This window comes from Saccostrea echinata, unplaced genomic scaffold (assembly GCF_033153115.1).
Source record: "Saccostrea echinata isolate AGI-Se365-2 ecotype Australia unplaced genomic scaffold, CSIRO_AGI_Sech_v1 ptg000027l, whole genome shotgun sequence".
NCBI lineage: Eukaryota > Metazoa > Mollusca > Bivalvia > Ostreida > Ostreidae > Saccostrea > Saccostrea echinata.
The window spans coordinates 1,417,015-1,561,193 of record NW_026889776.1 but is presented as its reverse complement, the minus strand read 5'-3'; the positions used below and the strand labels follow the sequence as shown (position 1 = coordinate 1,561,193).

At 33.6% G+C, this 144,179-nt stretch overlaps 5 protein-coding genes across 5 annotated transcripts; 2 read left to right on the top strand and 3 right to left on the bottom strand.

The window, feature by feature from the left end:
- Nucleotides 1-31,638: 31,638 nt before the first annotated feature.
- LOC133193093 (NFX1-type zinc finger-containing protein 1-like) lies at nucleotides 31,639-38,651 on the bottom strand. The gene is made up of 3 exons (XM_061329068.1): nucleotides 32,579-38,651; nucleotides 32,094-32,483; nucleotides 31,639-31,727 (listed from the first exon to the last, which is right to left on the bottom strand). Exons 1-3 carry the CDS (start codon nucleotides 38,649-38,651, stop codon nucleotides 31,639-31,641), a joined length of 6,552 nt encoding a protein of 2,183 aa, XP_061185052.1.
- A 23,087-nt stretch (nucleotides 38,652-61,738) lies between these two features.
- LOC133193407 (uncharacterized) lies at nucleotides 61,739-81,865 on the top strand. The gene is made up of 8 exons (XM_061329332.1): nucleotides 61,739-61,853; nucleotides 62,036-62,311; nucleotides 62,738-63,085; nucleotides 63,360-63,470; nucleotides 63,606-63,627; nucleotides 63,809-63,885; nucleotides 81,432-81,486; nucleotides 81,591-81,865. The coding sequence occupies exons 2-8, from the start codon at nucleotides 62,038-62,040 to the stop codon at nucleotides 81,622-81,624; spliced, it is 921 nt and encodes a 306-aa protein (XP_061185316.1). The 5' UTR covers nucleotides 61,739-61,853; nucleotides 62,036-62,037; the 3' UTR covers nucleotides 81,625-81,865.
- A 13-nt stretch (nucleotides 81,866-81,878) lies between these two features.
- On the bottom strand, nucleotides 81,879-109,507 carry LOC133193406 (amyloid-beta precursor-like protein). Its single transcript, XM_061329331.1, has 11 exons — nucleotides 109,342-109,507; nucleotides 100,720-100,887; nucleotides 98,884-99,001; nucleotides 98,096-98,308; nucleotides 94,114-94,310; nucleotides 93,508-93,603; nucleotides 92,399-92,557; nucleotides 91,809-92,037; nucleotides 91,533-91,628; nucleotides 89,660-89,850; nucleotides 81,879-83,549 (listed from the first exon to the last, which is right to left on the bottom strand). Exons 1-11 carry the CDS (start codon nucleotides 109,414-109,416, stop codon nucleotides 83,289-83,291), a joined length of 1,803 nt encoding a protein of 600 aa, XP_061185315.1. The 5' UTR covers nucleotides 109,417-109,507; the 3' UTR covers nucleotides 81,879-83,288.
- Nucleotides 109,508-110,260: 753 nt separating this feature from the next.
- LOC133193289 (sialin-like) lies at nucleotides 110,261-128,849 on the top strand. The gene is made up of 12 exons (XM_061329243.1): nucleotides 110,261-110,424; nucleotides 110,795-110,880; nucleotides 111,116-111,209; nucleotides 111,419-111,564; nucleotides 111,862-111,949; nucleotides 113,473-113,566; nucleotides 115,268-115,397; nucleotides 117,410-117,559; nucleotides 119,895-120,027; nucleotides 125,253-125,398; nucleotides 128,023-128,115; nucleotides 128,454-128,849. The coding sequence occupies exons 1-12, from the start codon at nucleotides 110,277-110,279 to the stop codon at nucleotides 128,616-128,618; spliced, it is 1,473 nt and encodes a 490-aa protein (XP_061185227.1). The 5' UTR covers nucleotides 110,261-110,276; the 3' UTR covers nucleotides 128,619-128,849.
- A 3,335-nt stretch (nucleotides 128,850-132,184) lies between these two features.
- Nucleotides 132,185-134,808, bottom strand: LOC133193405 (uncharacterized). Its single transcript, XM_061329329.1, has 2 exons — nucleotides 134,676-134,808; nucleotides 132,185-133,038 (listed from the first exon to the last, which is right to left on the bottom strand). Exons 1-2 carry the CDS (start codon nucleotides 134,689-134,691, stop codon nucleotides 132,308-132,310), a joined length of 747 nt encoding a protein of 248 aa, XP_061185313.1. The 5' UTR covers nucleotides 134,692-134,808; the 3' UTR covers nucleotides 132,185-132,307.
- Between the last annotated feature and the right edge of the window lie 9,371 nt (nucleotides 134,809-144,179).

Here is a 144,179-nt window from a genome sequence, read left to right as displayed (position 1 = left end):
TTTTTATAAAGCTCCAAGTTCTATGATGAAAAGATTTCTATTCATACTTAAAATATTCTTTAATAAATAATGATCTATTTGAATAATTTATTTCTTAATTATTGACAGTTTTATAATTAAAATATGTCTTTCTCAATTTTATCAATCCAGATGTGTTTTTATCTTTCTTTTGAATTTTTTATGAATGAAAAAAAAACCCCAACAGACATACACACTGAAAAATTGTAATAAAATTCAAATAATTCCACCTCAACTTCACTGAAACAACAGAACACATTCTGATGTAATTTATCCTTCACAATTCTACTTTAAAGACACGCATGGTTTTTTTTTGTTAGGAGTGCACCAAAAATGTAAGAATTTTTGCTGATCAAATATGAATAAATATAAAGAAAAAATTGATGAGTAGAATGTGTCTGGTTGACCTCAATTGCTTACAGTGTTTGTCCCGTGATGTTATTATAACTATACAGTGTATGATATACTTTTATCTTTTAAATATATTTTTAGCTATTTTTTGACATAAATAGGGAATAATTTGAGATTTAAAGCCAAGTTTTAATACTTTTATGTGTTTTAACCATGCAATATTGGACTATAAATATTGCACAATTCGTTTGATGTTGCCAACATTTTATGAATTTTTGCGCACTATGGTTTTAATTTAAATTTTACAGCAGGCAGGAGAGCAACAAAACTGTTTTTAAATTATCAATGAACTTCACTTATCTTTGCTAAAAATAAATTGTAGAAAAAGTTTGATACTATTTGTAGTTCAAATCAGTTTGTCTATCAACAAATTACAGATATTGTTTAGACATTTTACAGTCAATTCACCACTCAACATATATTTATATATTTTTAAATATATAATACGAAGCAAATAATAATATTTTGAAGTAAAGAAAAACTATCAAAACCGACCAACTGATTTACTAACTTTGAATGTGTAATTGTGTTTTATAATTTTTAAAACAATATTAATAAAATTCATATCAGATGTGAGAAGTGCAACAAAATAAGGTAAAATAGGATTACTTCAAAATCTAATATTTTTGGAAGAAAACTTGTATATAAAAATTCATTTTTGGCTTAGATTTAAAGAAATGACTTAAATGGACTAAAAAAAAAATTTTTTTGAGTAATTAATTGTGTCATCTTTCTTTTATATTAAAACTTTTCAAACCAGAATTGAAAAAAAAAAATTGATGTAAAATAATCAAAAAGTCAACTTCTTTCACATGTACAAGAGAGGAAACTCAATCAAGGTTTAGATCTAATCATTTAAACCATGACACCATTTTGAAGCACAAAAAGCTATAATTTCTTTTGGTTATGTATTTTAGAAAGTCTTTTAGGGTGTAGTAATATTTTCTTTTTTCAAATAAAGTTTTACAAATAAAAATTCTGAAACTTTCATGCAATTGTCTATTCAATTGCCACTTCAGGAATTTTAACTAGAATGCATGTACATTATGATGATATAAGTGAAAAATATGTTATGGTTAGTTGAACATTTTTAAAAAAAATCAATTTGGTGGTCATTATATATGAATTAACCCATGTGCCGCTTGCTTTGTAGCTTCATAAAAGATGTAAATAAATCTAAGAGTAGTCACCTATCTATTTACTACTAGCAATATAGTTTATGCATTTGCCTGCAAAGTTAACTCAGTTTAATCAAACCGACCGGTACAGCGGAATTCTTTTATTATTTATTTATTTATTCTCGCAAAATAGGTCAATGCTCAAGCTAAGTGGACTGTATTTATAATAATTTCATAATATTTTATGAGTAACAGTGCACATATTAAATTGTGAAGAATTATCTCATAAAAGTCAAAAATATGCTGTATATCGGCATTTTGAACTATTTTGAAAAGAAGATCAAAGGTCTTTTTTGCAAAAGCCCATAGTGCCAAGCAATGTATGTGCAAAATATCAAATCCATAACTCTTACAGTTCTCGAGATTATGATATAAAGTGTGATAGAGGGACAGACGGAGAGACAAACAAATGCCGGATAAAGTGATCCCTTATAGTGTCATTCCGTTCTGCAGGCGACAAAATCCCCATCATCATACGGGAACCAAAATTGAAATGTTTCCACATTTGTTGGCAGTAGTAGAAATAAACCCCAAATGTTCCCTTCTTCTTGTAGGATATTTACTTCTTCATTTCGGATTTCTACTTCACTGCAAGAAAATACATTTAAATGTCTAATGCTGGCTTATTAATTTCAAAATCTTGATAGAGGATGACTAGTGTACTGAAAGGTACGCATGGTCTCTTTTATAGTTATCTTTCTTCCTTCAATATCTCATTAAAAATTAAGAAAGGAAAAAATGAATTAATTAATAAAAAGAAATGCTCTAAGGCATATCTTTATCTCAGAATTTAAAACTCCTTTGAGGATCTGTAGTCAGACAACAAATAGATAAAAAAACAACATAAGATATACACCCTTTCAATTTTATGCGGGGGGGGGGGGGGTGTAACTGTTCTGCTCAACAACTTTTCATTTTTAATTTGCAAAAGACACATCTCATTTCATTAAATACATATGTTAAGATAAGGCCAAAATAACGTAAGCTAATTCGCATTTCTATTTTTTTTCTCTCAACGATATGCAGAGAACTTTCCCGATAACGTGTCACTGTGACGTCACTCACTCCCCTACAAATGAGTTTGGGACCTTTTATTTTCCGGTATTCTGCAAATTGTAATACCGAGGAGTTTGCAGTAGCTCTCGTGAGATTTAGTAAGACTACAGCGAAACTGTTAGCGGATAAGGTAAATTATTCCCGGAAGAAACTTAAGATATGATCGTGATCATGAACCAAAGTTCTTTTTGGAGGGGAGGGGGGGGGGGTTGTGACGTTTATCCTTATCACCAGTAAGCAGCAAAGCTCACAAATAATCGTGCTTCATATATCTTCTTTTTTCTTTTTGTTTTACTACGACAGTTTAGTTGGAAACTTTTTAACGTTATTCCTTTAGCGTCATAGTGCAAAAATTATTGATTTATTGTTTTAGTTTACGAAAGCCGCTATTTTTTTTTAAATGAATCTATTACGTAGAAAAAGCCATGTGATTGCTCAATCCTTTCAGTAATTCGCATCTTGATATTTTTTATGCCATCTATATTTATTTGTATTTTTCTTTCGGACTGTATTTTTCGTCTGTAATTTCATTGGCACAGCACATTGAAAAATTATTTTGCAAGTAGTAACGACTAGGTCTTGGTGTGATTCCTATCTTTAAAAATTGGAAAATGCTACCGCGCAGGTAGAAACCCAGGAAAGTAGGTCGATTATTGGGAAGATCATTCACAAGAATATGTAGGCATATATTTTTAAATAATTATTACATGGCTAAAAAATAATTTGTAGATGCTTATCCTATTTTGATAAAATCTGATACTATAAATTACCTTGACAGTTACAATGGCAGAAAAAAATAGAGGAGTTCTATATATGCACTATATCAAGTTTTCCTCTTTTCTTCCAATCAATATTGAAATTTCTATTTGGAATTTCTCGTAAGAAACATGCGTTAAAAACATCACGAATTTCAGTAGATGATTTTTTAACATCAAATCTCCAATTAGCAATGTTTTATTATAATAAACAACAAAGATCGTGCGCTTATGTCCAGCTTTCTATCTTAAATGGGATATGTAAAAACTCTGTCTACATGGGCATGTTGCAAGATTAACAAGCACTTATAATAAAGTTCTTTCTTTAATGTACTAAACCGTGAACTTGAATTTGTCTCAATAAAAAAAGACAGAAAAGAAAAGTTGGTTTCTTATGGGATAGTCAATCAAAGAAAAATCTAATTAAACGTGACACTTCAAAGTTAAAAAGAATAATAAAAAGTACATAAAATAGAAAAAAAAATAGAAATATCAAGTGTCACTAATCAATTACTAAAACATCGTCTTACGTTGGTTTTTTTTTTATTTCAGTTTAGTTTTTGGATTACATTTTAGTTTTTCCTATGGATTAAATCTCTTTGTCTGGCATTAATTATTTTGTTTGTTTATGCATGTTTTGCTATTTAAAGAAAAAACTCCTCAGAACGACAGGTATGTCAGATGTACAAGCATAATCAAACGACGCCTCTTTCGTTCTCACTCCTGTTTCACTCAATATGAGATGCTCTTACATCACCGTTAGTAACACCTTAGTCTTGAATTCGGATGATTATTGAATTTTTTAAAATCAAAAGGTTCTGCAATCTCAATAAATGAAAATAATGTATTCAGTCAGTTATACTTATTATGTGAGAAGAGAAAACGAAAAGCCTTATTGTGCAAAGAAGATGGGCGTATTTAGGGAATCTCATGTACGAATCATTCAAAGTTTAGATGTCCTGTCAGGGCTATTGCGCAAAACGATGATTTGTCACTATTTAGCTAAAGAATCAAATTGAGAATTTTAATGCATATAAAATACATAATTGACTGCACAGATGTATTTCAGATCGAATTCAAACAAATTGATCAAGTAGGGAAAAAACAGATCTTGTCCATATCCCTTCGAACCATTGTTTTCCCCTCAAACCAAGAAAATCTGACCCATATGACCCATTGAAATAAGTGGTTTTAGAGTAGTTATCATTTTTTAAATTTTGTATTTCCTTCTCCGTAGTAAATTCAAAATTTACAACAGAATGATTGACGACAATTTAATTCTATGGACAAGAATGATCACGATGTAACCAAAACAAAATAAAACAAGAATAAAAGGGTAAAATAATATAATGACTTTAAAGGGGTTGCTTAGCAACGGAGTATTTTTCTCAATTTTCGGACAGTTATTTTCATTTTGTTGCTAATCCTAGACACATTTATGTATTCCAGCACATTTTAAAGTCAGATATTAGCTCATAAAATTAAAAGGGATATAAAGCAGATAAATTGTCTTAAAGTTTGACCTCATTAAAACTATTTTTAGGAGATCAAAGGTCAAATAAGTGCAAAAATTCATGAACTTTTCAACACTTTTCAATATTCTTGCCAAAATTTTACACAATGGATGCTGAAATAGAAAATTCTGAATATACTCTCAAGAAGGCATCATGCTGAGCTGCAATATCCGTACACCATTTCAGTTCAAATATGTGTTTAAAGACCTTTAATTGGTTGCTAAGCAACAACAACATTTTAAATTTTTTGGCAGTATATATTTGTTATCACTCATTCTAGACACTTTTTGTGCATTCCATGATATTGCAAGTACGGTATGAGCCAAAATAATGTAAAGAACATAACTGATTTAAGTTTTGACCCTGACACTACTGTTCTTGGGGGGGGGGGGGGGTCAAGGTCATATCAGTATAGAATTCTCCCTTAAATTGCAAGAATATATCAATTTTAAATGCTGCAATTATTATGGATATATCATCTAATAGTTGACATAAAAAAATGTGAACAACAAAATCTTGAGAGAAATTTAAAAAATTAATTAATCTTTTTTATTTTGTATATCTTGGTTGCCATTCCAAAAATACATCTAAAACTTGTAAACTGAAATAAAATTTGTTAAATGTGATTACATGTATATCAACTTTAGTGACACATACTATTAAACTAATATGGTAAAAAAAGTAATGCAAGCAGTATAAAAAATTTTCATAAATTATACAGTTAGTACTTATTTCATAATTTTCAAAAAACTTACATTTTTCTTACAAGAATTATCTTACATTTTCTATTTTTAACAGATGTTCTATCTTTACTGAGTCACTTGTTAAAACATTTTTGTCATTTGATAAGCATGAAGAAACCTCACAAGATGGGCAATGCATGGAACTTGGAATCTCTTTTACAAATAAGTGACTTTTGCATTACAATTCTTTCATTCACCTAACTTATGTGACATGTATTTGCTCATCTTTGCGAGCAAAGGATTCTGATCTGCTACTCTGCTCACAGACCCTTTGCCTATCATGCTATTAAAAGTCAGGATTGTTTACATCACCTGATCTTGAATCACAGCTTGCATCATACATAAAGAGCATCTGTAAATTAAAAGTGAAGTACCTGAAGAATAAATAACAAGCAGATAGGTTTATTTGTTAGTAAGTTTGCAATTCTTTATCTGCAATATAGATTCCAGATTATATTATGTGCACATAATCTTCATGTTGGATGATATGCCATAGCAATTTAAAGAATGGAATGTTATCTTATGAGTCATTGTTTACAAGTTTTTTTTTTTACTGACTAAAGAAAGAAGATATCGTCATTTACTATACACTTGCTGATTGGTCAAATGATGTCAATAAAACTCCAATTAACCCCAGAAAAAATCCTGACTTTTGATAGGAAAATAGATCAAGAATTTTTGAGAAGAATAGCAAAACCATTGGCTGGACAGTGAAGACATCATTCACAAGCCATGTTTGATGAGGAACATTTGACTTGGTCTTTTCAGGCAATAATAAATAGCCATGATATCAAGTAAATAAAAAAAAAACCCAGTACTTTCCACCAGTACAACTATGTTCCAATTTATGATGCATATTTACTAGCAAATTAAATTGACGGAGACCCGCAGCTGCTATACATTTCCTAAAAGATTTGGCTAATATAGGTTTTTAATTTTTTTCCTTCACTTAAGTTAACTTGAATTTCAATGAAAAATCACAAACTGGTTTGGCTGAACAGTGTTGTAAATATTACATAACAGTTACTACTACATGAATACAATTTTTCTGTTAAACAAATCCATTTTCTTGATGCCATTAAAAATAACCTTAATTTTCATGGATTTTTCCGCAGACTTTGATTCAACAACAACAACAAAAAAAAAAAAAAAAAAAAAAAAAAAAAAAAAAAAAAAATAAATAAATAAACTAATTGATTTTATCACAAGATTTTTCTGGTAACAGTGATTAAGGGGTACAATAAAGACTTGACATGTCATCTTGGAGGGAAAAAATAATAATACATGGCAATAATTAACGCAAAACTGTTAAGTCAATCAGTTCAAAATGTGATGTTTTTACCCAAATATACAAATCCAGAAATATTGCCAGCTTGACATAATCATCTCGCATGTTCACAGGTATAAGTTGTATATCAATACAAATAAGTCGCATGTCTACACAATTATGTTGCATCTATGATTTTCTGCCCCCCCCCCCCCCTACTTGCAAGATAAATTATGTTAACACACGAGAAAAGTATGTCAACATGCAAAATAAATATGTCTACATGCGAAATAATGTTAAAGTCGTCGGTCTTGAGAGGTTTACTTCATTACTTATCAATCCCTTTATATATTTATAAAGGATACGATCTCAGACCTAACACTTTTCGCGTACTTGTTTTAGTGTAAATTTGTCGCAAAGTTAAATACTGAAAGCAAGCAAGCACTACATTTTGCACCCAATCTTGGCGGAATTGAAAGAAATTATGAGAGCAATTAATACGTACAAGTTAAAGAATGTTTTTCGTATTCAGATTTTGAATTGTTGAACAGTACGGACATGGTATACTCTTCACGTCACGAATATATACAGTTGAACTCCGGTGTCTCCAACACTGATATCTCGAATACCATGGATATGTAGAAGTGATATTTAAGTACTTACTGCTTATTCCTTCAGTATTCTACCCTGGATATCTCGAATCCTCGGTTATCTCGGAAGTATTTTTTTGGTCCCTTCGAGTTCGAGATAATGAGGTTTGACCATATATATATATATATATATATATATATATATATATATATATATATATATATATATATATATATATATATATATATATATATATAATAAAAAGTCTCAGTGGTCGGAATAAAATACTTAAAATAAAGAAGAAAAACACGAAAAAGCTCAGTAAAGCTTTAGGCCTTTCATTCTATCTTCAGAAGCTTTACAAAATAAACAATAATAATTTAATTTTGTTTGTATTCTAGCCTCTGATTGGTTAATATCCAAAAAGGAACACAAATTATTTTAGGAATGACTCTAATTCTTGGTCAAATTATTCGAGTATAACCTGGTTTGGGTCAGTTTACGCTTTATAATCCGCGAAGCGGATTATAAAACAGCGTAAACTGACCCAAACCAGGTTATACTCGAATAATTTGGCCAAGAATTAGAGTCATTCCTTATAATTTAATTTTAAAATCATTACTATGGGTGTAAAATTTCGTTACTTTTTATTAGTTCAAATTTGCCGCTCAATAATACAACCATAGTAACAGAAGTAACGGAAGTGATGGGAATCGAGGGGAGGTAAAAACTGATACATAGGCCTAGCAGCCATGTTGTTTGGTTACATGTGGTAAGATCGAATTATTGTTTGAAATTAAAGGTACATTTATTAAATCTGGAATTTTCCATGAATCCCGAGGACTGGAAACGAGAGGGGAACGACTTTACTTTACCGGTCCCCAGAAAAACGCGCTAAAATATAGTGTCGCCGTAGGCGACTTCAGTATATATGAGATCGCGTGAGCGATCGAAAAAAATTAGAAGTATGAGGTTTTTAGCCTTTTTGACCCCAAAATCGAATTCTACAGATAAAAGTTTAGTTTAAAACTTCGTTTTTAAACGAAGTTTTTAACCTCGTTTTCTGAAAAAAGTGATTAATATTATTTATTCAGTGAAAAGGAGACCAAAAATAATTGTCAACAGAGCGCGTGCGGCGCATGCTTAGTGCCGTTTCTTTCGTACTTAGCCATTTTTTCATGTAAACAAACCAAAGAGATGTCGTTAAAGCTGAATTAAGATCTTGCAAAAATACAGATGCAGCTGAATTTCTTATTTTATCTTTAAAAAAAAACAAGACACTAACCCTAATCCCTCGGATGGTAAGTGAGGACTAACCCAAATCTCCCGGGCGGATGCTAGACTAACCCATGTGCGAGGACTGACACTAATCTCTTGGATGGATGCGAGACTAACCCTAATCAGTTGAAAACTTGTGCAAGGACTAACCCTAATCTCTCAGGTGGGTGCAAGACTAACCCTAACCAGTCAAAAAATGTGCAAGACTAAACCTTATCAGTTGAGTGACGTAAATCTTACGTCATAATGCAATGAGCGCGCGGATCTTGCGGATCTGGGGACCGGTAAAGTAAATTATCCTGCAACTACCCCTTGTATTGACCTAATAAAGGTAACCTAATAAACCAAAGCTTTATTCGGTCAATGCCCTAATAAAGCCTCGTGCACGTATTCCAACGTTCTAAAAGCATTGTGACGTCATGAATACTGCAATGTTTACGCCATGGCGTCTTAGTTGCAACTGCAGAGATGTACCTAAATCGGTTGAAAACAGCTCGTTTTGGAGGTCCTGTAAAAATGTGTTGCAGGATAAACAAAATACATGGAGACTGTCTTGAAATATAAGCGATATTTGGGCTCGGGTCGAAAACGTGCTGGAGGGCTCGGCAAGCCTCGCCCTCTATCACGTTTTCTTACCCTCGCCCAAATATCGCTTATATTTCAAGACAGTAACCATGTATTTTATATGTCTACCCACGAGAGGATTGTATGGATACAGATGATTCAGCTGGTTGTCAAGGGGGTGTGTCCCCATACCAAACCAGGTTATACAGAAATAATTTGTGTTCCTTTTTGAATATTAACCAATCAGAGGCTAGAATACAAACAAAATTAAATTATTTCTGTATAACCTGGTTTGGTATGGGGACACCCCCCCCCCCCCCTGACAACCAGCTGAATCATCTGTATGCATACAATCCTCTCATTTCCAGTCCTCGGGATTCATGGAAAATTCCAGATTTAATAAATATACCTATAACTTCAAACAATACATGTAATTCGATCTTACCACATGTAAACAAGCTGCTAGGCCTATGTATCAGTTTTTACCTCCCCTCGATTCCCATCACTTCCGTTACTACGGTTGTATTATTGAGCGGCAAATTTGAACTAATAAAAACCAACGAAATTTTACACCCATAGTTTTTTAATGATTTTAAAATTAAATTATAAGGAATGACTCTAATTCTTGGCCAAATTATTCGAGTATAACCTGGTTTGGGTCAGTTTACGCTGTTTTATAATCCGCTTCGCGGATAATTTGGCCAAGAATTAGAGTCCTTTCTAAAGTAGTTACATAGTAACGTTACACAATATGATACGCGGAGTATATGACGTCGTAATAGTGAAGTCAAATGTACTATGACGTCATAGTCAATTGCTCTTTGCGTTCAGGTAAAAAGTTCGGGAAAATTTCAATAAAAATACAGATATACATATGCATATACTTCATTAAATTGATATATATATATATTAAATCAGATTGTTTAGCTTTGGTTTCAGCGTACAAATAAAATGTTTTTCTTTTTGACGTCCACAAATATCATTTCCTCCTGTTATTTTATAAAAAGGAAATATCTTGAATTTCTTTTGTCCACACACGTCTAAATGTTCACTAAGTGGTATCTGTCTGTATTCTGGCGTGTTGATATGCTGTTTATGAATACGAACCCGAGTACGGAGAGTGTTACTGGTCTCACCAATATAATATTCACTACACCCTGGATAGGTTATAACATGTAAAACATTTTGAGTATCACACGACATATTGGCGTTCACTGTAAATCTTCGGCCGTTAAAGTTAAAATAAAATAATACGAACCCGAGTATATATATATATTGCATACAGTTCGGCTATTGAATAAGAGGATGGTAGTATACACTTATCCACTGGCTGTGAGTGGGATATTTTATCAAACCCGCAACAGGGAACTATTCCCCGAGGGCTTGCCCGAGGAGGAATAGTTCCTGTCAAGGGTTTGATGAAAGAGCTATCCCACTCACAGCCAGTGGATAAGCGTTTTATTATACTGATGTATATCATAATTTCTGAGGGTTTGTATTACCTCATACATGTACCACGCTTCATAGGCAAAACATGAAAATAATTATTATTTTAAAAAGATTTGAACAAGTATTTGGAACACTGCTAGAATGAGCTGAAATCATGATGACGTCACAATGCTACTGAAGTCCGCATGACATCATTAGTCTATAGAATGATTATAGGAAATCAAAATTGGCGGCAAAAATTGCATGAAAATTTTCCGAGGGGTGGGTAGCACAAACTATACCCCGGGTTATATTTTTGCTAGGCGTGGAAATTTTCAGACCATAAAAGATTGTTATTTTACCTTCTTAACTTTATATAGGATACATTTTAACAGAAGTATAATAATAGCCTTTATCATGTTTCAAATTCATATGTATCATTATGCTTTCCAGCGTTTGCAACAAAAGTGTTGCAACTTAAACATGTACTAGAAAAAAATAATGCTCTATCTTCATTTTTATATGATAAAAATTAAGCTACTATTACATCAAGATACTGTCTTCTTACGTGCTTAGACATTCTGAGAAAATGAATAATCACTACAGCCAGATAGACAAATAAATATATCACAGTTCTATCAAATGTTCCAAATAGCTGGTAGCTCTGTCGGTAGAGCGCTTGTGTCTTGTGTTCGAATCATGGCCGCGACTGACCTAAGTCGATAAAAAACAGGTAACAACTGTTCCTTCACTGAGCCCTCGGCACTTCGAAGTGAAAAATGCGGGTCCTTCAGATGAGACCTTAAAAACCGAGGCCCCGTGTCACGGTAGGCGCTTGCACGATAAAGAACCCTCACTGCTCAATACCACTGAGTGCCGAGTGTAGGTCTAAATTTAAGCACTTCACCGGTTTTTATCACAATTCATATTTTTTTTAAACACAATTATATTCTTATAACATACTATTATTATTATTATTATTATTATATTATAACATATTATTATTCCGAGTCATCGGAAGAAAAATAGAGCTTCATTTTCAAGTTCTAAACATATATTACGATTTATCACTGAAATACCAGGCGCGTAGCCAGAATAGATGTGATGTGTACGCAGAGAACGGCAGGAGGTTGGTTGGGGGCGGTCTTGAGCCCCCCCCCCCCCCCCCCCCCGCCCCAAGTGTTTAAGGGTTCTGGTCAGGCACGTAATATAGCTTTTGCCAGCCAGGAAAAAATTACAACTTTAAAAATTTTGTCAAGCAAGGACGAAAAAGGAAGATTGTCAAAATTCGAAGTCCTATTTCTTGAATATGTGTGTTTGTTGAAGGGGGGAAGGGGTGTCCATCTTTCACAAACCAAATTTTTATTAATACATTACCAAATTACCATGATTTAACAATGGTGCAACAAACAGTGGGGGTCCACCCTTTCAATGTACATTTTCAATAGTAAAAGGCTAGGTTTTGGGAATAAGTAGCTCCCTGATACTACGTGCCTGCTGGTGAGGACCCAGAAGCTCCGGAGTTTTACCAAATATTTCATTCATTTTCATGAAATATAAAAATTATGCCATTTAGTTTTTGTTTAGGAAATAAAAGACATAGTAATATTTATTGCTTTACCGAAAATTAATATTCCATGGAAACTTATTGTACATATAATTAAGGCTAAAAATTTAACCGATATATTAATTGGTATCATATAATCATTCTTAACGTTTAAAAACACGTATACGAAATTTTAATTGTGAACAAAAAAATATCGTATTGTAAAACATTAGATCATAGCATTCAACGATGTGACTGAAATTTAATTTTTCAAAGATCTTTAAAAAAATATCAATGTATGATAGAACAATGACAAAATAATGAATGATTTAATTGGATTTGGATTAAATAAAAGGATTGGATTTGGATTAAATAAAAGATTTCAAATTTTATCATACAGCCATAATAATTTAAAATTTAAATCGACACTGTATGACACAGAATAATTTGAAACACGAATATTTGTTGGATGGTACTGAGATTTTTTTCTCCGAATAATTCTCTCTTTTTTCTTATCTTTTTGTCTTTTTTTCTGAAAATGATGTGTACGCACTTGCGTATTTGCGTATAGGCAGCTACGCGCCTGAATACTGAGTGCTAATTTTAAAATGCTTTGAAAATAAATTATCACCCACGTTAACCCACGGTTTATTTTACCTATTCCCACTTTTAGAAAATCATGATGGAAAAGGTTAAATTTTAAGTGGGAATAGGTGGAATACTTGTGTAAACAAATAATTAACTGTATTAACCAAAAACTACTGTATAAACAGTAATTAACTCATGTTGAGATGGAGGCCAGGTTAATTCGCTTTTTTTAAAAAAAAAATATATATAAATCTGATCTAAGGCTGAAACGACATTGTTAATTTTAAGTAAATTAAATGAAAAAAATCCATTTATTGTCTCTCTTAAGGTGTACATATTCTAAAAGCAGATGTTTAAGTGCCTTAAATTATATTTGCTTCGTAGATCTATTTATTTTATTTTCTAAAATCCAAACATCTTAATAAACTAAATCATTCTTTTCTTAAATCCATTTATTTTATTAAATGAAATTTCTGGAAACTATTTATTTTCTGTCTTAAGTTGTACAAAATACAGGTAAATCTAAGGTGGGACGTAATTTACCCGAATTGCTATAAAAAGAAATTAGCTATCAAATCATCTATTGTTATTTGCAAGTGGGAATAGGTGGAATTGAGATTTTTAAAAAGTGGGAATAGGTGGAAGGGAGGTCAACATTACAATTGCGAAAAATTTCAACTCATTACCGCTACATTTCGACGAAATTTCAGGTGATCGTTACCGCTACATTTTATCAATAAGACTCTTGCCGATTTATACTGAATGAAGATAAAAAAGAAAATGAGGATGGAAATTTTCAGTGACCCCCCCCCCCCACTCACACACACGCAGAGTATGCAGTATGGTAAAATCTTTCCCAGTTAATGTATCCGTAATTATTTTTTTGGAAAAGAGGAATTCAAAACTCGATATCCATACCCTCCCCCTATTTTTTTTTTAAATCCTTTCGTAAAATGATAGGTGTGAACAGCAACTTGATACATTTTATTAGAAATATTACTACCTACCTTATTTCCCAAATGAATGAGGTTACTTACATCTCTGTTTTTTTTTTTAAATCAATCACATCAATAAAATTAAATCAATAACTTCGAAAGAACGAGTGCACTTAAGGGCCTCGGTAAAATGTGAAAAAAATGAAGAATCAAATTAAGCATAATTTTTCATCTCAGATCATTAATTGATATCTAAACCATAAGATTCAACAAATTTTATCGCTGAAATTTATGAATATACAAAGAGCAAAGCCATACAATGTGGTAGGGGTCAGCCGACATTCTTGATTTTCTATAGTAAATCGAGGACGGACATTCATTTCAAAGCTTTTGGTTTACTGTCAGCCTAACGTTGTACAAACTTGTGCGAATGACAAAAAGCGCATTATACATTTATAAAACTTGTGTGAGAGTAGGAAATTTGTACAAGATTAGGCTTGTACTTAAAATATTAAAAATGTATGAAAAGTTTAATGTTTTTCCTATAGCAAGCGAAAGCTATTTACCTGTATGACCTATGTTGAACCCACCCGTGGAATAAATTATTTAAAATACCGGTAGTCACGAGAGTTCTACATATATGTACCCATGTAAACATTCCTCAAAGGTGCTCACTGTAAAAGATAGCCATGCACGTTTTGTATCATTATATCGAAGTCGTGCCGCATAGAGAAGTTTGTATGTATTTGGTTTTAGGAACACCGGAGGGTTAGGAGAGTTTAGTGTCGTTAAAATGTCATCATACATGCATAAAAGCGTCAAACATTTTTAACATTCATGCAAGACAATGCTACAGGTATTGAAAGTCACCTAAATACACTTTTTTCATTTTAAAATTTAAAGGAACTAATGTTAATACTTATTGTATTATTTCAAATGCAAGCGTGCAAATTTCTTAGTTTGATCACTGTGGCTACAGGCATCTATACAACTTCATTCGATTTTTTTTCTCAGGTAAAATAGCGCAAGAAGTATCATTCAGCAAACACGCCCGTCAATGATCCACCATCAGATTGTTCAAGTGTCCGGTTCAAGGTATCACACCGGTAATTGTTTTCACTATGTAATTCTATATAGAATAAAAAATCATTAAAAATCAGGTATTCGAATTCATGAAAAAATATTTAGCAGAAAGTGTTAAACGTTACCAGTCACATCAGCTGACACCAAAAAATAGGGTACCTACACGGCATTTTCTGATTTTTTCCATCCGCAAACAGGAATACCCTCAAAACCACGTGTATTCAATGTGTTTATAAACATCCTGTGTGCACCCCAGGAAGTGGCCTCCTATGCCCCGAAAGAAATAGTTCCTGTCAAAAACCTTTAATATTTTACAAAGTACATAAAATATCCTAAGCACAGATACCAAAAATGTAAAAATAGAATAAGGGAAATTAAAAAATTTCTCACAATAAAAAAATATTTCTTTATTATGTATGGAACTACAATTGACTAAGTTCATTTTGATTGGTCAATTACTGGTGTGATACCTTGAAGGACCTTTGAAGTTGTCAGATTTTTTTCATTTTTGCACCTGAGATTTCTGAAATAACTGTCACTTACATCCTGAAGTCTGGGGATCTAATTCCCATTATTGCTAGAGATATGATGCATTTATCTCCCTTACTCCAGAGCAGTCAAGAATACACACTGAGCACTCTGACAGAAGTTTTTTGTGCATATTTTGAAGCAGAATTTCATCCTTAATAGACTAAGCCTGGCAACCAATTTTGTATCCGTGGAGAGTATATGAACTGTTCTTCACAACAAACAAAAAATAATTCACAAGTCTGAGACCATTATGCAATTATTACATAACAAAATTGCATTTTACCCTCCTCAGAATGACAGAATTTACAGAAATTGTTCAATATTAGGCTGATAATAAAATCTGCATCTGGTCAATTTATGTTCCAAATAAAGCCTAGGTACTTGTCTATAACCTGCTATGCAGAAGTTTATCTAAAAGCTGTGTTGTAACACAGGGCAGTCCAAATGATATCAGCATCTGGGGAGGTTCTGGACAGCTCTGACACTCCATTAAACTTGCTTTGATGATAAGAAAATGGAGAAAACAATTCAGATGTAATTTATTGTTGTGATTTATGTAACTGGCTTTCTCTGCAGACACAAATTAGCCATGAAATTCCAATTGAACATACATAATTATCCTCTTTTCATTGAATTACTCAGGAATTTCACAGGTGTTTGATGAATTTGCATGATTAATTCAAGATTACAGCTTTTTGTTTCACCAAATTTACATAAAAATTCAACATTTAAATTTAAAAATATAAATCTTAAACATTTTTATGGGTCTTAACACTTTTAAATGTGAATAAATGCAACAAAGAAACTAATATCAGGCCATCCTCCATGATTCTTGGAGGTGGGTGGGTGTACAAAAACTGCTGATAAAATTTATAGGAAGTGACATAAGAAGAACAGGGCACTTTATTAGCTGAATTATGGTTATTCTGATATTTTGATTGTGTAAATATGTCAAATTTCTTCATCACTTTAATTTGTAATTTATCAATATTTCAGTACATTAATGTTGCTTAACAAATCATGCTAAAATAAACATCCTGACTGAGACTTAATTTAAAAGAGAGGGTCAACACCTACATAAAAGTGGTAAAATGACAAAAAACATTCTCCGGCAAACTGAAAAATCTTGAATGTCAGCTGCGAAAGCATGGAAAAAGTCTAGAGAACCATAACAGGCATACCATGGTGCTAGGTGACATTCTGTACTATATGTGTGATGCATGGTTGGGACTCGAATAAGTATTCACTCTCATGCCACGACAGTATTTATGCATTTTTGGTCATAAGCTTCTTATTTTTGAAAAATTCTTAATAAACTTTATTTGTACATTACTTTTATTAGACAAATTTAACTCATTTCATTATTTCTATTCCTCCACTCCAGTAATAAATGAATCACTTAAGGTGAATAAAATGAAAGTAAACCCAGTCTCTGTAAAATTTAACACTTTTTAAAAACATGTTTTACTTCTTCACATTTTATCGCAGTTGTCGCTTTTGTTGAAAACTCATTCGCAAACCCAGAATTAGTCTTTTCTTGAAAAAATCAGCCTAAAGTGCTTTTACGGCAAAGTCTGTAGACACTATAATTGACTGCGGTCAGGTGGTGCACAGAGTTTAAAGTCATCTAAAATAAAAAACCAACATTTTCTAACTTCTTTCTACATGTCAGATGCATAATCCTACTTTGAAAGTCATAATTTGGAGTTTTGAGGGTAAAACATGACATATTATTAGAATTTTACATAGAAATCTGTATAAATTAATGTCAACCCTGCTTCTAAATTTAAAAATATGTGCTTTCACACAGAAAGTTCATAAAATGACATATTTTGTTGAAATATGCCTTTATAAAATTAAAACTGCCTTTAATATGGGTGTAGATGATTTTACACAATCACCTTCAAGGTATCACACCGGTAATTGTTTTCACTATGTAATTCTATATAGAATAAAAAATCATTAAAAATCAGGTATTCGAATTCATGAAAAAATATTTAGCAGAAAGTGTTAAACGTTACCAGTCACATCAGCTGACACCAAAAAATAGGGTACCTACACGGCATTTTCTGATTTTTTCCATCCGCAAACAGGAATACCCTCAAAACCACGTGTATTCAATGTGTTTATAAACATCCTGTGTGCACCCCAGGAAGTGGCCTCCTATGCCCCGAAAGAAATAGTTCCTGTCAAAAACCTTTAATATTTTACAAAGTACATAAAATATCCTAAGCACAGATACCAAAAATGTAAAAATAGAATAAGGGAAATTAAAAAATTTCTCACAATAAAAAAATATTTCTTTATTATGTATGGAACTACAATTGACTAAGTTCATTTTGATTGGTCAATTACTGGTGTGATACCTTGAAGGACCTTTGAAGTTGTCAGATTTTTTTCATTTTTGCACCTGAGATTTCTGAAATAACTGTCACTTACATCCTGAAGTCTGGGGATCTAATTCCCATTATTGCTAGAGATATGATGCATTTATCTCCCTTACTCCAGAGCAGTCAAGAATACACACTGAGCACTCTGACAGAAGTTTTTTGTGCATATTTTGAAGCAGAATTTCATCCTTAATAGACTAAGCCTGGCAACCAATTTTGTATCCGTGGAGAGTATATGAACTGTTCTTCACAACAAACAAAAAATAATTCACAAGTCTGAGACCATTATGCAATTATTACATAACAAAATTGCATTTTACCCTCCTCAGAATGACAGAATTTACAGAAATTGTTCAATATTAGGCTGATAATAAAATCTGCATCTGGTCAATTTATGTTCCAAATAAAGCCTAGGTACTTGTCTATAACCTGCTATGCAGAAGTTTATCTAAAAGCTGTGTTGTAACACAGGGCAGTCCAAATGATATCAGCATCTGGGGAGGTTCTGGACAGCTCTGACACTCCATTAAACTTGCTTTGATGATAAGAAAATGGAGAAAACAATTCAGATGTAATTTATTGTTGTGATTTATGTAACTGGCTTTCTCTGCAGACACAAATTAGCCATGAAATTCCAATTGAACATACATAATTATCCTCTTTTCATTGAATTACTCAGGAATTTCACAGGTGTTTGATGAATTTGCATGATTAATTCAAGATTACAGCTTTTTGTTTCACCAAATTTACATAAAAATTCAACATTTAAATTTAAAAATATAAATCTTAAACATTTTTATGGGTCTTAACACTTTTAAATGTGAATAAATGCAACAAAGAAACTAATATCAGGCCATCCTCCATGATTCTTGGAGGTGGGTGGGTGTACAAAAACTGCTGATAAAATTTATAGGAAGTGACATAAGAAGAACAGGGCACTTTATTAGCTGAATTATGGTTATTCTGATATTTTGATTGTGTAAATATGTCAAATTTCTTCATCACTTTAATTTGTAATTTATCAATATTTCAGTACATTAATGTTGCTTAACAAATCATGCTAAAATAAACATCCTGACTGAGACTTAATTTAAAAGAGAGGGTCAACACCTACATAAAAGTGGTAAAATGACAAAAAACATTCTCCGGCAAACTGAAAAATCTTGAATGTCAGCTGCGAAAGCATGGAAAAAGTCTAGAGAACCATAACAGGCATACCATGGTGCTAGGTGACATTCTGTACTATATGTGTGATGCATGGTTGGGACTCGAATAAGTATTCACTCTCATGCCACGACAGTATTTATGCATTTTTGGTCATAAGCTTCTTATTTTTGAAAAATTCTTAATAAACTTTATTTGTACATTACTTTTATTAGACAAATTTAACTCATTTCATTATTTCTATTCCTCCACTCCAGTAATAAATGAATCACTTAAGGTGAATAAAATGAAAGTAAACCCAGTCTCTGTAAAATTTAACACTTTTTAAAAACATGTTTTACTTCTTCACATTTTATCGCAGTTGTCGCTTTTGTTGAAAACTCATTCGCAAACCCAGAATTAGTCTTTTCTTGAAAAAATCAGCCTAAAGTGCTTTTACGGCAAAGTCTGTAGACACTATAATTGACTGCGGTCAGGTGGTGCACAGAGTTTAAAGTCATCTAAAATAAAAAACCAACATTTTCTAACTTCTTTCTACATGTCAGATGCATAATCCTACTTTGAAAGTCATAATTTGGAGTTTTGAGGGTAAAACATGACATATTATTAGAATTTTACATAGAAATCTGTATAAATTAATGTCAACCCTGCTTCTAAATTTAAAAATATGTGCTTTCACACAGAAAGTTCATAAAATGACATATTTTGTTGAAATATGCCTTTATAAAATTAAAACTGCCTTTAATATGGGTGTAGATGATTTTACACAATCACCTTCAAGGTATCACACCGGTAATTGTTTTCACTATGTAATTCTATATAGAATAAAAAATCATTAAAAATCAGGTATTCGAATTCATGAAAAAATATTTAGCAGAAAGTGTTAAACGTTACCAGTCACATCAGCTGACACCAAAAAATAGGGTACCTACACGGCATTTTCTGATTTTTTCCATCCGCAAACAGGAATACCCTCAAAACCACGTGTATTCAATGTGTTTATAAACATCCTGTGTGCACCCCAGGAAGTGGCCTCCTATGCCCCGAAAGAAATAGTTCCTGTCAAAAACCTTTAATATTTTACAAAGTACATAAAATATCCTAAGCACAGATACCAAAAATGTAAAAATAGAATAAGGGAAATTAAAAAATTTCTCACAATAAAAAAATATTTCTTTATTATGTATGGAACTACAATTGACTAAGTTCATTTTGATTGGTCAATTACTGGTGTGATACCTTTAAATGTCTCCTCCCCTTGATTTTAATAGACGAAACTCAAATAGGTTCGGCGACTTTTCCGGATTTGGGGTATCTATAGGCATTTAAAAATCTTCATTTGTTTCAAATCCGTGCTGATTTAGGTGATGTTTTAACGTGATTTTAACTAGAAATATCCACTTGTGTTTAACTATTACCAAGAGAGAACAATTTGGCAATATATTCTAAAGTAATACGGCACTGAAAAGGGCCCATTAAGCTTTGCTTAAGTGCACTTGTCCTTTCTATACATTACTTCTTTTATTGATCGTTAGACAACACACACACACACACACCCCCCTCACACACACCCCGAACACACACACCCTCACACACACACACACCCTCACACACACACACACACACACACACACACACACACACAGATTTAACTTGAAGGCATAGAAAATTATTTTTTATATCCTCCTTGCAAATTGAACTAAGGGTCCTTGATTGCGCGGTTTTACCGTATATTACCCAGTCATTCGTGTTTTAATATACTGAAGCTCTAATTTTAAAATGCGTTGAAAAATATTATAAACCAACGTTCCACAAGTCTTAATTTAAACAGAATCAAAAATACTTCATATCTTGACCAAAAGCATGGGCAATTCATTTCTTTGAGGTCAACCGTGCATACAGAAATTAGATATAAGATTGTTATGTATATACATATCATCTCATTAAAAAAAATAGATAAATTGGAAAATCAGTCTTGTTTTTTGTCGCAATATTTCTTAAAGGGTTTTTATCACACTTCATATTTTTTATTAAACACAATTATATTCTTATCACATATTATTATTGATTTACGTTTAATTAGGTAGAACAGTCTTCATTAGGTGATAAAATAAGAGTCATCGAAAAAAAATCTTCATTTTACAGTCCCAAACATATATAAGGATTTATCAGTAATATACTGAAGTGCTAATTTTGAAAATAAATTATTACTCACGTTAACCCACTATCCCAAGCTAGTAGGAAGCCATCACTTACTACTAGGCCAACTTCATAAAACTTCATTTTGTTACGCCTATTGAAAATATTTTCCTTTCCTCTTGGAAAGAAAGCAGGCAAACTGTTTGTATGGGTATAATGAGCATTAGCGATCAACCACATGAAATCCTAAACCTTTGTTCCGGGTGTCTTGCGTCAAAGTAGAAAACATTTATTTATTTTTTCGGTAGATAACCCCTTTTTTAACGCCTTTTCAAAAGGTGTACTAACTCTATTTTTTAAAGGCGTAATAACTTCTTTTGAAAAGGCGAAATATCGCCTTTCCACTTTTCGTTATTAAGCCTTTTATTGTTTTTTCTTCCATAGATTGATACTAATAGGCTTTCGTTGCTTACCGAATTGAGGTCTCTATAAAAACAAAAAACAAAAAAAAAAAAAATTTTTTTAAAAGAATTCATTTTGCATAATATCCTGGGGGGGGGGGGGGGAGGAGTAATGCAATACATTGTAAATATGCGATAGAATATTAATTTATAACACAACCCAACCTGGAGAAGAAAATATCTATATATCGGTGTGTATTCAAGCACCTTGGATTTGTTCTATTATAATAGCTGTTGCTAGCATGTAAACTGTAAGTATGAATGAGTCCAGTATTATCAAACAGGTGCACTAACGCAGTTACTGGATTGCTCCTTATACATGTATGTGTTCAACTAACAGCATAAAACATAATGAACATTAATAACCACGTACTTATCATATATGCTACCATGCCTGACCGTTTAATTGACCTATGCTGCTTCATTGATGTAAACCAATGGTAGCGGGTGTCCGAAACCAATACTTTCTCGATTTGCACTTTACCAGCAGTAGTTATTTTTTTTATTATTGAATATCACATGTTAGAAATTTCACTTCTTCGATGACACGGTTACTTTATTCTGTAGAATTTTTCATGAATGTCGGCCTATATCTTAAAAAATATTATTTCCTAAAAAAAATATTAAAATAGTATAAAGAATGTGAGAGATTACTATGGTTCTGAATGGCTTTCTGGGTACAAAGCCAAAGAGGACCCTTTTGAAAATGTTTTTCTCCCGCCACGAAGAGTCTAGGGATTTTAAAATACATCCTTCTTGAACCCTTTCTTGTGTACATTTTTGGCGCCAAACACCACAAATTACACTATACTTACTGTCTATAATCTATTATCACATTTACTATCGAACATGTTTAATAGACGCAATAATTGATATCCGTTTTGTATACACAACAAGTGATAGCTTTTCAAAAAGTTTGCCCGATTGAGCATTTAATATCTATAGAACATATAAGCATGATAAGAAAAGAATGTTTACGTCAATTTTTGAAGTTTGGTGGTTTTGGAGGTGGAGTTTGGGCGGGGGGGGGGGGGTGTCGTAATATTCCATTATCTTACATTTTTAAGACTTTATACAAAGCATGATGAATGATTTTTATCTTAACCCCCCCCCCCCCCCCCCCCGCCTACTTAGGGCCTGAAAAGAAGTAAGGACATAAACGGACGTGCATGATGAAATTCCACTATGTTAGATGCAGGGCAAAATTTATCACACCAGTTAACCAAATGTTGACAAAAGATTATCATTATAAAGTAAAACTACACACACTTTCCTTTGTTGATGTGCAGTCTATTAAAAAAAAACACGTAAATATATGTCTGAAGACTAAAGATTGATCGATTGATTGTATATTGTTTAACGTCCCATTCCAGAACTTTTCACTCATATAGAGACGTCGTTTGTCGTGTTATAATGTTATTTAAAAAAAGAGATAAAATTTTTAGTTAATATCTTTACTTTAAGAATGAAGTTAAAAAAACAAACTTTATTTATTTTCATGGAAGTTATCACACCCTTTCAATAGAACAATCCAAGAAAAAGGCGCGAAGATAATTTTACTCGTGAAAGTTGGCGTGAAATGATTGTGTCAACCCTTTCGTAAAGGACAAATATACTAATCCAATAGTTTAGAAACGCAGAAAAACCTATACTCCGTATAGGGAATCGCAAAGAATAAACAGGTGCATGCATAAAAAAACTGAAGGAAGTAAAGATATCAATATTTTGCTTCAGTAATATTATTCTTTCTTCTGCAAGCTGTTTTTATTAAAATGCACAAATTCCTATGTATATCAGCTTGCACAAGATCTAGCGCAATAAGTATGATCTCAGTTTTGGACCATGGAACAAATTGTTCCTTATAATGCGTGACGCTTGTGGCTCGTATTCCGCTTAACTAGGATTGACACCTAGGACGTCAGAGCAATGGCACGTAATATATCAGAAAATAAATACATATTGGAAAATTTAAACCATGAATGCTGAAACACAACAGTAGTTTCTAGTAAAGATATTAAAATTGGCGATTTTATTAGCACGTAAACTTTGAAATAAAAAAAAAAATCGAGTCGTGTTAAAAATTTAAAAAAGATCATCTGTACACTGCACATTGAAGAGTTCTAATTCTGTTAATTCAGAAGAAAAACAAACATTTTTTGTAACCATAAATTACCGAAATTAAAACAAAGTTCCCAACAAAGAAATTGCCCTTGCCTAAGATCTTATTGGGATCCGGAAAACATTTGGAAGATTGTGGTGCATAAAAAATCTAAATGACTGCAGTTTTAGTTAAAGAGGTGTCGAAAGGTTCCATGTGGGTGGGTCAAGCACGTATCTTTCTTTGTGAAAGGAATTATGATTCATTGCGTTAAGTCATTGACCATTATCTATTAAACAATACTTGCATTATTGTTTGTGAGCTTTTCCTTTGATCTCAGCCATTCATTTTTCCCTGATACACTACAGTTTTTTGTGGTGTATCTTTGTCAGATCTAACCTTTTTCATCAAGAGCAAGAAATTAAATAAATGTATTTATTATTTACAAATTCATGTGCTTCCATGACGTTTAGTGAACTGTATACTCCACCGGTCCAGATGTTTTCTTCATCTTCCGGCAATACTGGATCAACTTTTTTTCACTTTGGTTCTTAAGCCCTTTGTTAACAGTTCCTTCATGTGCGCGTCTAAAACCTTGGGGAAAACGGCAAAGTGGTGGTCATGTTCATCAAGAAAATTCATATTGTTAACGTTTTCCTCTCGCAAGTGACGCAATAATCAACAATGAAGCAGAGAGTACGCGGGGGATATTCACTGCCGTCCTGTTTACGTACCTCCAATACAAAGCTCTGTAACCAGTTACAAAGCATGGCTGCGTTCATTTCCTTCATGCAAGGTACATTCTCTCTTGATGCGCGCCTTTTATTGAACATTTCAACAGACAATTTCGTATTTCTCCAAGTACTAGGATATGTCTGAGGGTCAATCAGCTGCCGCAAATCATATGACACAGCTTCAGCAAACATTCCATTCTGTGACTCAGTAGCACTGTTTCCTTTTTATGTCACTATCAATTTGATCTAGATCTAATGAATTCTCCAGCAGGAAAATCCCCAAGTCAAAATTTATAGTCTTAAAGTCCATGTGAGTCTTCACCCCCAAGATACCTACCAGTAGATTGTGAAATGTTTAGGTTTCCTAAGTGACCTATAATATTTTCTATCATCATTTCGGTTTCCACCATTTATCATTGAGTCAAATGCTGATTGACGTTTTTCACACTAATTGTAAGGCCATTATTTACACACTGAATTGTCGACGGATTTTTCCGTTATTTCCCGATCATGACAAGGAGCACACGGCGGGTGTGACCGGTCGGCAGGGGATGCTCACTCCTCCATGGCACCTGATCCCACCTCTGATGTTTGGAGGTCCGTGTTTGCTCTGCTCCTATTTTGTATTGATTGATGGACTTTTGAGCTTGAATACTGTTCGTTATCTCTATATATTTCATTCTAAGAATTGCAATAGCATAAAATCACAACAGTCATTCATGGCGTTCAGACTTGAATGGACGAGGTAGAAAGTTCAAGAAATACAGTGCGCTATACTTTTCAAATAAAGTGTTATTTTTCATTGGTCATATAAAATGGTTTAATGAAATTTTGATAGATCACACTAAGTCAGTGCAGTGCATAGGAATATAGTTAAATCACGTGCTATTAACGTTAAATTGATAGATCATGGGTAACCCAGTACGTGAAAACAATGATAATTAAGATAAAGAGTACCTATTAACTCGTGCATCTTTAGATATCAGACTCGGGGAACAAGCCCCCTCGTCTGATATCTGAAAATACACTCATTAAAGAGTACTCTATATATTACTCAGTCGAATATGAAAAAAGCGATAAAATATCACGTGAATTATGACCACTTACATTTATATGTATTTACAAGTAGAAGATTTTTATTTTTCACAACATTACATGATAAGTACAACTGCATTTTATCTTAACACAGCATCTGAAAAAAACTCTTTTTCCTAGTCAGGTTGTGCAAAATTGATGTAGATTGGTTGTTTAATTTCAAAGTTATAGAAAATTTAATCATTCTCCCTTTCTTGGCGATATAGAAAAAATTTCTCTATTCGCATAGATTGATTTTTGATTTTTCTTAATATTTCATTGCTGCATATCATATACATGTGTTATTTTTTTTCTACAATAACTGGATTTGTCTGAGGGTAGCGAGGTAATATAAAGCAAATATAGAAACTGTTTTAGAATGTAAAAAACGTAATAATTTAAAATACAGTATTAGTTATATTAACATAGGCAAAATCAAGAGTTTGAAACAAAAGCAATGTTCTATTTCAGTTAAATCTTTGATAATGTTTAATACCTAAATTAAATTTTAATCATTCAAACTTGAAACATCTCTGCTTGCACCCATTTCTTAAGAGTGAGAGTTGTTCTTCAAATCTTTATACTTTAAAAAGCACTGAAGATAAATCCTTTGTAGATACAGTTAATTTCATCATTTGTCTTGGAACAGAGGTGTGAAATAATTAATAAGGTCCTCTTCCTCATATTTATGATATAGGGTATCGATATTCACTTTTTTGAGTCTTATTAAATAATAAAAATCCTCTGAAGAAGAAATACACTAATTTTTCATAAATCTGAGTAATTCAGTACAAGTATATTTAATATTTTTCGTTGAGAGTGAAAATAAATTAAAAGGTGTTGAATTTGATCGTGGAAATTGTTTACTTGTCAGTATAGATTGCAAGGCAATATTGGACTTCATCGTATTCATTTGCAACATCACTGATTTCATGTTGGCGTTTGACCTAAAATTTAGAATTAGCGTTAAGAAGATTAATATTCGAAGGAGAAATAAGGTACATGAACAAACTGGAACGAACAGTGAAAATATACGGAAACATTACCCTTTTTTTTGTAGAAACGTTACCATTTTGGATTGTTCCTAACGAAGGAAAATACTTCAGTTAAAATAGCATACAATGGTCTTATAACAAGTATATAAATAGCACTAGGATTTCATAAAAATAGATAAAACAAAATGCAATTACATGTAATTTCAGTTTCAGTAATTATGCAGAATGGTCTATGCTACAGCGTTTCTTTAATACGCAGAGGTAAAGGATGGCTGACCCAATACAAACTATTACAGGAATGGAACCAAAAGACGTCCAGACGTAGATTCTACAAAAATCTAAACAAAGAATTTCATCATATAATAAGTAAAATACCACGTTTTTTTCTTCAGAAAAACCCGGGAGTTATTGCAGGGTATTCCAAATTACATGCAACGTCAATGCGAAGCAGCGAATTTACCATGAATTTTTTTTTTTTTTAGAAACTTCGATTTAGCAGAAAGGATCTTTTGGACTTTTAAAACCTCATTTTAGGAGTAACTGATTTATCAAAAAAAAAAAAAAAAAAAAAAAAAAAAAAAAAAAAAAAAAAAAAACAACGCCCACGGTGAGTTGGTTGTAAAGACTCCAAGTGAGTAGTGCCATTGTTGAAGGTGACATATATACAGGAATCGAAACTGTTCTCTTGAACATCCCCTGTATGAGAGTATTACAAGCAGCTTATACCATCGTTCTTGTCTCTTCTGAATGTAATCCATACTCTCAACCCATTGTCTACTCTGCTTTTTTTTGCCAAACATAACATACTAACATATTTAAAGGAAGGGTGTGTGGGCGAAAAAATAAAATGTACATCACATGTATTTAGAATATTTAAAGAGCACTTCTATATCGTCATATATTTCCATTTCTAATTGTTTTCTCTGTGATAACTCTTTGAAAATTAGGAGAGTTGATTTCTTGATCATTCCATCGGAATGCAAATTTCGCCGAGCGAAAGGTCAGGAGCTAAGAAGGCCTAATATGCATGTAATTCTCGTGCGGCTGCATTTGTGTCTGACTCTAAGGAGGCCTAATATGCATGTAATTCTCGTGCGGCTGTCTTTGTGTTTGACGTCAGTGGGCGGGGACTATTGAAATTGCCATGTGAGGCCTCGTGTAATTTAAATCTATTAGTCTACATTTTTAAAATCTAAATTTACAATTTTATTTCACAATGAAATGGAAATATAAGGAATCACTGTCTAGTTAGTAAAGTATGCCAGGGACATCAACGATAGTTGCAATTGGAAACGTGGGATAATTTGCATAACGGGCGAAGCCCGTTATGCATAACAGTGATTCCTTATTTACCTGTCCAGGTATTTCCAATGTGATTCCAGTGAAAAATGTTGTACAATTAGTACATGACCAACTACTTGTTTTCTTTTTTTTTTTAACACGAATTCAATTTTGACAGTTTGTACGCGTGAGGGTAGATTTGGCACGTGCAAGGAAACTTGAGACATCCGAAAGTGGACTTTAAAAAATCAAACAGAAAATCCCGCTTTTTTACTCATCTTAGCCGAAGGCTCAAGTGAGATTTTTTGGTCGAAATCTGTCTGTTGTATGTCGTCGTCGTCGTTGTAAGCTTTTCACATTTTCATCTTCTTCTCAAGAACCACTGGCTCAATTTCAACCAAACTTGCCACAAAGTATCCCTGGGTAAAGGGGATTCAAGTTTGTTCATATGAAGAATTCGTGAAAAAATAATGGCATCATTTAAAAATCTTCTTCTCAAGAATCACTGTGCTAGAAAATATGAAACTTTTGTGGAAGCATCCTCAGGTAGTGTAGATTCATTTTTTTTCAAATCATGACCCCCGGGGGTAGGGTGAGGCTATAGTGAGCAATCATCATAGGACATAGGAATATATAGGGAATATCTTTAAAAATCTTCTCAAGATCAGCAAAGCCATGATTAGACAAATTTATATGGAAGCATCCTCAGGTAGTGTAGATTCAAGTTTGTGCAAATCATGACCCCCAGGGTAACAGTGGGGCCACAGTGGGCATTCAAATTTTTATTAAGGAATATATAGGGAGTATCTTTAAAAATCTTCTTCTCAAGAACAGCAAAGCCATAATTAGTTATATATTTTTTGAAGCATCCTCAGTAGTGTAGAATCAAGTCAGTTCAAATCATGACCTCTGGGGAGTAGTGTGGGCCACAATGGATGATCAAAGTTTTACATGGGAATACATTGAAAAAAAAATCTTTAAAAATCTTCTCAAGAACAGCAAAGCTGTGATTGGTCATAATAAAATAAAAGCAACCTCAGGTAATGTACATTCAAATTTGTTCAACTCATGGCCCCCAGGAGTATAGAGGGGCCATAACAGGGGATCATAGTCATACAAAAGAACATAAAGGATATTTCAATAAAAATGTCTCTTAAGAACAGCAAAATCATTATTTGTCATATTAATTAAAAGCATCTACAGGTAGTGCAGATTCAAGTTTGTTCAAATCATAACTCCCCACCACTTTATATTTAAACTTTTCAATACTGAACTGATTTCTGCTTTTTCCTAGCCAAAGTGCTCCGGTGAGCGATGTGGCCCATGGGCCTCTCGTTTGTCCCCTTCGTCACCTATGACCAATGTCTGGCCACAATGTAATGATACTTTCATTGTCAGTATTTTGTCTGATTTCAATTCAATTACTCTCGGGATAAGCATGAACCATTGCCAGGACAATTACAACCTAAGAGCAAAACGTAGAAAAACTGGATTTACAAGATTTTGCTTTATTACATTTTGCATCGAGATTAGCAAATTACATCTCTCAATTTTTTTAAAATACAAATTGAATGAATTTTTTTTATCCAAGTATCTTAATTAAAACATTGCCGTTGTATTATATTTTATTGTATTGTATTGTCTCCGCTGAGAGGAATTTTATAGCCTCAATACGTAAATAGTCTCTCCCTGAATCAGGCGGAGGAGGGCTAAGTTGAATATTACATCGTAAAATATAATATAATCCAAATGATAATCATTTCCATCTGCACTATTATATTTTGCGTAAATCTCAATCATGAATATTAAGAAGACAAAATGAAAATATATTTAAATAAACATACCACAAATAAATTTTCTTATCTCTCAAACAGAAGAGTAACATTGCTCTTACTCCGATTTCTTTCAATGAAAATCTAATTAAGAAATTTCAATTATTTAGAATGTAAAAATAGACTTGAAATTGTTTCCAAAAACTTTATACTAATAAAACTTCATAATATTTCTAAATTTAAGCAAAGTTAATTGAATTTTGAAAGAAACTATTTATTTGTGTTATTTTATCCTTATTTATATTAGAATTTTATCGAAATATTTGTAAATATGAATTTAATAAATCAGCAGTAATGTCTTAAATTTTAAAACAAAAAAATGATGCAAAATGCTCACCTCGAAAGTGATTTACCAAATTAAAATCAGTTGAAATGCTGACAGTTGAAGTGACTTAACATTGTGATCATTCATTGAGGAGGACAAAAAGTAAAACAGTGGTATTTTATTAGGTCCACTTTTGGATATGTAACAAGAAATGACAAACACTTAGTCAGTTTGTGAGATTTGTGAAATATTCATTTAAACCGTTCTTAACATATTTAAGGTAGTATCCATGTCGGAAAGTCTTTGTCACAGGATTTTCAAACTTTTCAAAATGATAAATTAGCACTCGCTTATCAATCAGTTGAAATTATCTGGCATGTTTCCTTGATATTTAATGTAGTGCAGCCTGTGCAACTTTGAATGATAATTATACATTGCGACTACTCATTTTCAGCCATTTGAGAGGAGGGGCACTATCAGAAGGAGAATATACAAAATAACGGAAATAGTTCTTCAAACATTGTCGTTGAAAGACTTTATTAAGTGAACAATAATAAGCAAAATTATTCAGGAACGATTTCTATTTTATTCAATTGATATAAATGATTAAGCCCATATTTCAACAATAAAGCAAGTGCGCTTAATATTTTTTGAGTCTATTTACCACCCTAAATTTTTTTGTAAATATTTTTTCTTAAATATGATGAAGAATATATCCAAATGATTATGAAAAGTGATTGAAACATATATCTTTTCCCGCAAACTTACCTTTTTGCACCTACACAGGATTAATGATTAATTGACTGCTTAGAGGTTATGTTCAGATTTACAATGTGACTATTTATCAAAAATGGATTTTTTTTTTGGTATTTTAAAAGAAATTTTTTTTAGGAAAACAATATTATTATATACAAACCATTAAAAATACAAATGAAACAAATAATAATGAAAATGAATGCACCTCATTCCATGATAGATATTACAAACTTTAAACACAATCTCTAAAATATATGACTCAGACACATGTCTTCAAGATATTGTACTATTTATAATTTGGCAAATAAAGATTTTTTTTTTTTTTAGAAATTGTGCATTTCTTCGAAAATAGTTGCATGCCATTCACATTATCACATTTGTGTATTTCATTAGATACGACAAGTCTTGGATTTGTCCACTTAACTATATCGTAGGTTCTACTTCAACTCGTGTTAAATGTATAAAAGGTGATTTTCCTATTTTGCAGCCAATATGTTTTGGCGCCACTGAGAAATGTACTTACAATCGGTTGGAAGAATCGCATCACAAATGATCATCTTAGTGGGAACCTACCAAAGATCACATTCATTAACACGCTAAAGAGGGACATATGAGTTGAGCTGGAGGAACTGCATGTCAGCATGCAAGACAGAAAACAGTGGCCGAACGTTGTAGCTCAATCTGGAATGAGCTTGAAATTTATAGTATGTATAATATTAATGCATTAAAGTTTCATGGAGCTTACAGTTAATATTTGAAAGTATTATGAAAAAAAATCAATTTTCATTATTCATTAAGCATTGTGATTTTTAAATTTTTTTAAACCTTTTTTCATATTAATAATAATTGAATATACTAAAACTAAATAACATGATAATTAATGCAAATAAATCCCAATCCAAAAGGTTTTTTGCCCATTGTCAGCTGCACAGTCGTCACCAAAGTCCCTATCTTGAAGGAGTTTTATTCTTGAACGTGAAGTTTGCTGTTATTGCCATCTTCAAAGAATTTGTTATTCTTAGCTTGCTTGAGGTCTTTGAGGGTTGCAGTATCTGCAAGATGTTTCATTTCTCTGCATAATATGACCTATATCAAAAAACAAATTAGAACAAAAAATATATAAAATGTTGGTGCCTAATAAGGAAAATGAAAAGAAAGAAAGAGAATGAGTATTGACATTTTTTAATAATTCTTTTTTTTTATTTAGAACTTTATTGTCGTCAAAGAAGTGTTACAGGATATATTAATCATATCTATGAAATTTAAATACAAACAAACGTCTTCCTTCAATTAACCAGCTTTTGATCTAGCTCTTTACTATTCGACTACACAGATGGCTGAGCATCACGTTTTCAGTTATCAATCAATTTCATCTATGTTTAGATACAATCTGCACGGAACGTAATCTATCAACTTACCTTTATCACATCTTTTAATGAAGTTTGGGTCCATTGACAGTTCTTCACTTTCATTTTCAACTTTCAGTACATCTTGGGTTGTATCACTTTCTTTTGACTCCCAGTTACTCAATCGCATTGCTTGTTGTTTGCCTCGAAAACCTGTTTGGGTATCTCTGTTTATTCGTCCTTGTGTTGGTTGTACTTTGAACTCTTTCTTATATGCAGGTATTACACTACGATTATGATCAGTCATTTTACTCTGTACTGAAGGCTTCCAAATTTTTCCAATTTCTCCAGCGATAGATAAGGCCTGCACAGTGTTAGGTCCTTTAAGACTAGTTACCGTAGTAATCATGATGTTGCAGGAACCACACTTACCTTTACCATTTGGTAAATGCGAAATGTGTCCTAAATAAAGGTTGTCAAAATTACACTTCATAACAACTTAATGAATTACATTTAATTTTGTAGATACTAAATATTAGCAAACATAAAGCACTTACCAAATTTACATTTGAACCAAACGCCTTTTTCCCATGTCGCTTTGAAAGAATTGGCGAATCTGCTCTCTATATTCTTTGATATGCTTTCCCCCAACACCATTTCACTTCCACTCTTTATAGCTATCAAATTCAATATCTTTTTTAACTCGTCATCCAATGGCGACTGTCCAGCGAGAAAAGGACGAATTTTTGATCCGTATGTAATCAAATAAATGTTTTCTTCGGACAATGATCCGGTATTTGATAGTAATAAAAACTCAACCAAATACGCAAGTCCTTTTAGAATAGAGGACACATTTTGTATTTCTTGCTTGGAAAAGCACGACCTGTCAACAAAGATGTGGTGTTTTTGCCCCTTTTCAGATCTTGTTTCTACGCATTTAAACAGCCAATCGCGAATAAAATAAAGCTTTGTTGCCACTTGTTTCTCTTCTTTTGTTCCCTCAATGACGGAATTAGACATGAGTTGTAGAATTTCATATAGGGCTGATAAAATTTCAATTTGTATCAAAGCAAGCTGTATTTGGTGATAGCCTGGCATATATGTTTTCTCTTTTACTAAAGGTAAAAGTATTCTCTTTACAATTTCGTCATTATCTCCCAATGACTTAGACATTTTCAGTACTCTCTGATGTTCACTTTTGAAATTGCTGTAAGCAAGTTTTTCACTTAAATATTTTGTTATTTCAACAGCATTTTTCCTACTCTCCTCGTAAACATTTTTATACCTATCTGTTCCATTTATAGGTTTTTCACAAGTAGGGCATGTTTTAGCCGAAATTATGCTATATGGCCTCTTTTCTTTATAAAATATGTAGTTATCTAAAGTTTGCGCTTCAAAAGTATGCCCACAGCTCTTCAAAGTAACTATTGGTTCGTGTTCTTCAAGGTTACACTGTTTTTCTGTCGATTGCATAATGCATACCTTGTCACATGTTTTACAGAAAGGAGGACATAGTTCTCCACAAAGTCCAGAACATTGATGACCACATTCTCTGACCTTTACACAAGGAAATGTACAAGGAAGAATGCTGCATTTTTTATTACAAAGCTCACGGCATTTGGCATGCTTGCACCCCCTTGCACAGCGTTTATCACAAGGATCGCAAATTTCCCCACAAACCTTAGTGCACTTTGTATGGCGGCATGAAAACTCGCATTTTTTCTTGCATGGTGGACATCCTTCAACACATCTCTGCTTACAAATATGTCCACATATGAGTGTTTTTCCACAAGTTTGCTGGCATTGTATGTGTAACTGACCTTGCATGCACTCCCCACACGTCCCAGAACAAGCATGGCCACACAAAAGAATTGCAGTGCATTTCACTGTGCACAATGGGCGAGATTTGACTTTGAAACACGGACCTTCCATGGTATGCCCACAATATAGGACTGATGTACATATTTCTTCACATGCTCGATGTCCTTTTATTTTTCTGCATTCCTCACATTTTCCTTGACAAGTATGCTGACAAGAAAGCATTTGATTACAAGGTTGCATACATTTAAAATCAGAAACATCTTTGGAACATGGCATAATATTTTCGTGCTTACAAGCTTTCATAGGTTTCCTTACAAGTTCCATGCATTTGCCACAGTCCTGAAAACACTCTTTTTTGCATTTATGTCCAAGATGACAAATTGTTTTAGTACATGGCTGTGTGCATTTGTACTTCTTATGTTCTGGATCTTTATTGTGACAAAATTGCAAGCACTGGTGACCACATTGTAAGTATATATTACAAGGTTTTCCACAGCCACCTAAAGGCATTTTGTCAAAATCTGTATCACGCTGTACACAGCAGATAAAATCTGAATGATTTTCACATCTCAGTTTTAATGCTTTTCCAAACTTATCTTCATTTTTAACAGTACCAATGATTTTCTGCCACAATTCACTTTCTTCCTCAAAAAGACTAAAATTGCCAATTACGAATAAACCTTTACGAGCCCTTGAGAGAGCGACACATACCCTGTTATCTATCTTTAAGAATCCAGCCTTTTGTTCTTCATTGCTTCTCACCAAAGACAGGATGATGATATCACTTTCTTCTCCTTGAAAATTGTCCACTGATGTAATTTTTACCCCTTCAGATTCATGTTTAGGTATTTCTCGCTTCAGAACTAATACTTGACCAGTGTATGGTGTCAGAATAACAATATCCTCCGGTTGATAATCTTGATCTAGTAAATATCTGCATAGTCTTTTCACAAATCTAGCTTCATGCAAGTTTGAACGACTTTTTGTTTCAAAATTTTTCTCCTCGGGTTCATCATGGTCAATGAAAAACAAATCCGAAGTAATTCCACGGATCCTATCATACTTAATAACACACGGGTGATCTTTTAATTCCGGATATATGTGTTTCATAAGCACAGATATTTCCGGGCGCATTCTATGTTGTAAATTCAGAGTGACGAAATTCAACTCATTCGTGACCATTCTTTCAAATAAAGATATCTCAAGTTTGTATTGTTTTGCTAATTGATAAACCGTGGGTGTCGGTCTCAGTTGTTTGTGGTCCCCAATAAGAATCATGTGTTGACACTCAGAGTTGATAGTGGTGACAATATGTGACTCCAGCACTTCTGCTGCCTCTTCAACAATGATGATTTTGGGTTTAATAGACTGCAAAATACTTCGAAATTTTGCAGCTCCGGTTGTTGTCAATCCAAGAACGTCGGCTCCTGCCATTATTTCTACACTTTCTAAATCAAGGGCTTCCTTGTAAGCTTTACATTTTCCGTTATATTCCTGTTCAGTATCTTTTATAGATTGCCTTTTCGCAATGATATACTGATCCACCCAATATCGATATAATCTTCTTCTATCGTCTAAGGATAGTTCCCAAACGTCCTCAATGTCTTCACTTTCGCTTTTTGTCATTGCATCACTACAGGTCAAAACCTTTTTGAGTTTCATTCGAATATGTTGTTTGGAAATATGTTCCATCCATGTTGACCTTTCAGAAAGGTTCAATTTATCTGAGAGAATTTCTACAGATGCTTTTGACAGGATAGTTGTCATAGGAGAGTCTTTTTCCTTTTCCCTCCAGTCAGTGTCACTTCTATGTGAATAGTCATCATCAAGAATGCGGTCATCAAAATCCTCTTCATCGCTATCCTCATCTTCGATCTTCCTTCCGTCTAATATTTCAGCGATACGATTGCAACTCTCTGTTGACCCATCAAAATTAAGCCACAAAAAGAAAGACTGTGACGACTGTGCATATCCCTGTATCTCTATGATCAGTTGACCCAGAAAAGGATTGACAAATGTTTTTATGACTTCTTCGTCCATAATTTCTTTTTCACTTGCCTTTAAAATGCCTATTAACTTATTGATATTTTGAATACTCGTGGTCATTTCTAATGGTGCATACGGCATGTTTAGATGATTAAGCGCATTATTATATCGCTTGAGATTTATGTCCAAATTCTTTTTCACCCCAGACTTAAATTCTGATAATAAAACTTTGAAAAGACTCCCCCTTTGTCTTAAATTTAATTTCCAGGGATTATGATAACGCTTGAGAAGTTTCATTGGCAAAGGATCGATTTTTCTGCCTCTGATTAGTTCCTGTTCCCATTGCAATAGAATTTCATATTTCTTTTTGAGAGCTTTTTCCTCTTCCGACTCTGTACCACAGTTTTTAAGTAAATACATTTCCCTGTCGATTTCCAACCATTCGTCAATGTAACTGCCACTTTCATTTTTTAATTCTGCAAAATGTTTTTTGGAAACGACAGCTTCCAATTCTTCTATGGAGAGAATGCCTAATTTTGCAATTTTAATTTTTCTACTTACACTTTCAATGGCTTTTCGGTGTTCTTCCATATTGTGATAACAGTCATTTTTTCTGTCGTAGACAGCCTGTGATAAAATGCGCGAGAATTTTGCCTTTCTTCTATACGAAGTTAAAGTGTACTCTTCAAGTTCCGGAACTTTTGATCGTGAACCGATTCGAACAAGTTTTTTGGTATATTTTTTTATGCCAAGAAGAAACTGGTCCAGTGCATGATTTGTATAGCAAACAACCAAAATCGGCTCAGGTTTATCCTTTTCAGCCCAAATATCTCTATTAAGTAGTAATATCTGAGCAATTTTCATTCCAAGAAAAGTCTTTCCGGTACCGGGGGGACCTTGGATCAAGGCAATTTCTTTAGTCAAAGCTAACTGAAGAGCTTTATGTTGAGAATGATCCAAATGTAATGTCTCTGCGGAGGGCCATTTTGATGTACTGAGTATTGGAATCTCAGTTCGACATCTGCTTTTACTTTCACAGCATGAAACGTCTGCGGGTCTCTTATCATCGTCTTCCTTATAAAGAAGGATTGAAAAGTCATAAAGCAAAACACCTGAAGACAGAAGATATTGAGGAGGTTTTGCATTTGCTTGACAATGTACAATATACTTCTGGAATGGCATTTCTTGCGTTATTTCTTTCATACCCTCCAGTATATGTCTGTAAGCTTCAAAGTATGCAGTGGTTTCAGCTACAACATACAAATGATTTGCTGTAGCTTTTTCAACTTTGCTTAGATCTTTTTCTTGAAACTTTACTTCTATTTCGCCATTTTCCAACATTCTCTCATTACGATCCGTAACACTTGCAAAGAGAATATTTTTGAATCCATCCTGAGATAAACAAAGCAGTGCCCCATACATTAACCTTCTTGAAGATTCCCATCTAATGTTTCTTAGTTTGGTCATATCTAAACGTATCAAATGTGCAATACCCTCATCTCTACACACAGGGCGGACTATCTGAACATTAGTATAAATTCTCACATCCCCAACTTTCCTGCGAAGATTTTTGTGTACTGACTGCTTTTTGTACTCCATAATTCCTTCTCGCAATGGCCGTAAAAAATCTTCTCGAAGCAATCTAAACTGAATGTCCAAATAATGATCTAAGTTGTCATATCCGCCTTTTATTTTGTTAGCCCTTAGAAAAGGCTTTTCGTTGAAATCAAAATCTTTCATTTCGGGAAGAACAGAGAGCTGCCTGAAATTTTCAGGTGGTTCTTGCGATTCACAATCATCACTCGACAACGTTATTGCTTTTCTATTGTCGACCTTTTGAATATTATCTTTTGCAGCTTTGAACTCTTTCATTTTCGTAACGACCTCGGGCTTGTAATGGAGGATTCTACTAGAATTTTTGGCTACAACCCTATCTAGATATTCAATTAAAATGCTCCACTGAGATACGTGGCTTTGCATTCTTTGAATCAATGTATGAGTCAATGAACAAACGTTTTCCATTAAAGAAGAAAATTCGATGTCTTGTAACTTTACTTCCCCAAGTTCTATCTCTCCAAGAAAAAGAAGAAGATTAACCATTATGAAATTAGAAGTATTCAAAAGCGCCACCAGTTCCAGCTTTGTTTGGTGTTTTTCGGATTGAAATGATTTCACAAGAAGTGAAATAATCATTATCATCCAATCTGGTTTTAATTTCTGACTCAAGATATCACCAAAACCATTCCTCTTTGTAACTAATTCTAGGAGAATTTCGTCAGCATTCCTTGATGAACTGTCTAAGTCTTTTAGTCTTCTGTAGCCCATTCTACGGCTTTGGACTTCATTGTGCATCTTCCCTTCATTAAAATTTTTATCAGCATTTTCGTTGTTTGTCCACCTGTCTTGTTCTTGATTGTAAAATGGACGTCTCCTGAAATTTCTTCGCCCCTGAAAATGCCCTCGATCCCGATTATAAAGTCCACGATGGTTTTGATGTTCTTTTTCATATTGATTGTGAGTTGATTGTGTATCAACTACTGCTTTATAACCTCTTCTTGATGACCTTCGCATACCTGACCGTCCTCTTGATTCTGTATGCCTGGTTGCACTACGGTAACCTTGATGACTTTGGACATAGTTATATTCTTTATCGGAAATTTTGCTCGGTACGTTAGATTCTATAAATTGAGATGGATCTACAAAATCCTCATCAGAGTATATATGCAACGGATATCTTTGTTTTCCCCCGGACTTTCTACTGCGCTGATCAATATGAATTTCTTCCTCGTCGTTATCACTGCTATCAGGGTATTTTGCAGCCATAGCTATGTATTTTTGCAAACTGTCACAGTCCCAGCTTGTATGATTGATTGATGTCTCTTCTCATTCTGCAAGAAAATTAATTTTAAAAGAAACACTTGAATTAATGGTGTTTCTACTTACATCCTCAACTAAAATTGAAGACAGAATACAAATTATAGGATTTATATTTTTCTCTTTCTGCTACATGCACAGGCTGACAATATCACTAACGTTTATGTAAAATATTACAATTGCTTGCATCTAACGTTTTCAAAGAATATTAGATATAAATAGTATTAGCGTAATAAGATACCTTCTATACACACAAGAGCTTGTGCAGATGAATAATATGCCCTTATAGATCTTTTAAAGAAAAAATGAATTGAAACACACAGTGTGATACTTAGTTTGTAATCTTTTCAAGCATACTTAAGACTTAAGGTCAAAACAAATTAATTGAGTACTTATACTCGGCACTCAGAGCCATTGAGCAGTGAGGGTCTTTATCGTGCCAACGTCTACCGTGACACGGGACCTAGTTTGTTTGTTTGTTTGTTGTTTTTTTTTTTTGTTTTTTTTAAGTCTCATCCGAAAGATACGTGAATTTCCATAAATTTATTGGCGTGATAAATTCACAGCATTCAGCCCCAGCCTTAATTCCAACTATGTCCCAATGTATTATCTTTAAATGGTGTTAAATTAGAATTGAATAAAGTAATATTCATATTACATGGGAAATGCTTCTGTGGCACCAGACTAAGTTCACAATATGGAGTGATTTTTGATTGACAGGTGTAGCACCGTGCATAGACTTCGTGTGACTATATATGTACAGATTGTGATTGACGGTGAAAATAATTAACAATCAGATCTAAAGGAAAGACTGATCGTGATTGATATTGTAAATAAAACAAAGAAATTTAAATGACATTTGCTCTAGGTACTGTACATGTACCAGGCCCGTAGCGACGGTTTCAAAAGGGGGGGGGGGGCTTCCAAAAAAAATCTGACAAACCAAAAAAAAAAAACAAACAAAAAAAAACATAAAACAAAAAACAGAAGAAAAAAAACAAACAAAAACAAAACAAAAACAAAGAAAAAAACAAAAAAACATAAACAAAACAAAGAAACAAAAACAAAAAACAAATACAAAAACAAAAACCAAAAACCAAAAAAAGAAAAAAAAACCCAACAAAAACCTAACCTGACCAAAAATGGGGGCCAGCTTCCCAAAATTATTTGACATGTAAAAAAAAAAAAGAAAACCTATTTTACTGTCCAAATCCCGGAACTTTACAATATCAAAGAGTGGGGGGGGGGGGGCAACCTGCAATTATAGGAAAAGCTACAATGCAAAATATTATATTCAGCCCCTCCCCTTTTCTACGGGCCTGTGTACGTTATATGCTGATGCGTTCTCTCTCTCTCTCTCTCTGTGAATTCTACGTTATATCATCCCATCCCGAAAAAAAAACCGTTTTGAAACAATTACCCAGAAAAGTGTTTTTTTCAAAGGGCACATTTATTAAAAGAAAATAATTTATTCTGTTTGGAAGATAAGTACTGTAAATGATACGAGTAGTTTGGCTGCGCTGGCGATTCCGACTTATGTAGTAATACGAGGGGTGATCAAAAAGTTCGCGAACTATCTCAATATACAAAACCATAATTCAGATCAGAATAAAATTTGGCACACATATAGTCATACACATATTCTATAGATAGCAGGTGCTATATAATGTTTTGCTCCTTGTTTGTGAAGTCACAATGTGAAAATGACGTCAATATGTAAGCGACTTGTGACAAAAAATGGTTGACTTAGTCGTACTCGAGCAACGAACGGCTGTAACGTTTAACGTATATTTTGGAAATTCCTTTGCAGTAGCATATAATAATTAGTACAAGGTTTATGAAGACAAAAGACTTCCCAGAAGTTGAATCATTAATTGGATTGATTGTTTTAGTGAAGGCAGGGAGATGGATAAAAATGATGTTTGTTCTGTTGCCCAGCGAAAGCAAGCCGGGGAAAAGATGTGTCCTTAGTTGAGCAATTTGTTTTGATAGATCGCCAAGTTACAATTAGAAAAAAAGTTGAATATCTTTACAATAATATAATTATTAAACCCTTAAATTTCGTTTACTTTAGACTTTAAGCATATGAGATATGATAAAAAAGAGGTAGACCATACTTTATTCACATTGGATAAACGACTCTTCCGAGACAGAGAACTCGGGTTTTGATGATTACCATGCTAATTCCGGGAAGGGATGTCCTTATCCACCCATCCTATTGCCGAGATTTGGCAATTCCAGACTGATGAAATGTTCTTGTTATAAAAAATAACTTGCATGGTAAGAAATATAAGACTCGGAAAAATCTTTTAGCTTCTGTGAACAGAACGCCACGGAGCATGTCACGTGACGGCCTGGATCACGTGATTCGCGCATGGACAGAACAATGGCAGATGTGCATTATAATCGTAGAGGACTACTTTAAAAAATAATGAGCATTGAAACCTCATTTTATTTCTTTTAAGGAAGTCATTCGAGTAGTTCGCGAACTTTTTGATCACCCCTCGTAGCTTGTGAATAATATATCATTAAAATGAAATTTTAACAGTGTACATGTATTGTTAATCATTTTCATCGTAAGGTGTCTAATAAGTTTGCAATGTTCATGTACAGGCATGTATGTTCTCATTGTACAATCTAAATTTTCGGAGCTGCACATTCATGCAGGTGGGATTGATCCTTTTGACACTCAGATTTTTAGTCCCATTAATCATTTAAAATCATACGACATAAAATTAATGATATTTACAATTCTGGACATACGAAATAAGTTTATAGGCACCTAAGCTATTACCGATATTATAATGTACTAAAAAATTATGATAACATAATACATGTATTTAAAAAATCATTTATATATTGAATTACAACGCAAGAAGATATTTTGAAAATGAATGATGAATAACTAAACACAGCGATAGGTTTCTCTATAGCAGAGATCAAGAATAAAAATAGGGGAAGACTACAAACCAAATATGCTTTATAAAATTGCTTGTGCAGTTCAACATTACCTCCGAGTTTCATTGATAACAAATCTTTTGAAGGCATGCGTAGAATTCTAGATTAATGAAGGAACTGTCAAGTCGCGGGCTTGGAATAGAGAGAAGACGCGCAGAAGTGATATCAGAGGAACAGGAGAATATGATTTGAACAAAGGGCATTCTTTGGACAGATTATCCTCAAAACTCCAAGCAATTCAATGAAGTGTCTTTAATAATGAGGACCATTATATAGTCAATTTAATCGCTTGGAATAATTTTCTTGAGAAGTCATCTCTCTTATCAGAGGGACATTATACCGTAAAATAATAAGCCTTACAAACAAAGGCAATGTTGCTACCTGCTTTGTCAGCTGGGACAAGTACAAACTGGTCTTGTAATCTATCTAATTCTTTTTTCACTTCAAAGTTACTGAACACAGAAGGATAGATGGTTTTAATATTGCCTATCAATTGCTTAATGCGAGATTTTAACATCCATCTGATACATTTAATCCATTCTGATAAAGTGTAAAGGTCTTCTTTTTCATGTTTGGCTCAATGCCTGACGTAATCTTCCACAGAATTCATAATATTTATGAAATTATGACGCCAATTAAAAGATCGGGGTTCCCTAAATATTTCGGCCCTTTTAAAATAAGTGATTTAAGGTCCTCAGTAATTTAACAATATTAACGTCACCAGTAATGACGTGTCCTTCAGAACTATAGTTGTGGGGTGAAGAAGAACATAAACACGTTGGAGAATTATGTTTCAGATGTTCGATATCTAGGCCCTTTAGAGTTTTCTTGTAATTAAGAAGTTTGGAAGCAATAGTCGATGTATATTTGTAAGAAATACCAGGTGTTTATCTTATCTTGAAATATGGTGGAATACAAGACTGGACCCTTTTGTAATTAAGAATATTACTTATATTAACCGCGTCAATTCCTTTTTCAGCATATTGAAAATTAAGGAAAATACGAGTTGTTTTAGCAGTATTTTCTTCCGTAAAACGTTGCGCTTTAAAAAGCCTGTGATTTGCAAAATCCATAATGACAGATCCCAGCCTTTATTCTGGTGTCGAAGAATTCAAAAATGGACTTTCCTTGACTTTTTCAAATAGACTATTTAAATGTTTCAAAGGGACAGAGTAAAGTTTGGTGCAAATATGATGAAGACCTAACTGTTTATTTACATAAGGTAGCAGTGAATCAAGGAAGACATCGTGTTTAATAGGTTTATTTTAAGACTGATGTCCATGACTTCACTTACGTCTCTGTGCACTGTTAAAAAGTCCCATCACATTCACATTGCTACACTTTGGACTGGAAAGATTCCAAACACTGTCGACATAAAGAGCTGGGCAAGGGCTAAGAAACCGGAGGATTGGACCGAACAGTCAAATCACTGTCTGCACACAGACTGATGAAACGAAATATCTCGAATACAAGAAGGGTGTCTTCAAAACCAACAGAGGAGGATTGCAACATAGAAATGTAAAGACAAAGATAACCAGGGCCTACCAAAACAAGACCACTCTAGAGAGATGCCTCGTTTTGGTGTATGAAAAATACCTTACTTTAAGGCAAGTAGTGTTTGAACATCAGTCTGTAGCAATTAAATAAGATTGCTTTTTTACATATTTTCTGAATTTTGTTTTTATTTTTCAGGCTTGAAAATGGCAGATGTGATGCTTTATACTTAAGTCCCCTAAAATACACAAACCAGAATACATGGTTTGCAGATACAGTTTTTGGCGTCCACGTTCTTCAAAAACAGTTGGAAAGCTTTGTTCTCAAGCAGGATTTGAAGGACATTTTACAAATCGATTTTTGCGTGCAACAGCAGCAACGAGATTATATGAAGTTGGAATAGATGAGCAACTTATCACTGAGAAGACGGGCCATAGATCAACTGCTATAAGATCATACAAACGAACAAACGATACTCAACTTCAAGACATCAGCAAGATTATTTTTGGGAATTTTAAAAGTTGTGATACACAAAAGACAGAGGAAGAGAAACAAGTGAAAGTGCCAAGGACTGGGAATACAACTTGTGATATCAAAATCAAAACTGGCAATGTTTCTTTTGAGTTCAAGCTTTGAAGATGTGTAAAATAAATTTTGTACATGTATTTAATGTTTTTCCTGTCGGGCACATGCCAATCTTTACCTGGTACTGTCCATTCTGTTTATTTTATTTGTCCATTCTGATTGAAAAAAACTGTCTATTCTTTAAAGAATGGACATTTAAAAAAAAAGAAGAAGAAGAAAAGAATGGACACTTACAGGTAACATAATGGATTGTTTGGGGAGTTAGCTCAACAATTAGCTATAGAATGGAATGGATAATTCAAAATGTGTACGTCATAATCATGTTTTATTAATACTAGTAAGTGCTAGATGCAAAATTTACTACATGATAACTACTCGTATGTATTCTTGTATTGTGTATCTTAGCCGATCTATTAAAATACAGAACGATCAAATCTTGTTTTAATCGATGCATCAATGAAATACGTATGTGAGGAACGTTTGGTCGATTTCATGTTTAAATGCATTGAATTTCACAATTTGGGATTATTAATCGGTAATGTAGAAGTGAAACGTAACGTGGCTATTTGTAGGTGTTTAAAACGATCGGTATATTAAAATTAAACAAAACTTAAAAATAAACTTGAAATCAGAAACTGCTAAAAGGTTAGACGATGTAATTGTGCAGTATATTGTAGCATGTGATAACTTTCGCATCAACACTGATACTTGTATAATAAATGATAATTGTATATGTTGAATTGCTTTAAAGTGTAAAATTAGATAACATTTACTGGATACATAAGTATACTACTCTTTCCATACGTAATTAACTTTTGTACGTGTCATTTTTATCTTTTTAACGACCATACGAGAGACAATTTTTAAAATATACAGTTTTTGTACATTGATAAAGGAACGATATCAAATCTGTTTGTTAATCTGGCAACATGCCCATGAAGAAATAGTTTTTACATATTATATTTATAAATGACTGGACATTAATGTACAATCTATTGTTGTTTACTAAAATAAAAAACTGTTATGTAAAGATTTATTACAAAAAACTGAAATGTGTATGCATCTTTCTAATAAGATATTTAAAATGTGGGGGAAAAAATAACTTTCAATATCGATTCTAAGAAGAGAGAGAGAGAAAATTAAATTAGTATATGCAGTCCATTTATTGAACCGCTCTAGTGTTCTGTAAATGTCATTAATTTTATCCATAAGAGGTACATTTAGATTATCCAATTTTATCAAGATAGGATTAACATCTACAAAATATTTTTAGTAATAAAATAATAGAAAAATATGCTTACAACTTCTTGTGAATGAACTTCCCAGTAATCGATTTAACTTCCTGGTCCTGCCTGCGCAATAGACAGCTGCGCAGTGGCCTTTTTAAAATTATTAGAAGATAGGGATCACTATGGGCGGCGGAAAGGGTAAAATAGATATTAACTAATAATTAAATTTGAAAAAAAAAGACGTAATCTAAATTAAATTGATGAAAGTTGGTTTTGCTGCAAAGTCCATTGATTTGACTTATTCAACGAACGGCTATTCCGTTATTAAGGATTTCATGTTGAAACTTGTAAGGTATATTATCATGACCATTAAAAATAAAATTTAAATAATTCAGTAATATTTAGGGCAAATATTTATACTTTATACCAACGACTGGAATGCCTTTTTTGTGTAAAATCAGGAGTAGAAATGTACAACTTGAAGGTAAAACTCGCGCAAAAGTGACGTCACAATGAGGCTAACGACAAGATAACGATATAACTCAAATCTTCAGTATATTTTTGTTGCTTTTAAACATTTTGAATGTAAATATAAGGAAGGTTCTTTTTTAGTTTGTGTTATTGGTGTGTAAACCACACAGACTTGCACGTAGACATATTTTTCATGAAACGCTAATAAATATGGCTACGTGACAAGTCTGTGTGATTAATACACCAATAAAACTCACAAAATTAAATAAATAAATAAATACAGCGTAGTTTTGGGCATTTCCCCCTATTTCCGTCAAAACTCTATGTCCAAATTATTAACCTATCCAATACGCTAAAATTTAAAGAAAGTAATTATACATTAGATATCATTTATCTTTTTTATTCAAAATAGTTGAAAATACGATGAAAATTCAGTGTCAAATCTATCACCCGAAAAGATATAAATATTTTGTATAGTTTTAATAAATACATTAATATTGACCAGTCCAACAATGTCCAACAATTAAAATTTAAATAAAAATGAAATCAGTATAGTTTTAATATCATATACCAATTTTCTTTCATAACTCATGATGAAATTTTATGTTCTTCTATGTTCCGTTGGGGCCACTCGCACCTTCGCACTTTCGCCTTTAGGGCGATGATGTGAGAGTGCCAAATTGCGAAGAGGAAGAGCGAAGATGCGAAGGAGCGAAGGAGCGATACCTTCGCCTTTGCAACTTCGCACTCTCGCATCTTTGCTCTAAAGGCGAAGGTGCGAGTGGCACCATCGGAACACCATAGATTTTGTTTATCCATTTATCTACGAGGGTCATTTGAAAATGGTCCCATCCTACCCCCGGGGGTCATACTGAATCTACACTATCTGAGGATGCTTCCATATAAATATGACCAATCATAGCTTTGCTGTTCTTGAGAAGATTAAAAAAAAAATTCCTATATACTCCAATGTAAAACTGTGATCGTCCATTGTGGTCCCACCTTACCCTCGGGGGTCAAGATTTGAACAAATTTGAATCTATACCATATGAGTATGCTTCCATATAAATATGACCAATTATGGCTTTGTTGCTCTTGAGAGGAAGATTTAAAAAAAATCCTATATACTTCTTTGTAAAACTTTGATCGTCCATTGTGGCCCCACCCTATAACAGGAGGTGATGATTTGAACAAACTTGAATCTAAACTACCTGAGGATGCTTCCATATAAATATGACCAATCATGGCTTTGCTGTTCTTGAGACGACGATTTTTTAAAATTTTCCCTATATATTCCTACGTGAAACTTTGATCCTCCATTGTGAGCCCACCATACCCCTCGGGGTTTATGATTTGAACAAACCTGAATCTACACTACCTGAGGATGCTTCCGTATAAATATGACCAATCATGGCTTTGCTGTTCTTGAGAAGAATTTTTTTAAGTCCTTCCCTATATATTCCTAGTAAAGCTTTGATCGTCCATTGTGGCCCCACCCTATCCCCGGGGGTCCTGATTTGAAGAAATTTGAATCTACACTTCCTGAGGATGATTTCCCATAAATTTTATCTTTCTTGGCCCAGTAGTATTTGAAAACAAGATTTTTAAAAGATGCCATTTATTTTTCACTAATTTGTAATTATCTCCCCTTGGAAGAGTGCGTGGCCCTTCATTTAAACAAATGTGAATCCCCATTAGCCAAAGATACTCTGTGCCAAGTTTGGTTGAAATTGGTCCAGTAGTTCTGGAGAAGAGGATGAAATTGTGAAAAGTTTACAACGTTATTAGCAGATCTATTTTTGTATTCATATATGAAGCATAATTTATGCATGAGAAAAAGAAAACTCTTGCTGTGCCCTTCAACTCGTCATTTAGATATATTGACGTTCTTTTATCAATTAACAATAGTTATTTCCATTCATATGTCGACACGATATATCACAGTGAGCTTGAAATAAAAGATACCACAGAGTCTGACACATCTGTGTCATATTTAGAAATTTTACTAGAAAAAGACGTTGTGTACTAGATGTTTATACCCAGACGAATTTGATTACAATTATGAAATATATACATACATACATACATATATATATATATATATATATATATATATATATATATATATATATATATATATATATATATATATATATATATATATATATATATATATATATATATATATATATATATATATATATATATAAAGCACTGAAAACCAACAACACTGTGTATCCTAAGTGTCAGATCTTCTATGTAGATACAAGGTCACGGATGAAATTTATATAAAGCACTAAAAATGACCAACGACACGAACAATAAAAATTGTCAAATTTTCGGGACGACCTGTCCCTGCCTCGGGACAAAAAAAAAATTAAGAAGTCATAAAAACAAAGGAAACAGAGAACAAAAACAACTAGCACTACTACTAAACTACCAAACACTAAATATTTACAGTTTTACATGTTTAATTTGAAGTTTATAAACAGTTGTGAAGAACTAAATCCGGAGCGCTAAGAATTGCGTCCGGTCTATCGGGTGTACTATGGTGAAATGCGATTTACATAATTGAACGAATTAATTATCGCTTATTAATTACGATTATGTAATAAATCGTACACTGTCTTATTCTCTCAAAATAGCGTAACTATACATGATAAAAAGAAACTAAAGAAAGATAATATGGAAGGGCAATTTTAAAATATGAATTTGGATATATTATAAATTTGGAAATCGGATAAAAGAAATAAACAAAAATGTAAGCTATAAATATTTGCTTACGATAGTTGGAAACGTGGGATAATTTACGCATAACGGGCTTCGCCCGTTATGCAGATTATCCCACTTTTCCAGCTATCATTTATGCCATGGCATACTCTACTAACTAGACAGTGATTCCTTAAGTAGTTTCCTTCCTAAGATATATACTTAATCAATAAGGTATTCGCTCGTAAAAAAAATTCTTGATATAATTAAACAGCTCACTATTTTTTTGATTTGGTCAATAGTATAATAAATCTTAACAGTTATCATATTTAAACAACTGTTAATCAGAAGTTATTTGTAAAAGCTAAATAACACAATACCCTATAAGTGGAATTTTTAGCGAGATGCAAATTTTGCGATTTGTCCTGAAAAATCAGTCTTTGACTTGAAGTAATTTAATCGATTTTATGATGTCTAGAAAGACAACTATAAACTCCAAATCACCGTTCACGGTAGCTCAGTCGGTAGAGCGCTCGCTCCGTGATCGGGAGGTCGTGAGTTTGAATCTCGACCGCGACTGACCTAAGTCGATAAAAAATGGGTAGCAACTGTTCATTCGCCATGCTCTCGGCACTTTGAAGTGAAAGTTACGGGTCCTTCGGATGATACCTTAAAAACGAGGCTCCTTGTCACGGCAGATGTTGGCACGATAAAGATCCCTCACTGCTCAATGACCCTGAGTGCCGAGTAAAGGTCAAAATTTGAAGCCCTTCATCGGTATATAGTGACGTCTCTATATGAGTGAAAATATCTTGAATGGGACGTAAAACAACATACAATCAATCAATCTTAAGATCTATACTTAAACAATAGCTAGGGTATTCATTCATTTAAAAAATGTTTGAACATAAATACCCGGTATTAAATTGAACTATACATAGTATTTGCATATACATAAGTATATGCTAATGAGAAATGTACCACACGCTTTTGTTTCACATGTAGCCAATCAGTTACCTACCTTATTTTGTATGATATATAATTTTTTCTAGCAATCTCATGTACATGTTTTATCGAAACAGAATGTTCTGGAGTTTGATATCCTTTGCTACGTACAATAACGTGTATGCTTAAGCCGGGTGGGTATAATATAATAATGTATAAGCTCGTGATTTATTGCTAACAATGTGTTTTTGGGAGTTGATTTAATCAACTCTTCATAGTCAGCGCGCCAGAGGCGCATCAATACATACAAATGACTAACAGCTACCAAGGGGGTGTCCTCAATTAAATGCAGGATGTTGTGAAAATGGGAGAAATGTTGAAATTAGAGTTTAAACTACAAATTGAGCAGGGTGTGAAGATTTAAAAATGCAATGTATAATCTCAGTAAACGGCAGGCCTAAATATTTATGTAAGAAAATAGATTTACAGATATTGCGAATAAGAAAATAGTGCATATATTCTAATTTTAAAATAGGAAACTCGCTCCTAAAATAGCCTAGATACGTCATTTTCATCAGTTTGTAGGGAAAGGCTGAAGGTATCCTCGTGATTATAACAATGCATAAACACCATGCTTCGACAATATGAGTCCCATAATAACGGGATTAATAATCAGACATACGTTTAAATGCATGTCAGTTTATACAGAGAACACAAAATCAGATTGATACAGACAAATGGTGTAAACCCTATAATGTTTATGTACATATGAGAGCAAGACTGATTATCACAGCGGGCATTATGTGCCTCCAGTACCTCTAACATGTGTAAAGTTCTAAATCTCCAAACTGCAGCAGACGTGACCTACTTGACTAACTTATTTAGCAGCCTTTTAATTTTGTGCCTGGAATGATAATTATTGATAGTATACACAGGATTAATTTTTATTAGATGTGTAATTGAGATGGCTTGTTTAATATTTTTATTTTTACAGGAATATTAATGCTGTGCATACATAATTGTCTCAAGAATTAGTTCACTGTTGATAGAACGGAATTCGGAGTGGATCCAGAATTTTGCTAATTTTGGGCACATTGAGTATGGAGTGGGTGTTGAAATAGCCCATTTCCTTCTAAAACAAAACCGTGTGATTCGTATACATTTGCGAACAAAGACCAAATACGTTGCTTTGTGGTTTAATGTACCTGTAATGAAATATTTCATCTCGCTGCAATCTTAGTTAGATTCCAGCGAAAAGTAAAAATAAAAAATAAAAATGATACATTTAAAAATGAATTATGCCACGCAATAAGGTTTAATTTATAAACAAACGAAATTTATTCATATGTAAATACACTGTTATGTCAAATATATAGTGTATCTAAAACAAATATATACCTAAGTGTATCATTTCTCATCCTCTTATCTGAAAGTTTGCAAATTAATACTTGATGTTCATAAATATGCAACTAGTTTGCTGTACTATCTGAATTTGGTAGATTTCCCCTACACTTCGACATTGTAAGATCAAAGATAAGCTATTGGTATAGACTTGAAAATCTGGTAAGTCTTTTCCACCTTTACAAGAGTGAAGATGTATATTGTGAATCCAAGTCACTATGAAAACGGTGAAGATAACAGACAGTGATTGATCTCTAAAAATCTATCAAACAATACAAATTGGAAAGAGGGCATAAATTTGAGAAGAATCTCTATTTCTGGTATACATGTTGCTCCATTAATTTTCTCATCACCAGTATAGATGGTATTTGTCGTGATTTAACTTTGGTCAGAGTATATCACATGTTTAAATGTTGTACACCTTATTCATGAATTAATGACAACGTGACCGTTGCAAATGAATATTCATTATTTTTGTGATTTTTTCAAAAAAAAAAAAAAAATAATAATAAAAAAAAATAATAATAATGAATTATCAATCTTTTTATAATGAAATATAAGTAATTATTTGATCGTATCCCTCATCGTATGACAATAATGAAGTTCAATATTTTCTCAGGTGAAAAAAAATAACCAAAAAACCCCTGCATTTTCCCCACTGGGAGTGTTTGTTAGGTTTTTCTGAATTCTGTCTAAAACGGGATTTTCAGTTAAAAAGAAAACATCTGATTACATGTATCTTAAAAACTGAAATTGCAAATTTGACAACTTCACGCAGGATGAGAATGAAATCGGAAAATGACATATATATTTATAAATTTGCTTGATAAAGACCTTGTAAGCTCTTTCATCACATTTTTTCTACATGAATATCATTGTAATGAAGCTTCGCTTTAGATTTTCAAACTCGAAATGAACTTTCAACTTTTCGTCATTTTGTAAACGAAAGATTGCATCCCGATACAGGACACAATTAAAGATAGAATCAAATGACGAAGAAATTATTCCGAATTGATATTTTTTAATCTATGCTTTTTTTTCTTTTATAATGCATTGAACAAAAATCTGCCATATTAAAAACAATATGGCGCCTATGCAAATTAGCAAAACGTACTCCATTTCTCTATATGTAAATTCAAACGTACACTTAAAAATCATTTATTCTAAGATTTTATATATACATGTATAGGAGCGGAATCAACAACTTGAATCACATTCTGACGAAAAAAAAAGTCGCTCTGGCACTTTTAAACAAATTTTTGGTAAGGAAAATACCTTAAATTACTGAAAAATTTTGAGCAATGAAGAAGTCTTACACGTGTTTGCATATCATTCAAAAGTTATGGTCAAATCAAAACAAGCCTTACTTTTCTGACTCCTTAGAATCGTGACATTTTTTTAGTCGTTTGATACTCGCATGCCAAATTAAGAAGCAATAATGTTGTACATAATTTGAAAAGTTGTAAACAAGGTTAAAGACATAAATCGTCCTTAAAATCAACTCCCATCAGTACTTTCAGTACTTTGATTATTCATTTTTAGCCGGGCTTTGCTGAAAGCAAAGTCCTGGCTGTAGGCATCGTGATCGACTGCCTTACTATACATAGCACATATTCAGAAAAGTAAACAAAAAGCCTAACAGCGTCAAATCAGACGCTTCCGATAAACAAAATAGTCACATTGAAAGACGATACTTAAACAAATATTTTTAACATCTCAATCTACGGAAACAATTGATCAATATTTTTGTTTGAGAATTAAATTGAAAGAGGAATTAGATTTTTACTTTATTAGGGTAATCGTGATATGACAATTTGTGCACATACGCTGCTGAATGCATATTGTAAGCGAACTATTTTCAATTAGCGCGGGCTTTTCGACAGGTTGCCTATATTGAATTGTGAAAGAATTTCATATCGTTTTCATCGATGTTATGTGAGTGGTTATATTCTCTGTTTTGTCTTTCAGCAAATAAATACATAAGTAAATTGGAGTGTGAATCAATGTGCGTTATGGTGTATCTGGTGTATCTAATTGGCGATAAAAGGACTGTTTGTTTGAAACTTAAAGAATATCTCTAAAAATATGTGCATTACTTTAACTATGAATTACATAAATTATTAAACCAATATGAATTTAATTTTTTTATAAATTAAATTCTAATTCAAATCTATCTAAAGCATACGCATCGGAACCGGGGGGGGGGGGGGGGCTAGGGGGGCTTAGACCCCCCCCCCCCACTTTTTTTTGCAAAGATAGACATAATATAGGCATTGAAAATTGGGGCTTACCTTTTTTCGTTGGTATAGCCCCCCCCCCACTTTCAATTAGCCCCCACCCCCACTTTCAATTTGCTTCCGACGCCTATGTAAAGAAAAATCAGCAAACCATATGGTTCAACATTCTTTAAAAAAAAGTTTGGCAATTGACAGACAAATATTTTTTGTAAAAATATAATTGTTTTCTTAAATGTTTAAATTAGTGACATTAAATAAAACAAATGACTTATATATTCCCCTCACTAGCCATATGTTATTGGTAGAATTAAAAAAATTGTATGACATTTTTTGTTCGTTTGCTGATACTATAGCATAATTAGTCTGACCCATATTTATTTACGTCCGTGATGATGTATAAACAGTTAGCTCATTGACAATGTCGTGATATCTGTAATTGTTTTAAGATCTATAGCATTAAGGTGTCTTGAATGGCAAGACATTTAACATAATAATGAATTTCAAAACATCGGTGGTCATTTATCAGATGTAATTTGGTACGACCCTATGTTAATTCCTGCTGATATTTTCAGGGTTGATCTTGTGAAAACGGCTTAACAGGAGACAATTTATTAAATTTTTTCCTCTCAAAATAATTTGAAAAGGATGATTTTATGATTATATTAACGGCATAAAATAACAGCGAACACCGACTACTTGCAGCAAACAAATGCGCCACCATTACGAATTCGTAAAACAAAGAGACAGTTACGGAAACTCGTAATTTTCTGAAAAAAAAATGTGTAGGAGATCAGTCGGGTATAACCGGAAACAAACAATTTTTTTTTTGCCTAATGATGTATTTATGTAAATATTCACGAAGATTAATCTTACAATTGTAGTACTGGTAATGCTGAAATGTTTTCAATATATTACTACTCAAATAAAAAAGTTAAAATTTGAATGCGTTTAAAGAAAAGGGTTTGAAAATACGGTATTACTCCGATAACCCTGAATGAAATTAAATAACTTTCTCCTTTCTAATAAATAATTTCGAACAAAAATCCTTATGATGGTTAAGATCTTGTGTAAAGGTGATTTAATTGAAGTTCAAAACTAATTGTTTTCTTTCATAATATGAAATAAACAATGCGATTCCATTTGGTTAATATTTTAATTTCAAAGTTTTAATTTAGATGACTGGGATAAAGATTTATATTCTGTGAAACATGGAATATAAATAAATAAAAATGTAAACTTTAAGATAGAAATTTCATGTGAATATTTTTATGTATAATATATTAATTATTTATACCCATTGAACAATCAATTTAGCGTCGAAAATTATTATGCTTACAAATTCAGATCAAATTTTTAGTGAAAAGTCAATGGTATGTTTTGAATGTAAAAATTTTGTTCGAGACTTCTCACCTTGGATTCATCTCGTATGTGCTCCCAAAGCGCTTTACAGTATATTGAGCGTGCGCAAGCATTCCAAAAAAATTGGTCTAAAAACACATGCAAGCTCTCAAGGGTGCTGGGAAATAAAAATCATTTATGTTAATATATAATTTAAAAAATACAACATATAAAAATGTTCATTAGTCTTTATCTAAGTACAACACATTATAATTTTTCAGAAAAAGTTGGTTAGTCTTTGCTTCAAAACTTTCTGTTCAGAATGAAGAGCCATCTATGTACGAGCCATAAAGACCTGAATATATCATGATTTTCTCTGGCATTGACCATTTTGGCCGAACCTGGAACTAGAACTAGACTCATATTCATGTCATAAAAATTAGATAATTATAATTTTCGTGCAGCTGGTTTCCTAGAGGACCAAAAATAAAGACTATTTCTTTTCTGATTAATACAGGCATGTAGTATCGTTTTTAAAGGAGAAAAAAAGGAAAATTGTCCAAACCCGAGAATACTATTCCGTTCTAGAAGGAATAGGGGTGGGCTACAACTTACTTTCACATTTCGAATTTCATTAATGCATTACCAAATTACCGTAATTTTAATATGCTACAATAAAATGATGGGTACAATCTAATTAAAATTAGACCATTCATTTTGCTTTTAGTAAATCTGTTCGTCGCTCGTGACAAGTACCTGGTATATATTACGAAGAGTGAGTTGAAGGTTCTAATTTAAATTTGATTGCGAAGAGTCAATCAACCTTTCAACGTACATTGTCCATTGTAAAAGTTTATGTTTGAAAAATGGTGACACCCCTAGCTCCTCCGATACTATGTGCCTGTATGAATCAGCAAAACCACTCAAAGTGCACTGTCACCATGCATAACCATTGTGAGCTTAATGTTTAGAAAGATATAAATGTATTTTCATTAAAAATATCACCAAGTCCTATCCTGGGGTCTTAACGTTGGGTTCTGGACCGTTGATTTTAATTATTTGTAGATGGGTTATTGTTAATCATAATCATACAAACTCTACCTGTTAAATATCAATGGTCAGAAAGAATGATTTTCAAATATATACTAATTTAGTATTAGACAATATACTCAAGCATATAAAACCCCGGCTTTCAGTACTTTCAGTACTTTGATTCTTAAACTGTAGGTACCACGACTGAAGCATTTGATAGCATCATCGCCTATGCAGTTGGATGTAAAATTGATGTTCACTGGAGCTCAAGTCATGATCACTACTTACAGTTCCATGTATTAATTAAGAAAAAAATATGACGCGAAATTTTACTTCAACCTTGACACAAGTGCCCTTACTTTCACATATAATGAGGCAGAACCGGCTCAGACATACATAATACATAATAACATGGATACATGTACCTATAGGAGAAAAGAGAAATCCAGTTTATGAGCGTCAGAAAAATAAAAGTGTTACAATTCGTAAGGGTATGTCCTTTCAGAATTAATTCATGAATTATATCCTTTTTTAAGGTAGTATGGGATACCTCCACGTTATGACGTATTTCCGTTTGAAGTATTGTTTTGATTTGCATGAGTGCTTATTATCGGGTCATAATTTGTAGATACACCGTTGAAAAGAACACTCTGAAGCCTATTTCAATGCAAGTTCTCACAAATCGGCATTTTAAGTAAAAACAGACAAAAAAATCGCAAGTATATAAATTTACTTATAATTGTACAATGGACATTTAAAAAAGCAAACCCCTGTAAAAGGTAGTTTCAACATTGCTGCTTTTGAACACTTTTAAGCAAAAGCTGTATTTCAATTGTTTGAGCAACTGTACAGCACCTTGTGTGCGGTGAGGCATGGATAAGTGTGTTATCCGTCTGCTTTCAAGAAATAAAGTTTTCCCATTTTTTTACGCATATTTTGTTGAAAATTAAAAAAATACTAAGACATATTTCTTGTCATTTTTGTTTTTATAAACACTTTATATTAGCAAACGCCTGCCTATAATATTAAGCTTATGAAAAAAGAATTATGCAAGAAAAAAAATCGTTTTTGTATTTCTCATTAAAATAATAAAAAAATTATTAAAATTACACTTTAATATACTGAAAGATGGGGGTATTTCAAATCCTTCTAATTTGGGTACATAAATATGTAGGAGAAGTTTCGTTTGGTATCCCATACCACCTTAAAGGATTAGAGAGAAAAAATTAAGTTCTTTGAAGTTAACAAAAAAGGTGATGAATATTTAAGAAAACGATCATTTTCTTTGATATTGTTAGTTAGATTTATTTTGATGAAAATTATATATTTTAAATATGTTTTGGAATTAATTTACTTTGATTATTTTCTGTTGTCTTGCATCTAGCATTGTACAGAGTACGGAAGTTTTATAAAAATCAATAATCTCCGTGTTTTCTTTAAAAAAATTAGAAAATCGAGAGACTTGTTCTAATACATCTTTAACAGCTAACTAAAATGTTACATCTATTCTAATATACTGATAATTATTAATATCTATACATGTGTAACTTATTACCATGACAGTGCTTTATCCTCCATGAAAGTGTTTACAATACGCTTAGTTATCTGAGTTGAAATTAAGAATCAAATTGAATTGTTTTAGTTTAAAATATTTATGATCAAATAATTATATTTGGAAACAGACTGTACGATTCGACCTTCTATATCAACTGAAAAAGTGTCAATATCCGAACATGATAAGCTGTCTTATTTTTTTTCTGTTGAATTGAACCAGGTACATGTAAAAATAATATTTTATTATGTTGATGTCACGTGTGACATTTAAGAGATATATGCAGTTTTGTTTTTACACATATCTTAATCACGCAACACCAAAAATTTAATTTAAAAAAAAAATGTACATATAAATAATTTTCTTATTCATTCCTTTCTATATTCATATAATATACCACTTACACTAAACATTGTATTTAAGATTGTTTGTCAACTTCAACCATACTTCAATCAACATATTTGGAGTCCACACAACCAGACCCCCGTAAGTATTGAACAAGAGGCCCAGGGGCCACATCGCTCACCTGAGCACTGTGGCTAGGAAAAAAGCAAAAATCAGTTTAGTATTACAATGCTTAAATGCATAAGTGGTCCCGACCTACCCCTAAAAGGGAGGGGGGTATGATTTGAACAAAATTGAATCTACACTAACTAAGGATGCTTACATTTTCTTTTTTGACCAACTGTGACTTTTTTCCTACAAGTTTAAACTTTCATTATGGCCCCTACCTACCCCTGAGGGTCATGATTTGATCAAACTTGAATCTACACTCTCTGAGGATGCTTCCATATAAATATGAGCGATCATGGCTTTGCTGTTCTTGAGAACAAGATTTTTAAAGATTTCTCCTATATATTCCTATGTAAAACTTTGATCATCCATTGTGGCCCCACCCTACTCCTGGGGGTCATGATTTGATCAAATTTGAATCAACACCACCTGAGGATGCTTCCATGTAAATATGACCAATCATAGCTTTGTTGTTCTTGAGAAGATTTTTTGAATTTTTTCTTATATACTCCTATGTAAAACTTTGATCGTCCATTGTGGTCCTGCCCTACCCCCAGGGGTCATAATTTGAACAAATTTGAATCTACACCACCTGAGAATGCTTCCATAAAATATGACCAATCATAGCTTTGCTGTTCTTGAGAACAAGATTTTTGAATATATTCCCTTTATGTAAAAATTTGATCGCCCACTGTGACCCTACCCTACCCCCCAGGGGTCATGATTTGAACAAACTTGAATCTACACTACTTGAGGATGCTTCCATATAAAAATGACCAATCATGGCTTTGTTGTTCTTGAGAAGAAGGTTTTTAAAGATTTTCCCTATGTATTCCTGTAAAACTTTGATCGCCCACTGTGGCCCTACCCTACCCCTGGGGGTATTGGTTTGAACAAACTTGAATCTACACTACCCGAGGATGTTTCCACATTAGTTTCATATTTTTTAACAGAGTGGTTCTTGAGAAGTAGATTTTTGAAAGATGCCATAAATTTTTCATGAATTCGCAATTATCTCCCCTTGGAAGAAGGTATGTCCCTTCATTTGAACAAACTTGAATCCCCCTCACCCAAGGATACTCTGTGCCAAGTTTGGTTGAAATTGGCCCATTAGTTCTGGAGAAGTTGAAAATGTGAAAAGTTTACTATACAACAACGACGCCAACGACGACGACGACAGACAACGGACAAATTTTGATCAGAAAAGCTCACTTGAGCCTTTGGCACAGGTGAGCTAAAAACGAAATCTCGAATTCCAAATACAATTTGACATTGGGGTGTAATTTAAAAAATCAAAAATTATCTGGAGTGATAAATTAAAGTTTCTAGAATTTATCATAAGTTTTGATAATTGTATTTATGTGCAACATAAAATAATGTATACCATCGTATAGCATTGCATTGTATTGGTAATTTTTTTTTTCCGGATATTCCAATGCCACACTCAACTTCTGTTTATATCCGTACCTTGTTACGTCATCATTGTTTATCTCCATTCTCTATCCAGAGTTGTCGTTCCGCAACTCCCACACAGGTTGGGAGCGCAGCGGAAGACAACTCTGGATAGAGAATGTGTTTATCTCTAGTCTGCACACTTTGTCTGAAAAAATGTTTTGACCCACCCACCGGGTGACCCCTACTATTATCATGCCTCTAAAATTTCATTGGTCGAAAAGAATACTGTATTAAACCATATTATGCTGTCTACCCACATCATATTGTTAATGTGTCCCCTCCATGTGACCTACCCACCACACTTCAAATCAGTATGTCCCCTCCACGTACCATACTGTCCAGATCATATTCGATATAACACACAAGGAGCCTAATAACTGACGTCACATAAGCATCAAACGAAATGAACTTTATTAAAAAATCTTCGACAGGAGAAATTTGTTAGACTTATATGGGTACATGTAATACGGAAATATATGGGGTCCTAAAAAATATGCATTTTTGGCTGTAGCCACTAGGTACCACGACTGGAGCGTTTGATAGCACCATCGCCTATGCAGCTGACGTGTATCTGTTTTGTCATTTTGTTTGTGTTGGAGATGACAATCTAAGTTGGAATAACTTGTGTCCAATCCTATGATGAACTAAATAGATGCATATCCTATTACTTGCGGAATGTAGAGGAGCAGCATTCTTTCGCCTCTCCAGTTTCTGGTGTCCCATTAATAAGTGGGTGTTATTTTTGGCTGATGGGGTCCATTTGAATAATTAGGGATATAAGAAATATTATAATAATTTGTGAGCTGTTGTTTCTTGATAAAGTCTATCAACAATGGTGGGTAAAATATATTTAGATTAATTATACATTTTACAACCACATGTATTTATCTGTTTATCTTAAACTCCATATGTGCAGTAATGATTGGATGTAAACTCAAATAATTATACATATATATACATGTATTATATATCGTTTAATTTGTAGATATATGGTACCCCCCTGTAGTTGTTTTTTTTTGGGGGGGGGGGGGTTGGGGGGTTGGGGGTTGGCTTTGTTTTGTTTTGTTTTTTGATCTTGTATATTATTTTGTAACATCATATTAAACTAACCATAATTTATTATTTTAGGGGGATCTTGTACATCTATATAATTGGGGTATAAGTTTATAAAGATAATTTTGAACCCCTATATGTATGATTTAATTCTAGCAATATCGTGCACCCTTATATCATTGGGGTTTACTTAAGCAATATCCTAAACCCCTATAGGATCGGGGTTTAATTTTAGCAGGATCTTGCACCCCTATATGGTTGGTGTTTACTTAAAGCAATATGATCTGCATTTTTGAGAATTTTATTTTGCTGTTAAAATGTGTTATTATGATAAATTTGTATATAATTTAAACCTTTTTGATCAATTAGACAGAAATAAAGTATCAAATTGTTTCAGAATAAAGGATTCTGTACAATCAAGTATATAGTATTATATAAGAAATCAATATTGTTCAGGACGACAATAATGTAATTTTGCTTCAATCAAAGCTATAAATAGTCCTTCCATCGCAAATATGAACACCAGAAGTTTATAAACGTTCTTTTTATCTGTCATTGACATAGTTAATTACAATTTTGCAACAAAAATTTCTGACATCAAAATTGCAGCTCATATTACTTTAAGCAATAGCCAGCACCCGTCTATGGTCGGGGTTTAATTTTTACAAGATTTTGCATCCCTTTATGGCCCTTATTTGGTAATTTTTTGTTTGGCATACAAATAAATGCTCCTTTACAACAACTAAAAGGTTTAGATACTGACTTCTTTCTCTTCTGTGATTTCAATAACGGAAGCCTATGGTTATATCAAAAGAGATGTGTATGTGAAATACTCTAGTTGTTGGACTCGATAGCAAGGGAAGGACATGGACACTACAGTGTATTTATATGGTGGGACTACTAGTATTTTGTTCATTTGGGTAGTTTCTGTTTAAATGTCACCGATTCCATCTTGAATTTCAATGGACGTTTCTGATGTGAATATAATCAGGTTCTAAGGGAGGTCATCCCGATAGGCAGGTTGCGTTTCCTTGGGTTCCACGGGGATATTTACACCTTTGTATAGATATTGATAAACAATCAACATTAAATGTAATTAATGTTTCATCAATAAACGTAATTAAAATTAATTTGTTGTCAATATCTATTGCATCTGGAATTATGAACATTTAGATGTTATACACACTGAGAACTGCAACGTACGTATCCTTGTTGCGAGTTTTCGAGTATTCAACTTAAGTTCTTTCAAAAATTACCTCTTATAATAAATAACCCTATGTTTTACATAGCTGACATTATAATTTTAATTGCACTATCTTGCAAAAGGAACTGGAACCTCGTAATGCGTTCATTTCCCGGTCATGACAAACAGATGTATATCCTTCCTTCTATACAATGTAATTGATTGGAAAATACCAAAATAAAAATGTATTTATTTTTCTTGATGCAGATGCTTTGTGTTGTCTGGACATCAGTGTTTTGCGAACCCATCACAGGTAAAACCTATGTTTTTAATATTTGTCTCACTTTGTCTTTTTTTTTTGTGATTTTCCGATGGTGGATCTAGGTTTTTGTATATAGTTGGTGTAATGAGACCCCCCCCCCCCCCCCCGTAATGATTTTTTTTTATGGCGCTAAAAGTTGCTTGTAGTGAAACTATGATAACTTGATGTTTTAAGGCTTTCTCTGGAATATAAAATTAGTTATTAATATTTATCATTGATTCTCGAGAAACAATAAAAATTAGTGTTTATACATGTGAGTAACTAATTTAAATATTTATGCAATACACATTACTTTCACTTTTACAAGTAATCTAGTGGCAGAATTGAGACATACGTCCCCTATGCCTTTCCTTGAATCTGCCCAGTTTTTGCTACAGTTAATCTGTAATGAATTAAGGATTTTAAAAATCTTACAATTTATTGTTTTAAATTCCAAGTTTGACTACATATAGCCTATACTGAGAGCTGTGTATTATACGTGACCTCCTCATCTGTTGACACCTGTTCTGTAACAATTTACAACGATTCCCTATCGTTTACAGTCTCAATTGACAACACTCCAGTAAATTTTCCTGTGGATTCTACCAGAACTTTTGAGGCAGTGAGTGATGGTTGCCATGAAAACCAAAAAATACTCAATGGCACATCAATTACAAATATATCTACAATTCCAGGTTTGAATGTTTTTATTTTCAATGTATAACGGCATTTAATTCCCAGATACAATATGTAGTTGTATAATTACATATCGCATGATTCGCCTAAAAATAGAGTTAGATAAACAATGATAACCCTTTTACAGCTCAGATGATAATGTTAAAACATTAGGGAATTTATAAAAACTTGTACTTGGTAGAGATGTACGACTCATCTAATGTAACTGTCGTGAACACATCGGAGAGTACAGAACTAAACTGCATAGCAAGGGGGGCCATGAAAGACGTACAGACACGTTGGTACAGACGTGGATCTGACAGTATTGTCAGCAATAAAACTACTCTCTTCTTCAAAAGTGTTTCCTATGCGGACACAGGAAGTTATATTTGTGTCATCAAGTACCAGTCATGTGATACTAATACAACCCAGAACGGAAGGAAAAATCTGACAAAAACAGTTCATCTAGACGTTCAAGGTGAGATCAACACATGTGATAAAGCTTGTATACAGTAAAACACGCTTATAGCGAAGTGCCATGAACGAAGGTTGTTGAATTGTTGTGATCCAATGTTTATAATACGTTTAAAACAATCCCTTGGCTGTAAGCGTGAGTTCATTATAAGCGTGTTCGTTGTTGTTACCGCTTTTTTTCCCTGTTCTTGTAATTTACGCAAGATAGTTCAGGCAGTGGAATTTATTTTAAAAAAATGTATTTCTCGTTTTCGGTTGCAAAAAGAGTTTCTAAAAATAAAATTACTTTTTTTTTAAACATAAAGCATTTTAATACTGTCTCATATAATTGTATCACATGTTTTATTTCCAAAATATGTTATCTATTGCTTTTATGACCAGTTTGTTGGCAAGGACAAATTTAGGATAATTTTCTTTTCATTCAAACCAGGTGCACCACTTTTAATTTTACCGGATAGGCGGAAATCATTCCATGTCGCCGAAGGGCAGTCTATTCTGTTTAATATTACAATAGCCAGTTCTCCCCCTCCTCTTCAATCTCTTACCATCGTAGAGTCTAACAACAGAAACCAACTTCAAATTGATGTTGAATTCAACAGGACGGTTATGTCGTTTTCTGATGATATAGCGATTTCTAAAGACGTGCCTGTGTACACAGCATACATACGTCTAAATAACATTACGTCTACCTGGACAGGGGAATACATTCTGTGCATCAACAATTCTTATGGATACGCTATCTATGAGTTCTCCATAAAAGTGTTCCGTCCAAATAAAGGTACTTTCTTTCGGTAAATATCAACCCGCTTTTCTTGCAAAGAAAAGTGTGTAATGGAATTGTCATATTTCCAGTTTTACATGCATTGGTAAAAACTGAACAAATGTACTATAATTCAGAAGAAACCCAAGGGTTGAAACCAATCTTAAAGTAAAAGAACCTTAAATTCTTTAATTTATACTGTCTATGTAGTTTCAGTCATGTATGGTTGTTATCATCTCTGTTGAAATGGATAAAAGCAAAGGACAATAAATCCTATATAATTTCTGTATAGTTTCAGTGTGGCAGTCTAGGGCCGTGGAGATTGTAGGAGGTGGTATAGGGGGGTTCATATTTCTGTTTCTAGTGGTCGGGATCATCTACATGTGTCAAACACGATACAAGCGTAAGTATTTACTAATGTATGGTTGTGCCCCCTCAAAGTGAAATTGCTTTCTACGGGCCTGATAGGTATGTAGCTCTGTTTCAAACCCTTGCAATATATGCATATATATATTTTTTAACTTTATTTTAATTGCAGAAAAGGCCCTACAAGAAAAAATGTAAGTAGCTTTTAGCACCCCAGTGCTTAGAAACAGGTTTTTGTTCTTGCATTTAATGCACTCATAGTTCGAATTTTGAAATATTGCTGATACGTTAGAGAGAGAGAGAGAGAGAGAGAGAGAGAGAGAGAGAGAGAGAGCAATTGAAAAGTATAAATTATGGTTTGCTGTAATTTTACAGCAAGGAATTTGTTGAAGCTGAGAGAAAAGGAAGTATGGAGAGTTTGGAAGTTTTGGGTCTTGGAAAAACAACTAAAGGTACTGTAAATGTTGTTCTCTATACTTGTACTGAGCGGTGTAAAATAGGGTTATGTACCATTGATTAATCTCCAAACTACCGAGGCCTACGGGGACTAAAATTACCCAAAACAATGCTAGGTCATAGATATTCTCCAGGAATCCTCATGACCTTATCACAATTCTTTTACCGTAAAAGTTAAAAGTAATCTGAAAGTTTCTCCATTTTATATACCCAACTAGCAGGATTTTCTCGTGGGTCACATATCTGGCGGATTTGGGTCTACAAGGTATACTACCCTTAAATTTGGCGGATATTGTTAAATCCTATTCTTTGTATTTGGAAACCATTGTTATTATGCATATAAAATTTCTTTGATCAGTTTTAAAAAAATTCCAACCAAAAACATGTACTCAAAGATGAAGGTAATAATGCCTTCATAACAAGGATGCTGTTTCTATTCACTTCCAAACCAAGTACACGTTTCATGTATCTCACTCAAGATACTTTCTTGATCACGTTTGCAAAACAGTTTCCAGTGGCAAATACACAAACTGATAAAAAAAAAACTTTATCGTTTTATAACTGAATCGTTTGAATCTACTTCAATAGCTGGCGTTCACAGTTATGGTCAATGTAGACCATTTGTTAATGTCTGGCTCTCGTTTTCATTTTTGTATGTACATGAACTATAGAGCATATTCTTTCTTTCGTCTTGGGAAGTCCATGAATAGATGACCTTAACCCTATATATTTAAGCATTTAGATAAGACCTTATAAATGTCCGTCAGGTCACAGTATTAAAAACTATATATTGCTTATTTCAAAATTTAAGATAGTTGTAGGTACATGTAGGTTAAAACAGTGATGCATATACAGCTCTACTGATTTGTTTCTGTATTTTATTAACCTAAACAAATCTTAAAATAGAAAAAAAAGCAAAAGACGTTTAAAAATATAAATTACATCAGATAAAATAGGGCTAGGAATTTAAACTTATTAAAAAGGGATAATTCTACATATACGAATAACTTTTCATGAGTAAAAAAGAATCAAATATGATAATTCAAACTCCTTTAAATAAAGTTTTATTTGTATTCGATCTTGACAGGTGTAGGGCAAAAAGTCTCGACATGTTTCCCCCCTAAATTCAGGTACCATATGAATTTGTTCAGGATGTTTTTTATAAATTCGTTTCCGATATATATGCAATGGCTACAGTCTAATACTGCGTATATGTTTTTCCCTGTTTGTTAAAAATTCAATGTTTATGTCATTGTTTGTATTCTCGATGATTAGATTACGTATTATATCCATATAACGCTCTTTTAATTGTTTTTTTTTTCATAAAATGAATTTCGTTAATACCTGTTTCTTCTTTACAGAGTATACATATAGACTTACTTTCTTTCTTATTTCTAAACTAGTTGGTAGGTGCCTGTCATTAATCTCACTTTTATGTCCAGGTTTGATGTTTTCTAGCGCAAAGAATTACAATGTTTTTTCTTCCTTTACGAAGCGCAGGAGGATAAAACGTACGCTCAACTAGGACCTCGGGTCACCCGCAAATAGTTCGTCATTTTGCATAGTAATAAAACATTATATGGACTCTTCAGGGATTAAAGGCACAAAAGTAAATTCATCTGTATCAATATGGTGACCTCAGGTCACCCTATATTTTGATTGAAATTTATTTTAAAAAAAACATTTTTTTCTGTCTTACTCCAATACAATTATAGTACCACCTTTATATAGATCTTTCTAATAGACTAGAAGAGACAGAAGGTAATTTTTTAAACATTAAAACATGACAACAAGTTGATGTCATAATTAAGGCTCGGTGTCGCACGCCCCCTCCCCCTTTTCACAAATGTTTCACTGCTTAACTTTATCAAACAAAACATGTATTATTATCAGCAGTTTGAGAATCAATGTATTTGTTACTGTGTCAAAAATTGCACACAGGGAAATGAAGACTTCTTCATTCGTTCAGTCATAGACCTAAAGTGTTCAATTTAGGTTTATGGTTCAGTAATATCATCAGTAATCTACTATTCTTAACTCTGCTTAACTAAAAGACAACGAAAAAAGGTAAAGGCAAAAAGTATGAAAATAAGCTTCTTAATACATGTAATCGTGTGAAGAATAAAATATTTCTTTCACTCTATAATTTCTCCTATCTTACTTAAACAAAGAGTACACCAGTTCTTTTATCATAACACAAATAAAGGTTATTTTATATCATAATACAAATAAAAGTTACCTCTTTTGCTATAGAAAAAGGAAAATCCACAGACTTTAAGAACTTTAATTGAAAATAAAATTAAGTTCAAATTAAGTTTTAATATCCTGAATTTGTTTTTAAATTAACTGATTTTCAACTACAAACATATAGTGAACAATTGAAATAAAAAGGTTGAGATAACAAACAGAGATTGATCTCAAAAATCCTATTTACAAAGGAATTTGAAAACAGAGTGTAACACACATATACCTAAGTTCAAGAGATAGGATCAGATGCGTAGGAGGGATCATCCCTGGTCACATCAAATTTATTGTCATAAGCCTGCTTTGAGCAATATCTTGCATATGGAATGATAAAATTATGTGTCATATCAATGCGGAGACCGGAGGTCATCAGGTATTATATATCAATAAGGAGACAAGAGTGTGCAAAACAGTCACCAGATACCACCAATGTGGAGACCAGTGGTAAACTAATGTTTCATATCAAAACGGAAACTAGAGATCACCTTATATTGTACATCAATAGGGAGACCTGAGGTCATCTTCTATTGCACATCAAACGGATACCAGAGGCTACCTTATCTTGTACATCAATAGGGAGACCAGAGGACACTGTATATTGTACATAATTATGGAGACAAGAGGTAACATGTTTTGTACATCAATAGGGAGACCAGAGGTCACCTTATATTATACATCAATAGGGAGACCAGAGATCACTTATTATGTACATTAATAGGGAGACCAGAGGACACCTAATATTGTACAGAATTAGAGAGACCAGAGGTCACTTATTTTATGCATCAATAGGGAAACCAGAGCTGAGGTAACTCATTTTGAACATCAATAGGGAGACCAGTGGTGACCTTATATTTTACATAATTAGGGAGACCACAGATCACCTTATATTGTATATCAGTAGGGAGACCAGAGGTCACCTTATATTGTATATCAATATGTCGACCAGAGGTCACTTATTTTGTGCATCAATATAGAGACCATAGGACACCTTATATTGTAGTTAATAGGGAGACCAAAGGTTACCTTATATTGTTCATCAATTGGAAGACCAGAGGTCACCGTATATTGTACACAATAAGGGAGACCAGAGGACACCCTATATTGTACATAAAAAGAGACCAGAGGTCACCTTATATTGTACATCAATAGGGAGACAAGAGGTCACCTTATATTGTATATTGTACACCAAGAGGGAGACAAGAGGTCACCTTATTATATACATCAATAGGGAGATTTGAGTTCACCTTATATTGTACATCAGTAGCAAGACAAGAGGTCACTTATTTTGTACATCAATAGGGAGACTAGAGGTCACCTTATATTGTACATAAATACGGAGACCAGAGGACATCGTATATTGTAAAGAATTAGGGAGACCAGAGGTAACTTATTTTGTACATCGATAGGGAGACCAGAGGTCACCTTATATTGTACATAATTAGGGGGATCAGAGGACACTGTATATTGTACATAATTAGGGAGACCAGAGGTAACTTATTTTGTTAGGGAGACCAGAGACCAGAGGTCACCTTATATTGTACATAATTAGGGAGACCAGAGGTCACCTTATATTGTACATAATTAGGGGGACCAGAGGTCACCTTATATTGTACATAATTAGGGGGACCAGAGGTCACCTTATGTTGTACATTAATAGGGAGACCAGAGGACACTGTATATTGTACATAATTAGGGAGACCAGAGGTCAACTTATATTGTACATCAATAGGGAGACCAGTGGACACCTTATTTTGTACATAATTAGGGAGACCAGAGATTACTTTATATTGAACATCTTGTTTCCCTATTAATGTACTTTATAAGTTGATCTCTGGTCTCCATAATGATATCTCTCAGTTGATGCAATACGGAAGAGCATGTTCTACGTATGAACAATTTTTAAAACGAGGTAAGTTATTGACAAAGAAGTTGATGAAGCAAGAATATCAGTAGTCTCGTTTAAAGTTATCATTTCGTAAGTTCTATGGTCGATACAATGACCTTGTTGGCAATATAGTCAAATGCTGACTGACTTTTTTCAAACTGATTGTTAGCCCATTATTCACACACTGAGTTGTCCACGGATTTTTCCGTTTTTTCCAGAACATGATAAGGAGCACACGGCGAGTGTGACCGGTCGGCATGGGATGCTCACTCCTCCATGGCACCTGATCCCACCTCTGATATTTAGGAGGTCCGTGTTTGCTCAGCTCCTATTTTGTAAGGTTTAATGGACTTTTGAGCTCGAATACTGTTCGTTATCTCCACATATTTCATAATCTTTATTTGTGTTATGATATAAAAGAACTGTTGCAATCTTTGTTTATGTAAGATATGAGAAATTATGGACTGAAAGAAGTAATTTTTTCTTCACATGATTAAATGTTCAGAAGCTTATTTCCATAATTATTGCCTTTATTTTGTTTTTGAGTTGTCTTTTAGTTAAACAAAGTCTAGTATCGTAGAAGCCTGATCTCTGCATCCACATAAACTTTTTGTGATATCTGGTCTCCCTATAACATTGTAATGTGCAATATATGAAGACCTCTGGTCTCCGTATTCATTCACAGCTTTACGTGACCTCTGCATTGTCTCCCTAATTATGTTTTATATAAGAGGACCTCTGGTCTTGGCATTTGTATAGACTCTATGTGACCTCTGGTCTCTGTAATGATCAACATAAGGTAACCTTTGGTCTCCACAATGAAGTCCAACATAAGCCTACTGATATACAACATAAGGTGACCTCTGCTCTCCCTATTGATGTACAATATTAGGTGACCCCTGGTCTCCCTATTGATGTATAATATCAGGTGAACTCTGGTCTCCCTATTGATGTACAATTTAAAGTGACCTTTGGAATCCCTTATGATGTACACTATAAGGTGTCCTCTGGTCTCCGTATTTATGTACAATATTAGGTGACCTTTGATTTCCCTATTAATGTAAAATATAAGGTGACCTCTGGTCTCCCAAGGATGTACAATATAAGGGGACCTCTGGTCATCCTAATGAAGTACACAATATGGGGACCTCTGGTCTCCATATTCATATTAAACACAGCCTTATGTGATCAATGGTCTGCAAATGATGAACAATATAAGATGTTCTCTGGTCTTCATATTCATACACAACTTTATGTGACCTCTGGTCTCTGAATAATGTACACCATAAGATGACCTCTGGTCTCCGTATTCATTAACACTTTTATGTAAAATATGGTCTCCCCAATGATTAACAAAATAAGGGGACCCCAGGTCTCCGTATTCATGTACAATATAACTAGATGAAATCCCGCGCAAGCGCGGGGAATTGAATTCATACTACTACCGACAGAAAATATTTAGGTTCTACTGACAGCCTACAGGATTATAGCAGGAAGAAATACTTTGTTCAAATTCCCGCATGAAGTAGATATACGTCCCCCCCCCCCCTTGTAAAAACTTGAAAATTAACAATTTTGAAACCTCTTATACTATGTTATGGATATTGTACTTCAGATGCTCTTATTTCATTTCCGTCAAGAATAAAAGCAGGGAATATGCACATTATACTGATAAATTGATTGGTGGGGGGGGGGGGGGTCAAAATTCACAGGTACTTGGGTCTTTGTTTATAAATATGCTTGTACCTTACTGATATGTAAATAATGTACTTTACTTTTTTTTACATATCAATAAGGTACATACATATTTATCAACCAAGACTCAAGTACTTGTGTAAAATTAGCTTTTAACGCCCTATGAATAGTATTTGATACAAAAGACTGTTTTCAGAAAAAAAAAATGAAATGTATTGATTAAAGCACAAAATACATCTTAATTGTTTTTGAACAATACCTTATTCATTAATTTTCTCTTTACATGTAAGCAAGTTTATTACGAAGTACAAATTGTACTTCGGGTTCGTTGCCACGATGCTCTCCGTAAGGAATATATAAAATGTTTCAAAAAATGTTTCATGTTACAAATTTTACCGATAAATTTATTAGGAAAACCTACTACATACATGTATATATATATATATATATATATATATATATATATATATATATATATATAATAGTCTTTCGATATATAAATATATTCACAACTTATAGTGTTATCAATGATTTACCATTATTTCAATGACCAATCACACAAAAGCCCTTTTTTTTATGTTATGCAGCTATATGCACCTCGTTTTTTTAAACATCGGGCTCGATGCTATATGATGTTCTAGAAGCTTCCGTCAATATTAAGATCGGTGAATGACGAAAATAATTTACAATTGGGTGAATTAAAAAAATAACCACCAAACTGAAATTTTTTGGAAAAATTCAACTACTTCTAACATATTTTTCACTTATATCATCATATTGCACATGCATTCTAGTTTAAAATCCTAAAGTGGCAATAGAATAGACAATTGGATTAAAAAGTTTCAGAATTTTTATTAGTAAAATTTCTTTTGAAAAAAGAAATATCATTACACCTTAATCTAAAATACATAATCACAAGAAATTATAGTTTTTTATGCTTCAAAATGGTAAAAGGGGTAAAAATGATTAAATCTAGACCTTGATTGAGTATCTTCTCTTGTATGTGTGACAAAAAAAAAAATGACTTTTTGATTGTCATTTTACATTATTTTTTCAATTCTGGTTTGAAAAGTTTTAATATGAAAAAAATATGAAGTAATAAAATTGCCCAAATTTCACTTTTTTGTCCGTTCAAGCCAATTCTTTAAATCTAAGCCAAAAAAGAATTTTTATATACGAGTTCTCTTACAAAAAATACTAGATTTTGAAGTGGCCCTATGTTACATTATTGTGTTGCACTCCTGACATTTGATATGTATTTTATTTAACATTGTTTTAAAAATTATAACACACAATAACCCATTCTTACTTTGTAAATTAATTTGTCGTTTTGATATTTTTGATCGTTTACGGCAGGTTTTTCATATTTTGAAGACCTTAACACATGATTATTTGCAAAGTGTAATATATATAAATTGTATATAAAACTACATGTGAAATGATGAAAACTATTCCCTGAATTGACTAGAAAATTTCTGTAATTTGTTGATAGACATAGTGTTTTGAACATAAAATAGTATCAAACATTTTTTTTCAACTCATTTTTTTAGTAAAGATAGTTAAAAAGCATTGGTAATTATAAAGCAGTTTTGTTGCACTCCTGACTACAGTAAAATTTGAAATTAAAACCGTAGAACACAAAAATTCATAAAGTGTTGGCAACATCAAGTGGTAATTAAATTTTGCAATATTTATAGTCCGATATTTTATAATTAAAACAGATGAAAGTATTTGAAATTTGCATTTTATCTGGAATTATTCCCTATTTATGCCAAAAAACTAGCTTAAATGTTTATTTAGAAGATAAAATATATTTTATAGCATATTTTCCGTTAGAGGACAAACACAGTAACCCACCAGAAAAATTCTACTCATCATTTTTTTCTTTATTTTTATTCTTATTGGATGATTTATAAATCTAACATATTTGTTGCACTCCTGACCAAAAGCATTGGGACCTTTAAAGTAGAATTGTGAAGTGAAAATTACATAAGAACTTGTTCTGTTGTTTCAGTGAAGTTGAGGAGGAATTACTTGAATTTTATGACAATTTTTTAGTGTGTTTATTTTTAACATTCATTTAAAAAATCACAAAAAAGATAAAAACACATCTGAATTGATAAAATTGAAAAAGGAAGGATTTTAATAATAAAACTGTCAATAATTTAGTATTAAATTATACAAAAAGATCATTATTAATTAATGAATACGTCTAAGCATGAATAGAAGTGATTTTGTCACACAACTTGAATCTTTAAAAAAATGTGTTGCACTCCTGACCTTAGAAATATAGATCTGAAGCACAGACAGACCCAGTAATTAATAAATCTATTTGGTAAAAATGTTCTTTGTGTCTTTCTTTCCAAAATAAAAATCAGAAAATCATATAATAATAATAGTTTTTTCATGCTTGGGAGCAAAACATCAAATGTTGCACTCCTGACATTATTGGGTATGCACATATACTTGACTCTAATTAATGCTGCTTGTGATTTATATAACATTTTTAAGTTTTAAAATGTATATCAGTTATTGTTTTACACTTAGAAAATTCTTTTTTGTCTTAATTTTCTTTCAGAATTTTACAATTGATGTTTTTTTGGCAACACTACATTTTTTCTGTTGCACTCCTGACATGGTATAACATTTTTTTAAACATCAGCCATGACCACAACTTGATTAAACAAAAGTTACTACAGCCCACATTTAAAGCTCAATACTTTGAATATTATCAGGAAAGTCTTTATTTTCAACATAAAGCATTATTATTTATTTTACAGATCTCCAAAAAATATTGAAATTTCAAAATGTCACAAAAAGGTGTTGCACTCCTGACAATTTTAGCATCATTTTTGGGCATAACTTTTTTTTTAATTGAGATATCAACGAGATATTTGTCAGGTATTTAGACACTATCGAAAGACATATGCTGAGACATAGAAATCTATTTTCATTGCCTGTATTTTTAGTGTGGGTTGATAAATATGCATTTGGTCATTTTTTTTTAATTCACCCAATTTCCCTTTTTAATCGGTTATCACAACTTATTTCTTTTATATCATTTAAATCAAGTTTTGATTGAATAATTCAGTGATGACGTTTTATGAAATAAATACACGATTGCTTGTTGTCAGTTTCATTAAAAATTGCCAGCAACTTAGATCAGCCAACCGGAAACGCCACCGTACTCACGTTTTTGCTATTTCATGGCTGTTTATAGAAAATAAAAGTAGACTTTTAATTTAATGTACGAAACTTACTTTGCGAGTGAAATATAAATATTGTTTACGGACATCATCTTGTATCTAGTGTATTGTTAGAGGAGTAAGTAAGAACTCTGGTGCACCCGTTTCGGAGTTTATTTGCAAAATTTATTAATTTATAAGTATAGATGTGACTTCTGTTCTCCCTACTAATGTACAATATAAGGTAACTTCTGGTCTCCCTATTGATGTAAAATAGAAGATGTCCTCTGGTTTCCATATTGATGTACAATATAAGGTGTCCTCTGGTCTCCCTACTAATGATGATATAAGGGGACCTTTGGTCTCCCTATTGCTGTACAATATAAGTGATCTCTGGTTTCCCTATTGATGTACAATATAAGGTGTCTTCTGGTCTCCCTACTGATGTAGGATATAAGGGGACCTGTGGTCTTCCTACTAATGTACAATATAAGGTGACCTCTGGTCTCCCTATTGATGTCAAATATAAGGTGTCTTCTGGTTTCCATACTGATGTACAATATAAGTGTCCTCTGGTCTCCCTACTGATGTAGGATATAAGGGGACCTTTGGTCTCCCTATTGATGTACAATATAAGTGATCTCTGGTTTCCCTATTGATGTACAATATAAGGTGTCTTCTGGTCTCCCTACTGATGCAGGATATATGGGGACCTCTGGTCTCCCTAATGATGTACAATATAAGGTGTCCTCTGGTCTCCCTAGAGATGTAGGATATAAGGGGATCTCTGGTCTCCCTAATGATGTAGGATATAATGGGAACTTTGGTGTTCCTATTGATCTACAATATAAGGTGACCTCTGCTCTCCCTATTGATGTACAAAATAAGTTACCTCTGGTCTCCCTAATTATGTACAATATACAGTGTCTTCTGGTCTCCCTATTGATGTACAATATAAGATGACCTCTGGTCCCCCTTATTATGTACAATATAAGGTGTCCTCTGGTCTCCCTATCGATGTACAAAATAAGTTACCTCTGGTCTCCCTAATTCTTTACAATATAAGATGTCCTCTGGTCTCCGTATTTATGTACAATACAATATATGTTACCTCTAGTCTCCCTATTGATCTACAAAATAAGTGACCTCTTGTCTCCCTATTGATGTACAATATAAGGTGACCTCTGGTCCCCTAATTCTTTACAATATAAGGTGTCCTCTGGTCTCCGCATTTATGTACAATACAATATATGTTACCTCTAGTCTCCCTATTGATGTACAATATAAGGGGACCGTCTCCGTATTCATATTATACACAGCCTTATGAGACCAGTGGTCTGCATATGATGAACAATATAGGGTGTCCTCTGGTCTTCATATTCATACACAACTTTATGTGACCTCTGGTCTCTTGAATAATGTACAACATAAGATGCGATCTGGTCTCCGTATTTAAAAACACTTTTATATGAAATATGGTCACCCCAATGATTAATAAAATAAGGGGACCCCAGGTTTCCGTATTCATGTACAGTATAATGTGACTTCTGGTCTCTCTACTAATGTACAATATAAGGTGACCTCTGGTCTCCCTATTGATGTTAAATATAAGGTATCCTTTGGTCTCCCTACTGATGTAGGATATAAGGGGATCTTTGGTCTCCCTGTTGGTGTACAATATAAGAGATCTCTGGTCTCCCTTTCGATGTACAATATGAGGTGTCCTCTGGTCTCCCTTTGGATGTAGGATATAAGGGGACCTCTGGTCTCCCTGTTGATGTACGATATAGGGGACCTCTGGTCTCCCTATTGATGTAATATATAAAGTGTCCTCTGGTCTCCCTACTGATGTAGGATATAAGGGGACCTTTGGTCTCCCTGTTGATGTACAAATGATCCCTGGGTTCCCTATTGATGTACAATACAAGGTGTCCTCTGGTCTCCCTAAAGATGTAGGATATGAGGGGACCTCTGGTCTCCCTATTAATATTGGATATAAGGTGACCTCTGGTCCCCCTAATTATGTACAATATAAGGTGTCCTCTGGTCTCCCTATAGATGTAGGATATAAGGGGACCTCTGGTCTCCCTATAGATGTAGGATATAAGGGGACCTCTTGTCTTTCTTTTGATGTACAATACAATGTGATCTTTGATCCTCCTAATGATGTACAATATAAGGGGACCTATGGTCTCCCTATTCATATAAACTTTATGTTTCCTCTGCTCCCCACATAAAGAATATGGAAACATGAGTTTGTCTTATATTGTACATCAATAAGGATATCAGAGGTCAGACGAAGTGGTATATGAAACAGTAGACCAGAGGTAATCTTATATTGTTCATTATTAGGAAAAATTTTGAAGTTGTAAGAAGACAATTTAAAAAATGTGGCATGTGAAGAATTATTTTTCAAATTCACTCCAAACAAAAATTGAGACCCTGTTTTTTTGCAAGCAAACAATTTCACAATTTCTCCAAATTAATTTTCTAAATTTATGTAATTGGATGGGGGATGACATTAGACAACTTTTCCTTCATATACAATATATGTATCCCACAAGCAATTGACAATGAGTCCATGTTTTTTAAGTTTATTATTTTGGAAAATATACTAGTTGTTTTGATTCGTTTATGAATTTGATAAGAGTAAATTCCAGGGAAAGGGGAGGAGAACTTCAGCCTCCATCCTTGCAAGACTGGGCATACATCTACTCTGTAAGATTAATATTAACCAGAGGTTTACTAGAGTGTTAAACTGATAAGGTCGCCTATTGAGGTATGACCTCAAAAGGGAGACCAGAGGACACCTAATATAATTTATTACCAAATAATTATTCCATTATCTTTAAGGATCAGTGAAGAGTCCGAGCGGGGTGGGGGGCAAGACCTATAATGTACCTCCTCCACCTGCCTGTTAGATCTGCGAATGTGGAGGCAGGAGGTCGCCTACCCTGATATATTAATAAGGAGATCAGAGGTTAGGTACTGTGTTAAATAGATACTGTTGCCTTACATGGAATAATAATATCATTAGGGAGACCACAGGTCACCCTACGTAATCCATTGCTGTATAACATATTTTACAATATATTGCAGTCAATGTTGCTCCCTCTGTATCTTTCCTCATATCAGATGATTATTCCTTTGACAAAAATAGATTTTCTGTTTGTTGTTTTACACTGTAAAAGCTTCACAGTAGTGCGATTTATTCTATTTTCACTTTAGGTTGCAATGCACTACATTTTGTCGCGGAGTAAACAGGTTTGATAGTTGTGAACTGAGCCGGTGACCTAAGGTCCTAGTTGAGCGTACGTTTTATCCTTCTGCCTACGAAGCTCTGGTGCTTGTAAAATGCTATCGCTTGTGTTGCTTTGTTTTTGATTTGTTCTTGATGTAGTTAAGTGTTTCTAGAGCTGTTGGTAAGCCATATTTGATTAAAATTTTATTCAATTTGATAAACCAGCTTTGTTAATTTATCAATTTAAGTTGTATGATAGAGACCTGATGTTTCTTGGTTTGCTACTATTCTATGAAAAGCTGAGAGATATCGTTTATCTATCATTATTTCTTTTAGTATTTTTTTCCTATAATAAGTATGCTGTTGATATTACTGTAATATCTGGTAGTAACTGTAGCATCCTAAAGTTCTTTCTTTGTTGTAAGTCTACTTGTTTTCTGTCAGTTTTCCTGTCTATGTGTATCGGTAACGATCCTCTAATAAAACTAATGTTCAAATATATAAGTGTATCTCATTTCCATTCTCAATGATTGTAAAGTGTAGGGCGGCGCCGCGAGAATTCCATCGGCATCGAAAGCAAGTTTTAAGACTTGCCTAGATAGCCGAGCAGTCTAGCGCGCTGTTCCTGTACGTACTGCTAGGAGACAGATTCCGTAGGTCGAGAGTTCAACCCCGGGCGGAGGCGGAAGTGGGTATCCTTATAAAATGTGAATTTCTTTGTGCTTTCTCTCTCTCTCTCTCTCTCTCTCTCTCTCTCTCTCTCTGTGTGTATATATCATGGACATTGTCTCAATTTGGCTGTGTTCCTAAATGGACTACCTGATCCACCCAAATGTCATTCCATCTCATTGTATGTTCATTTACTGTGGGTGTAAGCGATTGCACGTTTGAAAGGGATTTTTCTAACAATCTGCAAAAGTCGGTGATGTTATGTTGAAAGTTCCTATTGTTGGTCCCATATTCATTTCACAAAAGAAATGTAGAAAACCATTGTTAAAGCGTTTGTACATAATAGATAGTTTTGCCCTTTTTCTTGCTCAATCTCTTAATTTTTCCTTTGATATATCTAAATAACGTAAGTTGTATTGTCAACAGTTTGAAAAGAACATCCTGATTCTACACACAAGTACTCTAAAGCTAATATTAAATTTTTTTTTTAGTTCCTCATTGACAACATTTATCTAGTCTTTGGAGATCAGGCCCTAGGATCATTAGGCAGTCTTAGACTTAAGCCAGAATTTGTAAATTATCTTAGATATTTATGATAGAAATCACATGAAGTTTGAAATGTTATTAATTCTCTTTCATGCTGTTAATTTTAATTTTCAAAAATCAGTTCCTATCAATATGAATGACTGAAATTTTGACTGAAGTCTAAGGCTGCTTCATGACCCTTGGGCAAGGTTTTCAAATGTGTTAGAATTCTTATGGGTCTAATTGTGCCCCATTACTGGCGGACCCATTTTTGTATGAGAATTAATTCAAAAACTTTACATGAAAAGAAAAGCCTTCAATTCAACATAACCGGCCGCATTATCCTAGTGGTAGGTATGCTGTGTGATCGGGAGGTACCGTGTTTGATTCTCGTTCCCAGCGCCGCGTCAAACCTAAGACATTAACATAGGCTGTGATTGTTCCTTCGCCAAGCGTCCGGCGTTAGAAGTGAAAGTTACGGGTTTTTCGGATGAGACCTTATAAACCGATCGAGGTCCCAGGTCACGGTAGGTGTTGGCATGATAAAAAGAATATTAGTACTTACTGCTCAATGGCTGTAAGTCAGAGTATAGGTCTAAATTTTAAGCCCTTCACCGGCATATGGGACTCTCTTTATGAGTGAAAAAAATCTTGAATGGGACATTAAACAACATACAGTCAATCAACTGGACATTAAGATATATCGGTGAACGTTTATAATACATAATTAATGAACAATTCTGTCTCCTCATTTTTTTTTAAATACGTTGATTCGATATATCCAATTGAATTTGAAATAAACGAGATCCTGCGGAGTCTTGCACATCTGCTTCATATTTGGATATTTGAGTAGAAAACTAACAACTAAATTTTATGATAAACGTGAACTTCAACTTTTCTATCGTCAACTTCCCCTATTGATGAAGCAATATACCATTGTCACCTGCATATGGGGCTTATTTCTCCAAACTGATTTGATACAGAAGCTCAACTTCTAAACCAAGGCAGAATGCTGACAAGTAAGTTGATGATACAAGGGTATCTACAATCCCATTTACAGTCAACATTTCGAAAATTCTATGGTCGAAACAATGACCATGTTTTCCTTAGGTCGAATGTTGACTGAAGTCTTTCATATAAATATTGTTAGGCCATTTTTTTCCATATTTAATTGACTTTGGATTTCCCCTTTTACCCGGTCATGACAAAAGGCACACAGCAGGGGATGCTTACTCTACAGGGGATGCTTACTCCTTCCCTCCATGGCAGATGATCCCACCTCTAATGTTTTCAGAAGTTCGTGTTTGCTCTCCTCACGACTTGTGTTGTTTTATTGGACTTTACAACATGGTTACTGTTCGTTATCTTCACATTTCATAGAAAAGCAGGCGCGTAGCTGCCTATACGCAAATACGCAAGTGCGTACACATCATTTTCAGGAAAAAAATAGAAAAGAAAAAAGAGAGAATTATTCGGAGAGAAAAATATCAGTACCATCCAACAGATATTCGTGTTTCAAATTATTCTGTGTCATACTGTGTCGATTTAAATTTTAAATTATCATGGCTGTATGATAAAATTTGAAATCTTTTATTTAATAACTGACAAATCCAGATAAATCATTTATTATTTTGTCATTGTTCTATCATACATTAATATTTTTTTTAAAGATCTTTGAAAAATCAAATTTCAGCCACATCGTTGAATGCTATGATCTACTAGTATGATTTACAATACGACATTTTTTGTTCATAATTAAAACTTTGTATACGTGTTTTTAAACGTTAAGAATGATTATATGATACCAATTAATATATCGGTTAAATTTTTAGCCTCAATTATATATACAATAAGTTTCCATGGAATATTAATTTTCGTTAAAACAATAAATATTACTATATCTTTTATTTCCTAAACAAAAACTAAATGGCATAATTTTTATATTTCAAGAAAATGAATGATATATTTGGTAAAACTAAAGAGCTTCTGGGCCCTCACTAGCAGGCGCGTAGTATTAGGGGAGCCTCCCCACTATACTTATTCCCAAAACCTAACCTTTTACTATTGAAAAAAAAGTACGTTGAAAGGGTGGACCCCCACTGTTTGTTGCACCATTGTTAAATCATGGTAATTTGGTAATGTATTAATAAAAATTTGGTTTGTGAAAGATGGACACCCCTCCCCTCCCCCCCCCCCTTTAACAAACACACACACACACAATAAATAGGACTTCGAATTTTGACAATCTTCCTTTTTCGTCGTTGCTTGACAAAATTTTTAAAGTTGTAATTTTTTCCTGGCTGGCAAAAGCTATATTACGTGCCTGACCAGAGCCCTTAAACACTGGGGGGGGGGGGGGGGCTCAAGACCCCCCACCCAACCCCCTGCCGTTCTCTGCGTACACATCATTTCTATTCTGGCTACGCGCCTGAAAAGTGATCATCTCGTTTGTCATATAGTTCAATTGTTAGTTGGCCATTATCGTCTATCATCCAAATGTGAAACAGATGTTGCGAACTCTGTAGTGTCTTTTATTTCGAGTTCACCGTGATACATGGAGTAAACAACTTTATTTAATTGATAAAACTTTGTCGATAAATCTAAATGTGGGGTTGAAAGCAGGATCTTTCTTGTTCTCGTGCGGAAGTTTTGAATGAAGCCTGCTTCACAGGAATATAAAAACAGGTCTTCTATTAAAGGCGCACAATAAGTTCCCAGTGAAAATCCAACAGAATGTTGGAAGACACGATCTCTAAAGACTAAATAGATATTATCGGATGAACTCAGGCATCTTTTTAGTATCAAACTCAGGGTATATATGTCAAAATGATTTTTAACTATAATTTCTAATAATCAGTCACAAGAGAAGAAATTCCTAAATTTCATTTTTCTTCAAGAAAGTTTAATCTTTAATTTAATCGTGAGGAATGTTTGTATAAAGTGTTGAAAAATCATACGCTTTGATGTAACTGTCTTAAAAAATTGCGATTTTAAAATTTTTAAAAGTTTAAAAGTTTGTAGGAGTTTTTGAAAATCCATATTTGATTTACACTTCATGAATATGTTGTAGCATAATGAGTGTGAAGTTTCTCTTTTACATCAGTGAATATTTTTGTGAGGAGTAATAATAGGGGCTAGGTAGAGCAGATAACCTGCATGTATCTTTGTAAGGACTTTCATGAAGTTTTAGAATCCAGTATAGGTAGGGTAAATCGTTTTTCACTTCCGTTGTTTGGAATATCAAAATTGGGGCGTGGTTTTTCAGGAATTTCATCCTTAGAAAAGTAAAATGTGGGAATATCAATAGGATTTCCAGAATAGAATTAAAAACTAAGTGATTTAAGCAAATTGGTTACTAGATGTCCTTGAGATGTGTAGGTAAATCAAAGCTATGCTTCGATATAAATTTTGATGTTTTAGATATCTGAGTACACGTATTGATTTTCCCGTTTTAGCTTATCTGGTAATACTGCATTATTGCGTTCATTATCATGGTAAGTACTGAGGACATTTCATTTTTGAAATGCTTCCACGTAGTCCTGCATAATAAGGAGCTCTCCCTCTCTTCGAGTTGATATCATTTTTGACACAATTTTCACTTACCGTTTTTTTTGTTTTTTTTTTTAATCTTTTATTAAAGCTTAACACGACTCGTAAATTGCATACATTTTTTTCCCATCTCATATATCATCTCTGGGTATATACCCTTCACATTCGTTACACCTGATTGCAAACTGGAAGTCATGGCCAACGTGTGGCATTCTTGTGTTGTCTTACCGTTTACATTTTTATTTCACCATTGTTTGTTCGTAATGCACTTATCTGTGCAATTGAGGTTACTTTTTCTTCTGACGTTGTATAGTTGCATACATTTGATGATCGTTATCGTATAGAAACAATGTCGATGTAAAAAGACTTCTACACAGATGAGATCTGTACAGCGAGATACTTCGAATCGTTAAGAAAAGTCCACTAGAACTTCAAAGCACCTTTTTAGTATATAATAAAATTAATTTGAAGAATATAAATGCAACACGTTTTCATACATGCTGTTCTTAGGAAGAGAACTTATTTTCTCCTTTTTCTCTTCCTGCACAGGGTTTGACAACTTCACCACCGAGGAAGAACATGACCATTTCCGCCAGCTTCAAAGGTTTACCTTTTAAACACTTTCCTTACAATATCTATTGGCTAAAAAATATTTTTGTTTTTTATTCAAAAATACATTTTCATAACCTATACTCTTCTTTACTTCAGTTTGAACACATTCAACAATCCAGAAGAAAACTGACAAGCAGTACTTTCCTGTACATCTACATGTACCAGCATATCCTTCCAATGGGACACATCACATTACTGTTGAGTTAGCCTTGAAAATAAATCATCTTGGCACTAAAATGGTTTCCAAATTCACAGATCAGTACCTTAAAACTTGGCAGATTAACATGGACATAATGTTTCATGTGAAACAAGCGAGTGTTTGCAAAACCATCAGGATTTTAAATCATTTGTGAGTAACCATAACAAAATAAAATGACTAAATAATAAATGAGTGTACAGTTTTATTTATAAAATGATAGAGGTCACAGTATTAAACATTACATGAAGTCACAATACAACCATCAAGCTACTGGCCGGGAAGTTTTCAAAGAACAGATTTCTTGGTAGAGGAAGAGAGGTTCAGACTTGGTTTACTGGAAGGAAAAGGCAGTAAAGATGGAATCTTCTGGTAAAGAAAGCTTGTACACTCATACAAAATTTAGCAGCATGATGATCATAATCTCTTCCACACAGTACAGAGATAATTTCTAGAAAAGAATGCAATCCGAATTTTCTCTACAAACTACCTCAATGGGATCACAATATATTAAACAGAGTGATCAGAGCAGCAGTTTATACTAAAAGAAAGAGACTATAACATCAATGAGAGTTTTTCTTATAGAAACTTGTTTAACTAGTATATGCCAAAGCAAGCTCATATTTGAATGGCGAATACATTGAGTAAGGTATGTGATTTTAAGCTACGTCTTTGGTTTTGACTACAATTCTTTGAATTTTATATAATTAAGAAAGTTAAAAAAATTGTAAGTACATTTTCATTTGACTAAATTTTGGATTCCCTAATTATGCAATCATAAATATATAAATCTTGTCTAAAAAAAAAAATAATGCCTGCTCAAGTGTCGAAAAAAAAAAAAATTAAAAAATTAAAAACTGCAAATATAACAAAAAAGCATTTCACAACAACTGCACATAAAAATGTTAGACATGTATTATGAAATTCATATCATCTTATGAAGACATTTTAAAAATATAAAACAATAAAACACCATCAGCTAAAAAAGCAGTCTATACACAGTTCCAATATTATCAAGGTTATGAATTGGTGTGCATTCTTTATCCCAACCCTACAATTCTAATTGATGATTACTAACTTAATTCTTTCTTCCCCATGATTCTTGTTCTCAATTATTGCTTTAGGGGATCTTTGTGAGACTCTAAATCTCCACATCTCGGTATGGAATGGTTTCCACTTCAGGACAACACAAATGAATAAATGGTATAGTTACAAATACTTACATGGTTTATAAGTAGTGGTACAGTGGCTACAGTACAGAATCATTCAAATGCTACAAAAAGTTCCATTTACAATGATATTCTACATTAACAAAGAATGATTAGGGACACATATAATGCAAAGTGGTGTTATATACAAACACTGTATAATAAATACATCTGTACAATCACTACCTTGTCTTTTAATTTTGTAGATTATAACCTGTTATTTACTTTGTAATGAGTATGTTATCCAAATTTCATACAATCACCATCTTATCAATGAAATCACAGTTTTTGTTCACAACAGTAAAGGCTTCACCCTGCAAATAAGAGTTACACTCAGTGGAATGAATTTGTTTATAAATTTGTAAGTTTTTGGAACAGTTTCTGAGGTTTTTATTTCTTGACATTGGTATTCAGTTCAAAGTATTTGTAGGTAGGATTTTCATAACCATTCATCTGCATTTTAGCCACATGACGTTCTTCTGGCGAGGCTGCTGGATCCATTTCAGCAAATCCATGAGTGACTGCGTGTCTATGGGAGCGCTTCCGCAACATGACAATAGCAACAATAATAATGACAAATACTGCTACACTTCCGATGGCAATTCCGAAAACACTGCTTGTGGAAGTTGCAACTTGTGAAGAATAACTTCCCTAAAAACAAAACCAAAAAACTGATAAATAAATAAATCATCACCTTTTCATCTTTTTGGTTTGCTAATTTTCTCCAGATATTTTTTTTAAAGAATGAAGAACTACGCACGCTAACTCTTGATTCCCACCTACATTTTACACCCATTTAATAAATTACTAATGGCAATTTGACCATAAAATCTTTGTTGAATGCAAAGAACAGTTCCATGGTAATTGACTGATAATTTTAATACCAGTGTTAAATAGTTAATTACCCCAAATTCCACCTCTTTGAATAAGGGGGGTGGGGGTGGGGGGGTGGACGATATTTTTCATTGAAATCGGGCTTTAAAGCATCACCACATTTTAAAATATTACTGTATATGAATAAATGTTCCTTAAAACTTTTCTTATGTTTTACTCATATAAAATTAAACGTTTATTATTAACAAAATACAATGTTTTAGTTGTAAACCCCTTTGATATTGATGAAAAAATAAGCATTTTTGTAGTTTTTTGTCTGTAAACGTATGTCCCCCCCCCCTCCCTGAAACACAAAAAGCTTTGGTATGATTTTGTGAAATGACAGTCCATATTACCTATAAAAAGGAATTTTTGTTTCACGGGGGGGGGGGGATGTTTTAAAAATATTTTCCATTTTCCGTTGATTTCTATGGTGAAAACACAAGTTTTACCCATATTACAGAGTTATCTCTCTTTGTTTTCCCAAAAAAGTAATGTTTTATGAAAATTCATATAAATATCCCCATACAAAAAAAAGGTACATATAGGCATGCCTTTTTTGTGCTTATTCAGTACCTAAAGTGTGCCTACTAATATAGGTACAGAAAAGGCATACCTATTCTGTGCCAATAATGAACTTAATTTTTTTCCAATGTACCTAAAATGTACCTACTTTGGACTTTGTCATTTTTCAGTGTGCCTGAAATGTACCTATATTGAACTTTGTCATTTTTCAGTGTGCCTGAAATGTACCTATATTGGACTTAAATATTTTCCAGTGTACCTAAAATATACCTACATTGGACTTAGTCATTTTCTAGTGTGCCTGAAATGTACCTACATTGGACTTTGTCATTTTTCAATGTGCCTGATTAGTACCTATAAAAGACTTAGTCATTTCACAGTATTTTCGTCTACTTACCCATACCAAAAATATTAACATTTCCATATATCTTTTCTTTAAATTTTGTACCTTGAGGATGAGTAAACTTTTAGAATATACAACTTTTTGTACCTAAAATTGACAGTCATGTTTGAATTTAAGTAAAACTTAATTCAAGACTTTGTCATTTTTCAATGTTATTTCTACACTAAATTGGACTGTCACATTTATTGCATCTTTGTAACTTAAAACTGATTTTTTCAACATGGGCACCTATTTGTGATAATATTTAAATAGAATCATGTTTTTCAATCAGAGAAAAATGAAAACTCAAACAAGTGAATCAATAATTAATAACAACTGAAATTATACTTTTATAGTAATACAATTATATCATGACATTTAGGATGTGTCATTTGTGTGTGTGTGTGTGTGGGGGGGGGGGGGTTAGAATAAAAGCCACTTTTTATCCATTATTTCTTTTTTTTTTAGAAAATTATTATTCAACAATTTTTGTTCATTTGATTATTAATTATATTATACTTAAGATTTTCAGTTCATTAATGCAAGCATAATGTCTACTGTGTTGGGGGAAGGAAAAAAGGGGGGTAATTTTGTTAATCAAATGCCAAATATATATATATAATTATCAATTCAATTCAATTTTTTATGGCAAATAAAAGATCCATTTTTGTTCTTTAAAAACCACCTCTACCCTACAGGGTTCTTAGTAATTTTGTTTTACATGTTATGAAACAAAGGAGGGGGGTGTCTTATAAACACAGTATAATTATAAATACCAATATTTTGACCATCTGAATTGCCCAGTTTAACAGAAAAAAGTGTATTAAAATCAATAATACCTTGTGTTACAGTCTATTAAATGATATCAAAATTAGGACATCTCTCTCTCTTTCTCTCTCTCTCTCTCTGGTGAAATACAGAAATGTTAGGGATGTTTAAATTTACTTATATAGAGAGTGGGAATTTATTTATATCCAGCATTCCAGTGATATTTTAAAATAGACTTCATTTTTCTTTGTATGCAAAACGATCTTTGTATGCAAAACGATGTTGATTTCCAGTGTTCTTCAGTGACACAGGTGTTTGTACTAGGTGACCTTTATAGCTTACACTGCAGAAATTTTGGCTCGTGTATCACGTGCAGTTCTTCAATCACAAAGGGCTGATTTGAAGTCTACAGCTCAATCATAATAGGTAAATAAACAAAAGAAAAAATAATAAAATGAAATAAAAACAAGATATTTATGAAATTTGTTTTAAACTATAACTGATAGTAAAGTAGTAGCAGTAAAGAATAGTGTCACATTTACGAATCAGGCTTGAAATTTAATATAAATAATAGCCTTCAAGGAGTTCAAAAGACCTGTCCTTATTGTTTGATTTACCATACACATAGTATGTAAACATGATGTGTATATTTTACAGGGTTCATGTAGTGACACTTCATTTCGATGTTTGGGAATGTACGTAGAGTGCCAGTTACATTAAGATTTTAGCTGAGGTCTAGTACATAAAGAATTTGTTGTAAATCAATAAATTTAATCAATTTCACATGTAATTTTTAAAAAAAAGAAGTTATGTGAAATCAGAATGGCGACCCCGATTATAACACAAAATGGCGTCCAAAATGGCGGTCCCGATTATTTACCCAATTAGGGACGCTATATTTCAAGGAATTCATACTAATCGGCTTTTTAATAAAGTTGACGCCATGTAACAGTTGTTAAATATGCATTGTTATAATTTTTTATTGTTTACACGAACTATTTCATGAATAATTTAACAAACGTTTTTAAAATCACGTGACTCCTGCGAAGTCTATGATTGGTCAGCGACAGCGCGGATATTTCAGAGACGATTTGAAAATTTGCTGTGATGAAAATTTCAAGAAGAAATCAGAGACTTATTAGTCGGTGAGTCTTTATTTCAGTTTAAATTTTGTTGCTGCTTGTTGTAAATGCATTTATCCACTTAGAGAATGCATTAGAATATGAATATCAAGTGTAGATTTCGCGATATTCTAGGTATTTGTATCGTAGATTTCTGGTTTGTTTTGATTCAAGATGGCAGTGCTACACATGAAGTAAATGTACTTAAGCATAATCTCTTTCTTTAACATGATGTATCACAAGACTTTTGTAAAAAAAAAAAATGTAATTTACAGTCTTTTCTTAAAATATAAAGATATGAAATGTGTCAATATCTGGGAACAGTTACTTACAGTAGCCTCTGCATGAGCATGACGATAATAACAAATGAAATCCAAATGAACTGTGTGAGATAAAATTATTGTAATAGGGTCTTTGAAATATAAGATAAAGATCTTTGTTTTAAAAAGGGGGGGGGGGGTAAAAAATTTTTAATGAATCAAGCAAAATTTACAACCTTTATCCAGCATAATAAAACATAATAAATTTTATATTTATATAAGTTGTGCATAAATTTCTGATCATCTAATCCCCAAGCTCTCCACTTCCATACCTGGGGGGGGGGGGGGGGGTAATATTAGACACATCATTTAATTCAGAGTGTAATGTTTCAATAATTCAAACATAGTGTGTGCATGTGTGTTGGTCAATATTAATGCCAGATAATTTCATGAACAAACTTATTCTTTTTTTTCAACAGAATACTTGTCTCCTGTGGTCATTTAAATTCCAAGCTGGAGGGAAATGCATTAAAACTATAACTTTATCAGTAAGTATAAGATCTAATCTGATTTTTGTAAAAAATGAGTAAATGTATAAGAATATAACAAGACACTGCTCATCAAACTCCAATGCAAACTATAGGGATTTCATCTACTAAATATGCTTAAAAATATTTCAGCATAAAATGTAACTAAGTAAGTGAAGATAGGGACCTATATACTAGGTCCCTGGTGAAGAGCAACATAATAATAATTGAACTTTTTCAGAATTGAAAGAAAATGACATGAAACTGAAAGCCGAAATTGCGTAGCATATTCAAATGGAGGATCAGTGTTTTTAGAGTCCAGATGGAAACCGCAACTGTAAAGCAATGAAGACTAACAAGGTGTGCTGGTAGAAAATTCTGTGATGGATAGGAACTCTATAAAGATAATGAAGATTACGTGAATTACAAGTGAACAATTCATGGGGGATAAAATTGACATGAAATGGAGTATACTTTTGACTTTGTGTATTTAAACTAACTTATGTATATGCCTAAAAAGGTATGTCTATTTATTTCTTTTATTTTTTCTTATTAAGAAAGTTTAAAATATCATTATCTTGATATCATTAACCATATTAATCTAAATTAATTAAATGTTAGGGATTTGATTAATTAAATATTTGGGATTTTAGGTATAGATTGTATTTATAGAGATGACTTTTTAAAGAAGTGTTTTTCATATATTTTGATGTACTATCATGCAATAAATTTTTATTTTTTCCATAATTATTATTGTTTAAATCAATTTTTCTTTTACATAGGCCTGCCTCAAACGTGCCTATTTGATAGGTACATTATAGGCATACCTTAAGTATACTTTTGGCACAGACTCTTGAGTACCAAATTGGTAGGCATACTTTAGGTAGACTTGTAGGTACATTTTAGGTATACCTAAAGGGTACTCATCTGAATGTTTGAGGTGTGTACCAATATTGTGCTTTTTTGGTACCTAAACTGTAGGTATACTTTAGGTATACTTTTGGCACATTCTTGAATGTTTGAGATGTGTGCCAATATTGTGCTTTTTTGGTACCTAAACTGTAGGCATACTTTAGGTATACTTTTGGCACATTCTTGAAGGTACCTTTTAGGTATATTTATAGGCACATTGTAGGTATGCCTAGAAGGTACCTATCTGATCGTGTGCCAATATTGTGCATTTTTGATACCTAAAGTGTGCCTATTAATAAATATAGGTATACTTTAGGTATGCCTATTTTGTACCAATTTGCTACCTATACTTGAACAAGTGGTTCCAAACTTGCATACCTTAGGCATGCTTTTTTTGTACCTATTTTTACCCAAGATAGGCATGCCTAATCTGTACTTTTTTTTGGTATGGGTCTATATAGAAATGAAAAATCATTCAAATATGTTAACTTTTGAAAATTGACCTGGAGGTAGGCGGGAGAACAATACTATCGTTCGCAGTTCTTTAAATAAGAAAAATGAAACTCCATTGAACAGATGTTCAAATTAATCAAAATGAAGTGCAGAAATCTTCCTCATCAAATACATATTGGATGCAATAAAATTTTTTAAATTTTACTCAGGTCAACATATTGATTTGGTATCTTAAAAGCTGACAGTAAAAGAGAAGAGATTCTCATTTACTTACCCAACTGAAGCTGGGAAGGTAAGAAGATAGTGGTAAATACCTACCTGACTGAAGCTGGTTTGGTTGTTTAGAAAAGATACATGCATCTACTTACCTGTTCATTTTGAAGAGATTCACATCTAATTACTGTAAACCAACTTTGTTTTGCATGTGAGAAATATTCGTGAGTTTTGCAATGTACTCCAACTTGCGAATATTAATCGCCGCGAACCATTCATTTTGCTTTGTATTTTTTGAGAATGTTTCCCAAGTCGCAAAAATCAATAGTCTTGGACTGATTTCAATCGGACGAATCGCGAATAAAAGATGACACGAATAATAGTTGGTTTACAGTATCTAACTTGAATAAGCTTGGACTTTTAAGAGATTACTGTAGATTCCTAAAAATACGCGAGGAATAAATTATCACGTAATTACGCAAGAAGCACCACTCACGAAATAAAATTACTCACTTTTATTTTTATGGTGCTTTAATGTATGTAAAATCTCTAGATAAATCACCCATTCGCGAATTATTTTTCTCGCGATTTGATGCCCTTTAGCCATTTCGCGATATTAAGTACTCGCGTAAAATAAGGAATCTACAGTACCTTATCCCATAGAAGAGATCCACACTTACTGATGGATGTTTGCTTGGTTGTTTAGAGGAAGCAAATATTTACTTACCCGACTGAAACTGGCTTGGTCATTTTCACGATGAGAGATGAAGACCTTGTTTTCCTCATGCTGGTCAAGCTCAATTCGGGGACTGAGTCCATCATCTTCCACAATCGGAGTTTTCTTGACTTCTTCCAGATGATCAGACAGGTCACCATCATCGTTCTCATCATCCAAGGTCACTTTGTCACTCCAGGTCACTAAAAATACAACGGTCATCAAAACAATCTTTAAAAATACTTGTCTATCTGAAATGTTTATAATGTATATATATGAGGGGTTATCAAAAAGTTTGTGGACTAGTGCCATAAAATTAAATCCGCTTGAGGTACATCAATATTTTTTTTTCACATTCAGTTAGCATCATCTTTTCTTTCTATAGAATAAACAATAAATCATGAGTTTTTATTTTTAATGAATTGTTGCAATGGCCTGACCAGGCGGCACAACCTCAAAATACAACGTATTTCTACCCAAGTCTAATGCAGAAAATACATTTTTTATCTGAGCATTTGTCATCCAATAATAATGTTAATTCACTCATGATACCACTCAATTTTTCTGTAAAATTTGCAATTTTTACCTCATTCTGTAAGTTCTATGAAATGTTATAAATTTTATATAGAATGCTCTAATCCAGATGTTAACAAGATGTGTTTGTGAAACACTGATGCCCCCGTATGGCAGCTTATGGTGAAGGTTAAAGTTTCTCAAATGCAAGTCAAAATCCAGGCCAAAAGATAAAAAATGTTAAATTTGAAAGCCCTAGCTGCAACTGTTCAAAAGTTATGGTGAAGGTTAAAGTTTTTTAAATTCAAATTTAAATTTAAAATTGTCACAAGGATTACATATGTGAAGTATGAAAGCCCTAGCACCAACCATTCAAAAATTATGGCCAAGGTTAAAGTTTTTCAAATGTAGGTCAAACTCCTAGGTCAAGGTCAAAAGGTCAAAGTGGTTGGTATCCAAACGAAGGTCTTGTCACAAGGATTACATATGTGAAGTATGAAAGTCCTAGCTCTAAGTAGGTCAAACTCCTAGGTCAAGGTCAAAGAGGTCGATATCCAGAGGAAGGTCTTGTCACAAGGAAAACACATGTGAAGTTTGAAACCCCAAGCACCAACTGTTCAAAAGTTATGGCCAAGGTTAAAGTTTTTCAAAAGTAGGTCAAACTCCAAGGTCAAGGACAAAAATTTCTAATGCCCAACATAATTTATTTTAAAAATATAACAAGGGAACTGCAAAGAAGGAATTCCCCTAGCAAAACGGAACGATGATTCCAATATAAATAACTGATTTTGTAACTTCTGTAACACATGCACGCACTCACCCCTCCACACTCACAAGCTATAACTCCGTTGAGATGGGGAAAAAACCCTAACATTAATTTATAATTTTATTACAATATTGTCTGCTATTTAAAATGCTTAACTGTCATGGCTAAAAAAATTGTAACTGAATGTGTAATTACTTGGCCATGACCACAAAATCATCCAGAATCTGATCATTTGAATCAAAAGTGAAAGTGTGTCATACAAGTAATATTAGCCTTTTTGGAATCCAAAATCTTGAATTTGCAAGGTATCAAGTAATACATGTATCTAAGTATGTTGAATGACTAAATCCTTGAAAAAATAAAATTTATTGTTTCATTGTCATTGAAAAAAAGACCCTCAAAACATAATACACATTCATAGGAGACTATACAAGCATGGCACTTTCCCAAAATATTGCTTTGAGATTAACACTCACCATGATAATAGTCACTCATTTTCATTTTTTGTGTGACAAATTAATTATTATAATAAACAATTGTACTGTAATTTTTCCCCATTTTGCCCAGAACCCTGTGTGTTGTGCATGCTCCCTACAATAGTGTTACCTTTATTGGACTCTTTCTTCTCCTGTACAGTTATGGGTCTCATCACAATGTTCTTGGCACTCTCTGCTAAACCACTGTAGTGCTTCATGAATTTATCTACAAGTTTTAAATAAAAAATATAAACTTAAAACTCTGACATTTATTTTGTATTAACTAACAACGTACAAACTTCATTATTTCCATTCATATTAAAGCCAGTCATCAAAAAATTGACCCATAATTTACACATTAGACTTCTTTACAAGCTTGCACTCAGAATACAGTCTCTACTCCTACCTATCTGTGGCTTCAGTTTGTTCTCCACCTTGGGGAAGTGATGAAGCATATCCAGACTCTGCTTGATGCGCTCATCAATGACCTTCATGTGTTCAATGACCTGTGACTGGATAAGCTTGGCTTCCTCTGGGTTTGTCTTTTTAACATGAGTGAAATGATTCAGTGAGTGTAAACGATCCTTCTCTTCCACACGAATGTAGTGCTCTAAATGCTTCATCACAGCACCAGACTAAATGAAATAAAGGAAGTGAACAGTAAAGACTTGTAAATCATACTATTTCATATAAGAATAAAATGTCTGAAATTCTTCAACTGAATCTTTAGCAATGGCTTTCCCATTTTTACCATTCTGTTCCTACTTATAGGACTGAACATGTCAAACTGTGACATCAAATTGTTAAAACACATCACAGAAAGTGTATTCATCTTAAGGAATGCTTTGCAGTTCACCGTGTCCAACAGTGAGAACAGCATACATTTTAAAAACAATAATGTATATTTGAACAAAACTTTCTACGTAGTGGTGGAAGTCTAAGTACATGTATTGGAATTATTATTGTAAATCATCTCAAAGGACTCAATCAACAAACCTTGACATGGCTCTTCTGGAGTTCCCCCATGTAGGCCTCTAACTCCTTCCTCTTTTTACTGTTCAGTTCTCCCTGTCTGTGTTGGAGGTGGAGAGCCACTAACTGCTTCTTCTCCGCAGCGTCGGACTGCTGGTAGCTGTTGTACAACTTCTGGAATCGCTGACAACAGACAACAAACAAAACAAATTCAACAACATGGTAAAGTACATTGTACATAAGAATTGGTATGCTTTAAATTAAATCATAAGAATTCATCTGTTAGCTTATCATCTAAAATATTTTGGAAAGTGTTTATTTTTTTTTTCTTGGAGAAACTTCAGCTCTGCTGCATTTGCAGTGTTTTTTTTTCTTGTATAACTGGTACTGATAAATGGTACCATTCCCATTGCCAAAAAACGTTAATTTTTCCCTATTTTGAGACTAAGAATTCCCAATTCCACTGCCAAGCAACAGAATATGATGACATCGTATTCTTTTTATATGAAACATTGTACAAGTTGACTAATTGTTTCACTTCCACTTAAATCGAAAGTAGAGATTAGTTGTAATATGGCGGGACCTGTGGTGTAGACAGCATAGTGTCATACATTTTGACAAATTGACAGCATGAAAATGCGAAAACAAGGGACATTGATATGAAAAACAGTAAATACTTGTTGTTTATTCATTAAAACACGGAGTAATATGTAATGAGGTTGGAATAAATGCAAAATATGTTTCATTTGTTTAAATGACAGAAAATCCTCCTTTGTTCTACTTCAATGCTATTTTTCCCAATCGAACCTGTACCGGACGCTTTCCCAGTGGTTAGAAAAAATTGCTGATTTGAATGCTTCAGCTTCAACCTTCTCAACTTTGTTTTAACATTTGTATAATACTTCTGCAAAACTCATGGAAGTCAATTTTGCAATGTGGTACAAAAGGTACCAATACAATGTAAGTGAACAACTCTAATGATTAAAACTGCCACTTTAAAAATACCAGTGTATTAACTTAGCTACAATACATATCATTTTTGCTTAAAATTGACTACCCTGACTTTCTTCAATGTCTCCCCCTGTGCTATATCACACAAAAAGTGAAGAAAAATAAAATAAACCCTAAGAGACCTGTAGGATGTTCTTGTTGAGTTTGTCAGCAGCTTTGGGATTTGTCTTCTTCATATTGTTGACATGTTTCCTGGCTGTCTGCCATTCTTTCATCATCTAAAATTCAAATCAATAACTAATTACTGTTAAGGGAACCTTGAGATAATTTCACTTTACAAGCCTTTCTGAGTCAAATACATCTATCTAATGGCATGGTAACATGCCTGACAGATATATCTGCCAAGGTAACTTTCCAAAACCTGACTACTGTAAAATACCTTTTATTCATGAGAAGTTTATATTTGAGTGTAATTATGCGAGATGGTATGCTTGCGAAAATTTCATTCTCGCATATATATATCTTTTTAGTATGGATTATATACAACTTCATGAAAATTTCGTCTAGCTCATAATACATGTATATATATGTGTGCCTTAAAAAATCTGGTGATCTACATTATATTTAATGTCTTACACAAGGTTTTTGAATAACAAAAATCTTACGCTTTCCTGTTCTCACAGTATAATATGTATCTGTGAAATTCACTTACATCCTACTCTTTCAAGACAGTACATGATCAAAAAGAAGTAAAACTTATTAATGTAAATGAAGCAAAAGTTAAACACCTTGGTAATTCTCCCGTGGTGGCGCATGTTCATGGCCTTCATAGCAGCTAAAAACTTGCTGTGCTCATTGCCAAATTTTTTGAGAAATTTTTCATCACCTCTGAGATATGCAATATATGCATCATATGTGTCATCTATTGTGATGTGCTCTGTTTGCTCTTTCACTGGTTTTAATGTGACTGCTTTGTCAATGGCCTCTGAAAAGTGAAATTAAAAAATTAGAAATGATGCACAAACATAACATGAATAGATGGTGTAGCCTTATACCTATAACCAGCTGAATCTCATTAAATCTTCAGTGTATGTGTGATTTTGCCTTAAGCATTAAATTTGTTTTTGTAAGGTGCATTCCCTTCATTAAAATACCTTTGATTAAGAACACAATTTAGCTGACCATGATTCATGTGATTGTTAAAACATCCCCTCTCTAAGGCTTCAATCACACCAGCTTTTGAATCCTACCCTTGCATCTTTATCTTCAGTCGAGTTCTTATCAATGGTATTATGTAAATTATGGATGAAAATCACAAGAAATGTTTCAGTGAACAATTGCATTAAGATAAAGGCTATTATTTATTCCTTTTTCCAATTAACATGACTAACACTATGTCTACTAGATAGATTTGAAACATAAAATGCCTTTAGGAAACTGATCTCCTACTTCTTAATCTTTCTATCCCGAGTCTTAATTCTGCATTGTATGTCCTGTGCTATTTTTCAGAAAGGTATTTAAAAATTCTGAATATTTCTAATGATAAAAAAACAAAAGTACATAGAGTATTAGACCCTGCTCTGTGTTAATCAGACTGATGTAAATATCTGGTCATGAAATGCTATTGGACAGACTGTGGTTTTATCCCAGAATTAGTGTTCATTATACATACAGCTGCCTTCATTAGTACTCATATCTATTGATTTAAATGCATCAAGGTTCTTTCTGACATAGGAACATGACAGAAAACTAATGGAAATATAACCATAAAAAGACCTGTCTGCTTGACAGACTATAGTAAATCACCCATTACAAGAGTTTGCCACAATTTGTATCCAATTTGCATAACTTATATCCTCTGCACTGCATATTGATCCTTTCCTTTGGTAAAGTAATTGCTGGAAACAGAATGTCTATTAGGGACTATGTTCTGTTCTGGAATTGCAGCATAATCCATCCTTTTTCTACAGTAGGATGGATCAATACACACACACAGCTCTGGGTTTATTCACTATTTATTAACTGAAGAACAATGCTAAATTAAATCAATTGTTTTTTGGGTATTAACAAAAGTAACATGAAAAGAAATATGGAATGTTCATCGATCCCCTCTCCAAGCCTGCTATTCTGTTCATTCATCCCAGTCCATTTCATGGTGATGGACTAACGTTAGGGTAGAATTGTGGGATGATTAATACTCCTGATGATTCATTTATCTGTAGACTATTACTTGCTGCAATACAGTGATTCAGCACATAGGCCTATAGTCAGACCCTGTCTACATGTACTTTATATGCACAGTGAGCACAATTGCAATACGGAGTATACTAATTAAACTTATTTAGCACTGGTACATGTACATATGGATGACCTTGAGTACAACATTATATGTATTTACAGCTTGCAAGTCCAAGTCATTGACTATTCAGCAGCTGGCTTAAAAGGCTTTTTAATGAATACAACACAGTCACACTAGTTCTAAAAATCTTATCGTACAGGGCCAGTAAGTTTACACAATATACATGTATCAAGTATTTTTTTGTTTCTGACATCTGTGCACTTTTTACTTAAGAAATGAGAAATCCTCTCTGACCTAACAGTTAACCAAGAAACACTGAATGCTTCATCAGATATCCACATTATAAGTTCTAGAGCACTTGCTATCTGGTGAATTTGCTTTGTGGAAGAATTTTTTGATGCCTAATTTTCCGGCTGTTATAAAATCAATATTTTTATAACTCTTCATAGAGCTAGCATCAAAGAGGGCTGGCTAGATGCCAAAGCATCAACTGTTTCACACAGTCTGTTTCCAACAAATTCTTGTAGGCTATAACTTATTTACCTATCTCTGATACAATTTCCATAATGGCTTTTATCAGCAAGAAAAATCAACAAATAAAACACAAATTATCATGTAAGATTATTTACATATGAATATTACCCTAGTCTGTAGTGACTGTTTGCACACACATTAGTGTAAAGCTACAGAAAATGTAAAAATGTAATTAGGCTACTATAAATTCAATAATTTTAATCAATTCATAATGAGTATGGAGGCTCAAAACAATAGCCTGGAGTTTGGTTTCTACCCATAGTTCAGAGACAATAGAAATAATTCTTTCTATTTGTACTCTGCATGTAGAAGCATCACATTATCCATTGATTTTTTTCAATCTGAGGGTTCTGAAGGTGTACAAATTATTGACTGACTGCTATAATGGTGAATTCTGTGTAAATAGAAACTCTCATCCATAAAGATAAAGAATCCATTAATGAACCTTAGTTGATCACAAATGACTAACAGATTAACATTTTCTGTTTACAGCAAAAAGATTGCTAAAAGGTCAAAACACCAAGGAGAAAGTATATATCAAACTAACTATTCAGTATGGAAAGCAATGTAAAATGAATGTCAGTAGCACAATTTCTTATTTCTGAATTTTGTATATTTGAAAATCATGATTGTCAAAATATCATAAACAGCTGCTTTCCCAATATTACATTCAATGTTAAGTTTCCAAATGACTTCCTCTCCAACCCACACTCTGTTGTCCTTATAGGCTAATTAAGTATGCATGAAAAATCATTATCTACATGAAGTGTCAAAAATAACAAGGAAATGGATTTAGCAAATCTGGTAATCATTGAAGTTAGCCTCAAATGATCTCTGAAGTTAAGCCCCTAACTATAAATACTGCTTACAATGTGCATTTGCAGTTGTAATTCCCATTATTAAGTACCTGTCAATCGTTTAAGGTTTTATGAGCTGTTTTCCTTGTCAAATAATCTGTTTTTTTTTTGTTTTTTTTACATTTCGATTTTACAATTTGAGTATTATGAACAAAGTCCCATGATGTGTCATATACATTACAATCTTAGCTTTCTGTAATTTAGGCCCAAAAGAAGGATCCTCTGAATAGGACAAAAAATGACACCCCCTTTTTTCCACTACTAAACTTAATTGGTAAAATGTCTAATATCTGTAATGTCAATCTAATTTGAATATTTATTATGCTATATTTTTGAAGCACAATTAAATCTAAATCAAAAAAGGAGGAAAACTAATACCAATTTGTCCCAGCTAATATTTCTTAGTCATAAAACAGCTTCTATCAATATCATAAACATGATAAATACACAATTATGAAGAGTTGCTTTGTTTACTAATTATTGAAATAAGAGTTACATTGTGTAATTTATCTGCACACTCTCTGTAGCAGTTGAGGTGCTACAGGTGTACATGTTACCTGGAGACAACCCATGGCATTAAAATGTGTAAAATAAAATGTGAAAGATTTGATTATCATTGACACTCTTTAAAATTTAAGTTCTATAAGATTCTTGCAAGTTTACATCTTTCTATAATTTTCTCTCCATTATGAGATGATGGCATATTGTACTTGAAAATGTGATAAATAAAAAATCAAGTTTTCTCATCAACCTCCCAATCAAATAGTGTAATGAAAAAGAATTTTTTTTCTATTTTCAGTTACATGCAAATGTAAGAATCAGTTCTGCACTACATACTGCAATACGGAAAAGTGTTTCATTCCATAAAAAATCTTCAATGATTTCTAACTCTATTACGAATTCCATCAAGCGCATCTTGTTTCCCGAACATACACATGTCAATCTGTAGGAACAAGTCATTTATGCAAATGCAATGGTTACAACATGTACAAAGTAATTTACCCTCACCATCACACCATAATCACCTGAACCATGGTGATCACAGCAGATGTCTGACAGCTGTGCCGATTGATGACTTACTTTTCTCCTTGGGACAGCAGACATACTCCACCCCAGCAAACCTGTCAATGTCACAGTCCAGCAGCATGGAGAAGCTGTCGATCCTCATTCCCTTGGCCACACAGTCTGATGTGGCCCAGTCACCCCACTTCTTGTATGTGTCACACTGATTGTGTTCATGATAGAAGTGGCAATGTTGAGGGACTAAAAGAGCATCACTCTCAAATGGACCCACTATCAATGTCAAAAAAAAAAAAAAAAAAAAATACAATACATACTGTGCTATTATCCTGGCAGTCACTGACTGATTCAAAATCAAATGGTTTATAAAACATCTGTGATTATTAATTGATACATAACAAATATTTCTAAGGCCAACTTTTTTTTATTTTCAGGCTTACAAACAAGAAAATGCTCGATTTTTTCATTGTTTGCAAAAAGGAAGGGGGTTAAGTGGGTGTTGACTAAGTTTTCTCTTCCAATGTCAAATTGGCACTAATGTTCCATTTTTAACCAACCAGTACTTCCTAATACATTTACAAACCAGTAGTAAACAAATACTAGGCATTAAAATTACCATATCCACACAAATTGCAAGTGGGTACTCCATTTTAAATTTTGTTGTCAGATTTTGAAGAAATATTAATAGCTAATAAATGTAGGTCAGTTTTTGAATGCTGAAATTGTACGTCCACTTATCATGCTTATGAAGTGTGTAAACAAGAAAACAAGACATAATACTACGTCTTCATTTTGGCATGCAGAATTGCAACTTTAATTTTCTGACATGATGTTAAATAAGTGCATACCAACACATCTGTATGGCTGTACTTTGTGGTTATGCTGATGACCATGTGAATCTGGCCAGTTTCTGATGGTTACTTCATGGTCCTCAACAATGTTTGTAATGGTCATATTGGGGTACAGCTGTAAAGATAGTAAGCCAAGTTATCAAGATTTGCATAAAAAAGCTTTGCATACTTTTGTAAACATTTTACAAATTTCTCCTCATGTCTCTAACTACCCATAAGCATATTTCACTTAATATTGTTATCCTTCAGAATAATACACTCAATCCGACTGGTCCAGAGCACATTGAATGCATGGAGACATTTGCGATGACTCCCTTGACATCTACCATATTTAATTCCTTACACGTAATGTCAATCCTTTGTGAACTCTAATTTACTGTACACAATTTTCTTGCCAATTTGATTTTTCTAATGACACTGACCATCTAGCATTACTGGGGGTAATGCATTGAAATTTATATATTCAGTATATATCTATATATATATACTGGAGTCTCTTATCTGTTAAACCAACAATGAGCAATATGCCTTATTATGTGTATGCCATCAGGCTCTAAGTAATCTCAGCTTTTTCTGAGGGTATAGATCTATGTCACATGATATCAAGAATTACAAAAATGACTGGTGAAATCAAAAATCATGACTGAAATAATCTGATACAATGATAAAGTGAAAATCATCTCAGTCTAGACAAGACATAAGTCAACTGATTTATCCCCCCCCCCCCCCCCCCCCCAATGCCTTAAATGAATGTATTGAGATTATCTAGGTATGCTCTAAAACACACACACAATGAGGTACAAATAAATTAAAGGGCATGGCTTGCTACATGATACCAGGTTATTCCTATTCATATAATATACTTTATTCATGACCACCTGAGCAGCAGTATGCAGGTCTATCCAATATACAGTCTCACTGCAATCAGTATAGCAAAATCAATATCAATGATCAAGTTGAGGCAGTGCCAGTCAGCTAAAACTGGTCCCCAAATGTCAGATCAGGCATAATGCAATACATATCTAATATCTTTTATGGTTCTAAAGAAGTATTTCATTATTTCTAGCCTTCCTGCAGGAATATGGTGCATGTACTAATTACTGTTACATGAACTTGTACCTCTAGATTTACAAACTTTGTGAACCATAAACTGATTGTAAATGAATAACACAAGTTAAAAGCACTCCATTACATTACATGTCCATTAAATTGGTTTGAATCCAGATTGAACTGGCCATTAAATTAAACAACTAATGATCAGTGTATTGTATTTTATATGTCTAGACCAACAGAAAATTCTCAATATCTAGATAAATGTGCAAAAAAAAAAAAAAAAACAAAAACAAAACAAACCCCCACTATTACTTATTTCCATGTTTTCACTTCTGACATATGATCAGAACTATCAATTAACATAAAAATGTTAATAAATTAAGCAAATCTAACTACACAAGTCTGACAAAACAGAATATATTAGTCCCATTTCCTCTTACTCCTTTGTTTGTTTTCCCTAGCTTTATTTGGTGCCCCACAAATACCACAAAACTGATTAAATCAGTGCACCTGGGAATACACCTTCATAATGTATGCATAGTGCTCTTGGTTAGAAAAAATGACGTGTAAGTCTATCTTTTGAAATTTATAAAACTTAACTTTGAAATACCGCTACGTTTTGCATTCATTATAAATAAGTCTGTTATTCTCAAACACATAATAATGTTGAACATGTTGAATTGAAGTCAAGGAATTGAAGGGGTCCATGAACATGATTGAGGGAAAGTACGGGAAAGTGGGAATGGACAATAACTGTGCACTCTTCTTTGCAATATTTACCTTTTGACAGTATTGAAGAATCTCCTTAGGCTCATGGAGACAGTCTTGTTTAGAGTCGGCCTGCCAGCCTACCGGAGATGTGTGCATGGTGGGCTTGTTACACATAAAGGCAACCATTGGAACAAACTTATAGTCATGACGCTGAAAGTCTGTGTTTGCTGCCAGGGACTGAAAAAAATTCGGTATTGAATAAGAGATCCGAATAAACCAATAAATCAGCAATATACATTACAAATTCATACAAAATCATATATTCATATTTACAGGGTTTCTGACAATTACAGTCCCTGAAACGTTCTACTTTCCCACTTGAACGGTGAGCGAACGCTGAACGAACGGTGAACGAACGCTGAACGAACGCAGAGCGAACGGTGAGTGAACGATGTGTGAACGCTGAACGCAACTTGGTGAACGATGTGTGAACGGTGAACGGTGAGCGAACGCAGAACGCGAACGGAGCGCAAACGCGAACGCAAAGTGAACGGTGAACGAACGGTGAACGCAAGATGAACGATATATTCGGAATGCCTCTGATCTTTTCAGGTCAGGTGCCAAAAAAAAAAAAAAAATAAAGATAAATAAATAAATAATAAATAAGTGAACCAATAAATGAATGAATAAATAAGTCAATAAAATAAATTCTCCAAAATTGTTCTAAGAAAGACGATGCATGCACATTAAGTCTTTAATCGCACGATTTTTATCGCATTAAAACATTGCAATTGTTGCCGAACGCTGAAGTTTAAACAAATCAGAGAAAACTTCTGACTTATAGAATGAACTAAAGCGGTTGTAACATCCATTCATATATCTCCGTGTCAGGGCGATTTCGTGTAAAGTAATAAAAAAAATATTTATAAAGGTCAGTGGACGTTTTGCATTTATATGCTCGTATTTAAAATTTTTAATACAATAATATATTATGTGTCATTTCTATTTTTCAAGATGATTTATTAAGCAGACTTCTACATGTATATGTAGATGGCCGTGGTTACACTCGGACAAGATAATACAAAGATACATATTCATATTATTTGTTATAAATTCAATTTTCAGAACTTGATATTTAAGAAATGTGCTGTTATAGTTTTTATTGAACAGAACAAATGAGAGAGAGAGAGAAAGAGAGAGAGAGAAATATTCCATTTTAGCCCCCCCCTCCCCACTTCTTTCAGGCTTCACTAAATTTTTGTACCTATATCAAACAAAACCTCTGAAATACTTTTCTAAATATATCAGACAGTGAAAGTAACTTTTTTTTTTATCAACAAATCATATCCATTTGTTTGACAGTCATACTCGTTTTTATTTTCCTGCTTCAAGTTCACACGAAGTCCACGTGCTTGTCCTGTCAATCAAAATCATTCGACACTGTGCAGGTGTGAAAGTTTCGTCACATCGAAGACGAAGTGCGAGTATTTCCAACAAGTTATAACATTTATTTTTATATTTCTAGATTTGATCCCAACATTTGAATAATAAATGAATGAAATACATTGGGCATTAACACTTGAATTTGAAACATACTCTCTGCCAATTTCAAATACCACCGCCGACACGTGTACATTTTGAACAACTATTGTTTTGTGACTTTTTTAGATGCATGTTTGTTTTGAGACTGAAATTTTTGTTCTAAAAAAGACCTTAACTCTTTTTAAAAAAAATGTAAATTAAAATATTCTGGAAATACAGTACTGACTAAGTAACCAATCTAGGGGGAAAAGGGGGGGGGGGGTATTAATCATATCGAATGGCAAACATATAAAGTTACGGTGAAGACAGATTATTTTCTCTATAACTATAGACTTTACATATTATAGTAGAGAAAATTCTGTAGTGCAGTACATTTCAAATAAATATTTCCTTTAACCACACTATCAATTTAATTCGCTCCAAAGATAATAAATTAACAGGATATCCGCAATACTATGTGTAACTCCAGAACTAGTTCTGTCATATTTTCTGCAGTAATTGAAAAAAAAAAACGTGTTAGAAATAAATATTTTCGTAATTTTGCTGCGTAATTATTTGACTTGGATAATTATATCACCATTAACGATTTGTCGTCTTTAACAAAACAACAAAATGTTGCAGTGCTTGAAGTATTTGCACATTGCCCTTAGTTAAATTTAATATTTCAGCATCGTTCTACATAGGTACAGAAAGTGCTTATAACAACATTTATTTTCCAGAGTAATTTAATAAATAACCTAACAGCTAAGTTAGAATAATAAAAATATATATCGTAGATATTTTTCAACATGAAATAATGATTCTTCAAACACTATATGTTAGTTATTAAATTAAAAAACCTGTAACTCCTTCCCTACAAAAAGATAAGTCCTTTCACTTCGGAGTTCCGAATGACAATGAAAACTGAACGATAGGTGAACGCTGAACGAAAGGTGAACGCAAAGTGAACGGAACGAAGAGCGAACGCTGAACGCTTTGTGAACGGTGAACGCGAGCGCACGGTGAACGGTGAACGCAAAACTGTGAACGGAGAGCGAACGGTGAACGCACGGTGAACGAACGGTGAACGCACGCTGAACGAACGGTGAACGAACGGTGAGCGAACGGAAAAATGGGAAAGTAGAACGTTTCAGGGACTGTAAGATACACAATATACATGGTTTGAATCCAAACATCAAATAAAATTAAAAAGTATATAATCATCATTAACAGGGATTAAAATTAACAGTCAACAACTCACTCAGGGCAAATATTAATATTAATACTCATACAGGTGACAATAACTTCATAGGGCACTAGCCTGGTGGGAGACCAGAATTTCCTCAATGTCCACAGTTGTAATATCATTAATAAACATAGTTTTTTCCCACTGAAATCATGGTTATTGTTTCTTATTTAGATGAAATAATACAAAAATACAACCAACAGATGTCTACACAATTTTTTTTTAACAAGACGCATTATGTAAATAAAATAACGGAATTTTATATGGTAAATCTAGGTACAGTGCTGTACTTATATTTATACGGTGTAATGTGTTTTCTGTTAAGCCGCATATCAGCGTGCATTAACTTCATGTGGCAATAAGTGATCTTTTTTATATGGGCTAGTAAATATTCTGGGATAGTGAAATTTGAAAGTAAGTAGCCCGTTTTGCTGCTAAATTTTAAAGGGTTAATTCTAATCCCTGATAAGCATATCATGATATTGAAATCCCAGAAAATACACAGTTTATAAATGAAGCTTCAATTTAGAGTTGTATGTCTATTCGATGCAGAAAACTCATTTTTCTTTCAAGTAACTTAAGGCCTTTGTGCTGCACAGTGAGAAAATGTAACATATCCAAGTATACAGCCTCTCTGGAGCACCTACCACAATCACATACAATATTATAAATTACAGTGTGCAAGTTGATTGTTAATATATATGTAATAATCTCTTCCTAAAAGTAAATCTTAACTAGCATGTGAAAGTACTGCATTGTAAGCAAACACAATGAACCCTCAATAGGTCCATAAAGGTGAGGACAAGATATGCTTGCTCTATTCACCAAAATAACTAGGGTATGAAAGCCTCTTTGTAATGTGACATGGTGGATATAAATCTGATAAGACACCTGCATTCCTCACAATAAACTGCTTCAATCCACATCAAAGACCTCCATAGACTTCTCCTAACTCCTAACTCTTTAAGGGTATTTGATTGGTTCTGATGAAGAATTTCACACGTCAAGTAAACTAACCTTATTGGCACTGTGTAAATTCTATACATGTACATCTACAATCAGCATAGAGTGAAAATGTATTAATTCCACAAGATTACACAAAACTTGTTTTCGATATATCAGGCCTTTCAAAATCTGCTAGTGCCCAGTACTTTTATCCGGCTGAAATCATGATTGTACCAGCCAAAATATTTGATGGAGATAAATTTGATAACATATATAATTAAAATTGCTTCCAAGAGGTACCTCTTATTTTTTTTGAAAACATATTGCATGTTTTCTTTTTTTTCTTTTTTTTAAATCTTGTAGAAAGCCCTGATATACAGTAAATGAAATGTAGAAGGGTCTCTGTTTTGCATTATCTCTCGTCATTCTTTGATATTTGGGCTAATTAAGAATTTCAGAGATTGAAATTCTTTTATATAAAATTAACTAATTTGGATCTTCAACTTTCAAAGTCATAAAAACCACACAAACCCAAAACAATTAATAAAGTAACCTTAAAAGGTTGAATTTTTTCATTGGTCAGCAGAAAGATGTAAGAAAGAAAATATTTCTGGAAAAACTGTAAATAGTCGAATTTGTAAGTAGCTATAAGTAATCTTACTAATCTAATCTATAAGCTTTTTATCACTTACAACAAAACGGGTGTGTCAACAGTGTCAAATCAAGCAACAGAACATATTCTTCATCAACATGTTAAGTATTTTTAACCTGTCTTACTTAGCTATACCCTTTATCTCACATTAACCAATCATTTACAGGATAATGGAGTGATAACAGCTGTTTATGGGGCTTTCCAAGCAGTAAATCTCTGTTATGATCTACCATTACACTGAGGGCTGACCAGGCAATCTCATTGTTTGGCTTATAAATGTACATTTTTTCTGTCCTACAGTTACAAGCAGAATAAGTAATGGTTCTCACAGTGTTTCATAAAAAAAATGTTTACAAAAATAAGGGAAATAGAGCATTGACTGTAGCATTTTACCTTGTTTGGTTATTAATCTTTGTTTCAGATGATCCCCCTCCCCCTTTTCAAAAATAAAAAAATGTTGGATATTTCTTACGACATTCTTTCTACTAAATTATTTCATTAGGCCACACTAATTTAATTTCTTGTTCGTCGGACATTTGATGAAAAAAAGTACGAGTGGGCAAGCAGTTAAATAATAACAATATTATTACTTTTTTGTAGGCAAAATTTTTAGGCAGAGCATGAAAAAATTTGAGCAGACAATTATATTTTTTCTGATTTGCAGAGAAAGCACATTTAAAATATGAAAAATGGAGTGGAAATGGAATAGAAAATAGCAGTCTATGCGAAAGTTTTTTGCACCACACAGGACATTCGGTCCTGTGTAGTCAATGAATACACAGGACCGAACCAAATTTTGTCAGACTGATTTTTTACCATATTTGGAACAAAATGTGCAAGTCATGCCTACCTCCTAACTATATAAGTAAGCCATGATCGGCCATTTTTCCAATCAGTATTAAATCTTCTTGCAGGTCGTTTCGACTCATAGTCCTTATTCTCTTGAGTAGGCCTAACTGTAACAGCTTTTCTTTTACCAGGGATCGCTCCCGCGTAATACTTTAGACGGTCCATCATGATCATGGACTCCATGCGGTTTTAATTACATTCAGTTACGTACTTGGATTTGTGCGATATTTTTTACTTATAACAAACATTTAAATGACTCCGTGTCAAAATAGTAAAGCTCAAAATCGGACACTGAGACATCGGACATTCCGGTCCGGTGTAAAAAATGATGCATCGGACCAAAGGCACTGCACATCGGTCAGGTCCGACAGTCCGATGTCTTTAGCATAGACTGAAATAGCACAGAATTTCCATGGTGCGGGAAATTAAAATAAATATTATTTGTATAATTTTGCTTAAATACAAGCGCGTGGGTCCGACGAACAAAATTTTTATTGGTGTGGCCTTACTCGAAATTCATAATTCAAATCAAGTGATATACTTTTTCTTCAAACCATGATAATTAAATAATTTTTAGCAATTTCACATCTTAATTTCATTAGTCATACATAATTATGATACATTGCTGGTCCTGGACCACCAATATTGTAATTTTATTTTCCCAAACTTGTTCAATAAAATATATCAGGATTAGTAGGTAGGGTTATTTTTTTGAAACTCAACTTTCAGATTATTCTTGAAGTTCCTTTTTTTTCTTCAGAACTTTGAGAAGGTCATTTGAGGATTTAATTATGTCTTTTCCAGGATTTTCCCTAAGAAATGAAATAGCATGGGACCTTTAAAAAGTAGAAGGGGGTTTGGGGTTCCTCCCCTAACAGATGGTTGAGGGGGAATACCAGGATAACTGGGGGATCACCTCATTATACACAGGAAATTCCCCAGCCCCTGCGTGACAACCCTGTTCTTCTTCATGAAAAGATTCAAGCACAGAGACCAAAACTAGCTTTAGTATCTGACACAATTTATTGGAAATCTACCTGCCCCAAAACGTCTGTCAAAAAAAAAAGCCATTAATTCCAAAGCCAATGGCTTTCTTTGTTTTAGCAGTCTTCTGGATGATCCCTTTTTCTATTGTAATAGGAACTTAAGGATGAAATTAAACTCAGGACCATCACTAGTCAAGTGTTCTAATCACTGAGCTACCTAGGCTGACATTAAAGGCCCACATTGCCAAATCTACTATATTCCTCCCTCCCTAAATTGTCTTTGCCTTTAAAGACACACAACCCAAATACCTTAGCCCCTGACCGTAAATAACTTTCATTTAAAAATTTAATCCATATAATGGAAGAATTCAACACTTTTTCACCAACGTTTTTTACTCGTTTCAAATTTAGTATTTACACACCATGTTGACACTCGGAATTCTTAAGACTTTTCATAATAAATGCACTGAGCTAGATTTATCTCCCGTATTTTCTTTGCTACACTGACAGTACACGGAACGCATTCTATCGTTAAACCTGGTCCGTAGGACATTTATCATTTTAACAATCGATAGAACATTCTATCTAAGAGGAAGTCAACTGCACTAAATGTAACAGAACAGTAGAAAATGTATAGCTGGACAAAGATGTAAATACTCGATCCCTGCTCTAAGCAATGAGCTACCCAGGTTTATACCCCTAGTTCCCTTTTGACCAAACCACTACACAATGATGATTTGGACATTAGGTTTCCTGCTTAAAAATTACATCTTCCTTTTAATACTTCTTGTACAAACTCAACTGTCCCAACATGTTCTGTCCTGATATGTATATAACTTTCTAATTCAAATATTTTTGTTAAAAACATAAACAGCTGATAATCATGATAATGGTACCTTTCATATCAATAACCCTCCCCCCCCCCCCCCCTTCTTTCACGACTTGGCCTCTGTGATTCAAAGATGACAGAACTATTCATCATCTTCATCGCAGCGCATTTTTAATTTGTTTTTATTCTTCGTTACGTTGGTGACAAAAATCTACTAACATTAAAGAAAGACTGGTGACATTGCATGGTGATGACAGACTATAAATATATTCAACATGGACGACACATTCCAATTCGAGACGGTAGACAGACACCTCGGCCCAACGACACCTCGGCCCGTCACGTTTGACACCTCGGCCCTGACAGGTCGGCCCAAAATTATTGACACCTCGGCCCATACTGAAGACACCTCGGCCCAAGGAATTTTTTTTTCAGAATTATTATCTGTATTCACTTTGGTAATATAAATATATGTATGTTTATAATGACGATATGTATACGATAAACAGGGGCAAATAATTTCAAAATAGATTAATGACATATAGATCTATGTCAGCTGCTGTATCTATTGAGTGGGAGATAGAAGGTCTATTTATTTATTTTGTTGCTTATGAAATGCAACTTTATTCATTTCATAATGATAAGAATTCTTTTACTTAAAAATCGCTTTGTAGTAGGGGCGTATTGTACACATATTGATTGATTGATTGTATATTGTTTTACGTCCCATTCGAGAATTTTTCACTCATATAGAGACGTCACCATATACCGGTGAAGGGCTTCAAATTTTGACCTTTACTCGGCACTCAGGGCCATTGAGCAGTGAGGGATCTTTATCGTGCCAACGCCTGCCGTGACACGGGGCCTCGGTTTTTAAGGTCTCATCCGAAGGACCCGCAACTTTCACTTCAAAGTGCCGAGCGCATGGCGAAGGAACAGTTGCTACCTATTTTTTATCGACTTAGGTCTGTCGCGGCCGAGATTCGAACTCACGACCTCCCGATCAAGGAGCGAGCGCTCTACCGACTGAGCTACCGTGAACGGTTTGTACACATATTAACCTCACAGATAGACATTACGTTAACCTGATAGATCTTCGTTGCGTAATATTAGAGCATAATGGATATATTTCCCTAAACCAACCAAGGTAGATATGTGGTTTGTACCCAACAATTGGATTAATTTAGCCTGCTCGTAATTAACTCCTTATTGTCACCACCCCATATGACACGCGCTTGAGACGCCAAAGGATGCGCCGTGTCTTCTTGTTTGTTAAACGATTAGCACTTTGGGATGGACATTTTTTTTTAATTACCGTCAATATTTACTCTCGGAAGATTATTCATTTATTTTCTTTTTTATTTCATGGATATATAATAATATAATCCGTCGTATTTAGTCCCTATAATGATAAAATACTTCAGAATGTATTAAATAAATATGTTTAAAATAATACATTTTTGTTTGTGCCGAGGTGTCTTTTTCGTGAGCCGAGGTGTCTCAAATCTTGGGCCGACCCGTTGGGGCCGAGGTGTCAATGGGCCGAGATGTCGTTGGGCCGAGGTGTCGTTGGGCCGAGGTGTCTGACATTCTTCGAGACACATTCAATGCAATAAGAAAATATGGCAACAATATATTTGTGTTAAAACTCGATAATATTCACCTCTATATATCCAACACTGATCTGGACAAACACACAGACGCAGGCTAGCACCGATGGAAGCGTTAGCTGCCCCATCTTGGAAACAAAAACGAGGATTGTCCGCTTATTATTCCTTTCTCAGTGGAAGTCACAGATTACTGAGCCCGACAAAGTGATGTCATGAGAAATATCGGAACTTTTGATTGGCTGATTTCTCTCATAAAATATGATAATATTTAACATAATTATCCTCTAGAAAGATCAATCATTTGCGTTTTAAAAATAATTTTTAGAAGTTCATGGTTGAAATTATATGATATATTCATTTTCATTCATATTATTATCAAAATATTAATTTCTAATCGAAAAGTTAGACAATGAGCTACAGTCTATGCAGAAAAATCAACCAATTAAAAGCCTTGTTCTATTTGTCGATTGGATGAAAAAACGTAAACAAAGATGGAGGGAAGGGTTACATGTGCGACCATATGGTGCATCCAAACAAGTGTTTTTTGTTCATCTAGTTCACGGGAATGATAATATTTAGATTGCATCTAAGCAGTGTGTTTATTTGAGTTTGTATGTATTTTTTCTACAAGAAAATCTAATTTTTTACATGAGTTTTTTGATATTGATGATGCAGTCATGCATGCCGATTTTGACAACTCTCTGATGATACGTATTTTTCATGCCTTTAAATAATTTGAAAGTCTCTGTGTTATCTTTTTGGTTAGTGTCGGTAGTTTACCTTTTGGAGTATTCGCTCTTTTAAAGAGAAATATCTATTTTCAGCACAAATCTCATTTCTGATAAATAACTAGTTTCATTTATGTTTTGAAGACCCCCCTCTCCCCGAAAAAAATCAGGTATCACACTTCTAACTTCAAATACTGGGATAAACATATGTGCAGTAGAAAATTATTTTACAGAGCGTATCCAGACCAGAAATTACAATCATGCCAGAGAGTTTTGGAGAGAGACAGCCAATTGCAGAATCCTTTCACTCAGCTGAAGAACACCATGACCTATGCAACAGAAGGCTATCACTGTTGGGTAGATTCCCAAAACGATACATTGTGGGCATCATGGCTTTCTTTGGATTCTGTAAGCAAGTTTTAACAAATCTAATGTATTTTATTTATGATTGATTCATACATGTATGTAGCCAGTTGCAAACATCTTATTGTACAACACACAGAATATCAATAAAATAGACCAAAGTTTGGCTCTTAATAATTTTTTTCTTGTTTATAACAAGAGGTTAGTTGATTACATGAATGCAATGGTAACTGGTATTTGTCCTAAAACATTGCTTCCTCTTGTCGTGAGGTCTTCTGATTCTCTGATTTGACTTCAAAAAATATGTTAAGTTATTAGGTTTATTTATATATGGAAGAATTATAATATCATGATGGCTTATTTGTTTTAATTTTGCTTAAAGAACAACAGTAATTTTTGTTTGTTTTTTTTAAAGGTAATATTTATGCATTAAGAGCAAACTTGAGTATAGCTATTGTTGGTATGGTGGCAAAATACAACATTACTAATGAGTCTACCACAGTAAGTAAAAATCCTTAAAGAAAATAACTCTGAAATAAAGCATGATGAAAATCAAGTATATTAATTAATTTAATAGAAAATAAGAAACCAATAATCATTAACAAAGGATCATTTGGTTTGCAGAGAAAACAAAATCATTTTTGCTTTCTTTGTTGAGATATATTTTTAATTAGAGTTGCTCAACTTTGACAGATTTTTGTTGACGTAATGAGTAAAACTTGAGTGAATGTTTCAGCTGATTGAGCCAGGCTTTGACTGGAGCAGTAAACAGCAGGGACTCATTCTTGGAGCTTTCTTTTATGGTTATATCTTCACTCAACTACCAGGAGGTATAACAAATAAAATTCATAGCTGCAGGATAGTAGCTTTGTTCTCTAGATTGAACATGGTTTAAAGTAGTAAAGTAAGCTACCAGAAATATTTTTGAAACATGCAGAATATAATTTTATTGCAAGTAGACAGACTAACCAAAAAATAGGAAATCAAAGTATGAAAAAATTAGTTAAGAAATTATTTCTATGTTTGCATATTTTCTCAGGTTTTCTTGCCAATCGATTTGGAGGGAAGTTTTTGTTTGGTGGAGGGATATTTATAACTGCAGTATTAACAATCCTTACACCATTCTGTGCTCAACAGAACATTGCTCTTCTGGTCACTGTTCGTGTTCTAGAGGGATTCTGTGAGGTCAGACTTGTCAAATGCATAGCTCAATTTAAGCAAATCTGTGATAAGAACCACAAAAATGCATAACAGTATCTGTATAGGGAAGGATGGTTTATAGGAGGAGATGACTTAATGTTTGCTCTAAATATGTCCAATGCAGAAAGTGTACAGACATTTTTAGTGGATCTACTTTACTCATTATGATTTTGAAAAATTAAAATAAGTATTACAATTTAAAAATTCAGTATTTCAATGTAAAATTTCCTGAGTTTGTTTTTAGAATGAGTCTACTATAATTGTAATATTTTATTTTTTAAGGGAGTTACTTATCCCTCCATCCATGCCATTTGGGCCAAATGGGCACCTCCCCTGGAGAAGACCAGATTGGTAGCTTTTGCATTTTCAGGTTTGAATGTCAATTTCTCAGTTTGTCATGTTACATAAAAATTTATAGTACAGTAATTTAAATCACCATTCTAATTTAGCATACTGATTGACTTGCAGTAAAGGCCAAGATAGGTTAAGACCCCTTTAAGGGATAGGATACTAGGGGTAAACAGGGCTCGAAATAATTGATGGCCCGCTGGTCTGGGGCCAGTGAATTTTCAATACGGGCTAGTACATTGCAGAAGGCATGTGCCCTTTGGGTCAGCATTTTTTATGCATAATAAAATTCTTTCACAGTCCGGCTAGTTAACTTGACAGGGTTGTGTGTCCCAACTTCTGCTGTTTCTTGTTTTGTTAAATTGTACTTCTAAGTATCACAATATAAAAAAAAATAATACTATCATTATTATAGTTTTGGGCCAGTCTTTTTTAAATCTACTGGCCCAGTGGGACAGTGAAAGTACTAAGCTGACCAGTAAAAATTTAAGGCGATAGCCCGAGTGACCAGTAAACAAAAATAATTATTTCTAGCCCTGGGTAAAATGAATTGCCTCCTTCATGATATGATATATAATATACAATTTTCATGGTCAAATCAATACACTACATTTTGACAAAAGGAAAAAAATTCCAAGTTGTTTTATGTCGATCTTGTTACTTGATTAATGCACAAGTTGACTAGAAGAAATTTACTGGAATGAATTTCTATAAACTATTTTTCTTGAAGAATCTTATTATTAAGATTTCATAATTGCTGTGTGATGTGTTTTTTATGAATGCCAAATCTGACTGAAAAACATTCCAATCAAAAAGTGAACAGAACCAAAAACTGAGATTTTGTACTGTGTATCAATCCGGAAAAAATACTACGGTGAGCCGTTTGACCATAGTACAAGGTCTGGTCTGCACAACGTCACAAAATTTGTCAATTTTCAAATTTAAGACAATTTTTTTTCAATTTACACAGGGTGAAAGCTTGCTTATATCTAGCAATAATTACATACTGTAGACATACTTTTTCCACTTGAGATTAATTTATGCTATGTACATGATAACAATTTATCTACAGAAATTTGCCACATCAGACTTAAAATACAATAAGGACATATAATGTCAATCCAAGAAATTGGTGTAATTTTCTACTCCTGGATTGAACAGAATTTATAATATTCCCGGAACAATGACCCCTTGGGAAAAAGGTATGTTTTCTTAATAGTATTTTATGCACTAGTATGAAATGTATCTTTTGTATGAGAATCTTGATAGGCAAGCTTGCACCCTGTGTTTCTGAAATGAAAAGTATCTCAAATTTGACAAAATTCCATCAGAACTGAGGAAATTGAAATAAAATGATTTTATTTGTGGCCTCCATGTACATATATTTTTGAATTAAAATCAATGCTGGCCAGGTTTAAAAACAAGCATTGTTTTTTTCATATTAAATAAGGCTGTTACCATACTTTGTCCTTTATAGCTTATTATGTCTTACTTTGCTTAAATGAATAATCCATGTATGTACAATCACTACTGCTTCTTTTATAGGTTCCTATATTGGTACTGTCTTTGCTATGCTGATATCTGGGGGTCTGTTTTCTGCTGGATACAAGTGGCAGTCTATCTTCTATCTGTTTGGTAGGTTTACATGATCTTCTCTGTATAACGTGTTTATTTAAGAAATAAGGTATCATTTTAAAACTTTTTTCGGTATGTAAATATGGGTAGGTCATGTGATCAAATCCCATGAAGCCCAAAGGTCTTTATTGTAGATTTAATCATGTGCCAACCCATATTTACATCCCAATAAAAGTTTTAAAATGATACCATATTAATTATATATTTACATTTCTGACTGTTTTATTACAAATACTGTAAAAGCAGAAATATTCATTGGGGATTAAATTCATGACCCCCAGGGGTAGGGCAGGGCCACAATGGACGATCAAAGTTTAACATAGGCAACATCTTTAAAAATCTTCTCCTGAAGAACAGCAAATCCATGATTGCTTATATTTGTAACCCCCGGGGTTAGGGCAGGGCCAGAGTGGACGATCAAAGTTTAACATAGGAATACATAGGAAACATCCTTAAAAATCTACTCCTCAAGAACAGCAAACCCATGATTGCTCATATTTGAACGGAAGAATTGTCAGGCTGTTAGATTCAAGTTTGTTCAAATCATGACCTCCTGGGGTAGGGCAGTGCCACAATGGACGATCAAAGTTTAACATAGAAATACATAGGAAACATCTTAGAAATCTTATCCTCAAGAACAGCAAATCCTTGATTGCTCATGTTTGTATGGAAGCATTGTTAGGCAGTGTTGTAGATTCAAGATTGTTTATATTATGACCCCTGCGGGCAGGGCAGAGCCACAATCGACAATCAAAGTTTTACATAGAAATACATTAAAAACATCTTTAAAAATCTCCTCCTCAAGAACAGCAAGCTAATAATTAGTCATATTTATAGAAGCGTCTTCAGGTAGTGTAGATTCAAGTTTGTTCAAATTAAGCAAAGTCATGATGGTCATATTTATAAGGAAGCATTGTCAGGCAGTGTAGATTCAAGTTTGTTATGAAATCACGAAACCCAGGGAAAGTGTTGGGCCACAACAGAAATCAAATTTAAAGGGAAAAAAATCTTTAAAAATCTTTTAAGACCAGAATCCTCATTTAGTGAAGATTCAAGTTTGTTTAAATCATGTGCTTCCCCCTCCTTCCTCCCCCCCTCCCCCCCCCCCCCCCCCCCATTTAGGGGAAGGTTGGAACCACTTGTATATTTAAACTTTTCAATACCAAACTGAATTATGCTTTTTCATAGCCAAAAGCATAGGTGAGCAATGTGGCCCATGGGCTCATACATGGGGAAACATTGGTAAGAGAAGAAATGTGGAAAGATTTTGAGACAAGTTAATCAGAGGTCAAAATCAACATTTTTTCCATTACATTTTCACACAGCACAATACACAGACATCATTTTCACTATACAAAGACCCAACCAGTAGATTCTGAGGCCACCCCTACAAGTACTCAATGCCAAGGTTGAAAACATATTGATAAATGCATATTATGGGGCTTGTACATACATGTGTGTTCATGTTTTTGACTCTGTCAATTTTTTAGTGTGTAGATATGATAATTACTGTTAGGATTATAGATAAAAAAAAAAATCATTATTACATACCTGTATATGCATAGACAGGTACACTGGACACACTTTATTAGAATATAACTGTCATTTTCTGTTTTTATCTATCACATTGGATGTTATTTTCTACATCATTAAAAATCCCAGATTTTGATCCCACAGACTTTTTTCTGGTGTAAATTGTAGGTAGCCTTGGTATACTGTGGTTCGTATGCTGGTGCTTTTTGATTGCTGAGAGTCCAGCCAAACATTCCACCATTACAGACACAGAACTGGACTACGTACAGTCCAGTATAGGCTACACTGAGGAACAAACGGAGGTAAATACAGCATGTAAAATACACTACTTCAGTATAGGCTTATACACTGAGGAACAGAGTTGTGTATAATACAGCATGTAATATATACCAGTCCAGTATAGGCTACATTGATGAACAAACAGAGGTAAATATAATACAGCATGTAATATATACCAGTCCAGTATAGGCTACACTGAGGAACAAACAGAGGTAAATATAATACAGCATGTAATATATACCAGTCCAATATAGGCTACACTGAGAAACAACAGAGGTAAATATAATACAGCATGTAATATATACCAGTCCAATATAGGCTACACTGAGGAACAAACAGAGGTAAATATAATACAGCATGTAATATATACGAGTCCAATATAGGCTACACTGAGGAACAAACAGAGGTAAATAAAGTCAGCATGTAATATATACCAGTCCAGTATAGGCTACACTGAGGAACAAACAGAGGTAAATATAATACAGCATGTAATATATACCAGTCCAGTATAGGCTACACTGAGGAACAAACAGAGGTAAATATAATACAGCATGTAATATATACCAGTCCAGTATAGGCTACACTCAGGAACAAACAGTAGGTGAATGAAACAAGAATGTGGTTCCCTGCTTTCGGTTAAGTAACCCCCCCCCCCCCCCCCCCCCCCCCCCCCCAAGTACAGTATATGTTTTGGTGCAAAAGTTATGGCTAATGTTCAAGTTTCTGAAAGTCAAATTTGGAGGTGTACTTATAGGACATGGGGTCAAAAATCATCATCTTGTCACTGCAAGGTAATGAACATATGAAAATATGTGAAATGTCTTTCTCTTCTAGTGCGAAAATTACAGCTTAAGTTAACAATTTTAAAATCCAGGTCAAACTTCATGATTAAGGTTAAAAATCATAGTACACTCAGGAAAATCATGTCACAGGTAATACACTTGAAAAAATATGAAACTCCTGTTTCTTCTGGTGCAAAAGTTTTAAAGCCAACATGCAAAGTTTAAAAATTTGAGAACTAGGTATAACTTCAAGATCATGCAGTAAAAAATTTTGGTTCCTTTTTACCAGATTTCTGTTCAGGTTTGGTTTGTATATTAGAAACTGTTTTATACAAAAAAATGGTGTCGAAATCAAAAGAATACTATCACACTTCTCATGTCTTTCCAACAAGTAGTTAAATAACCTCGGATGTGTTACATAGGCGTCCATGACAATCCCCTTTTCAGAAACATTTGAATAAATGTATGGAGATCTCTTATCTATATAGTATGGAGCTGATAGTCATTGAATGTAAAATTATTTCCTAAAATATACCATAGAGGGGACAATCAACAATGTGTATTCAGCACTAAATAAATAGGAATCGACTCCATTATGTATAAAATGTTAAGATCTGGTGATGTAAATACCTAAAATACTTTGCTATATTCATAAATTTGCTCTATTAATTGCTGTTCAAAGAAAGAGTTTTGCTGTAAGCATAATGATTAAATTCCATGTGTTTAAAATTTCACCTTTTTATGTTTGTACATTTCATATGGTCTTATTTAAGTTCATATGCATTCAGTTTCTCATTACCAGTAGTATCTATAAAATAATAGCAATTTATATTTATTTAACAAAGAAAGTTTATGGAAATGATTTAAAACAAATGCATCCAGTAAATAACTATATTTTTATAAACCTCAGGTTATCTAACTATTTCAATGACAATCATTACTTACTAGCCAGTTACTATTTTGATATCAGGGAATAGGAAAACAGGGTTTCAAAATACATGGCACATATTTGATATATTCAATATATGGATGTTAGATTGACATGTATCTACAAAAATCTTGATGGCTTAGTTTTTTTGGAGAATTCTTTGATTGCCAAGTTAAAACATAATAAAATTAAAACCACCAAACCAGCACAATGTATTCCATTTTCAAAATACTTTATGCCTTAATTATTTACCAGTATTTCATGTTTTTTTTAATTTGTCTTCAGCAGTATTGACTATTGTAACTGTGATTTTTATTCTGTTTAGAACCTACTTCCACCCTGGTTGGACATCTTTAGATCCCCAGCAGTGTGGGCTATTGTTGTCGCTCATTTTGCTGAGAACTGGGGATTTTACACCTGGCTCACAGAACTTCCCAGCTTCATGAAGTATGCACTAAATTTCGACATACAAAATGTAAGTTTACAAATATGTTAACTTTCAATTGTATTTGTTTTTAGCTCACCAGAGCCTTAGGCCATTTTCAACAAAACTTACCACAAGGCATCGTTAGGTAAAGGGGATTCAAGTGTAATCAAATGAAGAACCATGGTCTCTTTTAACAGGAGATAATTAAGAATTAGTCAGAATTTATTGGCATCTTTTAAAAATATTTTTCCTATGAACCACTGGGCCAAATAAGATGATTCAGAAATTTGTATCATTGTATGATATAGATTCAGGTTTCTTCAAATCATTCTTCAAGGTAGGGTGGAGTCTAATTAGGGAATCAAATATACAGTAAAATTTCATTATCTTGAACAAAGATATCTCAAATACCAGGGATATGTAGAGGTGTGTTGGCAGTTAAAAACCACTTTTTAGCTCACCTTGACAAAGTCAAGATGAGTTTATGCTATACCCCCAGTGTTGGTACATGTATTGGCATCCGGGTTCAAGTTTTAGGAGAAAGTCCATTCAAAAGTAACTGTAAACCCTACCTTGACCAAACTTGCACGGATGATGTAACAATGGATCGAAACTACCCAAGTTGCTTTGGATGCTGGATCTGACCTACATTTTCCAGATGAGTGACCAGGTGAAATATAGGTCCATTCCTAAGTAACTTTAAGCCCTAACTAGACCAACTTGCATGGTGCATCTAGGGATGCTAATAACAGACTTGCTTTGGATGCTGGATCTGACCTATATTTCCCAGATGAGTGAATATTACCCTTTACTTGAACCAAACTTGCATGGATGATGCATCTAGAGATGGACAATACCAGACTTGCTTCAGATGCTTGATCTGATCTACATTTTCTGGAAAAGTAAATAGGTATGCTGTTTTAGAGCAGGTTCATTCTCATGTAACTACAGGCCTACCAAACTTGAGGGGATGATGCATCTAGTGATGTACTTTGTCAGACTTGCCTCTGATGCTAGATCTTACCTACATGTACCAGGGGTAGAAACTCGCAAATAATTGTGAGTACCAAAAAAATGAACTCGCAATTTCAAAGGACAACTCTCTATTTTAAAATAAAAGCTTTTTTAAAAAAATGCCAATGTGGCCATCTTCTAAAAAACTTCGTAATTTTCGACATGATCATCGGACATGGCACATGGTCTTTCATTTAAAAATGATGGATATAAACAGTAACTAAAGAGAGAAAGATTAAAACTGGATTGAAACGTATATTTTTTCCCGGGTAAAATTTACATTGAAAAAAAAACAACAAACAAACAGAAACCAAACTTGCATTGCTGATGCTTTTAGGGATGTACATTTTCTGTTCTGCTTACGATGATGAATCTAAGCTACATTTTCCAGTTGAATGAATATAAGCCTTACCTGAACCAAACTAGCATGGATGATACATCTAGTGATGGACACTACCAGACTTGCATTGGATGCTAAATTTGACCTACATTTTCCAGAGGAGTGTACATGTTAAAGATTTTTGAGCTGGTCCATTCCCAAGTTACTATTAGTCTTAATTAAACCAAACTTGCTTGGATATTGATCTTGGAATGCACACTAACTAGAAAAAAAATGAAGATGTTATAAATGTAATAACCCTGTGTCATGGTCATTTAGAAAAGGTCAATGTCAAAGGATTTGAGGAGGAGAATTTTTGTTCATATCATAATTATATAATGGAATATCTTTATAAAGAACTCACTTGGTCAAATGTTCATTATGATCATCATAAGGATATGTCATGGCCCTGACCAAGATCATTAATTATGAAATTTTGATATATAGGTTATGTATATTTAGGCTGGATATCTAACAGCCCTTCCCTATGTGACCTGTGATAGGTCTGATACTTTTATATTTAGGCTGGATATCTAACAGCCCTTCCCTATGTGACCTGTGATTGGTCTGATATTTTTATATTTAGTCTGGATATCTAGCAGTCCTTCCTTATGCTGTGATAAGTCTGATATTTTTATATTTAGCCTGGATATCTAGCAGCCCTTCCCTATGTTGTGATTGGTCTGATATTTTTATATTTAGGCTGGATACCTAGCAGCCCTTCCCTATGTTGTGATTGGTCTGATATTTTTATATTTAGGCTGGATACCTAGCAGCCCTTCCTTATGCTGTGATAAGTCTGATATTTTTATATTTAGGCTGGATACCTAGCAGTGCTTCCCTATGCTGTGATAGGTCTGATACTTTTGTATTTAGGCTGGATACCTAGCAGCCCTTCCCTATGTTGTGATTGGTCTGATATTTTTATATTTAGACTGGATATCTAGCAGCCCTTCCTTATGCTGTGATAAGTCTGATATTTATATATAGGCTGGATATCTAGCAGCCCTTCCCTATGCTGTGATGGGTCTGGTGGTGATGACCTGTGGTTTCCTAGCCGACTCCCTTTTGGCACACTGCCAGCTATCAGTTGTTGCTGTCAGGAAAATGTTCACATGTGGAGGTAAGAAGATACTTGTTTGATAACAGCTGAGAGTTTTTGTTTGTTTGTTTGTTTGTTTGTTTTTTTTGAGAGTAAGATTCTTCCATTTATTTTGCCTTATTCACTTAATAATTAATTTAACCATATAATTCATTAATTTCTTTCATACCATTGTTTTGACACATGCTGCACATGTTAAATGTCAGAGAGGTATATTATGGAATAATAAATTAAACAGATGAAACTTCAAATTTTCATTGAGAGTAATTTGAAACATATTGTATGTTTGTGAAAGGTTATTGATAACTATTGAAAACCTATAATATTCAGGTGACCATCAGAGCCCAAGGGCCTTTTGGAAATAAATTGGAACCAGGAAACTCTCAAGTTTTATTAGGCAGACTTCAACATTTTATTCTTATATGAAATAAAATTAACTTTTTATAATTAAGATATTCATTCACAAATCCATATTGTTGAATGTAGTTTCTTGCTTAAGTGAGAATCTTTTGACTCCCTATTGTTGAAGTTTTTATGCCTCGTGATCGAAAATTTCGGCCCATGTAGTTTTAGGTCTGCAGGTTTGGCTGTTTTCCGAAAAAACTTTCACAATGATCTCATGTCCTTGAACTTGGAATTTGACTTACTTGTGAAAAATTTTAACCTAACTTTAACCTTGGACATAACTTTTGAATGAATGGTGCTAAGACTTTCATATTTCACATGTGTATTCCTTGTGACAAAGGACTTTTTTTGGTATTAACATTTTGACCTCTTGACTTTTTACCTTGGAGTTTGACTACTTTTGACACACTTAAACCTTCACCTTTGAACTGTTTGTACTAGGGCTTTCGTATTTCACATAATTTTATGTATTCCTTGTGACAATTAAGTTTTGGATACCAACAATTTTTCCTCATGACCTTGACCTTGGAGTTTGACCTACGTTTTGTTTACAAACACTAGATACATAATTTACTTTTTAATATATATATATATATATATATATATATATATATATATATATATATATATATATATATATATATATATATATATATATAGAAAGCACTACAAAAATTAACAACACTGTATATCCTAAGTGTCGGATCTACTAAATAGATACAAGGTCAAGGATGGAAATTTATATAAAGCACTAAAAATGACCAACGACACGAACAATAGAAATTGTCAAATTTTCGGGACGCCCTGTTCCTTCCTCAGGACAAAGAAAAATGTTAAGATTTCATAAAAACAAAGGAAATAGAAAAACAAAAACGGCTAGCACTTCTACTAAACTGCCAAACACTATTTATTTACAATGTTACATGTTGAATTTGAATTTTATAATCAGTTGTAAAGAAATAAATCCGGACCGCTATGAAATACGTCCAGTCTCTCGGGTGTTCTCTGGTGAAGTGCGATTTACATAATTGAACGAATTAATTATCGCTAATTAATTACGGCCAAGCAGTAAATCGTACACTGTCTTTTTCTCTCAAAATAGCTTAACTTTACATAATAAAAAGAAAACAAAGAAAGATAATTAAGATGTATTATAAATGTAATTTGGAAATGTTTTAGGACTGTTTATCGGATAAAAGAAATAATAAACAAAAATGTAAGCAAAAAATCTATGTGTGGGTTGTTCCAGAATTGATAAAGCGAATTAACGGTAAAGTTATCACTATATGGAGAGAATAAACTTGTTTGTTACAATCAGGAATTGGGTCTAGTTCACGTTCATCCTGGTGAAGTCATTTAGTTTGTTGATACCATTGGGTGGAATGACTTCAGTCTGTGCATCCAGAACTTTTCCTTGCTTTTTCTCTGAGCATCGATCCAATTCGGATTGTGATCAATAACCACTACAAGTCATGTCCTCCCATTTGTGACCTTCAAGGTTAAAATGTTCCCCAACGGGTTCATTGAGTTTTTTGGTCTTAATAGTCGAACGGTGATTATTGATTCTCCTGCGGATGTCTCCCGTTTCCCCAACGTACTGTTTGGAACAAACTTTACAACTGATGAGATATATGCAGTTTTCTGTTTGACAAGACAAATTCCCTAGAATTTCCAAGCTAACCTTGATGAAGCCCATAATATTATTGCCACCTACAAAATGGCCCTAACCAAAGATCTCAACAATACTCAAAAGAAGAAATTTCTCTGAGACAATGTTCCACAGACCAGAAACGACCGGTCAGATGTCAGAGTTAACCGATCACATAAAACCCGCTCTAGACACTTCAAGCGCAAAAAGACAATCACGGGGGACGGACCCTTACAAACTCCTGACATCTGTCCAGTGCTCAATAAATCTAGTGTTCCTCTCTCCGAGTCGGAGACCTCACTTCTTTTTAAGGGGCTGAATTTCTGTCCCACGCCACATGAGGTCGACGAAAAACAAGTCAGAGAGGACACCCAAGCATTTTTTTGGAGAATTCGACTGAAGGAGTACTTCCTTAGAAAAAACTCCAATGATGATTCATACGACTCTTCCCAGCCACAATTGTACGACCTAGAGAAACACAAACTCTATCGGCCCAAAAGCAACTGGGAACCTGCACCAGGCAAATGTTGAGCCCTTGAGTCGTATATTGACGCCGTTGAGTCAGACATTGAGAAACTCCTTTCCATGCCAGGCAAGGCCCCCGACAATTTAAGTAAGGAAGAGAGATCCGCCTTACAATCATTAAAGAATCGAGATGACATCGTGATCAAGAAAGCAGACAAAGGCTCTACAGTAGTAGTACTTGACAAAGAGACGTACATGGCGGAGGCCCATAGACAACTCTCAGACGAACATTTCTAAACTTGACTCTGGCCCTACTAAAGAATTCTCCACCGCTATCACCAAAACTCTCGATGAAATGTTTGAAAATAACGAGATTGGTATAAACGTCTATGAGACACTCAATCCTATTGACTGTAGACCAGGACAATTTTACCTGCTTCCTAAGATACATAAAGAAGGCATGCCAGGTCGCCCTGTAGTTAGTGCAATCAGACACCCCACGGAGAAAATTTCTGAATACATTGATTTGCATCTCCGTCCACGTGTAGAAAATTTGCCATCCTATCTCAAGGACACCACAGACTATATCAACAAGACGCCCTCGACTGGTCTTCCAGCTCATACCCTTCTCGTGACTATGGACGTTACATCTTTGTACACCAACATTCCGCACGATGAGGGTATCAAGGCCTGTAGAGAAGTCTGGGACAGTAGATCAATACAAACTCCTTCCACTGCCCCTAACCAAGCTCCTTGAACTTGTTCTCAAATGTAACAATTTCATGTTTAATGGAGAACATTACCTGCAGGTTAATGGCACTGCTATGGGTACGAGAATGGCCCCATCTTATGCCAATATTTTCATGGGCAGACTTGAACGCAACTTGTTACTTCAAGCACCATTTAGGCCCCTTAGCTGGTTGCGTTTCATTGACGATATAGAGATGAAGTGGGTGGAATGCCGCGAGAGCCTCGAAGCATTCATTTCGTTTGCCAACACCTTCCATCACCCACCGATTCCCACCTATATCTCATGCCAACTAGCTGTCATCCCCCACACACATTCAAGGGTGTGCCTAAGGGTCTGGCTACCAGAATTCGTCGCATCTGTTCATCCCCTGCCTTATATCAGGAACAGAGCAGTCTCCTAAAGTCCCATTTATGCAATAGAGGCTACAAAGCCCACAACGTACAAACTGCTATTGATGAGATGGCAGGACACGACAGACAAAACCTCGTACTCTACAAGGAGAAAGAAAATAGCAGCAGGGTCCCTCTGGTAACCACATACCATCCCGTTCTTAAGAACCTCAGCGGTATTCTTAAAAAGAACCTGCCAATTCTCCACTCTAACAAAAGAATGGCAGAGGTCTTTAAGGAACCTCCATTGGCTGCCTACAGGCACCCGAGGAACTTAAAGGACATGGTAGTAAGAACCAGATTGGACAATCCATTACCTAACGGAGGCTTTAGAGCTTGCTCTGACAGAAGATGTCTTCTCTGTAAGCACAGCTCTGACACAGACAGCTTTAAAAGCCCCGTTACAGGCGGCAGCTACAGAATTCTAGGGAATTTGTCTTGTCAAACAGAAAACTGCATATATCTCATCAGTTGTAAAGTTTGTTCCAAACAGTACGTAGGGGAAACAGGAGATATCTGCAGGAGAATCAATAATCACCGTTCGACCATTAAGACCAAAAAACTCATTGAACCTGTTGGGGAACATTTTAACCTTGAAGGTCACAAATGGGAGGACATGACAGTAGAGGTTATTGACCACAATCCGAATTGGATCGATGCTCAGAGAAAAAGCAAGGAAAAGTTCTGGATGCACAGACTGAAGTCATTCCGCCCTAATGGTATCAACAAACTAAATGACTTCACCAGGATGAACGTGAACTAGACCCAATTCCTGATCATAACAAACAAGTTTATTCTCTCCATATAGTGATAACTTTACCGTTAATTTGCTTTATCAATTCTGGAACAACCCACACATAGATTTTTTGCTTACATTTTTGTTTATTATTTCTTTTATCCGATAAACAGTCCTAAAACATTTCCAAATTACATTTATAATACATCTTAATTATCTTTCTTTGTTTTCTTTTTATTATGTAAAGTTAAGCTATTTTGAGAGAAAAAGACAGTGTACGATTTACTGCTTGGCCGTAATTAATTAGCGATAATTAATTCATTCAATTATGTAAATCGCACTTCACCAGAGAACACCCGAGAGACTGGACGTATTTCATAGTGGTCCGGATTTATTTCTTTACAACTGATTATAAAATTCAAATTCAACATGTAACATTGTAAATAAATAGTGTTTGGTAGTTTAGTAGTAGTGCTAGCCGTTTTTGTTTTTCTATTTCCTTTGTTTTTATGACTTCTTAACTTTTTTCTTTGTCCTGAGGAAGGGACAGGGCGTCCCGAAAATTTGACAATTTCTATTGTTCGTGTCGTTGGTCATTTTAAGTGCTTATATATATATATATATATATATATATATATATATATATATATATATAGTTATATATATATATTAATTCCCATAAATTTGCTATGGTTGTATATCATCATGTTTTCAAAATTGAAAAATTGCTGCATTGTAGCAAAGTTTGAATGTAGACATCCAAAATGTGTGTCATTTTAGCCTTTCTGAGTCAATCAAATATGTGTGTCATTTTAGCCTTTTTGAGTCAATCAAATATGTGTGTCATTTTAGCCTTTCTGAGTCAATTGGTGTTTATGGTGGCAGCAGGTTATCTGATGACCCCAGTAGCCGCAGTTGTTTGTGTGACCATTGCAGTGGGACTGGGAGGTTTTGCTTGGGGAGGATTCAGTGTCAACCATCTAGATATTGCTCCACAGGTAAATATAAGTCAAATCTTTCAAAACAGTTCTTCACAAGTAATTAATCATTGCTAAGTTCCTGTCTAATCATTACTATACAGTAGAGATGTCTACATCACCCTAAATATATTTGTGGGTTTAAATAAATAAATTTGTTATACCTCTGTGTACTTTTAAGCTCATCTCGACAAAGTCAAGATGAGCTTATGCTATACCCCCGGCGTCAGTGTTGGCATCAGCATTAGTGTCGACGACCCGGTTAAAGTTTAAGGAGCAAGTCCATTCCCAAGTAACTATAAGCTGTACCTGGACCAAACTTGCATGGATGATGCATCTAGGGATGGACACTACCACACTTGCTTCGGATGCTGGATCTGACCTAGATTTTCCAGATGAGTGACCAGGTTAAAGTTTGTGGAGCAGGTCCATTCCCAAGTAACTATTAGCCCTACCTGGACCAAACTTGCATGGATGATACATCTAGGGATGGACACTACCACACTTGCTTCGGATGCTGGATCTGACCTAGATTTCCAGATGAGTGACCAGGTTAAAGTTTGTGGAGCAGGTCCATTCCCAAGTAGCTATTAGCCCTACCTGGACCAAACTTGCATGGATGATGCATCGAAGAATGGACACTACCACACTTGCTTCGGATGCTGGATCTGACCTACATTTTCCAGATGAGTGACCAGGTTAAAGTTTTTGGAGCAGGTCCAAACCAAAGTAACTATAAGCCCTACCTAGACCAAACTTGCATGGATGATGCATCTAGGGATGGACACTATCACACTTGCTTCGGATGCTGGATCTGACCTAGATTCCCAGATGATTGACCAGGTTAAAGTATTTGGAGCAGGTCCATTCCCAAGTAACTATTAACCCTACCTGGACCAAACTTGCATGGATGATGCATCTAAGGATGGACACTACCACACTTGCTTCGGATGCTGGAACTGACCTACATTTTCTAGATGAGTGACCAGGTTAAGGTTTTTGGAGCAGGTCCATTCCCAAGTACCTATTATCCTGACCTGGACCAAGCTTGCATGGATGATGCATTTGAGGATGGACACTACAACACTTGCTTGGGATGCTGGATCTGACCTAGATTTTCCAGATGAGTGACCAGGTTAAAGTTTTTGGAGCAGGTCCAAACCCAAGTAACTATTAGCCCTACCTGGACCAAACTTGCATGGATGATGCATCTAAGGATGGACACTACCACACTTGCTTCGGATGCTGGATCAGACCTAGATTTTCCAGAGGAGTTACCAGGTTAAAGTTTTTGGAGCAGGTCCATTCCCAAGTAACTATAAACCCTACCTGGACCAAACTTGCATGGATGATGCATCTAGGGATGGACACTACCACACTTGCTTGGGATGCTGGATCTGACCTAGATTTCCAGTTGATTGACCAGGTTAAGGTTTTTTGAGCAGGTCCATTCCCAAGTAACTATTAACCCTAATTGGACCAAACTTGCATGGATGATGCATCTAAGGATGGGCACTACCACACTTGCTTTGGATGCTAGATCTGACCTACATTTTCCAGATGAGTGACCAGGTTAAGGTTTGTGGAGCAGGTCCATTCCCAAGTAACTATTAGCCCTACCTGGACCAAACTTGCATGGATGATGCATCTGAGGATGGACACTACAACACTTGCTTCGGATGCTGGATCAGACCTAGATTTTCCAGATGAGTGACCAGGTTAAAGTTTTTGGAGCAGTTCCAAACCCAAGTAACTATTAGCCGTACCTTGAACAAACTTGCATGGATGATGCATCTAGGGATGGATACTACCACACCTGCTTTGGATGCTAGATCTGACCTAGATTTTCCAGATGAGTGACCAGGTTAAAGTATTTGGAGCAGGTCCATTCCTAAGTAAGTATTAGCTCTACCTCGAACAAACTTGCATGGATGATGCATCTAAGGATGGACACTACCACACTTGCCTCGGATGCTGGATCTGACCTACATTTTCCAGATGAGTGACCAGGTTAAAGTATTTGGAGCAGGTCCATTCCCAAGTAACTATTAGCCCTACCTTGACCAAACTTGCATAAATTTAAGGTTTCAAACATTTGTTTGATGCAATTTGATCCTCTTTTTTATTCTTTATACAATGTTATCATTAATTAAACAAAAGTTTAAGGAAAACATTTCAACTTTATCATACCATACTTAAAATGTGTATTCTAAAAAATTTCTGTTCTGTCTTAATTATGGAATTAAATGATAATCACACTTAAGGGCATTGTGTTAATGATTTAGACAGATATTCAATCAATTGTTTCCAAGGGTCTGTTTAAGAAAAACCTATGAGATATTAATAATGCATTTGTACAGTTGTTTTAATTTATGATTTTAATGTTGCTTCATCCAGTTAATTGAAATAGTTAACTTGGGAAGCCAGACAAATATATACATGTACCATTTGAGCAAATATGAAATTGCAGTATAGATAACCTCTAAAAACTGAAAATGAATTACACACAATGATGATGGTTAATTGCGTATTTTGGCCTAGATGCCTTTACTAGTTAAGAGTATTTAGTTTTTAAATAGATTCTGATACATAAGTGATGTTGGATGAAAATGAATGTTCTGATTGCTAGTAATTTATGATTGCAGTATGCCAGTATTTTAATGGGAATATCCAACACATTTGCTACTATTCCTGGAATAGTCAGCCCAGGGCTAACTGGTGTGATAGTCAGTGATCAGGTAATTTCAGTTTTCCAAGTCTTAAAATTTCTGCAACAGTTTAAACACTGGACATGTATTGTATATGTAAATATTGAAGTTGATGGGATTCCCATGGATTGCATACATTTGAATTTGCTTGGCACACGTGCATTACTAAATAAAGAGCCACAAAATCTTGGTTGGATAAAAGCTTAGCTATTATTTTGTTATATGGTACAAATAACTTAAGTCCACTTTCTTTAGAAATACATTATGAAGTAGAATTGCTCTTCCAATAACATCAGCATGTATAAATTCAAATATCGAACAAATAGCCCTTGTCTTTAATGAAACACTAAATATCCCCTTTATTTCAGCATGACAAGAGTGAGTGGCAAATTGTGTTTTACCTGGCAGCAGGAATCTACCTGGCAGGGGGCGTTATATACGGACTGCTGGCCTCGGGCCACAGACAGGAGTGGGCGGAGGTTCCTACAGGGTACATGTCACAAGTGGATGAAAATATCAAAGATGATCTTTGATGGGAGGATAAAGGTACTATAAATAAAACAACAAAGAGGAGGAGGAGAAAGGGCACAAAAGAGGAGGGGGATAGTCATTTAGTATTCACCTCAGGATCTCTAGAATTATGTCAAAATATTGTTATTAAATGTGCAATAGAATGAGATTTAGTGAGAAAGTAATTTATCTGTTGTGGGTCTGTATTTTAATTACATGTAATATGGTAGTAAATGTTTGAGTAAACTTTTTTCTCAGCTTTAGTTTTAAAAAAGACATTCTGTTTTATTGATATCATAGTTCTAGTATTCAATTCTGTAAAATCCATTGTGAAAAATTGAGGGAAAGTAAAACGTAAATAAATAATGCATCATACATATTTGTAAATTTAGCATCACAAAACGTATGTACCATGGTGTTATTGAAGGACAACTCTTTTCTTGAAGTGCTTTGATACAGAATAAAACATAACTGAGATGTTTCTAATATGATAAATCTCAGACTTTTGTAAGAGTCAAGTTTAATCTCCACAGTCCTATGAAGGAAGAATAAAGATACTGTTTTGATGTAATTTTCCAGTAAATTTAAACTTTAATATCTTAATCATTGATATCTTGAATATCATGGATATGTCAGATTAAGTTGGGAATCCTAGCCTCTTATTATGTAATTTAACTTCAATATCTCAAATCCTCAGGTATTTCAAAGTTTTTTCTAGCAAGTTCAAGAAAATGATGTTTGACTGTATATTTGAAATGCAGAATAAGATAGAAATTATTTTATTACTTTTTGACCATGATAGTAATCAAAAGTTTTCTTAGTATTTTCGAAAACTCTATTTCAGAGTGATACTGATTTTTTTTTAATTCTGATAATCTGAGATTTCAGTTACAATTCATAAAAATACTATGAAATTTAATTATTGTCTAAATCCATACTTATAACAACTACTTCCAAGTGTGTTCGAAAAATGGGATATAATATAGATATAACCCTATTTTTCTTTTGGTTTTAAGTGAAATTAGAATATTTTGTATATTCCGTAATGGTATGACAGGAATTTCTGATTAAATAACCAGGAATAAGTACAATATATTAAATCATTTCTGTGTCTTTAACAAAAAATGCTGAAGTTAAACAATATTTTCATTTTAAATTTTTGAGTGGCATTTTCTTAAAATGAAGGAATTTATGAAAATGATCTATATATTTTTTTATAATCTTGCAGCATTGATAGACATTAAGTTTTGTCTGGATGAGCTATTATAATGGTTTATATATGATAATGAATTTAAGCTTTTTATATATAGGTACAGCTGATAGTTAGTTATGATTAAATGCTGAGAAACAGAGACAGTTAAAGTTACGTTAGTTATGTTACCGGTATGTTTATTACGTTGATTTAGCATGTTAATTACATTCCAACCCTTCTACTTAAGACATCATTCCTTTACTATAAAGACAATCGTAATAGAATTTTTTTTTCAATTACTGTGCTTTCTTTATTTTATTATGCATCTTCCATCAGGTACCTGTAAATTTGAGTTTTACCTTTTAGGTCATTTAGAATATGTAATTAGAATGTATCAATGAAGGTAAATATAACCTGGAAGTACATGTACATGAAACATGACATAACTATATATTTTAAGTGAAAGCTAATTGAGAAATAGAGATTTTCTTATTATCCTTGGTGGTAAAAGATCATACTGAAAAAATGTATTTATGACACTTCAACTTTGTCTCAAGGAACTTGATAAAGTTAGATTTCTATTGATGTCTTCACAATATTTTTTCCATGCTTTAAAAAATAATCAGAAAATGGCATGCTTGGAAACACTCCATGTAATGTTAATCAAGTAAGGCTTGTGTAAGTACTACTAATTCAGTAAAATCAATCTTTTATGAAAGATTCACTGAGAAATTCTTGTTCCTTTGGGTGTTGTACTAAACAATTCACAGCCAGCTTATGCTCATTTTCACATCTGTTATCATTCAAAAAAGGGGGAGGGTGAGTAGATTATTGAAGAAAAAATAAATGAAGATCTGTTAATTTTTCTTTAGAGGATTAGAATTTTGTAGACACTGTGCCATTACGAGATTTTTCATTTAATGAGCTGAAACATGTTATCATATATGTCTATTATTGGTACATATAATACATTTCACTAATTGTAGTGCAGTATTATGTGATTTCATTTATTGATTTTTTTATTCCAATATATTATCAGGTAAAGCACAAACAATTCAGATCTAAAGTTGTTTGTCCTGTTGTTGTAATCTCTTGTTATAATTTTTTATTGTTGATGTTGTATAATCTTTTTATTTTTTGAATAATTTATTTCCACACATGCAATATGTAAAATCAAATTTTAAAGCTTAATATACATTATGCTAAGGTGGAGGTGTAAACATTGATATAAACCATATACATAATGAAACTTTACACCAAATATTTTAAGGAAGTGCTAGAATTTTTTTTATCAAAGTTTTTGTGTAATACTTGCTATAGGCAGTATAATTTAAAAAATATTATGGTGTTGTTCATGATCTCAGTTTTATGCCATAAATATGTAATTTGATGATTTTGTGGAGACAGTAAATTAAATGTGTTATTGCTAGTTCATGTTTTTAAATGGGAAAACCCCTAAATAACCGTTCCATACATACGGGAAAAAATCAAAATTAATAACTCAATCACGGGGGTCTTGTAGAAAAGGTCGTGCATTATTTTTTTTAATGAGCATCGCATTGTCTTAATGTAAGACTGAGCAATGGAACTGGCGTATCTAAAATTTTATCGATTTTTCAGTAAATATAAGATATAATACCTATAGAAAAATATACATCTATTAATTACTTTTTCTCTTTTATTGATAAAATCAGTAGGTGCACCGACGAATTTTTGATTGAAGTTTAAAAAAAATCAATGATGTAATTAATCAGCAGGTGAACCACTACTTCATTATGACTTAAGCGCCAGGCGGATCTTAAATTTTCTTGGTTTATCTTGACAGACGTTTATACATGTGCTTGTATCTTGATGAAGTAACTTTATTGCGTCTGACAGAAGATGGCACGATAAAAGTATGGCTTTCGCCTCAAAGACGAATAAGTAGGGAACCTCAGTAGATGAAACTGTGTGATGGACGGATATCCTTGGTGAAATACATAAAGTCAGTAACGTTTTACCATGAACTGTACTGTCTTAAGTGCATTTTCTAGTAATGTAATTTTAGATGCACTTAGGTGCATTTTCTAGTAATATAATTTTGTTTGGTCAAAATACTTCAAATATTGGACAAGTGTTTCTAGAAACAGCTCATCTATATAACTTATTAATTATAGTGAAGTCCAGATATGTGTCCAAAAAGTGATATACCTCCCAGCTTTAATGTTATAAGCATTGTGGCCTGCAACTATGTTCTACTTTGGAGCGAAGGTCAGCGAGCTATGACAGCTACGAGCTATGAGCTATGCCATATATGCACGTAACATATTTGTCCTTTCATGTTTTTAAATTCATTAAAATGAATTTGATCATTTTAAATTCTTATTACATAGAATGCTTACATTTAAAGTAAATAACCATATTCTGTATTCTTTTATTCGTGTAATGAAAGCATAAATACCGTCTCAGTTGCTTTGAAATGAACAATCAGATTCAAACTACACAAGGTCATAGGATGTTCAGGTTTTCATGATTTTCATCTTAGAAGTTTCTGTACTGGCTTTGGTGTTTTGCCTTTAAGATATCCCGCTTGAAATGGGTAAGATTTTTCGAAATTTGCGCTTGTTTTCTATCCAGCCGTTGTAGTTCACTGAGAGCAAAATCCCTCTTAGAACGTACCTCGGACCTTCCCTTGTTGGCGTATGATGAGCGCAAGGCAGTGTCGATATCTCGTCTCAAAAGTCCCCTATTCAAAGCGTCTGATTTCAGATCAAGATTAACAGCAAATTCATCTTCTTTAGGAGAAGCAAAAGGTACCCAGCTCGCCCTGCTATCAAACCTTAACTGCCTGGCATATTTACCGATATACGGGGATTTCCGGTGAACAGGAAGAGAAGCAACCGGAGGTGGAGTGTACTCCGGAACTCTCACGGGAACGTAATCCCTGACAGAGGAACGTGCACGTCTTCGTGTGGGGGATGCAAATCTAGGACGTGGAGTGTATTCCGAAATGGGTATGTAATCCCGAACAGACGAACGCGCGCGGCGTCTCCTGGGTGAGGCGTCTCTGGGAAGCGGGGTGTAGGACAGATCATCATCACGGATCCAATCCTCAAGAGCATACCGACGTTGGCGAATTTCATAGATGCTATCGTCGTAGCTTCGGGTACCAGTATACAAGTGTTCTGTTGGGTTTACGTAGAAACCCAGGGGTTCGTCATCATAGCTGTATGGAGGCACATAGACATAAGTCCAGGCTGGATCGTCGTACTCTGCAATAAAACACAGTATTGCATAAAATCCCGCAAGAGGCGTATCATTCCCTACATGTATAGAATGATGTACGATAACACACTTAAACTTATTATCATACTAGTCACTGTCTTGCAATCTACCAAATGTCATATTGAATGACTATAAGCAATTAGCAAGATTGTGAGTCCATGATAAAAGTATGTGTAAAAGTGTCTAGTGCAAAAACGCTGACTTCAGCAGAAATGGTATTTGCCAACTGAGTTTTAGAGATCACATATGGTGTCTACCACTATTTGTTAACATTTAATTGGTTAAGGCATTAGATAAAATGATAACACCATGCACTGTATTCTATCCACAAGTACTAGCATTTTGCCATGGAAAACACCAGCATGTGAACTGGTCAAATTCGACTGAAACCTGCAACTTTCCTCACGGTGGGACACGTGTTGTGGATTAGGGAGAACAGTGGTTCACCTGGTATAAGAAGCTCTGTTTCTATCAGCAGACTCATTTCTGTCTATAGCAATTGATCTCATAAATCTGAGGTTGATAAAGGAGAGTGGCTAGAATACATTCACTGGTTAACAATATAGGAAAATGGAAAACTCTGTAATTTAATATTTAATTGTGTTCTTGATGAGAATGAACTTAACCCCCCCAACCCCCCCAACAATGATGATGCTAAAAAAAACTTACATAATTTGGACATGTAATCTGTTTACGGATAAATTAGTTTTGGGAAGAAAAAAACAAAGCAAGTTTAATTTCCATTAAGTCTGTAGTACAATTAGTAAATAGTAAAATACTGATAATTTTAGATTCAAGCAGTTCACTTAAATATCATATTAGTCAGACCCCACATACCGTGTGGAAAAGTTATAAATGAAGAAATTTTAATGAAACATTTTGTGCGATACTTTCTTCATACTTGTAATTCTCTGTCGAGAAGAATGTGATTTTATCTTTGTATCTATAACAACGCTTACAACAAATGGTTGACAATGTCTTATTAAGGTCTGCAGAACATGAACGACTCGAGTCAGAACAATTAACTAGAGAACTGCATGACGACAGGGAAAAACTAATGTGCTGACAGGAATGAGGAAGTAGAAATTCATCTCTGAAGAATTTACTTCTCTATGCAATACCAGTGCAAAACAGAATATAAAACAAATGAATAGATGAAAGATTTTTTTTTTATAGTATTTTAATTTGTAAAAACTATTTAGAACCATAAAAAATGGTTTGGGAAGCTGTTTAATTGGTTTGAAACGACTAGGATAGAATAGACTAGTCAGTATTTCAACTATACTTCGAACAAATCTACTGCACAATGTCACTAAGACTAAATATTGCATATTGTTTTCTTTTGTTGCACAAACGACACACATTTGAATTACATTAATTTTACTGTGTAAAATAACTTAATTTGGAAGCATTTTTTTTAAAAGTGCTTTTTTCAACAAATTCTCTTCATAGTTTTGAATTAAAACCGATCAGAATTTAATTTAAAATCTTTTTTTTATATAGATTAATTGCTTTTTTACTTGGAATTAGATACAAATCTTAATCTGAATCTACAAATTCTGAAAATAAGAAAGAATATGAATTACAATGTTTGTTAAATATAAAGATACTATAATTGTCTTACCTATGTAGTATGCCATTTTGTTCACCCCGCTCCCGTGCCTCTCACAGCTGGTAAAAATTAGTGGCGTCTCGGTGCGACTTACTGAGGTGATATACACTCACTGCAGTGTAGGCGTACATGCACAGTACTCTCTCTCTCTCTCTCTCACTCTCTCTCTCTGTATATGAATATAGGAAAGGTACAAAACTCTTGGAGAATTTCAATTTATTATTATTTTTATTATTATTATTTTATTCTGCGAAAGTTTTGAAATTGGTTAATAATTTGTCAGCCGTGCTAATATGTTATAAATACATCTTGCCAAATCTTGCCAGATTTCTATTAATATAACGAGAGAATTGTTAACAAATTGTTAAATTGATTTAAAATAAGTCATTTGAATATGTAAGGACAATCTTCCTTTTAATACATGGTCTTGTGGCCTAAAATCCAACCTGATGTATGCAGATCTAGATATGGAAAGATGATGAACGATAACTTTAAGTCACATTCCACATGTGCATACCACACTATAAGTGTAACTGCAAAAATAATCAAAGAAGATCATTGTAAAATTGTTTTAATAGCTATTTTATTTATTATGCATTGAACAGTGCAATGCGGGCGAATTTTGATATATGTACACTGTACTAACAATTTCCAATATATTTGTGTATTTTCTAGGAATAATTTCAATATTGATTTGATATTTGTAACCTTGCATTAAAAAAAAAATAATACCGAAAATCCTTGCCTATTGCTTAAGGACCCTCTTGTCACATTTAGAGTACCAAAATGAAAAAAAGGTGAATATAACGAATAGTGACCAATTTAAAAAATCTACAAACAATATAAATTTGAGAAAAGGGCACAAAAACATGGACCTCCGGAAATTCCAGAAAGGGGGGGGGGGTCAGGTGCTTAGAAGGAGTAAGCTTCCCCTGTTGACCTGTCACATCAGCCGTAAGCGAAATGCTAACTTTAAACGAGGTCGTTGAAATCCCTGTAACATCAACTTATCTGTCAGTAGCCTGCCTCAGTTTAAAAAAAAATGATCGCACTCAGAACATGCTCTTGAGTATCGAATAGATTGGGAGACGTAAACAGCATATGCAGATGATGGCGGGATATTACTACACGTACATAAATAAGGGAAATTGACGATGGAAAAACTGAAGTCATCTCCTTAAATATCATACAAATTAGTTGTTAGTTGGCCCTTATCGTCTGTAGTCAGTAAAACATCAAAATATGAAAAAGATGTGGCAGACTGTGTTGTGTCTATTATTTCAACTTGACTGGGGTATATCAAGTCGACATATAAATGGAAGTAACTATTGTTAATTGATAAAACGTCGTCGATATATATGAATGTAGAAATGAAGGCCACAGCAAGTGTTTAAATTTTTTAAATTTTAAGTTTTTGAATAAATTCTGTTTTGAACATATGAGGTCAATGAGGAACTCCAGCATCCTTTTAATATCAAAATTGTTGTATTATATGTATTGGTTATAAGCGGAAAAGTGTCCATTATGTCTGATATTAGATTAGTGAGAGTTTAATACTTATATCTGACATAATGGTCAGTTTTCAGCTTATAAATTTCTTCAAACATATCACCAATGTCGAACACTCCCGATGAACTGCCGAATGTCACCTGAAGAATCCTATTTTTGCCTCAAAAAACGTCGACCGTTGGTCGTTTTTTTTTTGGAAATGTGACTGGTGTTTACTGGATTGCTACAGGTAAACGGGTCTGATTCTGCTTAGATGACTTTCCTTGCACTGTTCATTAAGTTATGCCAAAGGCATTTTCTTCCGTACTTTTTCAATAGTAAAAAACTAAAAATCATCGATCCATGTTTCATATCGATAAATATAAAATCAACTTTGATTAGTGTTATTTATCCGCATTGCGACATTTTTAATACATTTGTATATACATGTACTAAGCATGTGTTAAAGTTAGTTCTATTAAATTCTTGACAATTAATTTATTCATTTTACATCGGAACATCACGGATGATGGCGTACATTTCAAAACACAACGACTTCTTCAGATTCAGGTATTCTTGATAATGTCAACAATGGAAAACACCAAAATTTCAATTTTCTACCGAGAAATCCGGAGATACTCATGTACTGTATTTCGGAGTTTGAAAGAAATCGTTTCTCGATTGATTTGAAGGATTTTACTCCAACCATTGTTTACTCTTGATATTTTTTGTGAAATTGAGAGTTTTTTCTAGACTAGTACTTTTTTTCTAATTTGCAACATTTCCTCGATTGTGTGCAGGTTTTGAAGAATCTTCTGCCACTCCTGAAAAGCAACAACAGACACTTGCACAACCAGGACTGGACGGACAACAGATTTACATCAAAAGAACCAGTTGAAATTTGGTGACTTGCATAGTTAAAGACAGAAAAAATGGATGTTCCACTTAGACAAAAATCAAGGATATGTGTAAGGAAACACATGATTCTATGAATGTTCCTTGTTTCAATCAATGTAAAATAAATAGTAATAACCGATGAATTTATGAAATTGTTCATATCAAATTGTTTGATTCGTCAAAGCTTTTTCAGTGCTGTTTATTTATCTACATCGCCCTTTGTTTTCATTCCAATGTTACTTATAGCTGTCCAGTAAGTTGAAGCTTATTAGACACCTACAGGTAACTTACTGGACGGATTGCAGGGCAATAAGAAATTTACTGGACCAGGTTGAACAGAAGATGACGTCGAACAATTTTTTCATTTACAGTTACCCTGTACCGGACCTTTCATTCTAACACCCTTTATGGTACACATCCGTAACTTGTTTTTATTCACCCGAGTTTAGGCTTTCACTCTCTTAAAACGGCTACCAGCCTGAGCACAGATTTTTACAGTCAACAAAATATTTAGAGTAATTTGTAAATCATTATGCATTTCCATTGGTAAAGAACAAGTCTCAATAAGGCTTATCAGTGGTCCCCGGTTACTCGTCAAATTTCGAACATTTATTTAAATTTTTAAAAAATTAAATTTTATTATTAACTAATGTCTTTATTATTTGAATCATCATCTAAAAATGTCAAACAATAAATATAGGCAGCATACGAAGCTGCGCGTTGAAGGTAGGGTCCTTTGATTTTCATGAATATCAAAAGAAATCAGTGACACGTACACATTTCAAAGGTTTTGTAAACACCGAGCACAGGTTTGTTCAGAGTCAAGTTTGAAATATAATGTGTATATTATATGTGTAAAGGTTGAGTGAAAATATCTTTGTTGAACAACCTTGTGCTCTCTGTAGTATTGTGATTTTGAATCTCTTCGCTGACTTCATTTACATGCGATTAACCTCTTTATGACCTGTTTAGAATCAGTCTCAGTTGAAACGTACTCAGTTTTATATCGATCAGCATGGACTTGTTTGGTTCATCTTGTTATAGTTTTTATTGCCAAAGTTTTGTATGAAATAGAAAATTGTATTTGTAGTTGATTGTGAATCTTGAACATATGAATTCGTCTTTGAAAAAAAATATCATACCAAGTTCTTTTTAAAGTATCTAATCTAAATGTCCCCGCCCATTTCCATGTAATAGAGAAACCGTAGTCTGATCGGGGGAAAATGTTCCGGCATTTTTTTTTAGTGCGATAGGTGTTAAAAATAGGCTTGTATTTTTTGATATGTTTAATTATTCATTATAAATACACAATGTTTTAATTGGAAATCCTTCGTTATACACAATGAAAAGAAACAAAGTACCGTATACTATTATTTAACCGGTAAACCAAGGGCGTAAAAAGGGACCACACTACTATACTTAAGTAGAATACTCCTTTAACAGTATAGAAATTCAAAACTTTACAGACACGACCTCTGAGGTGAGTAACATACATTTAAATGACTGTGTATGAGGGCAATGCATTAAGTCGGACACAAGAACCAACCCGTTTGCATGAGGCCGCCTTGTGTTGCCAGAGAATATAGTCAATGTTTTCTTATACCTTTCGTTTTTTTATATAATGACGAATCTTGCATTAGCTTTCATGTTTGTGATAGGTAACAGGGGATGCTTACTCCTCTCAGGCACCTGATCCCACCTCTGGAACTTCCAGGGGTCCGTGTTTTATGCCCTGATTCGAATTACTATACCTATAATGGATTTGTAAACTACATATAAATCCTTCCAAACAAAGATCCATGGGTGGGGGGGGGGGGGTGTTGCTAGGAAATGTTCTACAAAACCCCTTTCTTTACTCCTCACCAAAATATTTACAGCAATGAAGGAGAAACCTCAGAAATACTGTACAACAACATATTCGATATTATAAGTGGCGATAATCAGACAAATCTAATTAAGGAACTTTTAGAAAATTTGAAATCACAAAATTTTACCAAAATCTATAGCAAACGTACAATGTTTCAACACCTTATACAACCTTTCCCACGATAAATTAAAGTCTGGGCTTTTTGACATCAAGGACAAATGCTTTTTCAATAAAAATGGAACTCGTAAATTTAAATGTACATACCCCGTCAGTGGTCATCTCCAAAATTATTACCTAAAAATCATCCTGATTGTACACACAAGTATATGTACGTTACTCCAAAGTTTTTTTTTTTTTTTTTTTTTTTTTTTTTTTATTGCCCCAGCGATATATAAGATTCGATGGATGGCGCCAAGGTTGGGGAGCCCTGGACTCACCAAACTTACAAGCATGAAATATAGCCAATAGTAATGATGACAGACACATGGCACTATAGTAAATAAACTACTACATATAATGTACTACTAATATAAACACTATATATTTTAATATTCAACCAGGACAATTTTTCATTGGAAAAAAAAATAATATGTAAACAAATCCTTTCACACCCCATGCATCCAATATGTGTATGTATTTACCAGAAAAGTTATCAAAATAATGAATAACATAATGGTTTTAAACAAGTACAATTTTAACCAACATTAGAAAACAGTGAAGAAAAAAGACCCCATCTCTTTTCAAATAAAGCCAATTCATTATTCTTTTTATATATAAATTTTTCAATTTTATAATAATGATTGATTTCCTTTTTTGCTCCTTCTATGGTTGGTAGTGACTTACAAATTCTTTTCTTATAAATATGCCTTTTTACTATACATATTAAAAGATTCAAAATAATATGATATTTACCTTCTCTACCAAATATAACATCTATTATGTTTATTTCAGTATTGTGCTCTGTTTTATAATTGATCCATTCTACTAGTTTACTCCATAATATATCAACATATAAACATTCCCAAAACAAGTGGGTTATAGACTCAGGATGCGTACCACAAAAAGTACACAGATCGGAATGCACGATTCCTAATTTCTTTAAATAAACATTAGTACTCATAATTCTATGTACAATTCGATAATGAAACCATCTAAGTTGTACATCTTCAGTGATATTAAAAATCAGTTTATTATGGGTTTTCCACCACAACTGGTTTACATTCAAATCTAGTACATTTTCCCATTTACTTTCATATTTGGGTTTATCCCATTTAGATGAAATTAAAATGTCATAAAAATCTCTTGATCCCTTTTGACTCTTAAAAATTATTCGGAAGAAATTGGGATAATAAGGAGAATTATAAAAAGCATCCTTTTCAGTATAAATTAAATTCAATTTTCTGACACTTTGTAAGACACCGTGAAATAATGTAAAAGGGGTTGACAAATTATACACATCACAAAATTCTTCAAAACTCATAGGCTGGCCATCAGGAAGAAACAAATCTTTTATGTATTTTACACCTTTATCAGCCCAATGTTTATAGTATATAAAATTATTTGATATCTTAATATTGTCATTATACCAAAGAGGATCAAACATAGACAAACTGTCAGTCTCTATAATCATTCTTAATTCATATAGGGCATTAAAAACATCTTTCCAAAAATGGTTTGAAATTCTATTGGAAATAACCCTTGTAAAACTATTACCAAAACAAGGAAGAAATTCCACTTCTGGAATTATACTATAAAACAGAGTCTTCCATGCAGACACATTAATATTGCTAAAAAGTCTGCGAATCCATGTAATTTTTAAACCCTTACAAAAATCTTTAACACTTATCATTCTTAAGCCACCGTTTTCATGACTCTGTATAATACAATTCTTTGCTACCTTAGGTGGTTTATTGCTCCAAATAAAATTGAAAAACATTTTTTCAAGATCTTGCATAAATTTAAGGGAAGGACTCGGCAAAGAAATTAACAGGTGGGTTATTTTTGGAAAAATGATTGACTTAACTACTGTGATTCTGCCGGCAGTTGTCAACAATCTTTTTGACCAAGAGCCAATTATTTTTTTCATTTCAACAAGTTTAGATTGGAAATTGAGTTCGTTCATAGTATTAGGGTTCAAATCTACAGAATAGGTTATACCTAATACAGTAAATGGTTCCTGAGACCAATGAAGATTAAAATCTAAACAGATATCAACATTTTCTTGAGACAAGGAGCCTATTTTTATACAACGAGTTTTTTCATAGTTTGGTTTAAGACCAGAATATTTAGAAAACTGATCGACAAGTGATAGAGCACATGTAAGAGAGGATTTTGTACCATCTAAAAGGATGACTGTATCATCTGCATACTGCAATAGTCTATATTCATTTCTTTTAATAAAAATTCCTTTGATTCCAGGATTGTTTCTGATCATAATACCCATGATTTCAGCACAGAGTACAAATAAATAGGGCGAAATAGGGTCCCCCTGTCTACATCCTCTTCCGATATCAAAAAATTCTGAAAATAGGCCATGCTGAATTACACACAATTTTGCGTTTGAAAACAACAATCTAACCCAGCTTATGAACTTTTCGCCAAAAGCAAAGTAATGTAGAACTTTAAAAATAAATCTCCATGAAACAGAGTCAAATGCCTTTTCAAAATCTATAAGAAGAACAAATCCTGGGATCTTTTCCTCATTACAATAATGAATAACATCGTAAAGTAGTCTAGAATTTTCACCAATGTATCTATTTTTAAGAAATCCCTTTTGATTTTCATGAATAAGTGTGGAGAGAACATTTTTAATTCTGTCGGCTAAAACACTGAACAGCAACTTATAAGTAACATTGAGAAGAGAGATAGGTCTCCAATTTTTCAAATATTCTCGTGGTTTATATCCCTTTGGAATTACAGAAATTATGCCCTGAGTTTGAGTCATTGATAGACATCCTTTATTATAACTACAGGTAAATGAATTTATCAAAAATTTGCATAAATCAGACCAAAAAAATTTAAAAAGCTCTGTAGTGAATCCGTCTGTTCCAGGAGTTTTGTTATTTTTCAAATTTTTTAAAGAGTTTAAAATTTCAGACTGGGAGATATCATTATCTAAAAGAGATTTTGTATCATTGCTAAGTTTGGGAACTTCGCAATCCACTAGAACATTGTTTAGGTTAACATCAATTAGTGAATCATCTAGATTTCTATATAAAGATTGATAGAAGTATTTAAGGTTATCTAAAATTTCTTTCTGATTAACAATTGAATTACCTCTACTGTCAATGATTTTTGTTATATTTTTATTTACATAGTTTCTTTTTTCCAGAGCACAAAAATATTTTGTTGGTTTTTCACCGTCCTCGATCCATTTACTATGTGTTCGTATCAATAGTCCTTCAAGCTCATATTTTCTGATATTTTCAAGTTCAACCTGAAGATCATTCAGTAAATTTCCATAAATTTGAAGATGGTGCATGTTAAACATCTCATGCATAAATTTAATTTGTTTTTGAAGAAGTTCTTTCTTTCTTTTTTCTCTCACAGGATTTTTTACTGGAAAAATAAATTGCAAACTCTCTAATTTTCATTAAGATAATTTCTAATAATAAATTGTCATCAATTGCTGGTGATCTATATTCACCTACCAAGTATTCTACCTCAGTATCAGAAATAATTTGTTTGACCTTCTTAACAAAGTCAAGATCTTTCAACAGAGAATTATTAAAGCGCCAAAAACCTCTTCCTTTTGAAAAATTGTCAAATCTTAGTTGAAGTTCAATAATTGAATGATCTGTTCTATATCCTGGGAGAATTGCTGCTGTATCAAGTGTTGACATAAGCTCTTCTGATATTAGAAAAAAATCTAGCCTAGCCTGCTTAATGGGAGATTTTTTAGCCCAAGAGAACATTTTTACATTTGGGTTGCAAATGCGCCATGGGTCAACTAAATTAAATCTATTCTTTAATTTTTCTACTTCCAATTTACTTTTCAGATTATTCTCACGTATGTAGTTGTAACAGTCAAGATCATAATTTTGTACAAGATTCCAGTCTCCACAGACTATAATAAAATCATCATCAAACTCATCAATGATATTTCCAAGATCAATATAAAAGTCAGGATTATCTTTATTTGGGCCATAAAGATTTACTAGTGTAATAGAATATCTATTGTCAATAAGGATACTTGAAACAATATAATTTCCAAGGGAATCAAGTTTGAATTTTGAAACTTTAATTTCTACTTTGTCATTAAAAAGTGTTAAAATTCCTCTCGAATCACTAGATCCTGGGCACAAAAAATCAAGGCCCCATTGTGAATAAACAATATCTCTCTCATTATCTGTACAATGTGTGTCTTGTAAGCAGTAAAATGTTGCATTATGTTCTCTTAAATATTTGAAAACATCCTTCCTTTTACTATGATCGTGTAGCCCTCTACAATTCATGGAAATAATTTTAAGCTTACTAGCCATACTTATTTACAGAATGAAACATGGACACAACATACACATATTTACATACGTACACAGCTCAATCATTATAGACTGAAAAATAAAAAAACCACAAGCTTCCTGCATATGCTTAAAAGAAAACATGAAAAATAATGGAGAGAGAGAGGAAAAAATTCAACATATTGTGTATGTTGGCTGCTTGAAAAAGTTGATTATGCATCAGTATATTTGATCCAAACTGTGTCTGTTGGCTTGCGATATTGTAGTTCCACATCGGTCTTTCCCTCAATGATTCGAGTTTTGAGTCCAGCGCGTCTCAACTTGTATGCTTGTTGGGAAAGGATACTACGTTTTTTCTTCAAATGACTATAGGTAGGTCCGTTTGCACAGCTTTTCCTTTCGATAAATTACTGTTCCGGGCCTTCATTAGGATGGCGTTACGGTCTTCCATTCGGGCGAACTTCACAATTATGGCCTCAGGCGCTGACTCTTGGTAAGAGTTGATAGACGTGTTGTTTGGGTTTCTTGGGATACGGTGAGTATTCTGGATAATAATTGATTGAATGCTCTCCTCGTCTATTCCTAATTCGTCAGCAAAAAACTTTCTCACCACTTCTGTTACATTTTCTTTATCTCTTTTCGCCACACCATATATAAGCACATTGTACTTCCTTGACCTGGTTTCTTGGTAGGTAATATAGTTTTTCAATTCCTCTACTTCAACCTCAAGTTTCTCAACTGCTATAAGTTTTGACAGAGAAGTCTCCATGTCCGTTAATCTGTCGTCTTGACTTTGGACAGCTT

Coding starts and splice junctions, on each gene's coding strand:
- LOC133193093 (XM_061329068.1), bottom strand. CDS start 38,651: ATGGCTGCAAAATACCCTGATAGCAGTGATAACGACGAGGAAGAAATT. Junction 32,484..32,578: donor TTGGTTCAAATGTAAATTTG/GTAAGTGCTTTA, acceptor ACCTTTATTTAG/GACACATTTCGCATTTACCA. Junction 31,728..32,093: donor CATTAAAAGATGTGATAAAG/GTAAGTTGATAG, acceptor AACATCTTGCAG/ATACTGCAACCCTCAAAGAC.
- LOC133193407 (XM_061329332.1), top strand. CDS start 62,038: ATGTACGACTCATCTAATGTAACTGTCGTGAACACATCGGAGAGTACA. Junction 63,628..63,808: donor AAGGCCCTACAAGAAAAAAT/GTAAGTAGCTTT, acceptor GTAATTTTACAG/CAAGGAATTTGTTGAAGCTG. Junction 81,487..81,590: donor CATTTCCGCCAGCTTCAAAG/GTTTACCTTTTA, acceptor TCTTTACTTCAG/TTTGAACACATTCAACAATC.
- LOC133193406 (XM_061329331.1), bottom strand. CDS start 109,416: ATGGGGCAGCTAACGCTTCCATCGGTGCTAGCCTGCGTCTGTGTGTTT. Junction 91,629..91,808: donor CAAACTGAAGCCACAGATAG/GTAGGAGTAGAG, acceptor TAAAACTTGTAG/ATAAATTCATGAAGCACTAC. Junction 89,851..91,532: donor GAAGAAAGAGTCCAATAAAG/GTAACACTATTG, acceptor TTGTATTTTTAG/TGACCTGGAGTGACAAAGTG.
- LOC133193289 (XM_061329243.1), top strand. CDS start 110,277: ATGCCAGAGAGTTTTGGAGAGAGACAGCCAATTGCAGAATCCTTTCAC. Junction 111,950..113,472: donor GGTAGCTTTTGCATTTTCAG/GTTTGAATGTCA, acceptor CTTCTTTTATAG/GTTCCTATATTGGTACTGTC. Junction 115,398..117,409: donor ACACTGAGGAACAAACGGAG/GTAAATACAGCA, acceptor TATTCTGTTTAG/AACCTACTTCCACCCTGGTT.